The sequence below is a fragment of the Saccopteryx bilineata genome, chromosome X (assembly GCF_036850765.1).
Source record: "Saccopteryx bilineata isolate mSacBil1 chromosome X, mSacBil1_pri_phased_curated, whole genome shotgun sequence".
Lineage (NCBI taxonomy): Eukaryota > Metazoa > Chordata > Mammalia > Chiroptera > Emballonuridae > Saccopteryx > Saccopteryx bilineata.
The window spans coordinates 113,935,718-114,057,613 of record NC_089502.1 but is presented as its reverse complement, the minus strand read 5'-3'; the positions used below and the strand labels follow the sequence as shown (position 1 = coordinate 114,057,613).

General features: G+C 40.1%; 1 protein-coding gene and 4 pseudogenes across 1 annotated transcript; 3 read left to right on the top strand and 2 right to left on the bottom strand.

Moving 5' to 3' along the window:
• Window positions 1-1,140: 1,140 nt before the first annotated feature.
• Window positions 1,141-59,851, bottom strand: LOC136317798 (dnaJ homolog subfamily B member 6-like; annotated as a pseudogene).
• A 162-nt stretch (window positions 59,852-60,013) lies between these two features.
• LOC136317797 (ferritin heavy chain pseudogene) lies at window positions 60,014-60,553 on the top strand (annotated as a pseudogene).
• Window positions 60,554-76,004: 15,451 nt separating this feature from the next.
• Window positions 76,005-84,519, bottom strand: LOC136317796 (dnaJ homolog subfamily B member 6-like; annotated as a pseudogene).
• A 156-nt stretch (window positions 84,520-84,675) lies between these two features.
• Window positions 84,676-85,215, top strand: LOC136317795 (ferritin heavy chain-like). Its single transcript, XM_066250526.1, has 2 exons — window positions 84,676-84,888; window positions 85,000-85,215. Exons 1-2 carry the CDS (start codon window positions 84,676-84,678, stop codon window positions 85,213-85,215), a joined length of 429 nt encoding a protein of 142 aa, XP_066106623.1.
• A 7,153-nt stretch (window positions 85,216-92,368) lies between these two features.
• LOC136317794 (ferritin heavy chain pseudogene) lies at window positions 92,369-92,908 on the top strand (annotated as a pseudogene).
• The last annotated feature ends 28,988 nt before the right edge of the window (window positions 92,909-121,896 follow it).

Below are 121,896 nucleotides of genomic sequence, written 5' to 3'. Positions count from 1 at the left end.
AACAGCACCTCGCAGGGGCGGCAATGTGGTCTGGGAGAATGACCCCTGATTGTAGCACCCATAGCTTTTCAGAGACACACACGTGGCTTTTTGTCACATGCTCACACGCTAATTGCCTAAAGTGCTTGCAGCCAGTAAACCAGCAAGCAAGCAAGCCTCACAGCTTCTTTCCCCACAGCTGGCTTCATGCACATCTAGCGAACATCCTCAATTTTCAGGCAACCCCAAATTACGGCCTGTGGACTGCATGCAGCCCCCTGAAGCCATTTATCAGGCCTCCCCGCTGCACTTACGGAAGAGGCAACTCTTTAATTGGTGGTCAGTGAGAGAAGCACTTTATGTGGCAGCCCTCCAAAGGTCTGAGGGACAGTGAACTGGCCCCCTGTGTAAAAAGTTTGTGGACCCCTGATTTAGATTAAAGCAGACATGTACTAGTGTTGATGCATTAATATGTTTCATGGATAAATATTGATATAAAATTGAAGTGACTTTTGTAGAGGATTTGTCCCCACAACATGAACTTTACAGAAGGCTGACACAACATGGCTGACATTTCAGACACCATAGAAAGAAGGTCCGTGCTGGTGTTAGTGTATGGATGTAATGCCCACCTTGGAATACAGTTAATAAAAAGGCAAAGGGAATATAGAGATTACAATTTTTTTAACAGAGACAGAGAGAGAGTCAGAGAGAGGTATAGATAGGAGCAGTCAGACAGGACGGGAGAGATGAAAAGCATCAATCATCAGTTTTTCATTGCAACCCCTTAGTTGTTCATTGATTGCTTTCTCATATGTGCCTTGACCATGGGCTTTCAGCAGACTGAGTAACCCCTTGCTCAAGCCAGTGACCTTCGGTCCAAGCTGGTGAGCTATTGCCCAAACCATTGAGCACACACTCAAACTGGTGACCTCGGGGTCTTGTACCTGGGTCCTCCGCATCCCAGTCCGATTCTCCATCCACTGTGCCAACGCCCAGTCATGCAAGAGATTTAGTACTTTAAAGACAAGAAGAAAAAAAAATTCTATACTCTAGTCCCAACGATCAACTTAAATGTTTATGACAGTTGGCTTCAATGAGCTGTGTTTAAGCACTCTAGATTGGGTATGGCTATCTGGAAATCCAAGTCCCTTTGAAATCTTAAAAAAAAATGTTCGTATGAATCTTCAAATGAGACTTCTTCCGGTTAACATTTCTGATAGATTCCTCCCTCAAATTATTGATATGTAAGCACCGCAGCTGCTCCTTACCATTTGTCATTGATTTTAACGGGCCGTCTTCAATGTCTCCTACTTCTTGACCAGTCTCGCTAATTCTCTTTGTAGTAATTTTCTTGCCATTAACTATTGTGATAGCACAAAACAGATTTGAATTTTCCCAACCCAATACCACCATTTGCAATGGAAGAAAATGAAGTGAGGCTTCTATGATCTAACGACCAAAGAGCATTAAATCCTGACTCAAAAACAAAACAAAACAAAACAAAAAAACCTCACCTTCCTGCAAAAGATGTAAAAGACAGAAGGCAGAGAAGAATAGCCTGTTCCACGGCCCCTGCTTGCTTGGGGGACTCTCAGATTCCCAAGGAAGTTGTCAAATGTGTTTTTGAAGAAGTATAATGAAGATGGGTCCCTTCCACCAAAACATTCCCTTGAACACATCATCTGGCTTCCGGACTGTGAAGGTGAATTCTATTGGGTTGTCCAAATGACTTGCACCTCCTCCACTTAATCATTCTTTGCCATTTTTTATAGATGTCCAGTTTATTAGCATCTGATAGCGCCTCGTATGCCTTGAAGGCTTTGAATTTTCTCTCTGCTTCTACCTTATACTCTGGATATTCACATGGACGACACTTCAGTGCCAGTTTGTGGTACCTCTTAAATACGCTTGGCTGAGACAGATCTTTTAGTGCTTACAACTTCATAGCAATGAACCAAGAATTAATGAGCTGTTGCAAGGGGTTGAGGTAAGGGAAACAGTGGCAGACGAGGAGGCTGCCCGGTGTCCCAGTCTCCTGGTTCCTGCACTGCGGGGGCTCCTAGCGCTGTCCTTTCTCCTTTCTCCAGCACCCTGTTACTGACATCTGTTTTGAGCACTGCTGGTCTAGCAGTAATAGGCCCTGACATTTCATTTGCATAATCATTTCTCTGAACCTTTCCTTGTGGAGATGCTTAGCAGCAACTAATAAAAAAGTAATTGGAGAATAGATACAAATTTGATAACTGTATTTTTAAAAATATTGAAACTTATGAAACAAGCATAGCTGCAGGTCAATATAACATATACTGTAACATAACTGCTGATTTTAAACTTAAACCCATGTGACGCCAGCAGGGTTAAGAAACAACACAGCCAGTTCCCTTGAATCCTGCACTTGGCATGTTCCTTCCTAATTACGCTCCCACCTCTGCCTTCCAGGAGTAACCACGAGCCTGGTTTCAGGTAACTATCACTTTCCTTTCAAATTTTACCACCTGTGGGTTCATAGCTAAGTCACAGAGCTTAATTTTGTCTTTTAAATGTTTCTATAAATTGCTCATAGATGAGGCATTATTTTTTCATCTTGCTTCTTATGTTCAAAACAATGTTACTGAGATTAATCTGTATATGTTGTTGCATGTAACTGTAGTTTATTCACTTTCTTTGCTGTATATACTGTAATTCCCCATGTATAAGATGTTCCAACCTATAACATGCACCTTAATTTTGGGGCCCAAATTTCAGAAAACAAAAGTATTACATAAAGTTATTGAACACTAGTTTTATTGATCAAAAAATTCATAAAACTCCTCATCACTGTCAAAACTCGCATGCCATTCCATTAGCTTGTTCTCATCTGTGTCTGATGATAATTCACTATCTCCAAAAATGAGCTCAAAAACAACTGTGAAAAAGCAGGAAATGGAAGTAAAAAAAGCTACAACCACTGAATAAAGTGCACCCAGTTTTTGACTGCAGTATTTTCTAAAAAGGGTGCATCTTATACATGGGGAAATATAATATATAGTATGCCCATCCTATAACTATGCTGCACCTTACTCTTCTCTTCTGCTGTTGATGGCTGTTTGAGTTGTGGTCAGTGTTTGACTACTACAGATGCCCTGTGGGAAAAAGTACAATTTTTCTTGTCAAAATCAGACTTGGATTAGCAGTAGTTTACAAACATTTTGACCACAGCCACAATTAGACTACATCTTATATTGTGACATAGCACACCCATAAATGAATAAAACTGAAAATAAAAGCCAAGGAATAATGATATCATATGTATACGGAACTCTGGTATTTTCCTTTGTATTCAATATCAAGTCTACTTCATTTTTAAAAGAAAATTGTGCTTGTGTCCCATTCAATGAATTTTGGGACCCATGAACAGTTTGCAACCCACAGGTGATAGAATACACAAAGTGGGTTATGAAAGACATGGATCGCAGCACCAGATTAGTGGGGCCCCTCAGGACAAGCCTCCCACGGTTTCCATGACTACCCATTTTCAGATCAATAAATTCACCACATGGAGAACCAAAACTATCAGGGCAATCAGTTCTTTTCTCTCTTCTTCATTGGACAGGGATGTACATGCAGCACAAAAACCAAAACAGCTGAAATGCCAGATCTGTCCCCAGTTCTCTCAGAGAGAACCTGGACCTGTCTCTGCAGGAAGCCTCACATCCCAGAAATGGTTTGTCCATGTAGCTCACCCAGCCTACAGAAGAGCTGACCCCTATCTGTACCTCCACAGCTGCTCAAAGGAGAAGTTCTTTATTTCTGAGTTTTTGAGCTGGCCCTTCCCCGTGGTGTGGGGGAATTGCTGATGACTGGGGGAAACCAAACCTCAGCTCTGAATCAGAGGACACGCTCCCTCCTAAGCCATGCTGTGTATTATCCCCCAATACCCACGTTCATCTGGCTCCTCAGCACTGCAGACAGCCCGAGTCACCTACCTCACTGTATGCTCAACTGCCCATGGCCATTGGGTTGACTTCCTATCTGGGTATTATTGTGGCTCTTTCCCTGTTTGTTGGAGATGGGACCCCAGAGGAAAGGACCACAGCCTTGACAGGCTGGCAAGTCAAGTCTCAAACTCTGATTTTCCAGCAGAGTTGGGACGAGGAGGTATTGGGAGGAAGTGATACATGGGAACTGTGGGTGTGGGTGGCCAAGAGGGTGATGGCATTGTTCTATTTCTAGCTGCTGAGGCAAGGGCATGTGATGTTTTGGAGGGACGCAGGGGAGTGAGAGGTTAAGAGTAAAGGTGTTAAAATCAGAGGGCCATTTCTGAACCCCAGGCTCTTCAGCTTCCTGGCTGCATGACTTTGATTGTTTAACATCAGCCATGGTTTCCATATGTGTAACTGCTACTTCTCAGCCCTGTTTTGAAGATGAAATGAGAGGATGCACGTGAATCACAAAATGCCTAGCGCTGGGAATGGGCTCCCTGAGGATAGCTGCTGTTTGTTATTCATACTTGGCGGAGTTATCATATAAGGAAGAGGAAATGGTGGAGAGTCCTGGGCAGTGCCTCTAGGAAGCAGCTAAACGCAGAAGGGAAAGCCTGGGGAGCGCCCATAGCCAGTAGTCCCTCCCTGTCCTCGGTGGTTTGTTCTGAGACCCCCAGTGGGTGCCTGAAACCATGGATAGTACCAAGCCCTATGTATGCTATGTTTTCCCTTTATAAACATAACTATGATGAAGTTTAATTTATAAGTTAGGCACAGTCAGAGATGAACAATAATTAATAGTTAAATATAACAATTATAATGATATACAGTGATTAAAATTATGTGAATATAGTCTCTCTTTCTCTTTGCTTCAAAATATTTTTTGAATTCTTTGTTCCTGAAAATTTCTGTTTAATTTGTTCAGACTCTTGTTGACCAGGAGTAAGTGAAATAAATCATGAAAAGCAAAACCGTGGGAATGGAGGACAGTTAAGCCACACTCGAACCCAGAATCTTGCTGTGCCTGGGATGGCAAGCACAGGTTTGTCTTGGTGGCTTGTTATCTACCAGGTGGTTCATTTAATTACGTGCTGAGAATGATTCAGAAACTTCAACCACATTTCTGCAAGGGGCATATTTGAGGAAGTGGTTAGCTGTATAACGGAGTTGGGTCAAGATTGGAAGGAGAAAGAAGTGGGAAGAAACATGCTGTCACAGAATAAGGAAAGTAGAGTAGAAGGAGAAAATTAGAACAAGTGCTAGTTCAGAAAATAGCATCCTTAACTCAGGCTGGGCCCCAGGGCAAAGCAACTGGCAACACAATGTACTTGGCTGAGCAAACACTGCCTCCTGGTGTCCAAGGAGAGTGTGACTATCGAAGGGTCAGTTGGGAAGTCATATCTCTGAACAATGTGAGGAAATGAGTGAATGGATAAAAAACTGAATATATTTGAGGCCTGATCTGTGGTGGCGCAGGGGAAAAAGCATTGAGCTGTAATGCTGAGGTCCTTGGTTCAAAACCCCAGATTTCCTCATCAAGGCACATGTGGATGTTGATGCTTCCTGCTCTTCCCTCCCTCCTTTCTCTCTCTCTCTCTCCTCTGTAAAATGAATAAATAAATCTTAAAAAAGAAAAGACGTAAAATATGTGTTTTCCATGTTTGTGTATACGTGATTTAGGTATAAAAACCAGGCGGTATTAGAAGAGATTAAAAGGTAAAGAGGAACACGTATCCTTTCTTTGTAGCTGACATTTACTGAGTGTTTACAACCTGCCAGGCATTAGTCTAACTGTGAATGTGATTTATCTCATCGAGTCCTCACACCCCCCTTATGAAATAGTACAATTATATTCCCGTAGTGTGTTTGTGGGGACCAAGGCATAAAGGCATGAATGTGCCTATGGCAAAGTCAGTGAGCAAGGAACTCCCAGTGCTGCTCTAAGTTCAACCCTGGCAGTGTAGCTAGAGCCCAGTGCACATATTTGAAATATAAAGGAAGCAGCGATTGAGTGTAAATTTTGAGGATTTGTGCAACAAGTAATTAGGGAAAGGAGCTGAATTAATAATGAAGACGTGGAGATGGTAATGTATCTTTCCCCTAGTGAATCACTCCAAAAGTGTTTACTGAACCACAACCTCACACTCCCTGCTGTGCTCGGACCTGTGGGCACTGAGAGTCTAATGTGGGGCACAGCCCCCCCCCCCAAAGAGAGTTCATACTGAGGTTGAGGAAATAAAGCACACATGTAGGACACAGTCAGAAAGCAACATATAACTGCATCCAAAGATGGTGTGAATTGTGCAGGATTGAGTAATATTGCTAAACAGAAGAAGATAGGAGACAGCAATCAGCAAGGCTAAGGCGTGGGGGTGGGCGCACTGTATAACAAGTCACACTGAGTTAATAGAAGTGCCCGGAATACAAGTGAGCCTGAAACAAAGAATCTGAACCGACAGTGAGAAATTACTCAATGTGGCAGGGAAGCTCTAATGACTGGCACTAAACTCAACTGAAGTTTTCTTCCTGCAGTTACTTATTTTTTAAATATTGTACGGCAACCCCTTCCAAAGAGCACTTCAATAGTGACAGGTCCTTGGACTCACAAGTCAAAAGAATGTCTCTGTGCAGCAGTTCATCCCTGTGACCCCCAGGAAGAGCAGTGGGGAGCATGCAGGGGAAAGCACCTTGTGGGAGGAGAGAAGAGCTCAGACCACAGACTCTGGAGCTGGTCTAGATCAAATCCCTTGTTGACTTGTCAGCTGTGTGAGTTTGGACAAGTTACTTAATTACACACGTTGCCTGCTTCTTCATTAGTTGTTGATCAGGATTAACATGATTTAATTCATGTAAAGCACACAGAACTGCTACTGGCACTCAGTACTGTTCCTGTACACTAGTAATAAGAGTAATAAGCATACCTTTAAATGCATATTTATGAGCTTTTCTCTTTTGCATTTCCATGTGGCTGACCCTGTCCCTACTCACCCTGAGGAGCATCTGCCCGGATGGGGAAATGGAGGGCTGTGATTTGAGCTCCATCCAAGAGAAAAAGTTAGTGTTTCCATTTGAGGTTAGATAAAAGAAGATTTACTGATTTGAGGTGATGATGTTGAATGCCAGGCTTTGCTGTGAGAGAAACATACCCAAAGTGCCTTTGAATCACACTAAAATCAAATCTCAAGGTTTAATCAAATCTCAAGGTTTGAGGGCACATTGCTTTCGCAAAGCAGAGAGGGCACCTTTTCGCATGGGGCATCTGGAACAGGAAACTTGCTGCCCCTGCGTCCTGACCTAACCTGGGAAGGGTCATGTTGTATCAGCTGAGAGAATACCAAAGGTACAGGGGCTTTTCGCATCCTCCAATTGGTGACTTTGAGGAACGCTTGTCTAGGGCCCCACCAACTCACGCATTACCAAGGAGTAGGTGAGGGCTGACAGAGAGAGATGCAGGGTAATTTCCAGAAGCCAAGAGTTACCTAGGGGAGGTTCCATGTGTGGCTGGGATGACAACCTTCACTGTGCCCTCTCCCAAGAGACAATGCTGTGAGCTCCGGCATCTGCAGCTGGCAGTGAGCAGAGCAAGGCCAAGGAGACAAGCAGAGGACAGGACCCACCAGCTGCAGACCTTGGCTGCAGACTCCAGCAGGATGTGTAGAGCTCAGATGTGAGGAAACACTGGCCTGACCTGGCCCCAAGACCAGCCTCATGAAGGAGGTCCACCTGCTCCTTTGCCATGAGGTCGTACACAGTCCCTGTGCCACACTCAGGTGAAGGAATATGGTGGGAAAGCATTCTGAAAGAGAGTATTTTAAGTCTAAGATGTGCACTTTTTCCAAATACACTATTTTATTTAACCGAGATGGAAACATCACACTTAACAAATTTGGTTTTTTTCTTTTTGTTTGCTTGGTTGGTTGGTTTTGGTGGTGGTGTTGTTATTTTTCCAAACAGTGATAGAAAATCATGAGGAAATTTAAGTCAATTCTAGAATATAAAGAAACTACATTTTATTCAGACATCTGGGCACAATGGAGGAAATCCGTGGCCCTGCTTCCTTTAGAGAAATGTATCTGATAAAAGATTCACCTATTTTTAGTTCCCTAACATCTGCCTTTGCTTATAAAGTGAGATTTCAAAATCCTTCTGAGCCCAGGTACATTGTAATCACCCGAGGAACTTGAAAAAAAACCCAGACACCCTGGTCACACATCCACACATTACTGTTTACTTTGTCTGGGGTGTAGCCTGACTTTAAAAGGTTTTACAGCCCCTCAGGTGATTCTAACGGGAAGAAAAATATCAGAACCATTATCTAGAAAAATGATTTCTCCATTGCTCAGGATATTCTCTCTGAATACAAAAATGATGGAGTGAGGAGTACAGTTTCTTACTATGAATACAATTTACCTGACATGAGGGAGAGAAATACCATCTAAAAAGCAAGGCATTTTTTGAGGCGCTTGGTATTCTCAGTGGAAAAGTATGTGTTCATGGTCTATCCATCCAAGTGTCTAGCCTAGCACTCTCAGCACAAAACAAACCACAAATGACACTTTAAGTTTTCTAATAGACACATTTTAAAAAGTAATTAGAGAGAGGTGACACTAGTGTTTAAATTAAATGGAGTCATATTGTTTAATAAAATTATATAGGTTTGAAGGACACAATTCTAAGGTTCATTATCTGAATACTGCATTGTGTGCCCACAACCCATAATCAAATCTTCTCCCATCACCATATATTTGACCCTTTTAATCTTCATAGCCCCATCCCTGTATTTAGCCAAATATATCTGTTGGGGAGATAAGATATATTTTCTTCACTTTGTTAAAGATGGCTGCTGCCCACATGGGGCAGCTTATTGCTTTCTTGCTTGATAAGGGGCTTGGCTATGCTATGTTTGTTGAGAGAGGGCTTCTGAACCAAAAGGTTTTAAAAGGAGAAGCTAGGAGTCCATTTTGGAGAGAGTGATCACATTGTTCCAGGGGAGGGAGAGAGGCCACGTGGGGGAGAGAGGCAGCCAAAATGGATGCAGAAATGTGGGAGCCTTTGATTCTATGGAAACTCATTGGAGTAAGGAGCTCTGTGAGTGCTGAATTAGTGGGTTTTGGAGCCCAGTGTGTTTGTTTTTATGCACTTGCTGAGTGCAAGTCTAGAATAAAGGAAAATGGACCACTAATTTTTGGCTCCATTTTTTCTCTACGATCTGTCCATATTAAATGCATACCTACAAAAGTGAGGCAGCTTTGATGGTGGCTGCAACTACTGTCCATTCAATATCCAACATATTATTAGTTCAATATATCAATGTAAAAATTTGATATTTTGTATGTTTTGATACCAGTTTCTCAAAATCATGTGATTTATGGCTGTATAATGTCGGTGGCCAAGGCTAAGCATATTCACATTGGATTCAGGCAGACAGTAGAGGAACTGCAGAGACAAAAATTTGAGCCATTCCACTTATTATAGTTTCACAACAACAAAAATGCACACAGGCAGGGGAAACCACCTCTCAGGCAAATAAACAGCAAAGTGGCCCTTCACAGTGGTCAGCAAGCAATCTGCAAATCTGATATCCCTCTGATCGCAAGCACCCATTACCTTATAAAGGCCATACTGACGTGTCCCTACCACATACTCACACAATAATCAGGCAATGTGCTTATACCTGGCAACCCAGGTAGCAAGTCTAACACATCTGCCTCATATTCCACCCCTTTAGGGTTGCGAGCCTCACAATCAGAAAACAGAGACTACAGCAACAGCAAAATTTATGCAACAATTAAAGTAATTACAAAGGTAACTTTCACAATGTCTCCCTGAGCACTTTGCCCAGGGTGTCACCTGAAGGCCCACCTCTAACACCTTACCCATGGTAGGTAGGAGGGCCTGTATAGTCCAAGTCTGTGTCCATGGAAACCATAAAGTATCCTTGGTGCACCTCTGCAACTGGATGACAACCAGTGCAGGAGGACATCCTTAGGAGCCTCAGGCCCCTCCATCGGTGTCTCTCATAGTATTGTCCATGAGCAATGTGTCCATCCATCAGGGGAGCCTGTGCCCTCTTATGGTCACAGTCCAAGAGTCAATCCACGATAGCAGCCCAGATGTCTGTATCAATCACCATAGTAAAGGTCGATTACAGTCAAATAGCCATAAGCTCTTTATTATAGACACTCAGCACCTTAACATAGTGTGATATCTGTTACCAGAAGACGCACCCAAACCCCTCATCAAGTTCACTGGGCCTGGCGAGGTAAAACACATTCAAAGCCTCTGTTTCCTTAATTTTTCTCTTAGCTGCTGCTGCTGCTGTAAAACAAGCACCTATTACCTTCTAATGCCAACATCTACTGCACATTAAAAGGGAATCAGTGGATTGCCAATTTCACATGGGGCCTCTGGGCCCTGCCCCTTCTCTCACATGGGTCCTTCCCCCTTCCCCCTTTTCAAACTGGGAAAATGTATCTTGGGGAACCTGTAACCTGACCACCAGCCATTTTCCTGGCAGATGCCAGGGCCACCCGCTTCCCCTGCTTTTTCAGCAGCTGCAACCTCTGTTCAGACTCACATGGCCGACAAAGCTCCAAAAAGACTTTATTAGGCATTAGGCTTGCCATCTAATTTCTCTCTATCTTCCCCTGACGCAATCAAACCTACCCACATCTGTGTTAGGGTATCTTTCACAGGCCCGTTTCCCTTGTTAGTTGGGGGGAGGCAACATGGGCAGCAGCCCTCACAGCCTTATGGTCCATCTCTATTCCAGAGATCATGATCCTATCCACCCCTATGTCCTGCAGCTGCACCAAGTAGGCTACCAGGGTCTTTAGTGAGTTTCTCCCTGAATTATACCTTCAAGTCTATAAGCCCTGCCTGAGTGTAGAGCTGGACCACAGAGTGCCCCTCTACCTGGAGAGGAGGCTGTGGCTGCCCCTGAGGGGCTCTTGGTGCTGGGTCTTTACCTTCTTGACATGCATCTATTGGGCTTCGAGTCCACAGATGGCAGTTGCAGCCCTACCCTCCCCCTCAGGAGAGGAGGAACATGAAATGCCTGCTTCTGCCTACTCAGTGCTTCTCTGCCAACAGGAATGAAGCTCGGTCTTCTGTGCCCACTTCAGCTCCTGTGCCTGCTGGCTTTCAGGCTGAAGCTGACTCTCTAGCTCCAGAACCCACAGTTTTTTCTCTAATACCTGTAGGTGCCAACATTCAGCTTCCAGGGCAAACTGCATGTCACAAACCTCTAACTATTTGTCCAGAGACCGCTCCAGTTCCAGGTGGTACTCAGCCTGCACCTCACACTGATACTCTCAGACACAGTCAGTCTCCCTCTCCAGCAATCGCTCCAGTTCACACCTTCATTGTTGCACACTATGTAGCTCATCTTGGAGCATTTTACTTCACTCTCAGCTTTTCGCAGAAAGCTGTTCATTTCTTCTTACAGGATTTTAGAAAACATTCAACACACAGTCCCCACCAGTGGAGCCACAGGGAATAACCACTCCTCTATTCCACCCCTAAAGAGTGTCATTAGCTCCATACCAATCTGCTATGAATTCTACTCACTACACAAGATGTAATGCCAGTGCCTGAGGCCAGGTAGGTCCACACTAGATTTCGGAAGATGATAAAAAACTGCAGAGCCAGAAAGGGTTAGGTCATTCCATTTAATAAAGTCTCAAAATGGCAGACAAGCACACAGGGAGAGAAAACTGCCTCTCAGGCAAAGAAACAGCAAAGTGGTCCCTCACCATGGTGGGAAGGCAACTCATGCATCCACAATCCTCCTGAGCACAAACACCTGGCCAGTGTGGCCAAGGCCAAGCAGATTCACATTGGATTTGGGCGAATGGTAGAGGAACTGTGGAGCCAGAAAGCATAGGAATATTCCCATTTATTAGAGTTTCACAAGAGTAGGCTAGCAAACCAGCAGGGGACAACCACATTTCGCAGCAGTGGGTAAGCAAAGAGCAAAATCACTCCTCATAACAGTAGCTGAATGAACAGGAAAACTGCCCTCTTGGTGACAGGTAAGAGAATAGCTAAATGGTCCTTAGTAGTGGCGGGCAAGCAATCTCCACAAAAGGAAAACATCGGTAGCCTTACAGAAGCTATATACATGTGGCTGTGCCATGTGTTCATGCACTAATCATGCAAAGTGCAAGCAAGCAAGCCTAAGAGCTGTTTTCCTAATGGGAGCACATCTCAATATAAACTATGACCATTTCAACTATTTAGTATTCACACATGCTTTGTTGCTGCCACTGAATAGACAGTGCTCTTTTGTACATGATAGCATTTACTAGTATTAGATACCAAATCATACTCTTATCTAAGGAGGTGATATTTTAAAAGAAAATTAATTTTTAGGGGAAATATTTAGATGATACCAAGGCTCAGAGAATGCAATATTTTATTTTCCTATTTTAATGCCAGCTAGTCCAGTCAGGTCAAAAATATTCCTATCTTAGCAGATGAAAAACATGATATTGAATTTCTGCTGCATTATATTTTTATTTATGCAGAGTCACTTACCTCTGCGGATATTCATCTGGGGTTATGTGTGCTACGGAGTTATAAACAGTGCTTTGAAGTACTCACTATCTAGTTTGGGAAAATATACATTTAAGATTTAATCTATTAAAATAGGAATTACAAGAGACAACACCAACCCTAGTTTCAACCAGCTCTACAAAAAACACACCCAAACACACAGACATAATGGGAAGACAGAGAAGTGCAATACAAATGAATCAACAAGAGAAACCTCCATAAAATGAAATAAGTATTATGGAAATAACCAAACTACCAGATGCAGAGTTTAAAATAAAGTTTATTAGAATGCTGAGAGATCTTAGAACAACAATGGATGGACACAAAGTGCACATAAATAAAGAGATTACAGGCATTAAAAAGGAAATTAATGTAATTTTAAAAAAACAGTCAGAAATGACAAATACAATATCGGAAATGAAGACTACACTAGAAGCATTGAATAGCAGGATGGATAAAGCAAATGATCAAATCAGCGATTTAGAAGACAAGATAAACAAATACACAGAAGCACAGCAGCAAAAAACAAGACACTGAAAAAATCTGAGGAACTCTGAGAGCTCTGTGACAACCTCAAGAGAAACAACATCTGCATCATAGGGTTTCCTGAAGAAGAAGAGAAAGAGCAGGGGATAGAGACCTTGTTCAATGAAATCGTAGCTGAAAACTTCCCTAAATTGATGCAGAAAACAGTCACACAAGTTCAAGAAGCACAGAGAACTCCATTAAAGAGAAACCCAAATGAATCTACACCAAGACACATCAGAATTAAAATACCAAAGCTAAGAGATAAAGAGAAAATATTAAAAGCTGCTAGAGAAAAAAAGGATATTACCTATAAAGGAGCCCCCATAAGGGTAACATTTGACTTCTCAACAGAAACACTTGAGACCAAAAGGGAATAGCAAGAAATATTCAAAGTAATGCAGAATAAGATCCTACAACCAAGACTTCTTTATCCAACAAGGCTATCATTTAAAATTGAAGGAATAATAAAAAGCTTCCAAAACAACAATAAAAAAAAAACCTCAAGGAATTTACTACTACCAAACCAATGCTGCAAGTAATGTTAAGGGGCCTGTTTTAAAAAGGATAAAAAGAGAAAAGAATATAGTAAAAGAGTAATAAAGCTTTAAAGAATAAAATAACAATAAACAACTACAAATCAAGAATAAACTTAAATGAAAATAAATTAAATGATCCAATCAAATGACATTGGTAGGTGTGTGGATAAGAAAACAGGACCCATACTCATGGTGTCTACAAGAGAAACACCTCAAAACAAAAGGCACACATAGATTGAAGATAAAACAATGGAAAAAATATTTCACGCAAATAGAAATGAAAAAAAAAAATCTGGGATAGCAATACATATATCAGACAAAATGGACTTCAAAACAGAGGCTATAGTAAGAGGTAAAGAAGGTGACAACATAATGATAAAGGGAGCAATCCAACAGGAAGATATAACCATTATAAATATCTACACACCTAATATAGGAGCACCTAAATATATAAAGCAGACTTTGATGGATATGAAGGGCAAGATCAACAGCAATACTATAATAGTAGGGGATTTCAATACCCCATAACATCACTAGATAGATCCTCAAGAAAGAAAATTAACAAAGAAACAGCAGACTTAAAGGACACACTAGATCAACTGGATTAAATAGATATCTTCAGAACCTTTCACCGTAAAGCAGCAGAATATACATTCTTTTCAAGTGCTCATGATACATTCTCTAGGATAGACCATATATTAGGGCACAAAAGTGGTCTCAACAAATTTAAGAAGATTGAAATCATATCAAGCACTTTCTCTGATCACAATGGCATGAAACTAGAAATCAACCACAACAGAAAAGCTGAAAAATTCTCAAACACGTAGTAACTAAAGAGCATCTTAATAAATAATGAATGGATTAACAATGAGATCAAAGAAGAAATAAAAAAATTCCTAGACACAAATGATAATGAACATACAACAACTCAAAATTTATGGGACACAGAAAAGCAGTACTTAGAGGGAAGTTCATTACATTACCAGAATACTTTAAGAAGCTAGAAAAAACTGAAATAAAGAATTTAACACTTCATTTAAAAGAACTAGAAAAGGAACATCAAATAAAGGCCAGAGTTAGTAGAAGGAAGGAAATAATAAAGATCAGAGTGGAAATAAATGACATAGAGGGTAAAGAAACAATACAGAGGATCAATGAAATCAAGAGCTGGTTCTTCGAAAGGGTAAACAAGATCAATGAACCCTAAACTAGACTCGCTAAGAAAAAAAGAGAGAGGACTCAAATAAATAAAATTAGAGACGAGAGTGGAGAAATAACAACCGACCAAACAGAATTACAAAATATTGTAATAAAATACTATGAAGAACTGTATGCCAAAAAGTTAGACAACCTAGGTGAAATGGGAAAATTCCTTGAAACATATAATTTTTAAAGAAATCAATGTGGAAGAATCTGAAAACCTAAACAGACTGATTACAACAAAGGAGATAGAAACAGTTATCAAAAAACTTCCAACAAACAAAAGCCCTGGGCCAGATGTCTTCAACTGGGAATTCTACCAAATATTCAAAGAACTAACCCCTGTCCTTCTCAAGCTATTTCTTTTTTTTTTTTTTTGTATTTTTCTGAAGTTGGAAACCGGGAGGCAGTCAGACAGACTCCCGCATGTGCCCAACCGGGATCCACCTGGCATGCCCACCAGGGGGCAATGCTCTGCCCTTCTGGGGCATCGCTCTGCTGCAATCAGAGCCATTCTAGCGCCTGAGGCAGAGGCCACAGAGCCATCCTCAGTGCCTGGGCAAACGTTGCTCCAATGGAGCCTTGGCTTCAGGAGTGGAAGAGAGAAACAGAGAGGAAGGAGAGGGGCAGGGGTGGAGAAGCAGATGGATGCTTCTCCTCTGTGCCCTGGCCGGGAATCGAACCCAGGACTCCGGCATGCCAGGCCGACACTCTACCACTGAGCTAACTGGCCAGGGCTCTCCAGCTATTTCAAAAAATTTAAGAGAAAGAAAGACTGCCAAGCTCCTTTTATGAGGCGAGCATAATTCTGATTACAAAACCAGGCAAAGACAACACAAAGAAAGAAAACTATATGCCAATATCCCAGATGAACTTAGATGCTAAAATCCTCAACAAAAATATTAGCAATCCAGATCCAGCAATACATGAAAAAAATCATACATCATGATCAAGTGGGATTCATTCTAGGGACAAAGATGGTACAATGTTTGGAAATAAATCAATGTGATTCATCACATAAACAAAAGGAAGGACAAAAACCACATGATAATTTCAATAGCATTTGATAAAATCCAGCACCCATTCATGATCAAAACTCTCAGCAAAGTGTGAATACAGGGAACATACCTCAACATGATAAAGACCATCTATGACAAACATACAGCCAACATCATACTCAATGGGCAAAAATTAAAAGCAATCCCCTTAAGTTCGGGAACAAGGCAGGGGTGCACCCTTTCATCACTCTTATTCAACATAGTCCTGGAAGTCCTAGCCACAGCAATCAGACAAGAAGAAGAAATAAAAGGCATCCAAATTGGAAAAGAAGAAGTAAAACTATCATTTGCAGATGATACTGTATATAGAAAACCCTAAAGTCTCAGCCAAAAACTACTAGACCTGATAAATGAATTCAGCAAAGTGGCAGGGTATAATATTAGTATACAGAAATCAGAGGTATTTTTATACACCAACAATGAGCTGTCTGAAAGAGAAATTAAGGAGACAATCTCCTTTACTATTGCACCAAAAAAAAAAAAAAAAAAGTACCTAGGAGTAAATTTAACCAAGGAGGTTAAATACTTGTACTCAAAACTATAAAACACTGATAAAAGAAATCAAGGAAGATATAAACAAGTGAAAGCATATCCATGTGTATGGTTAGGAAGAATAAACTTCACTACAATGTCTATTTTTCCCAAAGCAATTTATAAATTCAATTCAAGACTAATTAAAACATCAATGATATACTTCAAAGATATAGAACACATATTCCAAAAATTTATGTGGAACAAAAAATGAACATGAATAGTCTCAGCAATTTTGAAAAAGAAGAATAAAGTGGGAGGTATCACATTTCCTGATATCAAGTTATACTACAAGGCCATTGTACTCAAAACAGCATGGTACTGGCATAAGAACAGGCATATATGGCAATGGAACAGAACTGAGAACCCAGAAATAAACCCACACCTTTGACAATTCATATTTGACAAAAGAGACAAGAGCATACAATAGAGTAAAGACAATCTCTTTAACAAATGGTGTTGGAAAAATTGGACAGCTATATGCAAAGAAATGAAACTAGACCACCAAATTACACCATACACAAAAATAAAATTAAAATGGATAAAAGACTTAAATGTAAGTCGTGAGATCATAAGAATCTTAGAAGAAAACATAGGCAATAAACTCACCGACATCTCTCACAGCAATATATTTGCTGATTTATCTCCACAGGCAAGCAAAATAAAAGACAGGATAAACAAATGGAACTATATCAAACTAAAAAGATTTTGCACAGCTAAAGACAGTATGAACAGAACAAAAAGACAAACCACACAATGGGAGAAAATATTCGACAATACGTCTGATATGGGGTTAATAACCAAAATTTATAAAGAAGTTGTAAAACTGAACACCAGGAAGAAAAACAATCCAATCAAAAAATAGGCAAAAATAAAAATAAAAAAAGAATAGACACTTCTCCAAAGAGGACATACAAATGGCTCATAGACAGATGAAAAAATGTTTAACATCACTAATCATCAGAGAAATGCAAATTAAAGTTACAATGAGATATCACCTCACAGCAGTCCGAATGGTACTCATTGACAAAACAAACAGGATAGATGCTGGCGAGGATGTGGAGAAAGGGGAACACTCCTGCACTGCTGGTGAGAATGGAGACTGGTGCAGCCACTGTGGAAAATAGTATGGAGATTCCTCAACAAATTAAAAATGAATCTGCCTATTAATCCAGCCATCCCAATTTTAGGAATATATCTCAAGAACACCATATCACTGACAAAAAAAGAAATGCACCCCCATGTTTATGGCAGCATTGTTCATAATAGCGAAGATCTGGAAACAACCCAAGTGTCTGTCAGTGGACGAGTGGATTAAAAATAGTAGTACATATATATAAAGGAATACTATGAGGCTATGAAAAAGAAGGAAATCTTACTTTTAGCAACAACATGGATGGACCTGGAAACTATTATGTTGAGTGAAATAAGCCAGGTAGAGACAGAAAAATATCATATGACCTCACTCATTTGAGAAATCTAAGGAACAATGAGGTTTTAGGAACAAAATTGAGACAGAGGAGGGATCAAAGAAAACAGAGGAAAAGAGGACAGAGGAAAGGGGATGATAGGATGGGATAAACCTGAAGGGAATGGGGCAGGGTGTTGTAGGGAGGGAGGCAAAAAAGATTTTGAAGGGAATAAGGGGGAGGAAGGTGCATTCGGGGCGACACTGGAATCTATGTCAACACAATTAATTAAATAAAAAAATAAAGATAATGACTCATGAACAAAAATTTTAAAAACTGCTCTGGAGAGCTACAGAAGCTGAAGCCTTCCTCAATATTATAGAAACCAGAGTTATATTTCATTGATTCATTGTGAATTGAGCTGAGCTAATGCCAGGGATCCAAAGATGAAGAAGTCTCTTCCTCAAAAGCTGGAAATTTAATGAGATTGTCACACTTTGTAGACCCTCAAGCTTTACACAAACAGCCCTCTTCTCTCCAGTAGAAGACTGCTTTTCAGAGATACTGTCATTTTGACGTATCATTAGATAATACCTTCTTTCCTCCTCACTCTCATGTTTATTTTTTCTCATCTTAACAAAGAAAAAAAAAGATGAATTACAAAATAATGAAATTGAAAGCAAAATAGAAGATGTCACATCTGGAAACCAATTTCATCATCATTGCTTGTATGGTAGATCTAGTTTAAAAAGGGTTAGTGTGACAACCAAAACTTAACCAATATAAGTTCAAGCAGGCACAGAAAATCAAACTTGACTACAGTTTGTCCCTACTCACAAAAATTAATTCAAAATGGACCAAAGACTTAATTAAATACTAGACCTGAAACAATACATCTCATAGAAAAAAAAAACATAGGCAGTAAACTTATGGACCTTGGCCATTGAGAACATTTTATGAATTTGACCCCAAAGGCAAGATAAGTAAAGGCAAAAATAAATGAATGGGATTATATCAAACTAAAAAGCTTCTGCACAGTAACAGAAACCGACAAGAAAACAAAAAGGCAGCCAACCAAATGGGAGATGGCATCCACAAACAACGGCTTTGATAAGGGGTTAATATCCAAAATATATAAAGAACTCACAAAGCTCAACAACAAATAAGCAAACAATCCAGTTAAAAAACGGGGAGAGGACCTGAACAGACATGTCTCCCAAAAAGACATAGAAATGGCCAACAGATATATGAAAAGTTGTTCATCTTCTCTAGCTATTAGCGAAATGCAAATCAAAACTACAGTGAGATACCATCTCACAGCTGTTAGATTGGTTATTGTCAACATGACAGGCAATAACAAGCATTGAAGAGGCTGTGGAGAAAAAGGAACCCTCATTCACTCTCGTAGATTGTAAGTTAACTAGTATAACCATGATGGAAGCAAGTATGGTGGTTTCTCAAAAATTAAGAATATAACTACCATATGACCCAGCAATTCCTCTACTGAGTCCTTACCAAAAAAACCTCAGAAACACTGTTATGCAAAGACACATGCACCCCCATGTTCATTGCAGCATTATTCACAGTGGCCAAAACATGTAAACAACCAAACTGTCCCTCAATAAAGTATTGGACAAAGAAGATGTGGTACAGCCTGACCAGGCGGTGGCTCAGAGGATAGAGCTTCAGACTGTCATTGAAAGGACCCAGATTCGAAACCCTGAGATCATCGGCTTGAGGAGGGGCTTACATGACTTGAGCATGGGCTCATCCAACTTGAGCATGGGATTGCTGGCTTGAGCATAAGATCATAGACATGACTCCATGGTTGTTGGCTTGTGCGCAAATTCTCTGCCTTGAAGCCTAAGGTTGCTGGCTTGAGTCCAAGGTAGCTGGCTTGAGCAAGGGGTCACTTGTTCTGCTGTAGCGTCCCAGTCAAGGTACATACGAGAAAACAATCAATGAACAATTATGATGCTGCAACGAAGAATTGATGCTTCTCATATCTGTCCTTTCCTGTCTGTCTGTCCCTATCTCTGACTCTCTCTGTCTCTGTAAAAAATAAATAAATAAATAAATAAATAAATAAATAAATATATATGTGTGTGTGGTATATATATAACGGAATACTACTCAACCATAAGAAATGACGAAATTTTGCCTTTTACAACAACATAGATGAACCTTGAGAACATTATGCTAAGTGAAATAAACAAAACAGAAAAAGCTAAGAGCAGTATGATTTCACACATAAGTAGTATATAAAACTGAGACTCATAGGCACAGATAAAAGTGTAGTGGTTACCATAGAGAGGGGAGTAAAGAGCGGCAAATATATTTGCCACATAGGTGGGATATAAAACGTCTAGATCCATGGACATTAATAAAAGTGACGTGGTTACTGGCCCTGGCCAGTTGGCTTAGTGGTAGAGCGTCGGCCTGGCATGCAGGAGTCCCGGTTTCAATTCCTGGCCAGGGCACACAGGAGAAGCGCCCATCTGCTTCTCCACCCCTCCCCCTCTCCTTCCTCTCTGTCTCTCTCTTCCCCTCCCGCAGCCAAGGCTCCATTGGAGCAAAGTTGGCCTGGGCGCTGAGGATCGCTTTGTGGCCTCTGCCTCAGGCTCTAGAATGGCTCTGATTGCACCAGAGCGATGCCCCAAGATGGGCAGAGCATCGCCCCCTGGTGGGCATGCCGGGTGGATCCCGGTCGGGCACATGCGGGAGACTGTCTGACTGCCTCCCTGTTCCCAACTTCAGAAAAAGAAAAAGAAAGTGATGTGGTTACCTGGGTGAGGTAGTGGTTGGTGAGGGGAGTAAAGTGGGTCAAATATACCGTGAAAGAAAATGATTTGACTTTGGGTTATGGATTCACAACATAATCAGCAGGTCAAATGCTGTGATGTTAACCTGAAACCTGTATACTCCTATTGATCAATGTCACCCCATTAAATTTATTTTCAAAATAAAAGAAAGGATTAGTGTGTATTCAAAAATCATTTTCTCCACCATGAAACTGTCTTCCAATGTTTGACCCTTACAATCTCCTAGGACAATTGCTGTAGTGAACTGTGAACCAAAGAGACTGGGAACACAAGAGGTATATAAAGAAGAAGTATCTGTTTTACTGTCTGAGGAGGCCTCTTTATTCAGCGCTCACACCATGTGCCAGGCACTACCACCAGCCAGGAGTCTAAATTTTAACAAAGCAAATATTTTTATTCAACAAAGACATGTAGAGCTCCTGCTATGTATACACTTCTAGGAATTAAATGGTGAATATGACAGACACGGTCCTTTCCCCTCATTAAGCTTATAGCCTAACCTGTGAGAAATAATGAAGTAAACAACATAATGAAATGAATAATATACTCTGATAAGAAATAACACAGTGTAGCGTGTGGAGGACCTGGGTTCGATTCCCGGCCAGGGCACACAGGAGAAGCGCCCATTTGCTTCTCCACCCCTCCGCCGCAGCTTTCCTCTCTGTCTCTCTCTTCCCCTCCCGCAGCCAAGGCTCCATTGGAGCAAGGATGGCCCGGGCGCTGGGGATGGCTCTGTGGCCTCTGCCTCAGGCGCTGGAGTGGCTCTGGTCGCAACATGGTGACGCCCAGGATGGGCAGAGCATCACCCCCTGGTGGGCAGAGTGTCGCCCCATGGTGGGCGTGCCGGGTGGATCCCGGTCGGGCGCATGCGGGAGTCTGTCTGACTGTCTCTCCCTGTTTCCAGCTTCAGAAAAAAAAAAAAAAAGAAAAAAAAAAAAGAAATAACAGGGTGTGCCTACTTAACCTCTAGTTGTTGTAGACAACCTCTGTAAGGAGGTGATATTTAAATTGAAGAATAGAAAGGTGGGTATATTAATTTTTTCTATCTAATAAATTACCCCAAATTTTAGCTGATTCTTGTTGAGTCATGATTCTGTAATGCACAAATACCATTTGAGTATGTTGCCATTTTTTTAAATGAAAGTCTAGGGTTAGAAAAGTTAGAAGGGTAAAATAGGACTAAAGATTGTATTTGAATGTTTGAGTCAGATCAGCTTTGGTTAAAAGGAGGGAGGAAGACAATTTTCTTTTTTTTTAATTTTTTTTTTTCTTTTTCATTTTTCTGAAGCTGGAAACAGGGAGAGACAGTCAGACAGACTCCCGCATGCGCCCGACCGGGATCCACCCGGCACGCCCACCATGGGGCCACGCTCTGCCCACCAGGGGGTGATGCTCTGCCCATCCTGGGCGTCGCCATGTTGCGACCAGAGCCACTCTAGCGCCTGGGGCAGAGGCCACAGAGCCATCCCCAGCGCCCGGGCCATCTTTGCTCCAATGGAGCCTTGGCTGCGGGAGGGGAAGAGAGAGACAGAGAGGAAAGCGCGGCGGAGGGGTGGAGAAGCAAATGGGCGCTTCTCCTGTGTGCCCTGGCCGGGAATCGAACCCGGGTCCTCCGCACGCTAGGCCGACGCTCTACCGCTGAGCCAACCGGCCAGGGCTACAATTTTCTTGATCAAGTAGTGAATATGAAACTTATTACTTGCAAGCATGCATAAAGGAGATTCTGGGCCCCTTAAAGTTTTGTATCTGTTTCAATTATCTATTCATTGCTGCATAACAAATCTTAAAACCTAATGGATGTAAACAATTTATTATAGTCCCTCGTGGTTCTATGTGTTGACTCTGTTTTGCCTGGTGTTTTCCACTTGGAGCCTATCAGGTGGTTGGAGTGAGATGCTGGCTAAGACTAGTGTTTTTAGAAGTCTCTATTGCGAAGGATACCCGAGGTGGTGCATTCACAAGGCAGCCAGTTAATGTCTGGCCTTTGACAGGGAATGTAACTAGGTGTGTTGAATAGAGCATCTAGAAGTCTTCCACGTGGCTTTAGCTTCTTCTCATGGCATGGTCACAGAGTCCTGAGAGAAGGGTTTCCCAGAAATGAGCAGTCCAAGAGGCCCAGGTGGAAGCTGCAAGGCTTTTTTTCGATATAGCTACAGACCTTAAGTCCCAGAACGCCACTTCCACCACATTTCATTGGTCACACAGAACCAGCTCAGATTCAGTGTGAAATGTGAAAATCACTGAGTGCCACCTGGTAGACTGGCTACCATTACCAGTAATTCACATGCTGGAGTAATTCACAGGCTGCGACTCAGATACTATCAGCTAGGGAATCACTCTGGGACAGGAGCTTCTTATTTGTAGATTGAGGGGACTAGACTATGTGACTACTAATATCCCCTGTGACCCTATGATTCTCCATTTGTTTCTCAGTCACTGAGTATCTTTTTATCTTAGTGCTATTTTGTTTTTATTCCATTTAACAATACTCAACATCTAATAAGAATATATTTTTTTATTTTCAGCACCTACTGTTTTTAAAAGTCTATGAAATTTTGTAAAAGCAATTAACACCTGAAATAAAAAATGTTCTTTAAGGAAAACTTCAAGCCATCTAATTTTGGTATGCAGCCTTGTTATTTTGTTACTAAAATAAAAGTTGTATCAGATAAGAGGTAGATAAATTGGCAGGTTATCTTTAAATTTATATAATCAGAATTAGTCTTAAACTCTCATTTGCATACCTATATCATCAATTATCAGAATTTTGAGTGAGTTCCAACTTTAGAGATTTACTGTTTATATTTAAACTAACAAAATCAATACTCAGGAACATAAGCAGAACTAAGAATTTTTTGAAGTTCCATAAGCAGAACTAAGAATTTTTTGAAGTTCCGAACCTAGTATAGAACATAGCATTAAGCAACTGTCTGCCAAAAAGTACCATTTTCACAATTTCACACTGAATTCATTATGAGAAATGGGATGGTCCTGGAACTTTTATTTGTTTATCTTTATTCTACCAGCTCAGATTCTCACCTTTACACCCTGAACTGTGATTTAATTGTTTCAATGCATGAGGCAGCCTGTGAATCTTCTGTAACCAAAGAGATCATATTATGCTCAGTTTCTTGCAATTTAACTAACAGAATACTACAGGTGTTCCTTTGAAGTCTCTTTGTAACATTTCTCAGAATCTTTTTGCCCAGCTTGATCTCAGAGTCCCAGACCTGGGAACAATGAAAAACTGGGTTATTCTCCAGATGCTTTTGTTAGACCAGAGAGACACCATCATCATCACCTTTTTGTTTCGGGTGCACCACACTCCAAATTCTGTACACAAAGCCTTTCTTTTTTTTTACTTCTAAGAATTTCAATGTCCCACATTTTATGTATTAGGATTGTTCTAGATTCTGCCATGAAACTTTTCTATAGTTATCCCTATTTTTTTAGAATCTTACTTTGTAAGGAAATTACTTGTAAATTTTGCTGTTACTACTTTCAAAGAAAATCTAGGTAGAGATTTTTTTCTGTTCAAACCAAATATACTTAAGTTAAATTTTATAAATGGGTGAGATTTTTGTAGGATTGCCCATCGGTAAACCAATTACAGTAAAATCTGTATAATATCTGCAGCATTTCAATCGACTTTTCTATTCCAAAGGTGGGATGTAAAACCAAGAGCTAACGTGTAAATATTCCTAGATTTTAAATATTTTATTAAGAGATAAAGGACACAAAACTGTCCTTCTTTGCCTCTGAAACATTTACATAAATACAATTTATATAAAGAGTAACACGTCCTATGAGCCTCTTACCAGTGTGTACACACACACACACACACACACACACACACACAGCCACCAAAGTATAATTTTAGGTCCCTGCCATCTCTTTCAAATGCATATTACTACTATTATTTTTAAGTGAGAGGAGCGGAGATATATTCCTGCATGTACCCTGCCATCCATCTGGCAACCTCCACCAGGTGCAGGTACTCAAATCAAGGGTTGTATCCTAATCGCCTGAGCCCAAACTCAGAACAACGGAGCCATCCTCAGCACCTGGGGCAATGCTTGAACCAATTGAGCCACTGGCTGCAGGAGGGGAAGAGAGAGAGAAGGAGGGGAGTGAGATGAAATGAAGCAGATGGTCGCTTCTCATGTGTGCCATGACTGGGGTTTGAACCCAAGACATCCACATACAGTAGATAGCAGGCTGACACTCTATCCACTGAGCCAACAGGTCAGGGCCCTTTCAAATGCATTTTAAATAGTAAACTCTATTTTACACACTCATCAGTTCTTGATTATGATTAAGAAATACATTTGCATCACACATATTCCCAATCTATGTAGTGAAATTGACTTATTTCAATTGAGCATAGAATTATATTTCTGAGATACTATGTGATCATCAATTTTTCATAAATTTACCTATGTGCCAATATCTCAATGCTTTCCCCTAAGAGAGAGAGCTAGAAAGGGCCTGACCAACATCAGTCGTCGTGTTGTACAGTCCCCTTTTAACCAAGAGCTATTATGGATTGACAGACTCCTCCAAACCCTTCTATCTTGCTCAGACTTGCAAGAACTTTTTATTTTTTATTTTCTTATTTATTTATTTTTTTTGCGAGAACTTTTGCAATCTCTTTTCCTAGAGACAATCACCAAAAAAAGAGGGCTAAAAGACTGGAGTGCTAAGCTAGATATACCCAGGAGCACAAGCTCTGATAAAGATTTGCAAAAATAAGGAATAGCCAATTAAAAGTTAAATTTGAGATTTGTCTTCTTTTATCACCATAAATAAGTGTGTCAGCTTTTTTATTTTTTATTTTTATTTTTATCTTTCTTGAAGCTGGAAACGGGGAGAGACAGTCAGACAGACTCCCGCATGCGCCCAGCACGCCCACCAGGGGCAATGCTCTGCCCACCAGGGGGCGATGCTCTGCCCCTCCGGGGCATCGCTCTGCCGGGACCAGAGCCACTCTAGCGCCTGGGGCAGAGGCCAAGGAGCCATCCCCAGGGCCCAGGCCATCCTTGCTCCAATGGAGCCTTGGCTGCAGGAGGTGAAGAGAAAGACAGAGAGGAAGGGGGGCAGGGTTGGAGAAGCAAATGGGTGCTTCGCCTATGTGCCCTGGCCGGGAATCAAACCCGGGTCCCCCGCACGCCAGGCCGACGTTCTACCACTGAGCCAACTGGCCAGGGCCTAAGTGTGTCAGCTTTTAAAGACATTTTATTTAGAAAATTAACAGGGTAACATTGATTGATAACAGTACATAGGTTTCAGGAAAACATCTCTATTGCATTTGAATTGATGATTATGTGGTGTACCCATCATGCAAAGTCAAATCACTCTCCGTCACAATATACCTGTACCTCTTGACTACCATTCCCCACCCCTTGTGAACCCCTCCTCCACAACCTGTTCCCCCTGGCAACCACCTTATATTTATCTGTGTCCATGAGTCTGTTTCATAACCCACCTAGGTGTGAAATGATATACTTCTTAACTTTTTCTGATTTACTTATATTTTTAAATTTTATTTATTCATTTTAGAGAGGAGAGGAGAGAGAGAGAAGGGGGAGGGGCAGGAAGCACTGACTCCAATATGTGCCTTGACTAGGCAAGCCCAGGGTTTTGAACCAATGACCTCAGCATTCCAGGTCGATGCTTTATCCACTGCGCCACCACAGGTCAGGCAAAATTTTTATATTTTTATAATAATGTTAAGATAAGCCCTAGACTTATGTGTGGGCTAATGGGAAGTGGAAATGATGCTCTCGAACAAGAGAAAAATCTAGTAACTTTTCTAAAGCATTTACTTCCAAATTTCAGCAGCAGATATCAAGTTATTTACAATTTAGAAACTTATACATACATGTCCATTTACCTTAAAAAAAAAACAGATAGAGCACTTGACTACCAAACTTCACTCTAGAGACAATGTCATCTACTAGGCAGAAGTTTAGATGACTTACCCAACCCACATCCAAAATTGACAGAAATAATTTTATCCTGATTATTGTCCTTAGGTTACAGTAAGCTGAGGTATATTCTGTCATTCGTTAATTCTATTTTTATGATGAAATTAATTTAAATTTAAATGCAATGCTCTAGCCCTGGCCGGTTGGCTCAGTGGTAGAGCGACGGCCTGGCGTGCAGGAGTCCCGGATTTGATTCCCGGCCAAGGCACACAGGAAATGCGCCATCTGCTTCTCCACCCCTCCCTCTCTCCTTCCTCTCTGTCTCTCTCTTCCCCTCCCACAGCCAAGGCTCCATTGGAGCAAAGTTGGCCCGGGCGCTGAAAATAGCTCTGTGACCTCTGCCTCAGGCACTAGATTGGCTCTGGTTGCAACAGAGCGATGCCCCAGATTGGCAGAGCATCGCCCCCTGGTGGGCGTGCCGGGTGGATCTGATCGAGCGCATGTGGAAGTCTGTCTGACTGCCTCCCAGTTTCAAGCTTCAGAAAAATACAAAAAAAAAAATTAAATGCAATGCTCTAAACCTAATAAGGGTAACTATAAAATAAAATTTACATGTGGCAATGAATCTCAAGTATCAAATGTCTAATATTTTATTGTGTTTTAGGAAGATCATATTCTAATTTGTTTTAAAGTTCCCTTTTTTGATGAAAGGACATTATTAACAATAAAAAAAGTAAATAGCCTGCCCTGGAAGTGGCCCAGTAGACAGAGCATTGGCCTGAGACACAGAGGACCCAGGTTTGAAACCCCAAAGTCACCAGCTTTAGTGTGGGCTTATCTGGTTTGATCATGGGCTCACCAGCTTGAGCGCAGGGTTGCTGGCTTGAGCATGGAATCATAGACATAACCCCATGGTTGCTGGTTTGAGCCCAAAGTTTGCTAGCTTGAAGCCCAAGGTCACTGGCTTGAGCAAGAGGTCACTGGCTCAGCTGGAGACCCCCAGTCAAGGCACATATAAGAAAGCAATCAATGAACAATTGAGAAGACTAAGGAGCCTAAGCAGCCACTAAGGAGATTAAGCAGTGAAGAGCTGATGGTTTTCATCTCTCTCCCTTCCTGTCTATCTGTCCCTATCTGTCCCTCTCCCTGTCTCTCTCTGTGTCTCTGTAGATTTCGCTAAAAAAAAAGTAGTTTAAATTTCAAACTGACTTTTTTTTTACATATATTTCTTGTGTTTAAGTGGTGTCATTTTCACGGAGACAATGAAGGATGAGAAACAAGTACAGCATTTAACTCAAAGGCCTCAGTTAGACTCTAAGCACTGCCACACTCTAAGTGATTCTAGGCAAGGTTATCTCTCTGAGTCTTTGTTTTGTCACTGTAAACTGAGAGTATTGGGCTAGGATAATAGTTAGAACATACGTTACCTTTCTCTCGTGTAGAGGCCTGATTATAAGCATCTCAGGGTAGTGTGGTAACCTCGGGGTAACAGCGTCCCAGACTCTTCCCATATTGCTATTTATTTTATAGGGTATTTTTCTCATCTACATGGTCCGAGATGGCCCACCACCACACTCACCTTTGCATTCAACCCATCCAATAAAGGGAACAGAAAGGGGAGGAAACCAATTACTTCTGCTCAGGTCCCATCTGTCAGGACTTAGTTACCTGGCCCAACTAGCTGCAAGGAATGAACGAAATACAAGACTGTACTGGTGGCCATGTGTCTTGCTAAATATTAGAATTTTTATTAAATAGAGAGAGGAGATACAAAAATTTTAGGGGATAATTAACAATATTTACTGCAATGAAATAGCCTCTGAGGTCTCACCTATGGTTATACTTCTTAGGTTCTAAGTTGTAATTTTTGCTTTCAATTATATATAGCCTTTGTGTTTGCAAATTCTGCTTTTAGGAAACAGTTTATGAATGAATTTGGAATTGAAGATAGCCTACTAACATATTAAAAGTGGTAACTTATATGAATATAAGCCAACTTCTCTTTGAGAAGACATGACATGTTTTCCCTAAAATAGTCACTGTTGTATACATTGAGCTATATGGATTTCCCAATATTCAAGTATTTTGGTGGACAAAATATCAATTCCATATGATTCAAACTTAATATATTCATGTACTTCATAGAAAGAGCATGCCAAATACCTAAAGATAATTATGAAATAGCATTGCCAGTCATTGTAATAAATAAGGTATGGCCATTGAAAGAAAAATAAAGAACTGAGTTGTTTTCTGTAATTTTTTGACATGCCCATAATTGTTAAAAATCACTCTTATATAACTCTTGTGTACTTGGGCTGGAAACATGAAATTCTTAAGAACCAGTATTCCTAGGACATATTTATCACTGAACTAGTATTCCAAGATGCCTTCTTTTTTCACTTTAAAAATTATTTATTGAGGTAACATTGTTTAATATAATTATATAAATTTCAGGTGTATAATCTTATAATTCAATCTCTGCATAACCTATTGCATGTTCAATACCTGAAGTCTCGTTTTCTTCTGTAACCATCTATTTGACCCCTTTTACCTAATTAACTTTCCTCACCTGACTTTCCTTCTAGTAACCACCCTTCTGTTGTTTTATCTATGAGTGTGCTGACATGAGTGGATCTTGAGAGAATTGAGCTAAGTGAAATAAGAGAGATGGGAAAGAACAAAAACCCTATGATTTCATATATGAAATGGAAAAGAACAAAACAAACAAAAATTGCAACATTCCTTCTTAATATTTACAAAGAGGACCCTGCAAGTTGCAAATAGAAAATATACTTGACAAGGCCATTCAATACCTTTACATTTACTGAAATGTACCTCTGGAGTTTTAATCAGAAAAGGAAAGCATAGCTTGTAACCTTTTGTTAACTAGGTGCATTGTTCGTTACAGCTGTATCTCAAAGAATTGCCAATGTACATGAAAGGGTCTCAGCAGCAATCAGTCATTCAAAGGAAGATACCCTTTCTGATGCACTCTTTCTGACAACAAATTTTCCATCTTTGAGAGTCACTGTTTTGCTTTTTCAGTTATTTAAATACAAAACTTGAAAAAAGTACACGTAAGGGAAGGCAGGATCAACACTGTGGATTTGGGAGGTCCTGAACTCACCTCTTCCCGTGGACACACCAAAACTACAACTACATGTAGAGCGACTATTTATGATAATGACATGAAGATTAATATTATAGAATGGATTCTTTATAAGAGAGGATAGGCCCTGGCCGGTTGGCTCAGCGGTAGAGCGTCGGCCTGGCGTGCGGGGGACCCGGGTTCGATTCCCGACCAGGGCACATAGGAGAAGCGCCCATTTGCTTCTCCACCCCCCCCTCCTTCCTCTCTGTCTCTCACTTCCTCTCCCACAGCCAAGGCTCCATTGGAGCAAAGATGGCCCAAGCGCTGGGGATGGCTCCTTGGCCTCTGCCCCAGGCGCTAGAGTGGCTCTGGTTGCGGCAGAGCGATGCCCCGGAGGGGCAGAGCATCGCCCCCTGGTGGGCAGAGCATCGCCCCTGGTGGGCGTGCCGGGTGGATCCGGGTCGGGCGCATGTGGGAGTCTGTCTGACTGTCTCTCCCCGTTTCCAGCTTCAGAAAAATAAAAAAAAAGAGAGGATATTTTTTAAAAAGCCACAGAGAGATGGGTTAGAGGGGTAGAGAAGTGGCCTACTCAAGACCTACACCCCCTTTGCAGCACTCAACAACCATGGAGGAATATCCCAACCATAAAGGGCCCTTATGAAGAGCAAGGGTCTGAGACCCACATTAGGCTCCCCATCCTGGTGAGCCTTCATAAGGAAGAAGAACCCATAAAAATTGTGGTTTTGAAAAGCAACGATAGGCCTGACCTGTGGTGGCGCAGTGGATAAAGCGTCGACCTGGAATGCTGAGGTCGCCGGTTCAAAACCCTGGGCTTGCCTGGTCAAGGCACATATGGAAGTTGATGCTTCCTGCTCCTCCCCCTGTTCTCTCTCTCTCTCTCTCTCTCCCCCCCCCCCCGGACATGAAATGAAGATAAGCAGTGTACCAGATTGTGTGAGATAAAGAGTTCAAAAGTATGGTCATAGGATTACTAACCAAACTCAGGATTAGTATGGATTGAGAATGTTAACAGAGACATAGAAAATATAAAAAAGAACCAAACAGAACTAAAGAGTATAATGACAAAATGAAAAATACAATACAAGGAATCAACAGATTAGATGATACAGAAGAATAGATCAGTGACATGAAAGTAGACAGGGTAGTGGAAATCATCTGAATGGAACAACAAAAAGAAAAAAAATATTAAAAAAATAAGGAAAAAAAAGAGAGTTTAAGGGACCTCTGGGATATCAAGCATACTAATATTCACAGTATAAGGGTCCCAGAAGGAGAATTCATATGGGGGGGCAGAAAACCAATTCTAAGAAATAATGTTTGAAAATTTCCCTACCTGGTAAAGAAAACATACAACTAAATCTAGGTAGAACAGAGAATCCCAAGCAAGATGAACCCAAAGAGGCCCTCACCAAGATATAGCATAATTAAAATGTTCAATATTGCAGACAGAGAATCTTAAAAGCATCAAGAGCAAAACAACGAGTTATGTACATGGAAACCCACATAAGACTATCAGTTGATTTGTCAACAGAAACTTTGCAGGCATGAAAGAAGTGGCATGATGTATTCAAAATGATAAAAGGGAACACTGACAACCAAAAGTACTCCACCTGGCAAGGTTGTCATTCAGAATTAAAGGTGAAATAGATTCCAGGACAAGAACAAGCTAAGAGTTTATCACCACTAAAGCAGCAGCAATTCCATTTTGGGGTATCTACTCAAAGAACATGAAAACACTAATTTAAAAAGATAGATGCACAGCTGTGTTCATTGCAGCATTATTTAAAATAGCCAAGAGATGGAAGCAAGCTAGGTATCCATCAACAGATGAATGAATAAAGATGTGGTATATATGTAAAAAGGAATGAAATCTAACCATTTGCAGCAACATGGATGGACCTGGAGGGTATTATGCTAAGTCAAGTAAGTCAGAGAAGGACAAACACCATGTGATTTTACTTATATGTGGATTAAAACACACACACACACACACACAAAACAAATGAACAAACGAAACAGAAACAGTTCATAGAGAATCAACTGATTACCAGAGGGGACAGGGGTACTGAGATGGGAGGAAAAGGTGAAGGGGAATGTGAGGTACAAATTTCCAGTTATAAAATAAATAGAAATATCACAATAAGTTGGTACAGTGACAGATGATTACTAGACTTATTGTGTTGATCACTTCATTTGGAATACAAATTTGAATAAGTATGTTGTACTTCTGAAACTAAAATAATATTGTATGTTAACTATAATTTAAAAAATAAAAGCCTATTTAAGGGTACTGTGGTATTTTATTGAAGAAAGAGCTCAATTTTAAAGATATAAACTAAAATATTTATGGATAAAATGATGTCTTACAGTTTGTTTAAAATCATAAGGGGCAAATGAAGAAATACTGTCATGAATTAATAATGGTTGAAGGTAAGAGATGGGAACATGAGATTTATTATAATAGTCTGTATCCTTTTTAAACATTTAAAATTGATCATAATCAAGAGGTAATGCAAACCCCACAAAGCACATTAGGTAGAACAAAACATTATTTCACACAAGTATAGTTTTGTTATAAAGTATTGCAAAAACAATAACTTTAAATGTTTATACTTATTGTTAAGTTTATTATTTAGTGCTATTTTAAAGTCATAAAGTATTGTTGATAATAACAAAAATAACTTGAGAATAAAATCTACCCAGTTCTCCCTCATATTCATATATCAAGTAAGAAATGAATTTCTAGTATTTATACTATTTTTATAGTATATTCTAGAACTCTTTTTGGTAAACTTTTAAAATATTTATGTATCAAGACTGGTAGATACTTAACTTTGAGGAATATTTTTTCTACTCCTGACAAAATTACAATGCATAAACTTTCATTGCACACAATACAACTACCATAGGGATTTAAAGAAAATAAGAGAATATGTAGTTCTGTTTATGTTTAAGAAACATACAATATGTACAGTTTTGTTTTTATGCACAAGACACATATGATTATCTTTCTTTTGAATTATTGATTGAAAATATGAAAAATGATTTAAATTTGACTTCCAAAATTAACTTTATTCAAAACAATTCCCTTTGGTAATAAAGACTTCAAAAGCATATGAGAGACAATGATTTGACTTTCCACTTACAAATTATATAGATTTGCAAGTTATTACCTCAAACAACAAATCTAATATGTAAGTCATGGTCATTTAAACCATTGCCCAGTTTCATTAGGCAACAGTTTTATTTGGCACCATTGGCTAAAAAGGGTTAACACTGAATTTGGAAACAATGAAATATGATTTGAAGCTTGTTTTCTAACACAGATAAGTTTAGAAAATGTATTTTGTTACTAAACTATGAACATAGTTCAGGGATTTGACTGACAAAATGTGAAGCACAACTTCAAACTAGACAGTTTTTCTCCCATGGAAAGATCTCTTCTTTCCCCAGAGGCAATATCACCCAGGACTCTCAATCACCACCACCATCACTACCTCTTCCCTCCCTTATCAGTGAATGCAGCCATGTGAATTTTTCCTATGTAGCCCTAGACCAGAACTTTTAATTCTATAGCAGTTTGATGCTGATGATTAGAAGAAAGTGGAGGCAGTTAATACCGAGTTTGGTAGATGACCCAGTGCAGACGTATAGTTACTTTCACGCGTGCCTTTATCTCATTCTTTAGAAATTGTTCATAGCTTTTTATCATGTTTGCAAAAGGTATTTATTGATAATCACTTTTACTGAGCACAGCAACATAACATATAAAATACCACAGACTATCTAACTGGTATTCCATATGACACTAATGATCCCAAAATGTTGCTTTATCCTACTTGGTATTTTTCCCTATTAACTCTAAAAGCTGAGTTCATGCCTGAAATTTCCCTTACTTGTCTTAGTAGTCCTCCATCTTCCATGAGTTCATCCAATACTTTATTAAACTCATGAAAATTTTGAAGCTGTACACCCTCCTGAGGAAAATTCCTTAACATTTACTGTCTACTGTATAAATTATGCATTTCTGCCTTTAATTTGAACAAAACTATCTTTATCAAGCTCTAAAGCATGACTCTTCATACTGGAACTTAAAAAAAACAAATAAATCTAAGTTAATTTTCTCTATATGCATTCAGTTTTTAGAAGCTTTAATCCTACCCTCTTGCTAATATCTGCCTTTGAATACTTATGAGTTCTTAGTTAGAAAACCTAACTCAGTAAAGTTCTCCAGCCCCTTAATTATTCAAATTGCTGTTATTGGAGATATTTCTAGCACTGTTAATGTCCTATCTGAAGTCGAAGACCAGAACTGAACAAGAAAATCTATACGGAAAAATTTTTTTTGTGAATTTCTCCTGGATGCCATGACATTTGACACCAATTTCACATCACACATTTTCATTCATTAGTCGATTTCTATAATTCATTCATTTAAAAAAATTGTTAATATTTATTGAGCTTTTATTAGGTTCCATTACCTATTTTGGATGTTGTTGATATTATAATGACCTTGCCTTAATGACATTTATGGTATAGGTAGTTATATCTCTGTTTATAAAAGAAAATTTAGTAATTGGCTAACACTAAAACAGGGGTCCTCAAACTTTTTACACAGGGGGCCAGTTTACTGTCCCTCAGACCGCTGGAGGGCTGGACTATAAAAAAATCTATGAACAAATCCTTATGCACACTGCAAATATCTTATTTTAAAGTAAAAAACAAAACGGGAACAAATATAATATTTAAAATAAAGAACAAGTAAATTTAAATCAACAAACTGGCCAGTATTTCAATGGGATCTATGGGCCTGCTTTTGGCTATAGAGATGGTCAATGTCCGGTTCCATATTTACCACTGCTTGTCGTAACAAGTGATATGACCTGCTTCCGGAGCCATGATGCGTGTGTCCCGTGTCACTGGTAGTAGTACTGTACATGAGCTACGCCACGCCTTGCCGCGCCACCACATACAGTACTCCAGGATCACAGGATTCGGATGCATCCTGTGCTCCTTTCACTGACCACCAATGAAAGAGGTGCCCCTTCCGGAAGTGTGGTGGGGGCCGAATAAATGGCCTCAGGTGGCTGTATGCGGCCTTTGAGGACCCATGATCTAAAACATGTATACAAAAAATGCATAGCCAAACCATGAGGAAATGGAAAGGAGAGAGCAAGATTGACCTAGCCTTAGTAACAGAGATATCCAGTTATTATTACTGAAGTACATGTCCAAAAAGTTTCTGGTACAAGGACAATCAAGAGGATCAAGTAACCACTTCTTTTTGAGTCCATGTTCCCCATTTTACTGTGTGGAAAGACTCCTTTTTAAACTAAAACATTCAATTCCTTCCAAAATACAGCAAAATAAGTAGTAATATGTTAATATCTATATATTAAGACCCCTAAATTGAAAACTTAATAGTAATGAATAAGGTTTTGTCTTAGGGTTCCACCACACAGGCCCTTGAAACAAGAATTTCATTGCAAGTAGATTTTTTACAAACTGACAATAAGAAAAACAATAGGAGGATAAGGAAGTGAGGTTGGGAAGGGAAATGCTGTAATAAAGAATTAATTCATGAGAAGGTTGCTGTTATAGTCAACTGAGGCTCAATTGCATGGGGGAGTCTCAGAGAGACTAATAAGTACACATCTCAGAATTGTCTTTTCCATGATAAAGAACCTGGAATATTTATGTACCAACTACTGTTCCTTCTTTGAGGGTTGTTCCTATGAACATTAAATGCCCAGCACTTCTGATCTTCCATCTATGAACCGAGCTCACTCCTGGAGACAGAGAAAACCCACAGGCAGAGGGCAAAGGAACCATCTTCAGACGACCCCAAGGTAGATCTATGGTATATGTGCAGCTGCCTGCAATAACTTTTTAAATACATTTATATTTTCTTAATCAAATGAGTATCTATATACTTGTGAAAATTGTGAGCCATTATTCATCACTCTGAGAAAGTTCAGTGAACATTTGGATTTGCAGGCCACTTGCAATAACTCTGAAACTGCCCTCTGCCCTGCCGTTTACTCTCCTTACTAGGGTCTACATACCAATTATTAGCAAAATTGCTGCATATAACTTGAGAAACAATAGTTACAAGAAAGTGGAAATATTTTTATTTAAAAATTATACTTCCTACCTATTTATTTAGAGAATGACCCATTCCCTCAATCATGTTTGCCATCAATCCCTGCCTTAGAGGATGCAAAATAAGATGTGGCTCCTTTATGTAGAGCAGCCTCCACCACCAAGATTTCTGCTGTTCACGTCTTGCTGTAGTGTTTCTTCCATATTCCTCCTTGGATAAAATCGGTCTTTTCATAAACAGTAAGTAGTCACTGGGGCTATTGCTAGCCTAGAACTGTCCACGAGAGAGTCACAGTTTCTGGCCACATATGACAGAGGTATCATCTGAACTCCTTCTAGAACACAAAGTGCAACTGAAGCTTTAGATTTTGAACCACACATGCTCGATCATAAAATAACTGAAGGAATGATGGCCCCCATTGATCTTTAGCTGATTTCTGCAAGAATTGAGCTTGAGTATATTGGTGGCTAGTAAATGCTGAAGGTAAACCAGAAAATAGTTTGTCAAAGCACCTCCTAGACTCAGAAATAGCAGTGGGCAATTGTGGGCCATATTTTATGTATTGTAAGCAATTATTTGACACTTATTATGTGCACTTAATAGTTGACACAGGGATGAGTAAAGAAAATATCATTGAGAGCTCACTAGAGTATACTTTATTGGAACTAAGCATACAGAAATAGGAATAGTTATTAGTTGAATTGAATACAAAACAGTAAGTTGGGAGGACTAAATAACATTCTAGATATTAGATTTAGTACTACAAGGTAAGGCAATACAAATGTCTTCTCTACCCTGACAATGAGCTATTGATATTTCCCATTGAAGAAGGATGGAAGATCACCTCCATATATGAAAATGTTACTTATAAATCAGACCAGTAGTATGTAAATCAAAAACAAGCCAATTGAGGGGGGGCATTATCCAGACCATCAAATGAGTGACACAGAACCTACACTCCCTCATCCCTCTGAGCCATGCTCAAAGGCTTGGCAATCCACTGAGGAAAATTTTGTTCAGTCTCAAGCTGTAGCCCTTGGTGATTTAAAAAAATTTACTTTAACTCACTCCCTAGTAGAAACTGAGCAAGGATAGACTGTTCTGTGTAGTTTGGCAGGAGAAACTTGGCCTTGCCAAGGTTTAAGACTGTGCCAAGGAAGCTAGGGGTTGGGAATAGTTACTGTGCTGCTCCAGAATGATAACATCTTCTGCTGTTGTACCTGCACCTCTTGTTCTCACTTTACTTAAATCTGGGAGAGACCTCAAGAAATTACATGACCCAGTGCCCTGTTTGTACCCCATTTTATGAAAGAGGTGACTGAGTTCACTAGGGGTATAGTTAAGAGTCAGGACCTGACTTTAATCCAGTTTCAATGTTATCTTGGACAATTTATAGCCTGTACTTCAGTAACCTCATATAAGAGGTGATAAAAACAGTACCTATCTCACAGAATTGAGAGGATTAGCAGCAATACAGGAAATCCCCTAGTCTGCTAAGGACTCATTAAATCTTTCATTTATTATCTGGTGAGGGAACTGGGACTGGCACCCTGGTCACCTTTATTAACCATTGCTCACTGTGGCCAGGCCTCAGAACCCTGAGCTTCATGGACAGCATTGCCAGACAATTGTGCCTGAAGGCATTCGGCGTCTGTATTTAGAAACTGAAGCCATTTTCTCTTCTTCACAGATGCCTCAAACAGGCTGTACCTCTGCTGTCTATGCCCCCTTTGGTTACTCCTTTCTGTCTATACTCTTTTCCAAAGATTAAGAACCACTCAGGGAATTACATGTTAAGTGCCTGGCGGGCTGTATGATGTGGGAGACACAAAATGATATGATATGGGACTCACTCTAATTTTATGGTACTGTCCCTTGTACCATCTTATCAAGGTCCAGTACAGGTTTTGGTGGTGGTGATAGATAGTATGCATGTCATTCAAAGACCTAGGTTCCTTCCATACGGATATGTCATGATCTTGGATCTTTTCCCTTTCTCCATACAGCACAAGGGATTTTTTATAAACTAGGTATGATTGTGACATACATCACTTCTTCCTATATTCCATTGGACAGATCTCAGAACATGGCTTGACTTAATCATAATGGAAGCTAGGCAATAAAGTCCCGTTATTTGACAAAGATAAAAAGAAATGGGTTTTGGAGAATATATGTATAGTCTCTGCTACTGTAAGTGTGTCTAATTTACGTTTATGCAAAACATTAGAAATCCACTTGGCTGCAAATATAAAACTTATTTTTAAGTCATCTGAGACCTCTCTGTATTGATTGGTTTCCTATTAAGACAGGAAGACATGGGTTATTTTTTGATTATCCTAAAACATTAATAAATGAGACTGTTCAAAATATAGTGTTGAATAGAGTCTTTTCTCTGGGGTTGAAGCTTTGAGTTTACAAGATAGTGGAAACCATGTTCTCCACCATGAGGAAGACCCTAGTATACCCAGAGACTTCATTTCCAGGCATGGAGAAGTAGAAATAAAAGTTGCAATAGAAAAAGAAGATTCCAGTGTTATTTTTACTGGATCCTCAAGGCTTACATGAAATGTCTTAGTTTCTATCCATCAATATTTCCTTTGGGCTTGAACTAGATTTCTTCAGGTCACTTTCAACCACAGAACTCTGGACTGAGAATAAATGCTAACATGTTAAAAATAATTGAGATAGACAATACTAAATATTGGGAAAGATTTAGAGCAAATGGAATAATTATACATTGTTTCTGGGGTATAAATTGATACAACCACTTGAAGAACTGGTAACATCTCCTGAGGTTGTACTCTATGACTCAGCAGTTCTACCCCTAAGTGTATACCCAACAGAAATGTATAAATATATTCATCAAAAGATATATACAGCAACGTTATTTTTAATATTTCCCAATTGGAAACAAAAAAAATCAATAATAGTGCAGTATATTAATAAGTATCTGCTGTTAGATGAGTATGTATATACAAATTTATATATATAAATTATATTTATATATAATAATATAATATATATAATAACACATATATCATATATATTATATGTGTGTTATTCCATTCTCTATATATTCCATATAAATAGCTTTAAAAATGAAATCCTGGCATTTGTGACAACATGGATGAAGTTGGAGAACATTTTACTAAGTTAAATATACCAGACAGAGGAAGAAAAACAATTCATAATCTCACTTATATATGGAAGCTAAAAATGTCGAAAAAGAAAACAGTGTAGAACCACGGTTGAGAGGTAGAGGATATGAGGAGATGTCAGTCAAAGGGTATAATGTTGCAGTTATATAAGATAAGGAAGTTTTAGAGATCTAATGTACATAGCACAATGACTATAGTTAAAAATATTGTACAGTGGAAATGGGTTAAGAGAGTAGATATCGGGTCCTCTAACCACACACACAGATAAATACACACTCACAAGATAAATACCTGAGGAGAAAGATATGTTAATTAGCTTGATTTCAGTAATCATTTCACTATTTATACTTAATTATTATTTATATTTATTATGTTTTATACCTTAAGTAGATACAACTTTATTTTATAACTTTAAAAAAGTTTTTAAAGTTTTTTAAAGAAAATAAATACTTTTTGAAGAAAAAAGATGTGAAATATACCTACCCACCACCCAAATAATTTATGGCATATTCACAAAACAATCAATGAGAATGAATAAACTATTTCCTCATACTACAACATAGATAAATTCCACAAACATAATGTTCAGGAAAAGAAGTCAGATACAATAAAGCCATTTACTTTTCACTTTTGGACTAAACTTGTTTTTCAGAGCTGGCAGGCTGACTGTCTGTCTGCCTTCAGTTGTTATCCCTCTCTAGGAGTTAATCACCCTTAGGTTAGTGAGAGCCCTTTCTTAAGTTCATACTTTCTTCCTTTTTTTAATCCACATCCTATGATGTTTTCTGTGAGAGTTTTAAGGCCTTGCCTCAATTCAGGACAACTCTAAAGGGCCATCTCAACTTCAAGTAATTCGTGGAGTCTGTAGCCTCTGTTGTGACTGCATTGCAGCCCACTCATCCCTCTGTCTGATGTTTCCTCTTTCATTCCTCCATTGGCATTGATATAAAAATCATTTCGAATAAACTTTTGGTGAGAATTCACCATATCAGAGTCTGTTTCCCAAGAAACTGATCTGCAACATGACTTTTCTTTGGGATCATGATGAGTGGGGAGTGAAACGTTTAAAAAAGGAGCTTCTAAGCTGTTAGAATCTCACCTGTTGGAAATGTTACACTTTGTGATCTGCTAACTAGTTACATGAGTACATCATTCATTGGACTTTTCTTGTATGATTGATTGCCTTTCTGTATGCATGTTTAATAATAAAAAGCAAGGAAAAATTATATCCAAGAGAAAGAAAAAAGCCTAAAACTGGAATATAATTCCAAATTTACTATGTAGAAATAAAGACACTAACAGGATTAAGGTCAGGCAGCTAAGTACAGTCCATTCTTGTCATTAGCAGTAGTTTCGTTCTAAAGAGTCACTGAAAACACTGAATGAGTGAATATTCAACCACTGCTCAGAAGGAAAATACAGGATTAGATTCCTCTGTACCTATCCTTACAATATTTTCATCAGCTGATCCATATAAAACCTTGTTTTCCACATGTTTCTGTCTAAAGACACCTTATTTAGTATATACCATTGATTTATTAACATTGAACTCATAGCAAACAATAGTAAAACTCATATCTAAAGGAAATGTATTTGTCCTATGTATTTTTTATGTAAGGCACATCACAGCCTCTTTGCACTTAGGAAAAATAAACAGCCCTTCCACACTACACTACACTTAGGAGCCACTTCTAAACAGTGGAATTCACCAACAAAAGGCACAAAATTGCACACAAAAAAATATGGTTAAGGTGCAGGCAGGGATTCATTCTTTCTGAAGATTCCAGGGTAGAGTCTGTTTGTCTGTCCAGTTTCTGTAGGCTTCCCACATTCCTTGGTTTATAGCCTTCTTCCTCAATATTCAAAGTCAGCAAAGTCACATCTCTATGGCTATTCCTGCATAGCCACATCATTCTCTAACCATAAGTGTGAAAATTTATCTCCAGATAAGGACACATGGGATTAGATTTGGCCCACCTATATAATCCACGATAATCTCCCCATTACAAAGTTCTCAATCAGATGTGAAAAAAATCCCTTTTCTCACGTAAGGTAACATATTCACAAATTCTAGGGATTAGGGCAGTGGTTCTCAAAGTGTGCGCCAGGGTGCACTGGTGCACACTAGAAGATATCCATTTGTGTCCTATGGCATTCCAGAGAAATATGTGCCTGTTGGGACCAAAAAAACCAACAGGGTTTTTGGAGTTCAGATTTTTGGGGGACAGATGTATGGGGAATTGGCTTTAAACTGACAGTCTGCTCAACCCTCCACCTCACTTGCCTGATTAGTTTGCAAAAGGCTGTCAAACTGTGGTGCTGATTGTTTACACTACCCCTCATGTTCCCTGGAAAGACTGGAGGCAAATTTCTTTTATCCTTTGTTTGGTGTAAAGTTAAAATGATATGTATGGTGGGGATTTTGGGTTGATGATTAAACATAAAGAACTGTCTCTTGAAGCCTTTTGGATTTCTATAAAAGAATAATATGTGGCAATATCTTAAAAAATTTTGAACATTTTACTACAATTTTTGACATCCTATTTATGTGAATTAAGATTCTCTACTCTCGGGCCCTGGCCGGTTGGCTCAGTGGTAGAGCGTCGGCCTGGCGTGCAGAGGTCCCAGGTTCGATTCCCGGCCAGGGCACACAGGAGAAGCGCCCATTTGCTTCTCCACCCCTCCCGCTCTCCTTCCTCTCTGTCTCTCTCTTCCCCTCCCGCAGCCAAGGCTCCATTGGAGCAAAGATGGCCCGGGTGCTTGCGATGGCTCCTTGGCCACTGCCCCAGGCACTAGAGTGGCTCTGGTCACAACAGAGCGATGCCCCGGAGGGGCAGAGCATTGCCCCCTGGTGGGCAGAACGTCGCCCCCTGGTGGGTGTGCCAGGTGCATCCCGGTCGGGCGCATGCGGGAGTCTGTCTGACTGTCTCTCCCCGTTTCCAGCTTCATAAAAATACAAAAAAAAATTCTCTACTCTCAACACAGTTAAGAGTAAAAAGAGAGGAATTCTTCAATGTACTGATGAGGACATGAGAGTTTGCTTTTCAAATATTAGCCATACATTGAAGAAATTGCTAGGACACATCAGGTTCATGTTTCTCATAAACACAAGAATGAAAAAACTTAACACATTCGTGCTGGGACCTGCCGAGTTTACTAAATCTTACTAAGAATGTATCTGTATATATATAAAGATAACTTTTTGTCCTTTTTATATTTTTAACCCCTCTTTTTTAAAAATTCTAAAAAGCATAATTCAAAAAATGTAACAAATTTTTTTAATGTCAGAATAAATTTAATTTTGCTGTATTTATTTATTTTTTAATGTCAGAATAAATTTAATTTTGTTGTATTTATTTATTTTAATTACCATAAAAGCCCACTTGGATTTTATAAATTTTTCTTTAACATTTGACTTAATTATTACAACATATTTCTCAGAAATTTGTATAATGCGTGCCTACAATTATTTGTAGGATTTTAAGTATGCCCTTACTTCAAAAAGTTTAAGAACCACTGGATTAGGGTATAGATATTTTTGGAGGGTCATTATTCTGCCTATTACATGCTACTTTATACTAGACACTAACTTAAAGAACTAAATAACTTGCACCTAGGAGGTATGTTTTTCTTTGCATGTATAATACAGGATTATGTTCCTCCTTGAAGCTTACTAGATTTCATGGTAACTGAGTCTTGGGAACTACATAAAGGTTGACTTTTCCTCTATGACAAAGTTTTGGTAAAGCATTTACTGAAGTGAATTAGAACATGAAAGCTGGATTTGCCAGGCACCAATCTGTAATGACTAACTGTCATTATCTATTTATAACTAAAATTAACCAAATTCTAGCTGTTGTCATTCCATGTTATTACATGCATGTGAACAACATTAGCAAAGTAAATAGGTAAGACTCCCTTGATTTTAGGGAATTGTCTTAAGCAATTTTGCTGCATTAAGGCTAACAAGCAACCTGAAAATCTCATTCACAGCTCTACAGTACCAGTACCTATGAGGATTGAATGTGAGTTGAGTTTGGTTGGGTTGGGTTCATGACTACTCTACATGCCTCCTCATTCTGAAACAAACCCAGGATATATTCTTCAAATGCTGGATGCAAGAAACACTGGACTCCAGCCTAACTACGCAAGCATATTTACATCTTCTGTTCAACTTTGGCAAACCTTATGACTTCTCATATTCCATTGATCAAAACAAGTGATGACACTCAAAATCAGAGCTCAGGAAAGTATTTACCATTGACCAAAACAAGTAACATTGACACCCAAAATCAAAGGTCAGGGAAGTATTTACCATTGACCAAAACAAGTAACATTGACACCCAAAATCAAAGGTCAGGGAAGTATTTACCATTGACCAAAACAAGTAACATTGACACCCAAAATCAAAGGTCAGGGAAGTATATTACTACCACTAGTGGAGTCATGATTAGGACAGGGAAGGATGAAAGAATTGTGAGTAAATAACACAACCTACCACAGGGAAACAGAAAATACAACAGAACTCTGGGGTCACCAGGGAGAAGATGCGTGGTCAGGTCCCAATCTAACTATATCTTAGACCTTCAAACAAGTGGTAGGTTTGGACTGACTTATATTTGGATGACTGCAATGACTGACAGAAATATAAAAAAATATGTAAATACAGATGATAATTCAGATTTTAAAAGCCAGTAATAGTTTTGGCCCTGGCCAGTTGGCTTAGTGATAGAGCATCTGCCTGGCATGTGGAAGTCCCGGGTTTGATTCCCAGCCAGGGCACACAGGAGAAGTGCCCATTTGCTTCTCCACTCTTTCCTCTCCTTTCTCTCTATCTCTCTCTTCCCTTCCCACAACCAAGGTTTCATTGGAGCAAAGGTGACCCAGGTACTGAGGATGGCTCCATGGCCTCTGCCTCAGGTGCTAGAATGGCTCCAGCTGCAATGGAGCAACACCCCAGATGGGCAGAGCATCATCCCTTAGTGGGCATGCCGGTGGATCCTGGTCGGATATATGTGGGAGTCTGTCTCTGCCTCCCTACTTCTCAATTCAAAAAAATACAAACAACTAAAAAAGCCAGTAACAGCTTTTGTTCATGCCACAAATCCAGTTTGAACAAATCAGATGATTTTCAAAAAAGCACTGGAAAATGTGTCGTTAGGCTTCTATCTAGTGGCCACCAAGAGACACTGTTCAAGATGGATGATAATTACAGCAGTCAGAAAAGGAGAGGAGGTTGCCTGAACAGAGATGGCGCAGTGGATAGAGCATAGGACTGGGATGCATAGGACCCAGGTTCGAAAGCCCACAGTCGCAAGCTTGAGCGAGGGCTCATCTGGTTTGAGCAAGGCTCACCAGCTTGTATCCAAGGGTGCTGGCTTGAGCAAGGGGTCTCTCGGTCTGCTGTAGTCAGTGTAGTCCCCCAGTCAAGGCACATGTGAGAAAGCAATCAATGAACAACTAAGGAGCTGCAACAAGAAATTGATGTTTCTCATCTCTCTCCCTTTCTGTCTGTCCCTCTCTCTGTCTCTGTCACAGAAAAAGAAAAAGAAAAGAAAAACTGGGTTGGGGGACTAAATGAAAGAAATTTAAGGGCTTTCAACAAGTGTGAGTTTGAAGCAATATTTCACCATTCTGGACAATTTGCTATAAGCAGAAACATTAAATATAGTCTTCTGTAACGAGCTTCTTTACAAGCTTCTTTCATTTCAGCATAATGTTTTCAAGGTTCATCCTTGTTGTAGCATATATTGGTATTTTATTCTATTTTATTGCTGAATAATATTCTGTTGTACAACTATACAACATTTTGTTTATGCACTCATTAGTTCATAAACATCCATCTTATTTTCAATTTTTGGTTATGAATAAGCTGGTATAAACATTTATATAGAATATTTAGAAGAGACATGTGTTTTCAATTCTCTCAGGATATAATTCTAGGAGGGAAGTTGCTGCATCATATGACAACTGTATGTTTCATATTTTGAGACTGTCAGATTACTTTTCAATTTTATACCATTTTATAATCCTACTGGCCAGGTATGAGAGTTTCCATTTCTCTGCATTCCCATCAGCACTTGCCATTTTTTTTAAGAGAGAGGAAGGAAGGGAGAAAAAGAGAGAGAGAGAAACATTAGCTTGTTATTCCACTTTGTTGTGCACCCATTGATTGCTTCTCATACGTGCCCTGACTGGAGCTCAAACTGGCAACCTCAGGGTCAAACTGGTGACACTGGGATCAGTGTCGGTATTTTTATTTTTGTCAAACTAGTGAGTAAAGTGGTTATTCATTATGGTTTTCTTTCCTTTTTTGTGACAGAGACAGAGAGAGAGAGACAGAGAGAGGCACAGACAGGAACAGACAGGAAAGGAGAGAGATAAGAAGCATCAATTCTTCAATGAGGCACCTGAGTTGTTCATTGATCGCTTTCTCATATGCATATGTGCCTTGATGGGGGTTGGGGGGAGGCTGCAGCAGACTGAGTGACTTCTTGCTGAAGTCAGTGACCTTGGGCTCAAGCTCGTGAGCCTTGCTCAAACCAGATGAGCCCACACTCAAGCTGGTAACCTCAAAGTTTTGATCCTGGGCCCTCTCTGTCCCAGTCCGATGCTCTATCCACTGTGCCACTGCCCGATCAAGCTCATTATGGTATTGATTAAATTTTCCTAGTGACTAATAATATTGAGTACATTTTAATGTTCTTATTGGCTATTTCATGTCTTCTTTGGAGATATGTCTATCCAAATCAACTGCCTTTTTATAACAAAAACAGTCAACCACCAATAATAGAAAGGAACTTACTAATCCCAATAAAAGTCATACACAAAACCCCACAACTAACATCACACTTAAAAGTAAAAAAATTATATCTTTCCCCTAATATCAGGAAGAAGATTAGGATTTCTGATCTTACCAAATGTATTCACCATTGAATTGGAGGTTCTAGTCTGGTAAATTAAGTAAGAAATGGAATAAAATATATTATTTGGGGTATTTTATTTTTATTATTATTTGTACGAGTTCCTGATATTCTCTGGATACAAGTCCCTTATGAGTTAAATAATTTGAAAATCTCTTCTCCCATTCTGTGAATTGTCTTTTCTTGTTTGAAGTATAAATTTTAAATTTTGTTGTAGTACAATTTATCATTTTCTTCAGTTGCTTAAGATTTTGGTATCATATGTAAGTAATCAGTGACTAGTTCGAGGTAATAAAGATTTATTCCTATTTTTTTCTAACAGTTATTTTTTAGTTTTATCTCTTAATTTAATGATGTGATCTCTTTATGATTTGTTTGTTTTTGTTTATGGTGAGAGGTGGGAGTCTAAATCTATTTTTTTAATTTGGCTATCTAGATGTCCCAGCCTCATTTGTTGAAAACACTGTCCCTGACCCATTGAATGATCTTGTCAACCTTGTGAAAAATCAATTGATCATAATGTGTAGGTTTATATCTGGATCTTCAGTTCTATTCCACTGATCTCCATTTCAATCCTTAAACCAGTACCACACAATCTTTATTAATGTACTTTAGTAGTAAGTTTTGAAATCAGAATATAGGAATTCTCCAAATATATCCTTTTTAATCTCCATATGAATTTTAGGTTCAGTTTATCAATTTCTGGGGGAAAAAACAAAAAACGTGGGATTTTTAAGCAAAGGGTTAAATCTGTATAGTATTGTTTGGAAAGTATTGTCATCTTAACAGTATTAATTTTCTGATCCCTGAACATGAAATGTATTTACATTTATTTAGGTCTTCTTTACTTTCTTTCAACTTTTACTTTGTTTTGTAGTTTTCTGTGGTCAATCTTGCAATTTTGTCAATTTTATTCCTAGGTATTTTATTATTTATGATGCTTTTGTGAATGGCATTGTTTTCTTCATTTCATTTGAAATTGAAGTGGAAATAAAGAGATTCCCAGACAACAAAAAGCTAAAGGGGTTTCTTAGCACCAAATCCATATTATAAGAAATATTAAAGGGTAAAGGAGATCAAGAAGGAAGAGGAGGAGGAAGAGGAGTAGGAGGAGTAGGAGGAGGAGAAGGAAAGAGGAAAAGGAAGAGGAAGAGGAAGAAGAAGAAGAAGAAGAAGAAGAAGAAGAAGAAGAAAGACAAATGGAAGAACATAGTTAAAAGAATAAAATGGCAATAAATACATACCAATCAATAATTACTTTATTATTTTTATAGCAAGAGAGACAGGCATAGACAAGGACAGACAGACAGCAAAGGAGAGAGATGAAATGCATCAACTCATAGTTGTGGCAATTTAGTTGCTCATTCATTACTTTCTCATATGTTCTTTGACTGAGGGGCTTCAGCTGAGCCAGTGACCCTGAGCTTCAATTCAACAACCTTTGAGATCAAGCCAGCAACCATGGAGTCGAATCTATGATCCCATGGTCAAGCCAGCAACCTCAGGACTTTGAACCTGGGACCTCAGTGTCACAGGGCAACACTCTATCCATTGAGCCACTTCCTGGTCAGGCTTAATAACCACGTTAAATGTAAATGGCATATATATTTAAAAAAAAACATAGGATAGCTGAATGGGTAAGAAAGCAAGACCTGCATATATGCTGTCTACAAGAGATCCATTTCGGAACAGAAGATACACACAGACGAAAACTAAAGGGATGGAATAAAATATTTCATGCAAATAAAATTTTTTTAAAGACTGGGGCAGTAATACTTAAATATGATAAAATAGACTTTAAAGAAAAGCTATACTAAGGGACAAATAAGGACAATACATAATGATAAAGGAAGCAATCCAACAACAGAACAAAATCCTTGTAAACTTTAACCATCCAAAGTAGGAGCACTTAAATACATAAGGCAAACCTTAATGGGCATAAAGGGAATGATCCACAGCAACACAGTCATAGTAGGGGATTTTAACACCCCATTAACATCAGTGGAAAAATCTTCCAGACAGAAAATCAACAAAGAAATAGCTGGCTTAAGAGACATACCAGAGAAGCTGGATTTAATTGATATCTTCAGAGCAATTCAACCCAAATCAGCAGAATATATATTCTTTTCAAGTATACTTGGTATATTTTCTAGAATAGACCACATATTAAGACACAAAAAATGTCCTCATAAATTTAAGAAGATTGAAATCATGCCAATCATTTTATCTGACCATAATGTTATGAAATGAGAAATCACACACACAGACACAATGAAAAACAACAGGACATTGAGGCTACATAACACATTACTAAGCAATGATTGGGTTAACAATGAGGTCAAGGAAGAAATCAAAAGATACCTTGAAATAAGTGAAAGAGAAACACAACCCAAATCTATGAGACACAGTGAAAGCAGTCCTAAGAATGAAATTCATAGTATTGCAGGCCTATCTCAAGAAAAATAATTATCAAATGAACAATTTAACTTTATACTTTAACAAAATTTTAAAAAGAAAAACAACAAAAAGCCCAAAGTGAATAGAAAGAAGGAAATAATATAGAAAAAAACAGAAATAAAACAGTTTAAAAAATAAACAATACAAACATCAATAAAACTGAGAGTTGGTATTTTGAAAAGATAAATAAGATTGACAAGCCTGACCAGGTGGTGGCGCAGTGGATAGAGCATCGGACTGGGATGCAGAGGACCCAGGTTCGAGACCCCGAGGTCGCCAGCTTGAGCGCAGGCTCATCTGGTTTGAGCAAAAAGCCCAACAGCTTGAACCCAAGGTCGCTGGCTCCAGCAAGGGGTTACTCGGTCTGCTGCAGGCCCACGGTCAAGGCACATATGAGAAAGCAATCAATGAACAACTAAGGTGTTGCAATGCGCAATGAAAAACTAATGATTGATGCTTCTCATCTCTCTCCATTCCTGTCTGTCTGTCCCTGTCTATCCCTCTCTCTGACTCACTCTCTGTCTCTGTAAAAAAAAATAATAAGATTGACAAACTTTTAACCAAATTCATCAACCAAACAAAAGAGAGAAACTAAATAAATAAAATGAGAGATGAAAGGGAAGAAGTAACAACTAAGAACAAAGAAATACAAAGTATTGTAAGAAAATATTACAAACAATTATGTACCAATACATTGGACAATCTGGGTGAAATGGACAAATCCCTAGAAACATACAATCTTCCAAAACTGAATCAGGAACAATCAGAGAATCTTAATCGAGATATTACAGCTAATGAAATTGAAGCAGTAAAAACAAACAAACAACTTCCAACAAAAGTCCCAGACCATATGGTTTCACTGTGAATTTTAATATTCTAAGAATTAATACCTATTTACAAACTATACTAAAAAATCCAAGAGAAAAGAATACTCCTAAGTTGATTTTATTAGGGTAGCATTATTCTAATTTCAAAACCAGATAAGTCACTACAAAGAAAGAAAATTATAGGTCAATATCCTTGGCAAACATAAATGTTAAAATCCTCAACAAAATATTAGCAAACCAAATCCAGCAATACATTAAAAAGATCATACACCATGATCAGGTGGGATTTATTCCTGATATGCCATGTTACTACCACTTCTGCAAATCAATAAATGTGTTACACCACATAACTAAAATGAAGGATGAAATCACATGATCATATCAATAGATGCAGAATTAACATTTGATAAAATCCAGCACCCAGTCATATTAACTCTCAGCAAAATGGAAATCAAGGGAACATACTTCAACATAATAAAGGCCATATATGACAAACCGAAAGCCAACATCATACTCATTGGGAAAAAACTACAAATGTTTCACTAGAATTAGGAACAAGTCGAGGATGTCTGTTTTTACTACTCTTATTCAACATTGTACTCGAACTTATAACCACAGCAATTGGACAATAAGAAAAAATAAAAGGCATCCAAATTGGAAAGAACAAAGTAAAACTATCATTATTAGCAGATGACATGATACTGTAGAGAATACTAAAGATTCTTCTAAGAAATAATGATCTATCAGAAAGAAAATCTAAGAAAACAATGCCATTCACAATTATTTCAAAAAGAATAAAATTCTAACCAAGAATGTAAAAGGCCTGTACTCAAGATATTATAAGACATGGAAGAGAGAAATTAAAAGAAGACACAATTAGGTGGAAGCATATATGTCCTCAGGTTATGACAGTCTTGACATATGGCATTTTGATTTTATGATGCTCACTCCAATAAAAACTTTTAAAAATTGATACATGAGTGTTTTGGCTTATGCTATTAGTGTCATATTCATGGACTCTATGGGCAAATTAGTTTGGTTGCACACAGCAGAAGAATGCACAGTATAGTGTATAGTACAGTCTATTTATGTCCTTTTCCTTTTTCTGTTGTGTTTTTATGTTCTAGTTGATGCTTTATGTTCCAGATTATGATTTTACAACTGTGTTAGGATAGGTAAGTGACTTTGGCAAAGGTGTGTTTCGACTTGCACCAAAATTTGGGTTAAGTCACTGTGTTAGAAACAGAACTGTGTCATAAGTCGAGGGCCCCCATACCATGTTCCTGTATAGCAAGAATTCATATCATTAAAATATCCATATTATCCAAAATAATATATAGATTCAATGTAATTCCTACCAATACATCAGTGGTGTATTTCACATAACTAGAACAAACATTTCAAAAATTTATATGAAACCACAAAAAGCCCTGATGAGCCATAGCAATCTTGAGAAAAAAAAGAACAAAGTTGGATGAATCATGCTACCAGATATCAAACTATTCTACAAGACAATAGTAATAAGAACAGCATAGTACTGTCATAAAAACAGACGTAGAACTCAGTGGAACAAAATAGAGAGCCCAGAAATCAACACACAGCTATATGGTCAATAAATATTTGACAAAAGAGGCAGGAACATACATTAGGTTGAAGACAGTCTATTTAGCAAATGCTGTTCGAAAAATTGTACAGATACGTGTAAAAATATTAAACTAGATGACCTTCTTACACCATACTCAAGAATAAATTGAAAATTGATTAAAGAGTTAGATATTACATTCAAAACCATAAAAATCCTAGGAAAAACATAGGCAGTAAGATCTTGGACATTTCTCACAACATTTTTTCAGATATATCTCCTCAGGTAAGGAAAACAAATAAAAAAAATAAACAAATGGGACTATATCAAAGTAAAAAGTTGTTGCACAGCAAAGGAAATCATAACAAAACAAAAGACAACCTACAGAATGGGGGAATATATTCACCAATGCATCTGATAAGGAATTAATATAAAAATGTATAAAGAACTTATAAAACTGAAAACAAAAAAAAATATATTGTTCCAATTTAAAAAAAAATGGGTAAAGGACCTGAATAAACACTTTTCTAAAGAGGAAATACAGGTAGCCAATACACATATGAAAAAAAATGTTCACTCACTGCACTAGCCGGCTGCCTCAGTGGTAGAGCATTGGCCTGGTGTGTGGAAATCCTGGGTTTAATTCCTGGCCAGGGCACACAGAAGAAGTGCCCATCTGCTTCTCCACCCTTCCCCTTCTCCTTTCTATGTATCTCTCTCTTCCCCTCACGCAACCAGGGCTCTACTGGAGCAAAGTTGGTGAGGGCTCTAAAGATGGCTCCATGGCTTCTGCCTCAAGCACTAGAATGGCTTTGGTTACAACAAAGCAATTACCCAGATGGACAGAGCATCGCCCCCTAGTGGGCATGCTGGATGGATCTTGGTCAGGAGCATGCGGGAGTCTGTCTCTCTGCCTCCTGACTTCTAATTTCGGAAAAACAGAAAAAAAACAATGATCACTCAATAATTATCAGGGAAGTGCAAATTAAAAATGCAATGAAATATCATCTTATACCTGTCAGAGTGTCTACCATCAATAAATCAACAAATAAAAAATGTTGGTGGGTGTGTGGAGAAGAAGGAATCCTAGTACACTCTTGGTGGGAATGTAGATTGGTACATCCACTGTGGGAAGTACTATGGAGTTACCTCAAAAAAATTCAAAGTAGAACTGCCTTTTGACACAGCATTCTCACCTCTTAAAACATATCATGACCCTGGCCGGTTGGCTCAGCGGTAGAGCGTCGGCCTGGCGTGCAGGGGACCGGGGTTCGATTCCCGGCCAGGGCACATAGGAGAAGCGCCCATTTGCTTCTCCACCCCCCACTCCCCCTTCCTTCCTCTCTGTCTCTCTCTTCCCCTCCCGCAGCCAAGGCTCCATTGGAGCAAAGATGGCCCGGGCGCTGGGGATGGCTCCTTGGCCTCTGCCCCAGGCGCTAGAGTGGCTCTGGTCACGGCAGAGCGATGCCCCGGAGGGGCAGAGCATCGCCCCCTGGTGGGCAGAGCGTTGCCCCTGGTGGGCGTGCCGGGTGGATCCCGGTCGGGCGCATGCGGGAGTCTGTCTGACTGTCTCTCCCCGTTTCCAGCTTCAGAAAAATACAAAAAAAAAACCATATCATAAGAATCCCAAAACACTAATTTGAAAGTATGTTTGCACTCCTATGTTCATTGCAATGTTACTTACAATAGCCAAGATCTGGGAACAACCCAAGTGTTCATCAATAGACCAATTGATAAAAAAAAAAAGTGGTGGTACACGTACACAATGGAATACTACACAGCCATAAAAAGAAAGAAATATTATCTTTTGGCACAGCATGGATGGACTTGAAGAGAATTATGCTAAGTGCAATAAGTCAGTCAGAAAAAGGCAAGTACCATGTGATTTCACTCATACATGGAATCTAATAAATAAAATGGACTAACAAACAAAACAGAGACAGACTCATACATAGAGATCAGGCTTACAGCTGTCGGGGTGCACATGGGCTAGGTGAGGGTTATAAAGGGATTGATGACGAATAGACAAAAGAAAAACTCATGGATGCTGACAACAATGTGGTGATTGACGGGGGGCATGAAGGAGGGTATAAAGGGGATAAACAGGGATAAACGAAGACTTGACTTGGGGGACTGAACACAAAATATGGTATGCTCTGTGTTGTAGAACTGGGCACCTGAAACCTTTATAATTATGTTAACCAGTGTCACTCCAAAAAATTCAATTTAAAATCAAATTAAAAAAAACATCAAGGAGATCTAGAGAGAAGTATTATCATTCAAGGGCAATCTAAGCCTGAAGGTTGGACTTTAATCACTTTTCCTAGGCATACTTAGGAAAGTAATTTACAAGAAGAATATACAACTGAGCTGGCTTTTATTGTCTGATCACTTCATTCTAGATATACCAGTACATGTCATTCAAACGACCCAGCCTTGGGTGGTTGCCTCAATTCACCTTGGCCCAGAGACTACCAGAAACTCGTACTCTTCCACATGTCTTTGATCCAATATCCTTTGAAATTATACAGTGGAGGGTTCTCACCTAGACCTCTTTTGCAAATGACCACCCCAAACATAGACCTTAAAGCAGACCCAAGGTACAGTTACATAATGGAATACTATTTGGCAGTAAAAGAAAAGGAAATCTTACCTTTTGCAACAACATGAATGGACCTGGACAGTATTATGCTAAGTGAAATAAGCCAGTCGCATCAACGCAAGTACTATGTGACTTCACTTATATGTGGAATCTAATGAAGAAGATAAACTAAAACTAAAATGGAAACAGACTCAGATACAGAGAACCGACTGACAGCTCTCAGTAGGGAAGGGGCTTGGAGGACTGGGTGAAAAAGGTAAAAGGATTAAGAAAAACAAAACAAAAAAACCTTCATAAACACAGTTAACTGTATAATTAAAACGAGGGTGGGCAGAGTTAGAAGAGGGTAAATGGGGATAAATGATGATGGAAGGAGACTTTCCATGGAGTGATAAACACAATATAAAGATGATGTATTATAGAATTGTACACCTGAAACTTATAAAATTTTATTAATCAATGTCACCCCAATAAATTCTATAGAAATAAAACACTTAAAAAAAAGCTGATCCACTGGCCTCTCTGTGAGGCCAATCCCCAAACATAGTGGACATGCTTCAAACCTGCTGTATTCAGGTTGCTCAATATATTATCTCTGTCCCAGATTACAAACACTTCCTGATCTGGGACCAAGTCTTTCTTCCTTCTGTTTTATTTGGATTTATTTTGTTCTTCATTCTTTTAGTTTCTTTTTTTTTTTCTTAAGTGAGAGGAGGGGTGATAGTCTCCTGCATGCACGCTGACTGGGATGAACACAGCAACCCCATCTAGGGACAATATTCAAGTCAACTAAGCTAGTATATTTTTAGTGCCTGAGGCTGACATACTGGAACCAACCAAGGTATCCTCAGTGCCCAGGGCCTACACCCGAATAAATCAAGCCAATGATTTGAGAAGGAAAGAGAGAAGGGGAAGAGGGAAGGTAAGAAAAGCAAATGATTGTCTCATATGTGTGCCCTGACCAGGAATCAAACCTGAGATGTCTGCATGCCAGGCCCATGTTCTATCCACTAAACAAGCCAGCCAGGGCATTCTTTTAGCTTCTTAAGGTGGAAAGTTAGATAACACTGAGAATCTTTTTTAATTTTCTGTTGCATGAGCTTTTAGAACTGTTTCTATACACATCTGCATCGCTGATTCTAAATCTGAAGACCAGTTTTTGGTGCATGCTCTAGTTTTTATGCAATTTTAACTTTCTTTCCTTACAGTTAATGGCATGCATTGTTTTGGGGTTTTTGTTTGTTTGTTTTCCACAGAAACAGAGAGAGAGAGTCAGAGAGAGGGATAGACAGGGACAGAAAGACAGGAACAAAGAGATGAGAAGCATCAATCATTAGTGTTTCGTTGCGCATTGTGACACCTTAGTTGTTCATTGATTTCTTTATGATATGTGCCTTGACCGTGGGCCTTCAGCAGACCGAGTAACACCTTGCTCGAACCAGTGACCTTGGGTCCAAGCTGGTGAGCTTTGCTCAAACCAGATGAGCCCACGCTCAAGCTAGCAACCTCAGGTTCTTGAACCTGGTCCTCTGCATCCCAGTCCGACCCTCTATCCACTGTGCCACCACCTGGTCAGGCAGCATGCATTGGTTTTTAAATTGGAATTAAAGGGCAACGACTCTTGGATTGAACATAACCACAAGGCAATTAATAATTTAAAAATATCACTTTTACATAATTGTAGATGTTTTTAAATGTAAAAAAATTATTATCTTATAAAAACATCCTCTTATTTTGTTTTATGATTGAATCATGTCTTCTTCGAGTAGGTGTAAATGTAAGAATAGTCCTGACACCTTCTGTTATATATGTGGCTGTTACACACTTCAACATCAACTGGGTAATATTTCATCATTTGTGACACGTGCATACATTGTCTATTTTCAAGTTCCCATTGGCGATCAAGACAAGAATTGGGCTCCTCATATTGTGTGCCATAATTGTGAGGAAATGCTTCATGACTGGACAAAAGGAAACCACAAAGGAATGCCTTTTGGTGTTCCCATGGTTTGGTATGAACCTAAGGACCACAGCAGTGACTGTTATTTCTGTCTGATCATACAAAAAGCATTGGCAAGAAAAAAGGGCATATGATAGCATATCCTAATGTTCCTTCAGCAATATTGCCTTTCCCACACTCTGAGACACTCCTGGTTCCAGTTTTCAATGGTTTTATTTCTTCTAAGGACAAAGAAAGTGAACATGGTGATCAAGTATATTTTGATAAGATGCAAGAGGAAATGGTTGTAGAATCTGAAGGGTCTTCTGATGCCAAGCAGTCATTACCCCCTCAGCAGTTTAGCCAACCCGAACTGAATGACATAGTAAGACATTTGGGCCTATCAAAGAAAGCAGCTGAGTTAGTAGCCTCCAGTCTTCTAGAAAAGAATGTACTTCACCGGTCAGCTAAAACATCCCATTTCAGAAAGGGTGAACAAATTCTTGAGGACTTTTTTTCCAAAGACAAAGTCTTTGTTTACTGTCATGTTATCAGTAGTCTTCTCAGCCAGCTAGGTGTTACCACTTACAGTCCAACAGGATGGCGGCTATTTCTTGACAGCTCTAAACAACGTCTGAAATGTATTCTCCTACACAACGGTAATGTATATGCAGCAGTTCCAATTGGTTATTCAACTCATCTGCGAGAAGATTATAATGACATAAAAATTGTCCTCGCCTGACCTGTGGTGGCGCAGTAGATAAAGCGTCGACCCGGAAATGCTGAGGTCTCCAGTTCGAAACCCTGGGCTTGCCTGGTCAAGGCACATATGGGAGTTGATGCTTCCAGCTCCTCCCCCCTTCTCTCTCTCTGTCTCTCCTCTCTCTCTCTCTCTCCTCTCTAAAATGAATAAATAAAAAATTAAAAAAAAAAGAATTTAAAAATTGTCCTCAACTTTTTGAAGTATGAGGTGCATAACTGGATCATTTGTGTGGTTTTTAAAATGGTAAATTTCCTGCTAGGAAAACAGAGAGTTTTCACGAAGTATCCTTGCTTTCTGTGTTTGTGGGACAGCCAAGTTCAGGAGAAACACTGGACACAGAAGGAGTGGCTGAAACGTGAAGCTGTGGAAGTAGGGACGCAAAATATTGTAAATGAACCTGTAGATAATCGAGACAGGATCATTTTTCCTCCATTTGACGTCAAACTTGGCTTAATGAAGCTGTTTTTTCAGACTATGAATACAGAAAGTGAATGCTTTCAACTTATTATTTCTGCTTTTTCTGCCTTGACTTTTTAGAAGATAAAAGCAGGTGTATTCGATGGATCTCAAATTTGTACCCTCATATGTGACGAAGAATTTGCCAGGAAGATGAATAAGGAGGAGAAAGCAGCATGGCAGTCTTTTGTGACAGTCACAAAGAACATCTTTTGCAACAAAAAAGCAGAAAACTAAGAACTTCCGGTTCAAAGGATGCTGTTGGCTTTCCACGACATTGGATGTAAGATGAGCATTAAGATTTACTTCCTGAACAGTCACCCTGGCAAGTTTCCCAAAAATCTTGGAGCTGTTAGTGATGAGCAGATTACTGCTCAAGCATCAAACGAGATTGTCCTGAACAAGTACACAAACTCAAGAGCTACAAACTCAAATTTTTGTCTGAATAGAATTTAAAGAAGTTTTACGCAAATTTTATGATTAAAATAAGTGTTTTAATATGTTCTATTTTGAAATTATATACAAATTCTGATGCAATCATATCTTTTAGTGTATTAGTGTATTTAGTGCATGATATAAATTATTATATTTTTACAAACATGAAGCAGAACAAGACATTCTACTTCATTATGTTAAACTAAATGTTGAAAATTTTATAAAGATAAAAACCTAAAATCTTGAATTGCAAAAAAACCTGTAGCTTACAGAGAAAAACTAATGTCAGATTAGAGATCAGAACACTGGAGTTAGGTAAGAACAAGTGTATTTGTAGATGCAACAATAATTTTTTTCCCCAGTGTAATTTTTTTGACTTTTCTTCTTTCCTAATATAGAGATTTATGTTCTATAACTTTGCATTTAAGTACGGTCTACCTTCATCTCACTAATGTGAATATATTTTGTTTAGCTGATATTAAGTTCCAATAAATACCTCTTTTACCTCTTCTTTGACCCATAGATTGTTAAGAAGTGTACTATATTATTTGTTTCCAAATATTTGGAGATTTTTCACATATCTTTCTCTTAATGAGTTCTATTTTTTTTTTCCTTTGTATTTTTCTGAAGCTGGAAACAGGGAGAGACAGTCAGACAGACTCACATCCCCACATGTGCCCAACCGGGATCCACCTGGTACGCCCACCAGGGGCGACGCTCTGCCCACCAGGGGGCAATGCTTTGCCTCGCCACGACCAGAGCCACTCCAGCGCCTGGGGCAGAGGCCAAGGAGCCAACCCCAGCACCTGAGCCATCCCCGCTCCAATGGAGCCTCGCTGCGGGAGGGGAAGAGAGAGACAGAGAGGAAGGAGGGGGTGGGGTGGAGAAGCAAACGGGCGCCTCTCCTATGTGCCCTGGCCAGGAATCTAACCCGGGTCCCCCACACCCCAGGCCGACACTCTACCACTGAGCCAACTGGCCAGGGCCAATGAGTTCTATTTTTTTTCTCCATTTTTCTGAAGCTGGAAACAGGGAGAGACAGTCAGACAGACTCTCGCATGCGTCCGACTGGGATCCACCTGGCATGCCCACCAGGGGCAACGCTCTGCCCACCAGGGGGCGATGCTCTGCCCATCCTGGGCGTCACCATGTTGCCACCAGAGCCACTCTAGCACCTGAGGCAGAGGCCACAGAGCCATCCCCAGCGCTCGGGCCATCTTTGCTCCAATGGAGCCCTGGCGAGGGAGGGGAAGAGAGAGACAGAGAGGAAGGCGCAGCGGAGGGGTGGAGAAGCAAATGGGCGCTTCTCCTGTGTGCCCTGGCCGGGAATTGATCCTGGGTCCTCCGCACGCTAGGCCGACACTCTACCGCTGAGCCAACCAGCAAGGGCCAATGAATTCTATTTTAATTCCATTGTTCTCATAGAACATAGCTCATGATTTGAATTTGTTTAAACTTATTAAGGCTTATTGTATGGTCCAGTATATGGTTTTTCTTGGTCAATGTTCCATGTGCACTCAAAAATATTATGTTTCTAAACAATATGTTTTTAAACATTCCTTTCTTATGGCTTTGTACTTTTTCTTAACATGAATTATTATTTCTTTTCCTGATTATAACAAGTACAATTTCATTGGTTGCCTATAGACAGAACTATGAGCTTTTTGAGTCATGTGAATGTATTAACTATTTAAAAAATAATTACTTCCATTTTTTAAAAAGCAAACAATGGCCTGACCTGTGGTGGCACAGTGGATAACGCGTCGACCTGGAAATGCTGAGATCGCCGGTTCGAAACCCTGGGTTTGCCTGGTCAAGGCACATATGGGAGTTGATGCTTCCAGCTCCTCCCCCCTTCTCTCTCACTGTCTCTCTCTCTCCCTCTCTCTCTCCTCTCTAAAAATGAATAAAGAAAAAAAGAAGAAAAAAAGCAAACAATAATAGTGAAATCAAGGTGGTGTACTAGAAACAAAAACAATTACCTATACATACACACACTGGAAAGAATATAGTTAGCAAATCAGAGATTGTGAGGAAATCTTAGAAGATAGAAACAGGAGATTCTTTCAAACAGAAATAGTTGATTTAAGATATCTGCTGTAGAAGGGCAAGTGCGTTCAAAACAATTTAAGAACAAAGTCAATGAAATCAAAGGACTATAGAGGGTCTTTGTTGGACTGTGAAATTAAAGACCTACTTTCTGAACAACAGATCTGTTTGCTGCTGCCCTGCTCTGATCCTGCCCCAATCTTATATTAGACAAACTCCATGACACATACACCTAAAGGAGATCACTGGTTAATTGACACATTCCATCCTCCCATTCAAAGGACAAGCCTATTAGTGAAATGGACATCACAACTGTAGATCAGATCCACGTTAATTACATAAGCTAATTACTCTCACATATGTGCCTTTTACTCCCAAATATGAATACACAAATATTTGCCAGTATTTAGGAAAGTGAAACAGATAGTGAGGGACAAACATAACTGTTTATATACATGTAGAAAAAAAACCCACATTACACACAAAGACACTGTAAACATAAGAGAACTTTACCAAAGAATCCAAATTCATAATTACAGAATATTAAGGAAGACAATGGGATCACAGTGCTATTAAAGGGACTAACCAGAAAACAATAGAAAGTACTTGAAAATAGAAATACTACTAAATTTAAAAACTCAGTAGACGTCAGGTGCTCAGAATAAAGTTTCTGGGCCTCAACAGGCTTTGATTGAACCTAGAACAGAATACCCCCACTCCTACCCCAGCTACCTTAAGAAAATGACTCCACCTGTTCCCTCTCTAAAGTAACAGACCTCATTTTCGGTACCATTCCAGAGCTTCCCCCTGGCGCCAGAGACCACCTGCAGGGTTCCTCCTTTTGATTGCAGAGGTTCCGTTGAACCCCGGAACCGGAACTCAGCAGCGTTGTCTTCCTCTTCGATTCTGGGGGCACAAGGAGGTCCACCGCCATTGCTGCTGACTCAGCCTCTGGGAGCCCTGGCCACGTATCACGTATTCCGGGGATCCTCCCACGCCCAGTAACCTACGCATTCGTCCTGCAACTGCCTGTCCTGCAGCCCCCACCGCGCCACCTTATCCTCAGTGCTGCCCACCCACGTCGGCACCTCCAAACATGGCGTCCTCACTGCCCTCACTAGTGAGCGAGACCAACCACCCCGACTATGAGGCCGCCATCAGTGACCAGATCCAGCTGGAGCTCTACGCATCGTACGTGTACAGGTCCATGGCTTATTATTTTGATAAGATGGTCTCAAAGTACTTCGCCCAGTTCTTCCGAGAGCAGTCAGGCAAGGAGAGGGCAACTGCTGACAGGCTCATCCAGCTGGTGAATAAGTGCGGTAGCAACACCCCCTCGTGCAACTTCAGTAGATATTACAGCGGCTCCTGGGAGAACAGCCTGAAGGTCCTGGAGAGCGCCTTGCGTCTGTCGCTGAAGGTGAAGCAGAGCCTGCTCAGTCTGCACCAGCTGGCCACCCAGAAGAAGGACACCCTACTGTGCGACCTCCTGGAGAGGCACTGCCTGCAGGAAAATCAGAAGTTCAACAAAGAGTTGGAGGAACACATCACGATCCTGCGCAAGATGGGAGCCCCAGAACCCGGCCTGGAGGAACACCTTTTTGGCAAGCTCACCCTGGATGACAGCAAGGACTGAGTCTGGACTGCCTTCCCGAGAGTCATGGAGTGACAGCCCCTCCTCAGCTTGCGAGCATGCATGTTGCACTATTACCCTTGCAAAACGTTCACTTAAGTTTTTATGTTCAAGTTTAAACATTTCTTCTAATAAACTTGTTGTTTTGTAAATAAATAAACGTCTTTCATTGATTTGTGTGTGGAAAACCTTCACCTTCTGTTTTTAAACAGGTTTCCAGGAATCTTTCAACCCATCCATACCCCAACCACGTGCAGCTCGGGAACTGCATGGTTGGAGGGACTGGGTTTTGTGTGGGACTGGTGGGAGGGAGGGACGGGGTATTGTGTGGGACTGGTGGGAGGGAAGGATGGGGTATTGTGTGGGACTGGTGGGAGGGAGGAGGCATTGCACAGGAGTCTGGATGGAGGAGGAGGTATTGTGGAGGACCCTGGATGGAGGGAGAGGTTTTACACAGACCCTGAACGGAGTAGGAGGTATTGTGGGGGATCCAGGATGGAGGAGGTGGTATTCCAGGGTTGCTGGATGGAGTGGGAGGTTTTGTGGGGGAGCCTGGATGGAAGAGGAAGTACTATGGAGGACCTTCGATGGAGGAGGAGGTATTGTGGGGATGCTGGATGGAGAAGGATGTTTTTTTTGGGGGGGGGGAGCCTGGATGGAGGAGGAAGTATTATGGGGGACCCTAGAATGTGGAAGAAGTATTGCCGGGACTCTGGATGGAGAAGGAGGTTTTTATTTTTTTACAAGGATAGAGAGAGAGTCAAAGAGAAGGACAGACAGGGACAAACAGGAACAGGGAGGTGAGAAGCATCAGTCATTACTTTTTCATTGTGCATTGCGGCACCTTAGTTTTTCATTGATTGCTTTCTGATATGTGCCTTGACTGCGGGCCTTCAGCAAACCGCGGAACCCCTTGCTTGAGCCAGAGACCTTGGGTCCAAGCTGGGGAGCTTTGCTCAAACTAGATGAGCCCGCGCTCAAATTGGTGACTTCAGGGTCTGGAACTAAGGTCGACATCCCAGTCCAAAGTCTATGCACTGCGCCACCGCCTGGTCAGGTTTTGTTTTTTTTTGTGGGCAACCCTGGAAAAAGGAAATAGTTACTGTGTGGAACCCTGACTGGAGAAAGGAGATATTCTGTGGGACCCTGGATGGATGGAGCAGGAACTCCCTGCAGCCCCAGAAAACACAAAACCAATCTCCCCTTATAAACAATGGTATACGGGGGTGGGGTGAGGTGGATGATGTGTGGCCCTGGTGAATGTGGGTGCACATTCATGCTAAAATGATAAAACGTGGCCTTAAAATCAGAAGTGGGTTTGCTTCTGGTGAAAGAGTAAAGAGAATGGGATGAGGCAATGATTAAAATAAAGGGTTCTTACATTTTACCTGAAATTTCCTTGTTTACTAAAAGATGCAAATGTTTATGTTTCTTAACAGTTTCTGGGTAGCAAGATGGAGACCCCTGAAAACATCTTGGCATAGTACCTCTTTGATAACCTCATCCTCAGCAACACTGATCACCATAGCTGAGACTTAGGCTAGCTCTCCTTCCCACAAACTTGGGAATGACTTCCCATGGTCACCATGCTGGACATGCACGTAGCCCTTAGAAAACATCTAACTATAGTTTTTTGTTTCAATTGTACTCTTTCTTTGTGGTACCATGGTACCCTAATCTCCAAATTATCTCACTAAAAACATTGAATAATATGAGGTCAAGGCTGAAGGTCAAATTCTGATATTGACTATTAAGTAAAATAAATTCCCCTGAATATTGCCAGTGACACACTACTTTGAAGAATGTAAGGTTGGGGGACAACTGAAGCAGGGAGACCAGTTAATAGATCTTGTAGCTAGTCTTCATAAAAGACGGTGCTGGCTTGGACTCTGGTGCTGACTGAGAAAATAAAGATTCAGACAAATTCTAGATGCACTGGATGAGCCAAAAAGACTTGCTTACACACCAGAGGTGAAGAATGAGAAATGAGAAAAATACTTTAGGTTCTAATGTTTAGAATTGCATACTAGAATTTATGGCAGTAATATTTATTAATTTGGGGACTTTGGGCCAGAGGTGCAGATGAGTGCAAATCGCATAGTATGTAAAATCTGAGATGCCTATGAGACATGCCAGTGGAAATGGCATGCAAATAACCAGAAAAGGGAATCTGGAGCTCAGGTTGGATGTCAGGTTTGGTAATGCCCACATGGGAGTCATCAACTATATTAATAGATGGTGTTGAGGTTATGGAATTGGATAATTTCACTAGAAAGAGTGTGTAGAGAGAGCACAGTGCAACCAGACCCAGGCCTAGAGGACGGGTTGAGGTTTTGGAACAGCCAGGCTGCTCTTGGCCCCACCTGGACCATGACATCACTCCAGATTGTGTCTCCACAGAGTCTTTCCCAAAACCAACCAGTTCCTAACCTCAATATGGCCTTTGATTTCTCCATGCAGGATGAGTGGGCATGAGTTAGCCTATTACCTTGTCTTCATGGTCATGGGTAGAAAGAAATGATTTCCCAGGTTTTTGTTTTTTAATTTTCTTAAGGATATTATCGATCTGGTTTTTTTTTTAATTTCTTCTTTAAAAACTTAGCATTTCTCTCAGCCAACTGTTTTTGATCATATTAAATGTCTACCAGTAAACCATAAGGCTGTCTTGGCCTGGGAAAAATAATCAAAACATGTTTGTTCTGTACCTGAGGTGGATACAAAGATAAAGTAAAAAATTGCAGATTTACATACCTTATCAATGGTAGTTGGCTAGCTTGAGTCTCTTTATAATTTTCAGATTGCTTTGAACATTTACGAATATGTTGACAAGCTTAGCTACACAGTGATGATCTTTCTTAACCCTCATTGCCTGTGTTCAAACCCCAGTTTAATCCCTTCCTAAACTGGGTGACTTTGGGCATGTTCTTCTGCCCCTGTCTGCCTCAGTTGCCTCACATAGAAAATAGAGATAATAAAACCGGTAACACCAATTGTTGCTGAGAAGATTAAAAAGTTTAATTTTTTTTTCAAACTGGCGACCTCAGCATTCCAGGTCAATGCTCGATCCATTGTGCCACCACAGGGCCAAAAGAGTTTAGTATTTTTTAATTTTAATTAATCCTAGTGCCTGGCAGATATAGTAGATGTATCATTTGTAAGCCATCATGTATCTTCATTACCATCATCATCATCATTATTCACTTCTAAGTTCCTCTGTGGTGTTTATTTTTCGGGGAGACTTCATGTCTACATTTTGCCACTGGAGGTCTCCCTTGCATTTCACCTAACTCTGTCACCAAGCATCTTAAGAAGGAAAAATCCTTGCAAGCTGCTTGGGTGTCAGGTGCTGCCAGGACTCAGGAAGGTACATTGCTGTTTCTGCTGCCCCAACTTCAGTCTAGAGGTGAGTTTTCCTGTGACATCTGTCCATGCAATCCCTCATTTGTCTCAACCAGCCTTCCCTATGAATTGACCCTAGAACGCTTTTTGCTTATTCTTCCCAAACCTAGTTCCTGAGCTCCTCTTTCCATCCGGAACTATACTCCACTCCTCAGAGGTGGGAAAGGTAGAAAAGTTAAAATGCTAATCTGGTCAAATAGAGTGACATCAGAGAAATGATGCCGTAAGGAGTGATACCGATAAATCTCGCTTAAAATTCAACAAGATCTTCAACCAGAGACAGAAAAATCTATCCTTGGAGCCTCCAGAAGTTCCACACTAAACGTGAAGGTATGATATTGTGAAAAATTGACTAAATATATAATTAACCCCAAAGGAAATACGGAGAAAGAAACGCTCCGCCTTCCTTACTAATCTAAATAAGGGCTGCTTTCACTGGTAACTGAGAGTATAGGAACTAAGGCAGGCATAGCCTGTGAATAGAACCAGACTGCAGCACAAATGTCCGAACCAGGCTGTGGCATGGACATCCAAGCCAAGGAAAAACTGTGCTTGTGGCAACCCAGTCAACACAAGCTATTGCTCATGCCAAATTCAGACAAAGAAAAGCACTTTGGACAGCCATCCACCCCAATCTCCTGGTCAGCACACGCAGATAGTGGGAGAGAGATTCCTCCTAGAGCTCCAGGAGTGGGCATCCGTGTTACCGGACAGAGGGGCAGAGTCAGAGGCCTTTGTGTGGCCCGTAACCAGAATCTTGGGGTCTCCCTGCACCCCCAAAAGCAGCACACGGGAAGGGAGCGGGAGCGAAATTTCCTACGCTCGAACTTTTCCATGTGGGCGGGGCGCCTCACTCGCAGTGAGAAGCAGTCGGCCTGATATCCTGGTCAGTGGGCGCAGAGAGTGGGCGAGAGATTCCCCCGGGAGTCGGCACCCGTGTCCCCAGACAGAGGTGCAGAGTCAGAGGCCTTTTTGTAGGCCAAAACCGGAGTCTTGAGATCGCCCCTGTGCCCCGAAAAGCAGCGCGCTGGGAGTGAGTAGGAGCGAAATTCCCTACACTTGTACTTTTCTGTGCAGGCGGAGCGTCCCACTCAGAGTGAGAGGCTGCCGGCCTGATCCCCTGGTCAGCTAATGCAGATAGTGGGCAAGAGATTCCCCCGGGAGTGGGCGCCCATGTTCCTGGACAGAGGGGCATAGTCAGAGGCCTTTCAGTGGGCTGAAACCAGAGTCTTGAGGTCGCCCCTGTGCCCTGAAAAGCAATGCACAGGGAATGAGTGGGAGCGAAATATCCTATGCTGGAACTTTTCCGTGCGGGCGGGGCATCTCACTGAGAGTGAGAGGCGGCTGGTTAAATATCCTGGTCAGCGAGCGCAGATAGTGGGTGAGAGATTCTCCTGGGAGTGGGCACCTGTGTTCCCGGACAGAGGGACAAAGTCAGAGGTCTTTGTGTAGGCCAAAGCCCCTCCTAATTATGCTAGGGGCCCTGACTGATTGAGCCTTACCCAGAACCCTGTGCTGAGTGGGAATAGAGTGGGGATTTTCCAGGTCTTTGAGCCTCTTACTCTCCAGGCAGAGACAGCAGCAACCCCATATCTGGATCATCAGGCTACTAATTCAAGAAGGAAAGACTAGGAGAGTGGCTCCAGGAACACAGGCTCTCTCACTGGTGCAGCCTGCAAATGCTAATGAGACTCGACTGCCAACGAGACTGAAGCCCAATATATGACATTGCCATAAAGACTTATCAATGGCAAACCTCTACCTAAGCATGCCACATGTACAGAACCCGAGGTACAGAGTCACCAACCAGGAAGAGGGAGAGAAAAGAAAAAGCAAGAAGATAACCTCTCAAAATCAAGAATAATCCACAGATTTTATAACCTATCCCATTTTATTATATTTGTTTGTTTCTCTTATCTTCTTGTCTTGATTATTTTCTTCCTCTTTCAATTTAGTCATTTAATTCTCTGCCAGTCTTACTCTCTCCTCTCCTTGAACTACACTACCCATAAGTGTTACATCTCCCATTATTTTTTCTTTCTTCTTCCTTTCTCTCTATGAGGGTTACACTCCAAAACCCTTAACTCTCTCTCTCTCCCCCCCCCTCTCCTTTTATTCTTTCTTCTTTTTGTGTTTTCCTCTTTCTCTTCTTTTCTTTTCTTTTTTCTCTCCCTCTATATTAGTTTCTCTTTTTCTCCTTTACTTTTCCTCTCATTCAATCCTCAATCACGAACAAATTATTTTATCTGGGACTTAAATTTTTCTTTGTGATAATTTGGGGTTTTTTTACTTTGCTTTCTTAACTCATTAGCAGTGCTCCTAACCCTGGCTCTCCATTTTATCTAGTTCTTGCTCCACTAAATACAATAGTAATTTTTAAAATTTTTCCCCTTTTTCCTGTTTCCCTCTTATTCCTCTCGTAATATCTCTTAGTTAACCATCACCTAAAAGCAAATCATTTAATTCTTGACCAAAATTTTTTCCTTTTTTGTATTTTGTGGGTCCATACCTCCTCTTTTGCCCCTTTATCACTTCTCCCTAACTCAGGCCCTCCATTATAGATAGTTTTTCTTCTATTTAGCACAACATAATTCACAATTCACCATAAGATTTCTCAAGAAGGAGGGGAGAGGAGAAGAGAGGGGAAAAAAGGGGGGGATAATATTTTTTTTTATTTTTTCTTTTTCTTTTTTTAACTTTTTAGTCTCTATGCATTCTCATTAGTACTATTAATAAAACTACCTTCAGATGCCATTAAGGAAAAGAAAATGGAATATCATGGATACAAAAGACAGAGAGGTAGCACAGATAGATTAGAAAAAATCTATGGAGAAAAAATTTAATATATAGGAAACCTTGGAGCTAAATGACAGAGAATTTAAAATAGAAATCCTAATAATACTCAGAGATATACAAGAAAACACAGAAAGGCAATTTAGGGAGCTCAGAAAACAACTCAACGAACACAAAGAATATATTACCAAGGAAATTGAAACTATAAAAATAAATCAAGCAGAGATGAAAAACTCAATTCACGAGCTGAAAAACGAGGTAACAAGCTCAGCTAATAGAACAGGCCAGATAGAAGGTAGGATTAGTGAAATAGAAGACAAGCAACTTGAGGCACAACAGAAAGAAGAAGAAAGAAACTCAAAAATTAAAAAAAATGAGAAAGCCCTACAGGAATTGTCTGACTCCATCAAAAAAGAATAACATAAGAATAATAGGTATATCAGAGGGAGAAGAGAGAGAGAATGGACTGGAGAACATATTCAAACAAATAATAGATGAGAACTTCCCAAGCCTGTGGAAAGAACTAAAGCCTCAAATTCAAGAAGCAAATGGAACTATGAGTTTTCTTAACCCCAACAAACCTACTCCAAGGCACATCATAATGAAATTGGCACAAACCAACGACAAAGAAAAAATTCTCAAGGCAGCCAGGGAAAAGAATACAACATATATAGGAAGGCCCATTATATTATCATCAGATTTCTCAACAAAAACTCTACAAGCTAGAAGGGATTGGGTCCCAATATTTAAAGCCCTGAAAGAGAGGAACTTTCAGCCACAAATACTATACCCATCAAAGCTATCCTTCAAATACGAAGGAGAAATAAGAACATTCACAGATACAAAAAAGATGAGGGAATTTATCATCAGAAAACCCCCACAACAGGAATTACTAAAGGGAGTTTTCCAACCAGATACAAAGAACAAAACAAAACAAAACCACAAGTAAAAGCTCAAGCAAGAACACAATAAAACCAAATTTAAACTCTGACAACAAAAAAAAAAAGGGAGGGGAGTGGACGGAGATTAACAATAGTAAAGGACGATGGAGTACAAAAGTACTCACAAAATAGTGCACTACAATGAACAGGGAAGGAACCCTTTTCATTACTTAATGGTAACCACCCTTGAAAAAAACACCACAGAAGCACATGATTTAAAAATGATAGCAACAGAGGAAAGATGTATGGAATAAAACCAAACAAAAACAAAAGATAGAAAAACGAAAGAGAAGAATCAAACAAGACACAAAACTAACAGAAAGCAATGTATAAAATGCCAATAGGGAACTCACAAGTGTAAATAATTACACTAAATGTAAATGGATTAAACTCACCAATAAAAAGACACAGAGTAGCAGAATGGATTAAAAAAGAAAACCAACTGTAGCTGCCTAAAAGAAACTCATCTAAGCAACAAGGATAAAAACAAATTCAAAGTGAAAGGCTGGAAAACAATACTCCAAGCAAATAACATCCAAAAAAAAGCAGGTGTAGCAATACTCATATCTGATAATGCTGACTACAAGACAGCAAAAGTACTCAAAGACAAAAATGTTCATTTCATAATGATTAAGGGGATGCTGAATCAAGAAGACATAACAATTCTTAATATATATGCACCAAACCAAGGAGCACCAAAATATATAAGATAGCTACTGATTGACCTTAAAAAAAAAAAACTGACAAAAATACAATCATACTTGGAGACCTCAATACACCGCTGACGGCTCTATCTCGGTCATCTAAAGAGAAAATCAGTAAAGATATATTGGCCTTAAACAAAACACTAGAGCACCTGGATATGATAGACTTCTACAGGACATTTCATGCCAAAGTGACAGAGTATACATTTTTCTCCAGTGTACATGGATCATTCTCAAGAATTGACCATATGTTGGGCCACAAAAAGAACATCAGCAAATTCAGAAAAATCGAAGTTGTACCAAGCATATTTTCTGATCACAAAGCCTTGAAACTAAAATAGAACTGCAAAAAAGAGGAAGAAAAGACCACAAAAATGTGGAAACTAAACAACATACTTTTAAAAAATGAATGGGTCAAAGAAGAAATAAGTGCAGAGATCAAAAGATATATACAGACAAATGACAATGACAATATGACATATCAGAATCTATGGGATGCAGCAAAAGCAGCTATAAGACGGAAGTTCATATCACTTAAGGCCTATATGAACAAACAATAGAGAGCCCAAGTGAACCACTTAACTCCACACCTTAATGAACTGGAAAAAGAAGAACAAAGACAACCCAAAACCAGCCAAAGAAAGGAGATAATAAAAATCAGAGCAGAAATAAATGAAATAGAGAACAGAAAAACTATAGAAAATATTAATAAAAGAAGGAGCTGGTTCTTTGAAAAGATCAACAAAATTGACAAACCCTTGGCAAGACTCACCAAGGAAAGAAAAGAAAGGACTCACATAATCAAAATCCAAAATGAAAGAGGAGAAATCACCACGGACATCACAGATAGACAAAGAATTATTGTAGAATAGTATGAAAAACTTTATGCCACTAAATTCAAGAATCTAGAAGAAATGGATAAATTCCTAGAACAATACAACCTTCCTAAACTGAGTCAAGAAAAAGCAGAAAGCCTTAACAGACCAATTAGTAGGGAAGAAATAGAAAAAACTATTAAAAACCTCCTCAAAAATAAAAGTCCAGGCCCAGACGGTTACACTAGCGAATTCTATCAAACATTCAAAGAAGATTTGGTTCCTATTCTACTCAAAGTCTTCCAAATAATTGAAGAAGAAGCAATACTCCCAAACACATTTTATGAGGCCAACATAACCCTCATACCAAAACCTGGCAAGGACGGAACAAAAAAAGAAAACTACAGACCAATATCTCTAATGAATGCAGTTGTTAAAATACTAAACAAAATACTGGCAAATCGAATACAACAACATATTTAGAGAATAATACATCATGATCAAGTGGGATTCATCCCAGAATCTCAAGGATGGTTCAACATACGTAAAACAGTTAACGTAATACACCATATCAAAAAAACAAAGAACAAAAACCACATGATCTTATCAATAGATGCAGAAAAAACATTTGATAAAATACAACACAATTTTATGTTTAAGACTCTCAAAAAAATGGGCATAGAAGGAAAATATGTCAATATGATAAAGGCCATATATGATAAACCATCAGCTAACATCATATTAAATGGCACAAAGCTGAAGACTTTCCCCTTAAAACAGGAACAAGACAGTGTTGTCCACTCTCTCCACTCTTATTTAATGTGGTGCTAGAGGTTCTAGCCAGAGCAATCAGACAAGACAAAGAAAAAAAAGGCATCCATATCAGAAAAGAAGAAGTAAAGGTATCACTTTTTGCAGATGATATGATCCTATACATTGAAAACCCCAAAGAATCCACAAAAAGACTACTAGAAACAATAAGCCAATACAGTAAGGTCGCAGGATACAAAATTAACATAAAAAAGTCCCATAGCCTTTCTATATGCCAACAATGAAACATTTGAGAACGAACTCAAAAAAAATAATCCCCTTCATGATTGCAACAAAAAAAAATAAAATACCTAGGAATAAACATAACAAAGAATGTAAAGGACTTATATAATGATAACTACAAACCACTGTTAAGGGAAATCGAAAAAGATACAATGAGATGGAAGAATATTCCTTTCTCTTGGCTAGGAATAATAAATATAATCAAGATGGCCATATTACCCAAAGCAATATACAAATTTAATGCAATTCCCATCAAAATTCCAATGACATTTTTTAAAGAAATAAAACAAAAAATCATCAGATTTATATGGAATATAAAAACCCTGAATAGCCAAAGCAATCCTAAGGAAAAAGAATGAAGCCGGGGCATTACAATACCTTACTTCAAACTATATTATACAGCCACGACAATCAAAACAGCATGGTGCTGGTAGAAAAACAGACACTCAGACCAATGAAACAAAATAAAAAGTCCAGAAATAAAACCACATATATATGGTCAAATAATTTTTGATAAAGAGGCCAACAACACAAATGGAGAAAAGGAAGCCTCTTCAACAAATGATGCTTGGAAAACTGGAAAGCCACATGCAAAAGAATGAGACTCGACTACAGTTTGTCCCCTTTTACTAAAATGAATTAAAAATGGACCAAAGACCTAAATACAAGACCTGAAACAATAAAGTACATAGAGAAGACATAGGTACTAAACTCATGGACCTGAGTTTTAAAGAGCATTTTATGATTTTGACTCCAAAGGCAAGAGTAGTGAAGGCAAATATAAATGAATGGGACTACATCAGACTAAAAAGTTTTTGCTCAGCAAGAGAAACTGACAACAAAATAAACAGACAGCCAACTAAATGGGACATGATATTTTCAAAAAACAGCTCAGAGAAGGGCCTAATATCTAAAATATACAAAGAACTCATAAAACTCAACAACAAACAAACAAACAATCCAATAAAAAAATGGGAAGAGGACATGAACAGACACTTCTCCCAGGAAGAAATACAAATGTCCAACAGATATATGAAAAGATGCTCATCTTCATTAGTTATTAGAGAAGTGCAAATCAAAACTACAATGCAATACCACCTCACACCTGTTAGATTAGCTATTATTAACAAGACAGGTGGCCCTGGCCGGTTGACTCAGTGGTAGAGCATCGGCCTGGCGTGCAGGGGACCCGGGTTCGATTCCCGGCCAGGGCACATAGGAGAAGCGACCATTTGCTTCTCCATCCCCCACCCCCTCCTTCCTCTCTGTCTCTCTCTTCCCCTCCTGCAGCCAAGGCTCCATTGGACCAAAGATGGCCCGGGCACTGGGGATGGCTCCTTGGCCTCTGCCCCAGGCGCTAGAGTGGCTCTGGTTGTGGCAGAGCGACACCCCGGAGGGGCAGAACATCGCCCACTGGTGGGCAGAGCGTCGCCCCTCTTGGGCGTTCTGGGTGGATCCCGGTCTGGCGCATGCAGAAGTCTGTCTGACTTTCTCTCCCTGTTTCCAGCTTCAGAAAAATACCAAAAACAACAAAAACAACAACAAAAAAAAAACAAGAAAAAAAACAACAAGACAGGTAATAGCAAATGTTGGAGAGGCTGTGGAGAAAAAGGAATCCTCATTCACTGTGGGTGGGAATGTAAAGTAGTACAACCATTATGGAAGAAAGTATGGCGGATCCTGAAAAAAACTGAAAATAGAACTACTACCTTATGACCCAGCAATGCCTCTACTGGTATATACCCCTAAAACTCAGAAACATTGATACTTATAGACACATGTAGCCCCATGTTCATTGCAGCATTGTTCACAGTGGCCAAGATATGGAAACAACGAAAAAGCCCTTCAATAGAAGACTGGACAAAGAAGATGTGGCACAAATACACTATGGAATGCTACTCAGCCATTAGAAATGATGGCATCAGATGATTTACAACAAAATGGTGGGATCTTGATATCATCATAAGGAGCAAAATAAGTAAATCAGAATAAACCAAGAATTACATTATTCCATACATTGGTGGGACATAAAAATGAGACTAAGAGACATTGATAAGAGTGTAGTGGTTACCGGGGGTGGGGGGGGAGGGGGTGCAAGAGGGAAGGAGGGAGAGGAGAAGGGGGAGGGGTGGAGCACAATAAAAACTAGATAGAGGGTGACAGAGGACAATCTGACTTTGGGTGATGGGTATGTAACATAAATGAATGACAAGATAATGTGGCCATGTTTTCTTTGAATATATGCACCCTGATTTATTGATGTCACCCCATTAACATTAATAAAAAATTATCTATAAAAAAAAGAAATGCAGGGCAAAGTTTACTAAATCATTTGAATTCTCTAATCCCACCCTTGTTTGGAAGTCACACAGTTTCAAGACAGTAACATGGGTCTAGGAGGAAACCAATATTTCTTGAATATCAACTACTGTCAGAATCTGTGATAGGTGGTTTGCATTCATTAATTAAATACGATACTCAAATCAAGATTAAGTAGTGTCGAACATGAATACCCTCAGCAATCTTGAAAAGGAAGAATAAAGTAGGAGGTATCACACTTCCGGATATCAAGTTATACTATAAGGCCAATGTACTCAAAACAGCCCGGTACTGGCATAAGAACAGGCACATAGATCAATGGAACAGAACTGAGAACCCAGAAATAAACCCACACTTTTATGGACAACTGATATTTGACAAGGAGATAATAGCATACATTGGAGCAAAGACAGCCTCTTCAACAAATGGTGTTGGGAAAATTGGACAGCTACCTGCAAAAAAATGAAACTAGACTACCAACTTACACCATTCACAAAAATAAACTCAAAATGGATAAAAGACTTAAATGTAAGCCGTAAAACCATAAGCATCTTAGAAGAAAACATAGGCAGTAAGCTCACTGACATCTCTCGCAGCAATATATTTGCCGATTTATCTCCATGGGCAAGTGAAATAAAAAACAGGAAAAACAAATGGTACTATATCAAACTAAAAATATTTTGCACAGCTAAAGACAATAAGAACAGAATAAAAAGACAAACTACATAATGGGAGAATATATTTGACAATACGTCCGATAAGGGGTTAATTATCAAAATTTATAAAGAACTTGTAAAACTCAATACCAGGAAGACAAACAATCCAATCAAACAATGGGTGAAAGAAATGAATAGACACTTCTCCAAAGAGGACATACAGATGGCCAATGGGCATATGAATAAATGCTCAACATCACTAATCATTAGAGAAATGCAAATTAAAACCACAATGAGATATCACCTCACACCAGTCCGAATGGCGCACATCAACAAAACAACACAGATTATGTGCTGGCAACGATGTGGAGAAAAGGAACTCTCCTGCACTGCTGTTGGGAATGCAGACTGCTGCAGCCACTGTGGAAAACAGTATGGAGATTCCTCAAAAAATTAAAAGTCGAAGTGGCTTTTGACCCTGGTGTACCACTTTTAGGAATATACCCCAATAGCACCATAGCACTGTTTGAAAAGAAGAAATGCACTCTCATGTTTATGGCAGCATTGCTCACAATAGCAAAGATCTGGAAACAGCCCAGGTGTCCGTCAGTGGATGAGTGGATTAAAAATCTTTGGTATATATATATACTATGGAATACTACTCAGCCATAAGAAATGATGACATCGGATCGTTTACAACAACATGGATGGTCATTGATAACATAATACTGAGCGAAATAAGTAAATCAGAAAAAACTAAGAACTGTATGATTCCATACATAGGTGGGATATAAAAATGAGACTCAGAGATATGGACAAGCATATAGGGGTAGGGTGGGAGGGAGGAGAGGGAGAAGGCTAGGAGAGGGGAGGGGAACAAGAAAACCAGTTAGAAGGTGATGGAAGACAATTGGACTTTGAGTGATGGGAATGCAGCTTAATCAAATGTCACAATAACCTAGAGACGTTTTCTCTGAACATATGTACCCTGCTTTTTCAATGTCACCCCATTAAACTTAATTAAAAAAAACAAACAAAAAAATTAAGAAGTATCTATTCTCACTACTCGTTCTAAAGATGAGTATACTGAGGATATGGAAAATCAAATACCCCATCTAAAGTCTTGGGGGGCAGTAACAGAGGTAGTACTGCAATTAAGGTGTGTCCATACCCAAAGCATTAGTATGTTTGACTATTCAAAGCAAATGGATCTGGACCAGTATGTTCAATGGTTTTCCACTAGTCACACATGGTTTTGTGGATTTAAATCAGAAAATTGTAAATGAAGTTTAAAATGTAATTTTTCGGCCCTGGCCGGTTCGCTCAGCGGTAGAGCGTCGGCCTGGCGTGCGGAAGTCCCGGGTTCGATTCCTGGCCAGGGCACACAGGAGAAGTGCCCATTTGCTTCTCCAACCCCCCCTTCCTCTCTGTCTCTCTCTTCCCCTCCCGCAGCCGAGGCTCCATTGGAGCAAAGATGGCCCAGGCGCTGGGGATGGCTCCTTGGCCTCTGCCCCAGGCGCTAGAGTGGCTCTGGTCTCTGCAGAGGGACCCCCCGGAGGGGCAGAGCATCGCCCCCTGGTGGGAAGAGCTTCGCCCCTGGTGGGCGTGCCGGGTGGATCTCGGTCGGGCGAATGCGGGAATCTGTCTGACTGTCTCTCCCCGTTTCCAGCTTCAGAAAAAAAAAAAAAAAGATGTAATTTTTCCATTGCACTCACCATATTTCTAGTGTTCAATAGCAACACATAGCTATTGGCTTCTGTACTGGATTGCACCAATGTAGAACACTTCCTTTGCCACTGAAAGTTTCTTTTTTTTCTTTCCTTTGTTTCAGCAAATGACCAAGACCCAGTTTACCAGCTATATCTCTTAACCCTAAGATTAACATTCTATATGCAAAATATTATCAAAAGTTACTAAGCAGCCAGATGTAGTGCAGTTGGTTAAGGCCAGGCAGGTTCGCTTTTAATTTCAGTAGACGGTAAAGGAGCTGTGGAGTTGGAGAGTGTAGGGCTATACCCACTTATTGGCGGCTTGCAAAGACAGGTGAGCAAATACACAAAGGAAACCCTGCTTTTGCAGTGGAAGGCAAGGGATTAGGAATTCAACACCTCGCAGTGGGGATAGAGCGGTCTGGGAGAGTCATCCTGATTGAAAGCACTCACAGCTTTTGAGAGACACACACGTGGCTTTTTGGCACCTGCGCAAGCACTAATTGCACAAAGTGCTTGCAGCCAGTAAACCAGCAAGCAAGCAAGCCTCACACCTTCTTTCCCCAACCCGCCTTCATGCACATCTAAACAACACCCTCAATTTATATTAAAGCAGAAATGTATTAGCATTGATGCATTAATATGTTTCATGAGTAAATATTGAAAAAAAAATTGAAGTGACTTTTGTGGAATATTTGTCCCAGCAACGCAAACTTTACAGCATGCTGGCACTACATGGCTCATATTTCAAACACAATGGAAAGCCCGTCCATGCTGGTGTTAGTGAATGGAAATAATGGCCTCCTTGGAATACAATTAATAGAAGGCAAAAAGAATATAGAGATTTACAACTTTGAAGACAAGAAAAGTCTTATAATGTCCTGAAAATCATTTCAAATGTTTATGACAAAGGCCTCAGATGAGCTCTGTATAAACACTTTAGCCGGGGTATAGCTACCCTGAAAACTGACTTCGTTAGAAATCTTCAAAAAAAAAAAAATGTTCCTGTGAATCTGTAAATGAGACTTGTTAAGTTTAACATTTCCAATAGAGGCCTGGGATGAATTACTTCATATCCAAGTACAGCAGCTGTTCCTTACCATTTGTAGTTGACTTTAACTGGCCATCTTAAACATCCACTCCTTCTTGACCAGTCTCCCTGCTTCTCTTTGCAGTGATTTTTCTGAAATTAACTATTGTGATAGACCTAAACACAGATTTGAATTTTCCCACCCAACAGCACCATTTGCAATGGAAGAAAATGAAGCGATGCTTCTATGATCTACTGACCTAGAGAATTAAATCCTGATTTAAAAAAGAAAACCCTCCTGCAAAAGATATAAAAGTCAGAAGGCAGAGAAGAATAGCCTGTGCCACAGCGCCTGCTCGCTTGGGGGACTCTCAGATTCCCAAGGAAGTTGTCAAACGTGTCTTTGAAGAAGTCTAATGAAGACAGGTCCCTTCCACCAAAACATTCCCTTGAACACATCATCTGGCTTCTAGACTGTGAAGCCGAATTCAAACGCGCTGTCCAAATGACTTGCACCTCCTCCGTTGTATAATTCTTTTCCATTTTTTTGATAGATGTCCTGTTATTTTTTAGCATCTGATAGCACCTCTTATGCCTCAAAGACTCTGAATTTTCTCCCTACTTCTACCTTATACTCTGGATATTCACATGGACGACACTTCAGTGCCAGTTTGTGGTAGGCTCTTCAATATGCTCAGCTGAGGCAGGTCTCTGCCCGCCTACAACCTCACAGCAATGAACCAAGAATAACCTGGCTGTTGCAAGGAGTTGAGGACAGGAAACCAGTGGCGGAAGAGGAGGCTGCCAGGTGTCCAGTCTCCTGCCTCCTGCGCTGCGAGGCTCTTTGCGCTGTCGTTTCTCCTTTCTGCAGCATCCTGTTACTGACATCTGTGTTGAGCATTGCTGGTCTAGCAGTAATTGGCCCTGACAGTTCATTTGCATAGTCGTTTCTCTGAACCTTTCCTTGAGGAAATGATTAGCAGCAACTAATAAAAATGTAGAGGGCGAATAGATACAAATTTGATAACTGTGTTTTAAAATCTTGAAGCTTATGAAACATGCATAGCTGGAAGTCAATGTAACATAGACTGTAACTTAACTACTGATTTTAAACTGAAACCCATGTGACCCCAGCAGGGTTAAGAAACAACACAGCCAGTTCCCTTGAATCCTGCACTTGGCATGTTCCTTCCTGACTCCGCTCCCACCTCTGCCTTCCAGGAGTAACCATGAGCCTGGTTTCAGGTAACTATCACTTTCCTTTCAAATTTTATCACCTGTGGGTTCATAGAGTTTAATTTTGCCTTTTAAATGTTTATATAAATTGCTCATAGATGAGGCATTATTTTTTCATCTTGCTTCTTCTGTTCAAAACAATGTTACTAAGAGTAATCTATGTTGCTGCATATAACTGTAGTTCATTCACTTTCTTTGCTGTATTCTGTATACTGTACTGCCCTATGTATAAGACGCTACAACATATAAGACGCAGCTTAATTTTGGGGCCCGAATTTTGGAATACAAAAGTATTACATAAAGTTATTAAACTCGAGTTTCATTCATCATAAAATTCACACAACTCCTCACCACTGTCAAAATTCTCATCCCATTAGCTTGTTCTCCTCTGTGTCTGATGAAGATTCACTGTCTTTAAGAATCAGCTCAAAAACAAGTCTGAGAAAGCAGAAAACACAAGTAAAAAAAATCTACAACTGCTGTATACGATCCACAGTATTTTTAGACCCCAAAATTTTGAAAAAGGGTGTTTCTTATACATGGGGAAATACAATATATAGTGTGCCATTCATATAATTAAGCTTCACTTTACTTTTCCCTTCTGCTTTTGATGGCTATGTGAGATTTGGTCAGTGTTTGACTACTTCCAATTCCCTGTGAGAAAAAGATGATTTTCCCTTCCTTCAAAATGAGACTCGGATTAGCAGTGGTTTACAAACATTTTGATCTCAGCCACAAGTAGACAACATCTTATATTGTGACCCAATACAGCTATAAGTGTATAAAATTGGGAAAAAAAATCCTAAGGAATAATGACTTGATATGTATAAGGAACTCTGGTATTTTCCATTGTATTCAACTTCAATCTACTTCCTTTTTTTTTTTTTTTTAACTTTTTTTTTTTTTTTTTTTTTTTTTGCATTTTTCTGAAGCTGGAAACAGGGAGAGACAGTCAGACAGATTCCCGCATGCACCCGACCGGGATCCACCCGGCACCCCCACCAGGGGGTGACACTCTGCCCACCAGGGGGCGATGTTCTGCCCATCCTGGGCATCGCCATGTTACGACCAGAGCCACTCTAGCACCTGGGGCAGAGGCCACAGAGCCATCCCCAGCGCCCGAGCCATCCCCAGCGCCCGGGCCATCTTTTGCTCCAATGGAGCCTTGGCTGCGGGACGGGAAGAGAGAGACAGAGAGGAAGGCGCGGCGGAGGCGTGGAGAAGCAAATGGGCGCTTCTCCCATGTGCCCTGGCCGGGAATCTAACCTGGGTCCTCCGCACGCTAGCCTGACGCTCTACTGCTGAGCCAACCGGCCAGGGCTCTACTTCCTTTTTTAAAAGAAAATTGTGCTTGTGACTCATTCAATTAATTTTGGAACCCATGAACAGTTTGTAACCCACAGGTGAAGGAATACACATGTGGGTTTTGAAAATCATGTATCCCAGAACCAGATTAGTGGTGCTCTTCCAGGAGAAACCTCCCATGGTTTCCAAGACTACCCATTTTCAGTCCAAAAAACCTGACCATGCAGAGAACCAAAACTCTCAGGGCAATCAGCTCCTTCTTCCCTTCCTCATTGGACAAGGATGTAAATGCAACAAAATCAAAACAACTGAAATGTGGAATCTGTCCCCAGTGCTCAGAGAGAACCTGGACCTGTCTCTGCATTTATGTCCCAGAAATGGTTTGTCCATATAGCTCACTCAGGCTGCAGAAGAGCTGGCCCCTATACTTACTTCCACAGCTGTTCAAAGGAGAAATTCTTTATTTCTGAGTTGTTGAGCTGGCCCTTCCCCGTAGTGTGGGGGAATTGCTGATGACTGGGAGAAACCAAACCTCAGCTCTGAATCAGAGGACACACACTCTGCTAAACCATGCTGCGTATTTTCCCCCAATGTCCATGTTCATCTGGCTGCTCAGCACTGCAGATAGCCCGAGTCACCTACCTCACCGTATGCTCAACTGCCCATGGCCATTAGGTTGACTTGCCTATATGGGTATTATTGGCGTCTTTCCTTGCTTGTTGGAGATGGGACCCCAGAGGAAAGGACCACAGCTTTGACAGGTTGGTAGGTCAAGTCTCCAACTCTAATTGTCCATCAGAGTTGGAACTGGCCGGTGTTGAGAAGGAGTAACACCTGGGCTCTGTGGGTGTGGGTGGCCAAGGGGGTGATGGCATTGTTCTATTTCTAGCTGCTGAGGCAAGGACATGTGATATTTTGGAGGACCTCAAGGGATTGGGAGGTTAAGGGCAAGGGTGTTAAAATCAGAGGGCCAGTTGTGAACCCCAGCTCTTCGGTTTCCTGGCTGCCTGACTTTGATTATTTAACATCAGCCATGGTTTCCACATGTGTAACAGCTACTTCTCAGCCCTATTTGAAGATGAAATGAGAGGATGCATGTGAATCACAAAATGCCTAGCACTGGGAATGGGCTCCCTGAGGATAGCTGCTGTTTTTACTCACACTTGGCAGAGTTCTCATATCCAGAAAAAGAAAATGGTGGGGAGTCCTGGGCAGTGCCTCTAGGAAGCAGCTAAACGCAGGAGGGAAAGCCTGGGGAGCGCCCATAGCCAGTAGTCCCTCCCTGTCCTCAGTGGGTATGTTCTGAGATCCCCAGTGGGTGCCTGAAACCATGGATAGTACCGAGCCCTATGTATACAATGTTTTCCCTTTATAAACATAACTATGAGGAAGCTTAATTTATAAGTTAGGAACATTCAGAGATGAACAATAATTAATAATTAAATAGAACATTTATTACAATTACTTGAATATAGTCTCTCTCTTATCCTCAAAATATATTTTGAATTGTTTGTTTCTGAAATTTTCTGTTTAATTTTTTTAGACTGTAGTTGACCAGGAGTAAGTGAAATAAATCATGGAAAGCAAAACCGTGGGAATGCAGGACAGTTAAGCCACTCTCGAACCCAGAATCTTGCTGTGCCTGGGATGGCAAACACAGCTTTGTCTTGCTGGCTTGTTAGCTATCAGGAATTTCATGGAACATTTTGTTGAGAATGATGCAGAAACCTCAACCACATTTCTGCAAGGGGCATATCTGAGGAAGTGCTTAGCTGTATAATGGCGTTGGGTCAAGATTGGAAGGAGAAAGAAGTGGGAAGAAAAACAGGCAATCACAGAATAAGGAAAGTACAGGTGAAGGAGAAAATAAGAACAAGTGCGAGTTCTCAAAACAGCATCCTTAACTCAGGCTGGACCCCAGGGCAAAGCAAACTGGCAATACTATTTACTTGACTGAGCAAACACTGCCTCCTGGTGTCCTAGGATAGTGTGACTGTTGAAGGGTCAGATGGGAAGTTATATATCTGAACAATGTGAGGAAATGAGTGAATGGATAAACAGTTGACTATATTTGAGGCCTGACCTGTAGTGGCGCAGGGGATAAAGCACTGAGCTCTAATGCTGAGTTACCTGGTTCAAAGCCCCAGATTTCCTCTTCAAGGTACATATGGGAATTGATGCTTCCAGTTGCCCCTTCCCTCCCTCCCTTCTTTCTCTCTGTCCTCTGTAAAACGAATAAATAAAATCATAAAAAAGAAAACACCTGAAATGTGTGTTTTCCATGTTTGTGTAAATGTGATTTAGGTATAAAAACCAGGCGTTATTAGAAGAGATTAAAAGCTAAAGAAGAACATGCATCCTTTCTTTGTAGCTGACATTTACTGAGTGTTTACAACCTGCCAGGCATTTGTCTAACCACGAATGCAATATATCTCTAGTCGCATACCCTCCTTACGAAATAGTACAATTATATTCCCCTAGTGCGTTTGTGGGGACCAAGGAATAAAGGCGTGAATGCACATATCCCAAAGTCAGTGAGCAAGGAACACACAGTGCTGCTCTAAGTGCAACCCTGGCACTTTAACTAGAACCCAGTGCATGTATTTGAAATATAAAGGAAGCAGCGATTCAATGTAAGTTTTGAGGATTTGTGCAACAAGTAAGTAGGGAAAGGAGCTGAATTAATAATGAAGACATGGAGACGGTAATGTATTATCTTTCCCCAAGTGAATCACTCCACAAGTATTTCCTAGGCGACAACTTCGCACTCCCTGCTTTGCTAGGACCTGTGGGCACTGAGAGTCTAATATGGGGCATAGCCCCCCCAAAGAGAGTTCATACTGAGGTTGAGGAATAAAGTACACATGTAGGACACAGTCAGAAAGCAACATATAACTGCATCCAAAGATGGTGTGAATTGTGCAGGATTGAATAATATTGCTAAGGAGAAGATGATAGGAGGCAGCAATCAGCAAGGCTAAGGTGTGGGGGTGGGCGCACTGTATAACAAGCCACACTGACTTAATAGAAGTGCCCGGAATACAAGTGAACCTGAAACAAAGAACCTGAACCCCACAGTGAGAAATTACTCGGTGTGGCAGGAAAGCTCTAATGACTGGCACTAAGCTCAACTGAAGTTTCCTTCCTGCACAGTTACTTACTTTTTAATATTGTATAGCAACCCCTTCCAAAGAGCACTTCAGTAGTGAGACTCCTGGGACTCACATGTCATAAGAATTCTTCCTGCAGCAGTTCATCCCTGTGACCCCCAGGAAGAGCAGTGGGGAGCATGCAGGGGAAAGGACCTTATGGGTGAAGAGAAGAGCTCAGACCACAGACTCTGGAGCTGATCTAGATCAAATCTCCTGTAGACTTGCCAGTTGTGTGACTTTTGGCAACTTACTTAACCTCTCTGTGCCTGCTTCTTCATTAGTGCGTGATCAAGATTAAGATGACTTAATTCGTGTAAAGCACACAGAACTGCAACTGGCACTCAACACTTTTCCTGTACACTAATAATAAGACCAATAAGCATACCTGTGTGCCCATAACCCAAAATCAAATCTTCTTCCCTCACCATATATTTGACCCCTTTACCATTCACTGTCCCTCCCCTCTATTTAGCCCAATATATCCAACATATTATTAGTTCAATAGATCAATATAAAAATATTTTCTATGTTTTGGCACTAGTTTCTCAAAATCATGTGTTTTGTTGCTGTGTAATGCCAGGGCCGAGACCTGGCACGTCCACACTAGATATTGGCAGATGGTAGAAACACTGCACAGCTGGAAAGCGTTGGGCCATTTCATTTAATAAAGTCTCAAAATGACAGACAAGCACCCATGCAGAGAAAACTGACTCTCAGGCAAAGAAACAACCAACTGGCCCCTCAAAGTGGTGGGCAGGCGATCCAGGCATCCACAATCGCCCTGAGCAGAGGTGGTAGCCGAGGCCAGGCAGGTTCACTCTGGATTTGGGCAGATGCTAGAGGAACTGTGGAGCAGGAAAGCATAAGGATATTCTAATTCATTAGAGATTTGCAACAGCGGGCTAGCAAACCAACAGGGGACAACCACTCACAGCAGTGAGTGAGCAAGGAGCAAAATCACTCATCACAGCAGAAGCTAAATTAACAGGAAAATGGCTCCTTCTGGTGGCAGGAAAGCAGGCAAGCTATCTCCACCAAAGGGAAATACCTGTAGCCTTACAGAAGCTATACACACGTGGCTGTGCCATGTATTCATGCACTAATCATGCAAAGTGCAAGCGAGCAAGGCTAAGACAGCTATTTTCCTAATGGTAGCACATCTCAATTTAAACTATGATCATTTCAAGTATTCAGTACTCACATGTCCTTTGTTGCTGCCAACTAATAGACAGTGCTAGTTTCGTACATGATGGCATTTACTAGTATTAGATATCAAACCATACTCCTATTGAAGGAGATAATTATTTCACATGAAATTAATTTTCTTTTGGAAATATTGAGATGATATCAAGTCTCCCAGTTCAGCCAGTTATGGTCCCTTTCCCTTGTGTGACTTCTGTTGTTGGCTATAGTCAGGCACCTAAGAACCGGCCTGATTTTGTTCTCCAGAATTGAGAGAAATGGAAAAATTTGTTCCTTTGTCCTTATATGTGCTTGAGGGATTTTTCATTTCATTCTCCATGAGGAAAAAAGGGAGCAATACTGATATATATTACTGATAAATTTAGCAAAAGAAATAGACCATAATGATTTAGCTATCTATATTTTTTTTCTGGATATGCATTTCTACCAAGAGGATATAATACAAGAGCATAGGGGTTTAGGGGAGGTTAACCTGTAGTGGTCCAGAACTTCCTTTTCCTCGGTAATTAGTCAGGGTAGACTAACTGCTGTGACAAGCATTTGAGATTTACTGGCTTAACATAGGATATTACTATTTGTTGTACTTACACAGCTCCTGTGCACATTGCTGGTACAGGTGATAAGGACATGGTCCTCATTCATTCAAAGATTCAAGGAGGGAACCCATATTAGAGCAGATTCGAGAAAACTGCACACCTGCACAAGAGAAGGGAAATAAAGCAAATGGATACATCCTCCTAGAAGAGGAATACAGAGAAGTCTTTTAAATTCAGAAAAATGCCAAGCTTTTGGCATTTGGGATGGTCTCTACCTTATCTACAAACCCCATACTCTGTATTTCAAAGAGAAAAGTGCTCCCTAATTGACATACTCTGCTCTTCCAGAAGTCTATTAGTGACCTGCCATCAGAAATACAAATAAGATGTACAGTATACTTATTACCAAAGCTAAACAAATGTGCTCCTTATTCTTAAATATGAATAAACAAAGTTTTAAGTATTATAGGAAAGTGAAAGTGGAGATCCTGATGATGAAAAAACACTTCTCTAAATAAAATGATACATGTATCAAAAATAAGAATTAATATTCTAAAAATATTCAGGAAGAAAATGGGTTTATAAAACGAGAACTTGATGATATTAAAGGGAACTAGAAAACAGTAGAAACTACTTGAAAATAGAAACATTGCCAAATTAAAGACTCAGAACATTTCAGGTGCTCAGTGCAAATTTGTTGGCCTCACCAGGCTCTGATGGCACCTAAAACACAGTGCTCCCGCTTCTCCACCTCCTCCTCTCCCTTTCCCCCTCCTCCCCACGCCTTACCCCTTTTCCCCCCTCCGCCTCCTCCTTCTCCCACCTCCTCCCCACTCTTAACCGTTTCTCCCCCCTCCACTCCCCCTCCTCCCTCCCTTCTCCCCTTCCCTGCACCCTTCATACCCCCAGTCCACCTGCAGGTTAACTGACTCCAACCCTTCCCTTGACCTAGTAACAGAGTTCATTTCTGGTGCCATCGCCCAGCTTCGTCAGCCTCAGAACCTACCAGCAGGGGTCCTCCTCTCTGATTGCAGAGCTTCCGTTTCACTTCGGAACCGGAACTCAACAGCGTTGTCTTCCTCTTCGATTCTGGGGGCACAAGGAGGTCCCACCGCCATTGCTGCTGACTCAGCCTCTGACAGCCCTGGCCACCTACTCTGGGGGACCTTCCCAAGCTCTGTAACCTACGCATTCGTCCTGCCGCTGCCTGTCCTGCAGCCCCCACCGCGCCACGTTATCCTCAGTGCTGCCCACCCACGCCGGCACCTCCAAACATGGCGTCCTCACTGCCCTCACTAGTGAGCGAGACCTACCACCCCGACTGTGAGGCCGCCATCACTGACCAGATCCAGCTGGAGCTCTACGCAGCGCACATCTACGGGTCCATGGCTTTTTATTTGGATAAGATGGTCTCAAAGCCCTTCGCCCTGTTCTTCCAAGAGCAGTCAGGCAAGGAGAGGGCAACTGCTGACAGGCTCATCCAGCTGGTGAACCAGCGCGGTAGCAACACCCCCTTGCGCGACTTCCGTAGCAATCACAGCGTCTTCTGAGGGAACAGCCTGAAGGTCCTGGAGAGCGCCTTGCGTCTGTCCATGAAGGTGAAGCAGAGCCTGCTCAGTCTGCACCAGCTGGCCACAGAGAAGAAGGACACCCTTCTGTGTGACTTCCTGGAGAGCCACTGCCTGCAGGAACAGCTGAAGTTCAACAAAGAGTTGGAGGACCACATCACCATCCTGTGCCAGATGGGAGCCCCAGAACCAGGCCCAGCAGAACACCACTGTGGCAAGCTCCCCCTGGATGACAGCAAGGACTGAGTCTGGACTGCCTTCCGGCTAGTCATAGAGAGAAAGCCCCTCCTCACCATGCGAGCATGCATGTTGCTCTATTACCCTTGCTAAAAGTTCACTTAAGTTTTTATGTTCAAGTTTTACCATTTCTTCTAATAAACTTGTTGGTTTGTAAATATAAAGGTCTTTCATTGATTTATGTCTGCAAAACCTTCACCTTTTAAGTTTTTAAACAAGTTTCCAGTAATCTTTCAACCATCCATACCCCAACCACGTGCAGCTCGGGAATTGCATGGGTGGAAGGACGGGGTATTGTGTGCGACTTGTGGGAGGGAAGGACTGAGTATTGTGTGGGACTGGTGGGAGGGAGGAGGCATTGCGCAGTAGTATAAATGGAGGAAGAATTTTAGTACAGACCTGGACTGCAGAGGAGGTATTGTGGGGGATCCAGGATGGAAGAGGAAGTATTACGGGAGTCCTTGGATGGAGGAGAAGGTTTTGTAGGGGAGCCTGGATGGAGGAGGAGGTCTTGCAGGGGTTGCTGGATGTAGGAGGAGGTTTTGTGGGGGAGCCTGGATGGAAGAGGAAGTATTATGGGGGCCCTGGAATGTGGAGGAAGTACTGCTGGGGACGCTGGAAGGAGGAGGTTTTTGTTTGTTTGTTTGTTTGTTTTTACAGAGACAGAGTCAGAGAGAGGGATACACAGGACAGAAAGACAGGTACAGAGAGATGAGAAGCATCAATTATTAGTCTGTCAGCCCTGGCAGTTTGGCTCACTGGTAGAGCGTCGGCCTCGCGTGCAGGAGTCCTGGGTTCGGTTCTCGCAAAGGGCACACAGGAGAAGCGCCCATCTGTTTCTCCACCCCTCTCGCTCTCCTTCCTCTCTGTCTCTCTCTTCCCCTCCCACAGCTGAGGTTCCATTGGAAGAGAGTTGGTACAGGCACTGAGGATGGCTCTGTGGCCTTAGCCTCAGGCACTAGAGTGGCTCTGGTTGCAACAGAGCAATGCCCGAGATGGGCGGAGCATCACCCCCTGGTGGTCATGCTGGGTGGATCCGGGTCCCCCGCATGAAGGAGTCTGTCTGACTGCCTCCCCGTTTCCAACTTCTGAAAAGTACAAAAAAAATTAGTTTTTCATTGCGCATTGCCACACCTTTGTTGTTTATTGATTGCTTTCTCATATGTGCATTGACCACGAGCCTTCAGCAGACCAAGTAACTCCTTGCTCAAGCCAGGGACCTTGGGTCCAAAATGGTGAGATTTTGCTCAAAGCAGGTGAGCCCGCACTCAAGCTGGTAGCATCAAAGTTTCGAACCTAGGTCCACATCCCAGTCAATGCTGTGCGCCATCACCTGGTCAAGCGTTTTTGTTTTTTTTGTTTTTTTGTTGTTTTTTTTTTGTGGGCAACCATGGAAGGAGGAGGAGTTATCGTGGGGACCTTGGAAGTAGGAAAGAGTTACTGTGTGGAACCCTGATTGGAGAATGGAGATATTCTGTGGAACACTGGGTGAATGGAGCAGGTACTCCCTGCGAGCTCAGAAAACACAAATTTAAAACAAGGGTGGGCAGAGTTAGAAGAGGGTAAATGGGGATATATGGTGATGGAAGGAGACTTGCCATGGAGTGATAAACACACAATACAATATACAGATGATGTATTATAGAATTGTACACCTGAAACTTATAAAATTTTACTAATCAATGTCACCCCAAGAAATTCTATACAAATAAAACACTTAAAAAAATCTCATCCACTGGCTTCTCTGTGAGGCCAATCCCCAAATATAGTGCACATGTTTCAATCCTGCTTTATTCAGGTTGCTCAATATATTAGCTCAGTCCCAGATTACAAACAGTTCCTGATTTGGGACAAAGACTTACTTCCTTCTGTTTTATTTGGATTTATTTTGTTCTCCATTCTTTTAGTTTCTTTTTTTTTCTCTTAAGTGAGAGGAGGGGAGATAGTCTCCTTCATGCACTCCGACTGGGATCAACACAGCAATCCCCATCTGAGTCCAATGTTAAAGTCAACTAAGCTATTTTTAGTGACTGAGGCTGACATGCTGGGATCAATCAAGCTCTCCTCAGTGCCCAGGGCCTATGCTCGAATGAATCAAGCCACTGATTTGAGAAGGAAAGAGCGAAGGTAAGAAAAGCAAATGGTCGTCTCATATGTGTGCCCTGACTGGGGATCAAACCTGAGATGTCTGCACGCCAGGCCAAAGTTCTATCCATTGAACAAGCCAGCCAGGGCATTCTTTCAGTTTCTTAAGGTGGGAATTTAGATAACACTGGAAATATTTTTTAATTTTCTGGTGCATGAGCTTTTAGAACTGTTTCTACACACTTCTACATCGCTGATTCTAAATCTGAAGACTTTTTTTGGTGCATGCTCCAGGTTTTATGCAATTTTAATATCCTTTTTTTACAGTTAATGGCATGCATTGTTTTGGGGTTTTTTGTTTGTTTGTTTGTTTTTTACAGAGACAGAGAGTCAGAGAGAGGGATAGACAGGGACAGAAAGACAGGAATGGAGAGATGAGAAGCATCAATTATTAGTTTTTCATTGCGCATTGAAACACCTGAGATTTTTTTTTTGTATTTTTCTGAAGCTGGATACGGGGAGAGACAATCAGACAGACTCCCACATGCACCGGACCGGGATGAACCCGGCACACCCACCAGGGGGCGACGCTCTGCCCCTCTGGGGCATCGCTCTGTTTCGACCAGAGCCACTCTACTGCCTGGGGCAGAGGCCAAGGAGCCATCCCCAGCGCCCGGGCCATCTGTGCTCCATTGGAGCCTCGGCTGCTGGAGGGCCAGAGAGAGAAAGAGAGGAAGGAGAGGGGGAGGGGTGGAGAAGCAGATGGGTGCTTCTCCTGTGTGCCCTGGCTGGGAATCGTACCCGGGACTCCCGCACGCCAGGCCGACGCTCTACCACTGAGCCAACTGGCCAGGGCCAACACCTGAGTTTTTTAATGATTGCTTTCTCATATGTGCATTGACCGTGGGCTTCAGCAGACCGAGTAACCCCTTGCTCGAACTAGCAACCTTGGGTCCAAGCTGGTGAGCTTTGCTCAAACGAGATGAGTCCGCCCTCAAGGTGGGGACCTCAGGGTTTTGAACCTGGTTTCTGCACATCCCAGTCCGATGCTCTATCCATAGCACAACAGCCTGGTCCAGCGGCGTGCATTGATTTTTAAATTGGAGTTAAAGGGCTATGACTCTTGGATTGAACATAACCACAATGCAATTAATGTTTTCCAAACATCACTTTTAAATAATTGTTGTTGTTTTTAAATATAAAAAATTATCTGATAAAAACACTCTTTTATATTGTTTTAAGATTGAATCATGGCTTGTTCGAGTAGGTATAAAGGTAAGAATAGTCCTGACAACTTCTGTTATATATGTGGCTGTTACACACTTCAACATCAAAGGCATAATATTTCATCATTTGTGACACGAGCATACATTGCCTATTTTCAAGTTCCCATTGGTGATCAAGACAAGAATTGGTCTCCTCATATTGTGTGTCATAATTGTGAAAAAGTGCTTTGTGACTGGAGAAAAGAAAAACACAAAGGAATGCCTTTTGGTGTTCCCAAGGTTTGGTGTGAACCTAAGGGCCACAGCAGTGACTGTTATTTCTGTCTGACCATACAAAAAGCATCAGCAAGAGAAAAGGGCATATGATAGCATATCCTAATGTTCCCTCAGCAATACGACCTATCCCACCCTCTGAGACACGCCCGGTTGCAGTTTTCAATGGTTTTATTTCTTCTAAGGACAAAGAAAGTGAACATGGTGATCAAGTGTATTTTGATAAGATGCATGAGGAAATGGTTGTAGAATCTTAAGGGTCTTCTGATGCCAAGCAGTCATTAAACACTCAGCAGTTTACCAAACCTGAACTGAATGACTTAGTAAGACATTTGTGCCTACCAAAGAAATCAGCTGAGTTATTATCCTCCAGGCTTCTGGAGGATAATAACTCAGCTTCACCGGTTATTAAAATATCCCATTCACTTCACCGGTCAGCTAAAATATCCCATTTCAGAAAGCGTGAACAGATTTTTGTGGACTTTTTCTCTGAAGACAAATTCTTTGTTTACTGTCATGATATCAGTAGTCTTCTCAGCCAGCTAGGTGTTACCACTTACAGTCCAACAGAATGGCGGCTATTTCTTGACAGCTCCAAACGGAGTCTGAAATGTGTTCTCGTACACAAAGGTAATGTTTATGCAGCAGTTCCAATTGGTTATTCAACTCATCTGCGAGAAGATGATAATGACATAAAAATTGTCCTCAACTTTTTGAAGTAGGAGGAGCATAACTGGATCATTTGTGTGGCTTTTAAAATGGTAAATTTCCTGCTACGACAACAGATTGCTTTCATGAAGTATCCTCGCTTTCTGAGTTTAGGACAGCCAAGTTCAGGACAAACACTGGACACAGAAGGAGTGGCTGAATGTGAAGCTCTGGAAGTACGGTTGCAAAATACTGTGAGTGAACCTGTAGATAATCAAGACAGGATCATTTTTCCCCCATTTCACATCAAACTTGGCTTAATGAAGCAGTTTTTTCAGGCTATGAATAGAGAAAGTGAATGATTTCAACATATTTTCTGCTTTGACTTTTGAGAAGATAAAAGCAGGTGTATTTGACGGACGTCAAATTTGTACCCTCATATGTGATGAAGAATTTGCCAGGAAGATGAATAAGGAGGAGAAAGCAGCATGGCAGTCTTTTGTGACAGTCACAAAAGAACGTCTTTGGCAATAAAAGAGCAGAAAACTAGGAACTTCTGGTTCAGATGATGCTGTTGGCTTTCCACGACATTGGATGTAACATGAGCGTTAAGATTCACTTCCTGAACAGTCACCTTGATAAGTTTCCCCAAAATCTTAGTGCTTTTAGTGATGAGAAGACTACTGCTGGAGTATCAAATGAGATTGTCCTCAACAAGTACGCAAACACAAGAGCTACAAACGCAAATTTTTGCCTGAATAAGATATAAAGAAGTTTTGTGCAAATTTTATGATTAAAATAAATGTTTTAATATGTTCTATTTCAAAATTGTAGACAAATTCTGATGCAATCATGTCTTTTGTTGTATTAGTGTATTTACTGCAAGATAAAAATTATTATACTTTTACAAAGATGATGCTCAAGAAGACATTCTACTTCCTTATGTTAAACGAAATGTTGAAAATTTTACAATAAGATAAAAACCTAAAATCTTGAATTGCAAAAAAAAAAAAAAAAAAACCTGTAGCTTCCAGAGAAAAACTAATGTCAGATTTGAGATCAGCAGACTGGAGTTAGGTAAGAACAAGTGTTTTTGTAGATGCAACAATAATTTTGTTCCCCAGTGTAATTTTTTTGACTTTTCTTCTTTCCTAATATAGGGATTTCTGTTCTATAACTTTGCATTTAAGTACGGTTTACCTTCATCTCACCAATGTGAATATATTGTGTTTTGCTGACATTCAGTTCCAATAAATACCCCTATAATTTCTTCTTTGACCCATACATTGTTTAGAAGTGTATTATATTATTTGTTTCCAAATATTTGGAGATTTTTCACATATCTTTCTCTTAATGAGTTCTATTTTAATTCCATTGTTCTCATAGAACATAGCTCATGATTTGAATTTGTTTAAACTTATTAAGGCTTATTGTATGGTCCAGTATATGGTTTTTCTTGGTAAAAGTTCCATGTGCACTCAAAAATAATATGCTTCTAAACAATATGTTTTTAAACATTCCTTTCTTATGGCTGTATAATTATTCCTAACATGAATTATTATTTCTTTTTCTTCCTCTTTCTTTTCCTGATTATAACAAGTACAATTTCATTGGTTGCCTACAGAGTGTAGAACTATGAGTTTTTTGAGTCATGTGAATGTATTAACTATTTAAAAAATAATTACTTGCATTTTTTTAAAAGTAAACAATGATAATGGAATCATGGTAGCAGACGAGAAACAAAAACAATTACCTATACATACACACACTGGAAAGGATATAGTTAGCAAATCAGAGATTGTGAGGAAATCTTAGAAGACAGAAACAGGAGATACTTTCAAACTGATAAATGGGTGATTTAAGATATCTGCTATAAAAAAAATAACATATCTGCTGTAGAAGGGCAAGTGCATTCAAAACAATTTAAGAACAAAGTCAATGAAATCAAAGGACTATAGAGGGTCTTTGGTGGACTGTGAAATTAAAGACATACTTTCTGAACAACAGATCTGTCTGCTGCTGCCCTGCTCTGATCCTGCCCCAATCTTACATTAGACAAACTCCATGACACATACACCTAAAGATCACTGAATAATTGACACACTCCACCCTCCCATTCAGAGGACAAGCCTATTAGTGAAATGGACATCACAACTGTAGATCAGATCCACGTTAATTACATAAGCTAATTACTCTCACATATGTGCCTTTTACTCCCAAATATGAATACACAAATGTTTGCCAGTATTTTAGGAAAGTGAAACAGATAGTGAGGGACAAACATAATTATTTATATATGTACAAAAAAACCCCACATTACACACAAAGACACAGTAAACATAAGGAACTTTACCAAAAAATCCAAATTCATAATTACAGAATATTAAGGAAGACAATGGGATCACAGTGCTATTAAAGGGAGTAACCAGAAAACAATAGAAAGTACTTGAAAATAGAAATACTACTAAATTTAAAAACTCAGTAGACGTCAGGTGCTCAGAATAAAGTTTCTGGGCCTCACCAGGCTTTGATAGAACCTAGAACAGAATACCCCCACTCCTACCCCACCTCCCCTAAGAAAATGACTCCACCCTTTCCCTCTCCAAAGTAACAGACCTCATTTCCAGTGCCATTCCAGAGCTTCCCCCTGGCGCCTGAGACCACCTGTAGGGTTCCTCCTTTTGATTGCAGAGGTTCCGTTGAATCCCGGAACCGGAACTCAGCAGCGTTGACTTCCTCTTCGATAATGGGGGCACAAGGAGGTCCCACCGCCATTGCTGCTGACTCAGCCTCTGGGAGCCCTGGCCACCTATTCCGGGGATCTTCCCACGCCCGGTAACCTACACATTCGTCCTGCCGCTGCCTGTCCTGCAGCCCCCACTGCGCCACCTTATCCTCAGTGCTGCCCACCCACGCCGGCACCTCCAAACATGGCGTCCTCACTGCCCTCACTAGTGAGCGAGACCTACCACCCCGACTATGAGGCCGCCATCACTGACCAGATCCAGCTGGAGCTCTACGCAGCGTTCGTCTACAGGTCCATGGCTCATTATTTTGATAAGATGGTCTCAAAGTACTTCGCCCAGTTCTTCCGAGAGCAGTCAGACAAGGAGAGGGCAACTGCTGACAGGCTCATCCAGCTGGTGAACCAGCGCAGTAGCAACACCCCCTCGTGCGACTTCAGTAGAAATTATGGCGGCTCCTGGGAGAACAGCCTGAAGGTCCTGGAGAGCGCCTTGCGTCTGTCGCTGAAGGTGAAGCAGAGCCTGCTCAGTCTGCACCAGCTGGCCACCCAGAAGAAGGACACCCTTCTGTGCGACCTCCTGGAGAGGCACTGCCTGCAGGAAAATCAGAAGTTCAACAAAGAGTTGGAGGAACACATCACGATCCTGCGCAAGATGGGAGCCCCAGAACCCGGCCTGGAGGAACACCTTTTTGGCAAGCTCACCCTGGATGACAGCAAGGACTGAGTCTGGACTGCCTTCCCGATAGTCATGGAGTGACAGCCCCTCCTCAGCTTGTGAGCATGCACGTTGCACTATTACCCTTGCAAAACGTTCACTTAAGTTTTTATGTTCAAGTTTTACCATTTCTTCTAATAAACTTGTTGTTTTGTAAATAAATAAACGTCTTTCATTGATTTGTGTGTGGAAAACGTTCACCTTTTGTTTTTAAACAGGTTTCGAGGTATCTTTCAACCCATCCTTACACCAACCACATGCAGCTCGGGAAATGCATGGGTGGAGGGACTGGGTATTGTGTGGGACTGGTGGGAGGGAAGGACGGGGTATTGTGTGGGACTGGTGGGAGGGAGGAGGCATTGCACAGGAATCTGGATGGAGGAGGTATTGCGGAGGACCCTGGATGGAGGGAGAGGTTTTACACAGACCCTGAACGGAGGAGGAGGTATTGTAGGGGATCCAGGATGGAGGAGGTAGTATTCGTGGGTCGCTGGATGGAGTGGGAGGTTTTGTGGGGGAGCCTGGGTGGAAGAGGAAGTATTATGGGGGACCTTCGATCGCGGAGGAGGTATTGCGGGGGATGCTGGATGGAGAAGGAGGTTTTGTGGAGGAGCCGGGATGGAGGAGGAAATATTTTGGGGGACACTAGAATGCAGAAGAAGTATTGCCAGGGATGCTGGATGGAGGAGGAGGTTTTTATTTTTTTACAAGGATAGAGTGTCAGAGAGAAAGACAGACAGGGACAAACAGGAACAGGGAGATGAGAAGCATCAATCATTAGTTTTTCATTGTGCATTGCGACACCTTAGTTGTTCATTGATTGCTTTCCCATATGTGCCTTGACTGCGGGCCTTCAGCAGACCAAGTAGCCCCTTGTTCAAGCCAGAGACCTTGGGTCCAAGCTGGGGAGCTTTGCTTAAACTAGATGAGCCCGCGCTGATCTTGGAGACTTCAGGGTTTTGAACTAAGGTCGGCATCCCAGTCCAAAGCTCTATGCACTGTGCCACCACCTGGTCAGGTTTTTTGCTTTTGTTTTTGTTTGGGGGGGGCAACCCTGGAAAAAGGAAAGAATTACTGTGTGGAACCCTGACTGGAGAAAGGAGATATTCTGTGGGACCCTGGATGGATGGAGCAGGTACTCCCTGCAGCCTCAGAAAACACAAAACCAATCAACGCTTATAAACAATGGTATATGGGGATGGGGTGAGGTGGATGATGTGTGGCTCTGGTGAATGTGGGCGCACATTCATGCTAAAATTTTAAAACGTGGCCTTAAAATCAGAACTGGGTTTGCTTCTGGAGAAAGAGTAAAGAGAATGGGATGAGGCAATGATTAAAATAAAGGGTTCTTACATTTTACCTGAAATTTCCTTGTTTACTAAAAGATGCAAATAGTAATGTTTCTTAACATTTTCTGAGTTACAACAAGAAGACCCCAGAAAACATCTTGGCATAGTACCTCTTTGACAACCTCACCCTCAGCAAGAGTGATCACCATAGCTGAGACTTAGGATAGGTCCCATTCCCACAAACTTGGGAATGACTTCCCATGGTCACCATGCTGGACATGCGCGTAGCCCTTAGAAAACATCGAAGTATAGTTTTTTGCTTCAATTGTACTCTTCCTTTGTGGTACCACGGTACCCTAATCGCCAAATTATCTCACTAAAAACATTGAATAATATGAGGTCAAGGCTGAAGGTCAAATTCTGATATTGACTATTAAGTAAAATAAATTCCCCTGAATATTGCCAGTGACACACTACTTTGCAGAATGTAAGGTTGGAGGACAACTGAAGCAGGGAGACCAGTTAATAGATCTTGTAGCTAGTCCTCATAAAAGACGGTGCTGGCTTTACTGTGGTGATGACTGAGAAAATGAAGAGATACAGACAAATTCTAGATGCATTGGATGAGCCAAAAGGACTTGCTTACAGACCAGAGGTGAAGAATGGGAAATGAGTAAAATAATTTAGGTTCTAATGTTTAGAATTGCATACTAGAATTTATGGTAGTGATATTTATTAATTTGGGGACTTTGGGCCAGAGGTGCAGACGAGTGTGAATAGCATAGTATGTAAAATCTGCTTTAGAAAAGACAAAAGGGCAAGGGAAGTAGCTCACTTTTGTGATATTACACCATTTATTGATTAATGAGATTTGCTAATTCCATTCTTATTGTGCTGTGTTCAGTATGGTACTGTGCTCAGTACTTTCTATTAGTGACTCAACTGTGGTTTTGCCTCAAAGCACTGAACTGTGCCTGTTCTATGTTCCTATTCAGGGCCTCTACAACTGGTCACTAGGGGTACATTGGTATTTGAGATTTTTCTTATTGCCTCTTATGACAAGAAAGCTACCAATTCATGCCTACTTGGTTGGCTTCATTTAAGTGTTTATAATAAAAACCTTAACACTTTTACAATAAATTTCACCTAAAGAAGTTTTACTTTATATAAACTGTGTGCCACCTTGCAAAAAAATAGTATCTGAGATAACAATGTGCAACCAGACTTTGACCTGTTCTTCTTCCCCTCACTATATCATCTTCCACTGGTAGTAAAATAAATTAAATTAGCACTGGCAATGCACAGCATAAATATTGTTCCTCAGCAAACTATCTATCCCCTAGTGACAATTTTCAATATAATACTTGACTTCTAGTATGGCACTTTATAATTTGCATATGTTCTCTTTATTTTCTCCAGAAGTTTGAGCTTCCTATTCTTACTTTATCATTGAAGATTTTTAAAAATTTTTTATTGAATTTATTGGGGTGACACTGGATAATAAAATTATACAGATGAAGAAATTAAAGATATTAAGTGTGTTGTTTGTTAACACAGCCATTATTTCCAGGAATATCCAAATGGATGATAAAGAATTTTATTGATATTGAACAACTTCCTCTTGAAGATGTACATGTACCATTACCTCTCAGTTGAGTGCTTCAACATGCAGGTATTTCTACCTTTGTCCCTGAACAATGCAGACAGCTTTTGGAGTTAAGATGGTGGTTCTTAATCTTTGCCTGGTAGATTTTCTGCTCCTTTCCTGTCATAGTTTTTGGAGGAAAGAAAGAAGCCACATGATTGCTGAACATAAATGCTGCTGGGCCCTTCTCAGCAACACAACTAGGAATATTACCCACTTCCAAACTTTGCAGGGTTCTCCAATAACTAATCAAAGATTATAAAACACTCTCGGCCTTACTCTGAATTATGCATATTGTCCTTCAGGCCCTGAGTCACTCAAATTCTATTGATAAATTTTGTTGAGAAAACATGAAACAGAACATCCAAAATTTGATACGAGGGCAATGCATAATTTTATAAATTCCGGTACACACTGTTATTTTTTCTAAAACCCACCTACTGTGTGAAACTAGTACCTCTCAAGACTGACCTCTGAATCAACTCTCAGACCTCTCTGGCAGTTCAGTTTATGTTTATCATTTGTATAATTTTACTCTGATAGAAAATGAGTGAGACCTGTTAATGATTCTTTCTTCATTAAACAAACCTTTTATGTTTTGCTTCACTTGTTGTAAAAATGTGATTTAATGCTTATAGAAGTAACTGATTAGGCACATAGATATTTTTTTCTTTCTTTTTTTTTTTTTGTAGTTTTCTGAAGCTGGAAACGGGGAGAGACAGTCAGACAGACTCACGCATGCGCCCAACCGGGTTCCACCCGGCACGCCCACCAGGGCCTACGCTCTGCCCCTCCGGGGCGTCACCCTGCGGAGAACAGAGCCACTCCAGCGCCTGGGGCAGAGGCCAAGGAGTCATCCCCAGCACCCGGGCCATCCTTGCTCCAATGGAGCCTCGGCTGCGGGAGGGGAAGTGAGAGACAGAGAGGATGGGCAGGAGGGGGAGTGGAGAAGTAAATGGGCACCTCTCCTATGTGCCCTGGCCGGGAACCAAACCCGGGTCCCCTGCATGCCAGGCCGAAGCTCTACCACTGAGCCAACCGGCCAGGGCCTAGGCACACAGAAATTTGCACCAGTGTGAGCATACTAGTCAACCGCTAATTTTTATTCCCTCTAAAGCACTGCTCTACCAAGTCTTGAAATCATCATTCTTTTGGCTGCTTTTTCAGTGAGATAGAGAACACTTTCGATGGCATACAGTGACATAAACTGGATTTATTTGTTTGAATGCTAATTATAACATTCAAGTGAATTTTCAGCTGACATACTGATTTTCAGGGGAAAAGTAGTCTATTTCCCAAAGAAGTAAATCTGTCATTATCTTACTCAGATCATTGTTAATTTAATCTGTAAAATCAACCAGCTTACTTTGACTACACATTTAACATGATGGGAAGAGAGAATTTTCTAGGAAAGGAGCCAATCAGGTTCAAGATGTCTTATACGTCAAGGCTGATTGCTTTTTGGTTTTCTCTGATGCCAGGACTCTCAGGTTAAATCCCAGCTCCCACAATTACAAGTTAAGTGGCCTCGAGTTTATTATAAGATAACCTCTCTGTACCTTCTTTCATCACTTGCAAGTGGAGATGGTAATTAATACCTTCACTAATGGGTGTCAAATAACTGTGTTAATTGTGGACTAATTGAATTACTACCGATAGAATAACAAATTAGTTTTGTCATTACATTTTGGCCTAAGTTTAAATGTTTGCTTTCCTTAAATTATTTTTACAAAGAAAATAACGTGTTAGTCAGTAGACTTTTGATTTTCCAGCATGCCAAGACCCCCACTTATAACCAAAGATAAGGCATTATTAGAGTAATAATACAACTTTGGAATAAGCATATTTAACATCCCCTGAGAGTAAAAATAATATATTGCATCCACAAAATCATAAGTGATCACAGAAATTAAAAAATGAATTGTTGGAAATAAAATGTTCAATCAATGGACTGAATAACTGAATGAGATTGCTGAAGAGCAATTTAATCAGCTTCAAAATTAAATAAAGTAATCATCTCAAAACATAATAAACTAGGACTAAGAGATTACAGAAATTGCAACATGTTAATAGGTTTTCAGAAAAATGGAGGAGATATATCAGTGGGGCATTTTATAAAGTGTGAGTGTCTAACCACTATATAGTACACGTTAAATTAATACAGAGTAATATCACATATAAACTGTAATTGAAAAGAATAAAATATAGAGGAGAGGAAATTCTCAAAAAAGTAACAAATAGAAAATATGTGCAAAAATATAAGTAATATATAGCAAAGATTTTAATAGATGGGAAAATTCTGAGAACTAATACATAAATTTTAGCCTTCATCCTTAGAAGACAGAGCTTGAAACTCAGTTTCATTGTTGTTAAAATGTTGATTTAGTTAGAAGGTGTGAACCCAAAGTAATAAGGGAGAGAAATTAAAAATGCAATAGGCAAGGAAAGGTGTGAAAAAATGTGATTTTACGTGCTATTGTGCCGGCCACTACTTCACAATGAACCACAAAGACTGAACAGGCACAATGGACTTGTCCACTGGAAGGCAAAAGTTTGCCTCAGATCAGCTGGCAGTGTCGAAGAGGGTGGCAGTGGTATTTGTCTTCAAGGCTGCCCCTGCCTGGAAAATCAAGGAGAACATGGGGTGTCAGAGAGCCAAAGTGATGCCAAAGGAACGCATCTGGGTACGTGGTGTTTCCTACCAACACTGGCAGTAAAATAAATTCTAAATTCTTCTAATTCTTCTTATCACTACCTCCAGATATGAAGTCCTGAGACCATTTCATTGTTTTGAAGTTGTTTTTGTTGTTGTTGCTGTTGTTATTCTTTTTTTTTTCTCCAGCTTCCAGGGATAAAAGAAAATAATTATTTCAGTTTTTCATCTTCTGGTATACTGCTAGTCAGATTCTTTGACTAAAAAGGTCTTTGAAGGCTGCACAGCTACAGATTCACTGATTTTCATTATAGCATCAAGAAAGAAAAGGTTTTGCTAGACTTTTAGTCACATCCAACTAAGTATGCCTTCTCCAGTAAAGAGAAGATAGTGTACAGAAAGAGTGTTATAGAAATCCCTGCATTTATAGGACACAGATGAATAGGAAAACAAAGGCTAGACACTTGAGCACCTTTACCAGCCTCCGGTTAGAACGCCACACCCATAGGCAAGGTATCTACCCCCTGACAAAGATCAGAAGCAGTGAGTTCCAGCAATAAAATATGGTGTGCTAATGAATATTTAACAACCAAATCTCTGTAGGTGGGAAAAGATGTCTGATTTGTAGTTTGATTATTTCTGTGGTGTAAATAATTCTACCAAGGCTGATTTCAAAGACATTTTTTAAAATAATTGCATCACAACTTTCCTGAAAATGAAACCATTAGCTTTTGCAAGTCAGTACAACTTGGCTCTAGCATGCCACTCAGTAAATAAGGGTGACATATAAAAAAAAGAAGAAGAAGAAGAAAAAAAAAAGGATGTAAGATGCAAATTAAAATGGCCAAATGATATTTGCCAAAATGATTTGAAAAGAGGTAAGAAATTTAAAAGTAGGAATGAATGAAGGTAGAGTCAGAGTTTCAAGGCCCATCAGTTCAAAAGTTCTGGGAGAAGATCAAGAGAAAAGTGGACTAAAATAAATGAAGTAAAGAATGTCCTGAAAATAGAAAAACAGGCAGAAGTTATCCCTTTCAATTTTGGCTGATAGATCTCATTTTAAAGATGTTTTTAAAAAAATAGCAGCATGAAGGAAGTACGGAGATACATTATTTATTGTCTCTTGCTAGAAAAATGTTTCATAACAAAGTACTTCAAAAATCAATGACTTAAAATAACAACCATTTATTACTGCTCTTAAGTACATTAATTGACTGATTCATCTGGTCTTGACCAGGATCACTCATGTATCTGTAGTCATTCTGAGTTGGGAAGTCATTATGTTGGCCTTCTTTGGACTCTTTCACATGTCCAAATGTCATCTAGCTTTTGGCTGATGTAGGATGCCTTTACCTCTTCTCTTTGAGCTTCTCTTAACTTTCCAGCAAGCTAACTTGCACAGTCTCTCATGATGAGGAAAAGGTGAATCAGTGAGCAAAACCAATCATGGAATAGGGCAAGTGGAAACATGCTCAGACTTTCCAAGACTCTGCTTGTACTTTTTAATGTTATGTTTGTTTTTTTGTTTACAGGGACAGAGAGAGAAAGTCAGAGATAAGGATAGATAGGGACAGACAGACAGGAACGGAGAGAGATGAGAAGCATCAATCATCAGTTTTTCATTGTGACACCTTAGTTGGTCATTGATTGCTTTCTCATATGTGCCTTGACTGTGGGACTTCAGCAAACCGAGTAACACCTTGCTCAAGCAATTGACCTTGGGTCCAAGCTGGTGAGCTTTGCTCAAACCAGTTGAGCCCATGCTCAAACTGGGACCTCGGGGTTTTGAACCTGGGTGCTCCGCACCGCAGTCCAAAGTTCTATCCACTGTGCCACCACCTGTTCAGGCTCTGCTTGTATTATACGAACATTCTCTTGGGTAAAGAAAGTCACCTGGCCGGGTCCAAAGCTAGAGTAAGAGGAGACTTCAGAGTTATATGCAGAAGGTAAGGCTATATGGAAAGCATTTTCTATGGACTGCATGTTTGCATCCCTCCAAAATTCATATGTTGAAACCTGATTCATAATATGATGGCACTTGGAGGTGAGGTATTTGGGAGATGGTTATCATGGTCAAGAGGGCAGAATAGGACTAGAATTTCCAGAAAGCTCCATTTTCCCTTCCACTATGTGAGGACACAGCAAAAAGAGCTCCATTTATGAACCAGGAAACAGGACATCATCTATAACTGTATCTGCTGATACCTTGATCTTAGGCTTTCCAACCTCTCGAACTGTGAGAATAAATTTGTTGTTTCAAAGCCACCCAGTCTATTTTATTTTCTTATTGCAGACTGAACAACTGAGACACTACTACTTGGTACCATTAATGCAATCAATATACTAAATAAAGTATTATGGAATCAATAGTGACATCATTTTACCATTTTTCATAGAACTTATAGTCAGATGGTGCAGATATGTTTACAGGCAATTAACATGTAATTAATTGGTATAATAGGGGAAGCACAGGGCAATGTGGTACTACCTGTATGTGGCTAAACTAAGTTTGGAAAACAAGAGATTTTTTTAGAATAATTGATTTCAAGGTTATAATCTGATGAATGAGGAGAGTTTATGTCTAGAAAAGGCCAGCTGTAAGACTGTGTCCTGTAGAGAAAACAGCATATTCAAAGGAAAGGAGGTGAGAGAGAAAATGAATCAGTGAGTGAGCTGTAAACATTTCAGTGTAATTAGATTAATAATCATGGGGCCAACTATGTGTAGATTAGAAGACTTCTATGACCTCAGTATGAAAAGTATTGGAAAAAAGTACAACAGCCAGGAATACAAGTTAGAAGGCTACTAAATGTGTGTGTGTTTGTGTGTGTGTGTGTATTTTGACTGTTACTGTGGAACAAATTCCCCAAAACTTAGTGCCTTAAAACAAATCTAATTATTATTTTTCATGAGTATTCAGGTCGGTTGGATGTTGGATAATCTAAGCTGAGTTGAGGTAAACGGATCCTCTGGCCTTAGCTGGGTTCACTCATCTCCAGCCACCGGGACTCAAGCGACCTAGACTGGATTTGACTTGCCATGGTGCCATTCTGTCTCTTTTACCCTCCTCCAGACAAGCTAGAAAGCAAACTCAGACACATCTTAAACAGATAAGTGCTCTTTCAAGCTTCTGCTAGCATCATGTCTGCTAACATCCCATTGGGCAAAACACACCATCTTGCTGAGCTCCATTTCAAAGAGCAAGACAAAACATTTTGTCCCTTGATTGGTGCAGCTGTAAAGCCACATAACAAGGGTTATGCATATAGAGAAGGATGAAGAATTAAGGACACTAGTGCTTCTTATATGTCTTTCAGGATTCTATCCCTCATGAAACAATGGTGGTATCCAAGCACACTACCAGGCATACTATATAGGAAGTCTGAAGGAAAAGACCCACAAAGAATAGGAAAAACTTGTATCCCAGAGTTTATCAAATACATTTTAAAACACACAGCACACAGTAAAGGAAAGACCTGAGGTAGGTTTATACACTAAGGACAGTGTGCGAGTAAGTAGAAGGACCACGTTACCTGAATCCTTGAATAGACAGTAGGCTGGCCTCCCTTTATCAGCCTTCCTTGCTGATGGTGTGATTATAAGCACAAGAGTTGAGATGTGAGCCAGGGATCTAACAACAGAAGGTGCCTGGGAAAATGGCACACACTTCTTCTGACAGATGCAGAGACAAATATACCTAGCCACAGCTGTTGTTTGTTAATAATTTAGTTGAAAAGCTGAGGGTTTTAGGGTATTTCTTAGGAGGAGGACCCATGGGGCCAGGATGGGTATCACCAGTGGTGGCTGAAGTAAGACATCTTAAACTAGAGTGCCTCACAATCCTCACGTGCCTCATATAATATATATATATATATATATATATAATATTTATTTCCGTTTTCTTGGTCCTTCCATTCTTTTTCATGTTTACACATATTTTGATCTACATATTCTCTTAGCTTACATGTTTTCTATGTTAATAAATTATTTCTCTACGCCTATCACACATTAATTCCATGCTTCCTGTTTTCCTTGTCTTTTACTGCAGAATAGAATATTCTCAAACAATAAATCAAATATACGTTATACCACCACTCTGAGAGAGCACAGTAATGTGAATTAGACTAGACTACAATCAACTAGAGAGAATGGAAAAAAAGAGGTATATAAAATTAATAAGTAATACTGCCAGAATTTGGTGACTGAGGAGTAAGGTAGGATGAGATGAGGGACAGGAAGGGGTCAAGGCTGACCTGTGGTTTCTGGCTTGGGCAGGTGGGTTAATGGTAATGAAACCTCCAGAGAAAATGCACAGGAAGAACAACCATTATGTGGTGGAAGGTGGTAAAGTAGGTTTTCCACAAGACTGACTCTGGGTTTGTTATGAAGGTGAAATCTCTGAGAAGACGTGTTGTCCAGTTAGTTGGGTGTACACATGTGGAGCTCAACAATGAAGCCTGGCCGGAGACACAGGTGTAGGTGTCATCAGTGGGTAGAAGGCAAACAGTGTCATGGGAGGGTGAAGCGGCAAGGAGGCAGTTTGGGGCAGACACTTCTGTAGACCGTGGTTTGAGGGACAGTGGAAGAAGGAGAGCCTGATATGGAAAGGAACAAAACCATTCCAAGAAAAGATGGTGACCAGCAATGACGGGGCTTGGCGGCCACTGCCGTCTCAGGTACCACTCACTTGATGCTGAAAGTTAAGTATGAGACAGACTCATAAATGACGTCTGGGTTTAGCAAAAAGAAGGTAGTAACTTCAAGAAGATATTCCAATAGAAGGGAAGAAAGCCAGATGTTAATGGGGTATGGTGAGGAATGCAGTTATCAAAATATGACTGGCTTTGATAGGGAAGAGAGAACTTGGCTGGAATAAAAAAAAATACAGGCACCAGAAGGATTTGGTTTCATTTTTTAAAAAATAATTGTCTGTAAATGTTATTGAGATGAAGCTAAGTCAAAGGGAGAGGCTAAGCATGCAGGACCTTTGATAGAGCATGCTTCCTGAGCACATGGAAGGAAGAAATTGAAAGGAGCCCTAGACAGGAGGAGTGCCCACTTCTCCTGTAAAACAAGGCACAGAGAGGGCAGATACAGGAAAGTTTGTAAGTCTGGTGGTAAAAGGTTGAGGAACTTCTATTTTCTTTATGAAAGAGCAGAAAAGGTCATTGTTAAAATGAATTGGTAGTTGAACATTTCAGGAAAATGAAGGAAGTTTTCAGTTTTGTTTCTGCTTTTGGGAAGTGGGTCTTGGCTGCAGAAGCCTAAAGATTTCCAAACAGACCTAAGGAATCATTTGAGACTGAGATCATAACTCAGTGGTGCTATAAATCTATGGATATTTTTCATAGCTACCCTTTGCAACCCATGTGCTAGTGCAGAGGAAGGAGGCAGTTGAAGTGATCACAGCCAGGATGCACCTGGCAGAGGGTACAGAAGGACAGTGTGGGAGGGCATTTGGGACATGTGGAAGAGAATGGCAGCAGTAATGAATGGTAGTCTAACGTGGATACAAGACCAAGAAGTGAACACAAGAATGAAGCAAACTCAAAGGGTCAAAAAGAAACTAAAGTTCTTGATGAGGCTGGATAGTCATCTTGCACACAAGTGAATTAAGAAGAGTGGGACAGGAGGTGGTGGTCTGAACAGGCACGTTGGAGGTGAAGATTTTAAATACGATGCACTTCTGACTGATGACTGAGTCCACAACGTGGCAGTGGGAGAGGGTGGCAGAACTGAAGATTCCTGAAAGAAAAACCAAAGAAAGGTAGGAAAGATCCTGGATCCATTTACGCTACGCTTAACAAAGACCCTCCTATATTTGGAAAGAGGTTTAATGAAATTATATAGAATTTCTTTGAATCCAGACTTCCTACTTGTCAGCTGTCTAATTATATGCAACCTATTTAACCTCTCTTAGTCTCAGTTTCTTCATCTGTAAAATGGAAAAGGTGTATTAATACCTATCTAATTGGGTAGTGGAATGATGAATGGTACACAATTCACATAACACAGTGTTCGATTTGGTAGCTGCATGATGCATGAGTTTACCTCCCTTTTTAAATGTGGTCCATGAACCTGAGAACCATGTTCTGGTGTGGTCTGACTAGATAAGAAAGGAGAGGTGTCTTGGCTTTTTACATTCTGGGGATAACATGTTTATGGCACAATCACAGACAGGTTATGCTATCTTTTTAAAGTTTTGCCTCATATTATTGGCTCACACAGAATTGTGCAATCAACTTCCACCACTAGAACATTTTAAATTAAACTTCAGCAATTGAGTTAGGGTAATTGATAAAAAATATCTGGACATTATACATATGATATACATATAAATTGAGAATCCTCATGGCAAGAAAGGGTGCTATATTAATCTGCTAGTGCTCTCATAACAAAGAACCACACACTGGGTGGCTTAGAAAACAGTAATTCATTTTCTCACACTTCTGGATGCTAGAAGTCCAAGATCAAGGTTTCGCAGATTTGGTTTCCTTCTGAAGCTTGTGTCCTTTGTTGGTACATGGCCATCTTTTCATTTGTCTTCACAAGGTCTTTCTCCTGTGTGTGTCTGTGTTCTAATCTCTTCTCCTTATAAGGACACCAGTCATATTAAATTATTACCAACAATCATCACCTCATTTTAAATTAATTCTGCAGAACTGAGACACAGAACTTCAAGGCTGCAACACAGAAATTTTGAGAGGGTCCCAATCAGCCCATATCTGTTGTAACTAAGAAATTCCAGTTGTAAAACACTGTAGTTTTCTCAAAGCTTCTGGTCAATCTTAACACACAATAGGAACATACAAAATAATATATGTTGAGAGACATTATAAGTCTCAGTAACATATAATATAATATTCACACTAATAGGGGAAAACTGTTGATTTATTCACCGGGGAAAGATATAAATAAAGCAAGTTTTTTTCCTAAAGATAAAATGTATAAACTTAAGTCTCAAAAACAAGACAAAAACATTGGCTGTGGGTAGGTGGTCTTATCTATATATCATATATAAGGGCTGAACTCATGGTTGGATACACATTTCTTCTTGGAAACATGGTCATGAATATTTCTTTGGAATTTGACTGAAAAGCTCTGCTAAAATGTAGCAATGATGGGCCTGCTGCCTTCATATAGGTCCCTGGAACTGCAGTTAGAAATACAGGGCAGTGACATCAGAGAAATTGCGCCGTGAGAAGCGCGACTGAAAAATATCCCCAAAATTTCAACAAGTTCATCAACCAGAGACAGAAAAATCTATCCTTGAAGCGTCCCGGACTTCCACACACTAAAGGCGAAGGTAGGTTTGAGCAAAAAATTGACTAAATATATAATCAACCCTGAAGGAAATAAGTTGGACAAAGGAACACTCTGCTTTCCTCACTAACCTGAGCAAAGGCTGCTTTCACTTGGAACTGAGTGTCAGGGGGGAACTAAGGGTGTGGAGGAAGCTAGACTGCAGCAAGGACATTTGTTCAAGATGAGGGAAGAGTGTGCCTGTGGTGAATCAGTGCAATCCTGTGCCGCAAGAGAACACCCGTGCCACAAGCAGCAGCTGCCAGCGATACGCGCGGGGAGTGCGCCAAAGTGAACTTCTGTATGCCTGAGCTTCTCTGGGCAGGCGAGGCACTTCACCCAGCCATTCAAGCTAACAATCATGTGTCGGGGGGGGGGGTGCACGGGCAGCTTGCAATCCTTTCTGGAGCAGATCAGCAGATCCAATCGCTGAAATTAGCTTAACCCACAGTCTGCTCACCTCCCAACTGACCTACGTGGCTCTAATTGACAAGATCTCTCTCAGTTCTGCGATCTAAGACAAGAGGCACGGTATTTTTTAGTGCCTCTTGCTAAAGGGGTAGGGGCAACTTCTGATCGGCAGAGCTTTCATACTCAGGGATATATGCTAAAAAGAGGGAATTTGCAGATGTTAAGACCTGCAGGCAGCGACTAGGGCATCTTCTTCCCAGCCAAAACAGGATACAAAGTGCAAAAAGCCTGGGGAGAGTGGTCCCACAGAGTGCTAGGTGTCCTGAACAGGCCTGGAGTCTCATAGAATACCACCTTGAGAGCAATTGGCTCCCAGCCCTGCCTGATTACGCTGGCAGATCTGACTGCCAGAGCCTTACCCAGAGCTCTGCGTTGAGTGGGGATAGAGTGGGGATTTGCCAGCTCTTTGAGCCTCTTACTCCCCAGGCAGAGGCAGCGGCAGCGGCAGCCTCATAGCTGGATCATCAGGCTGCTAATTCAGGAAGGAGAGACTAGGAGAGAGGCTCTGGGAAAACGGACTCTCTTCATTGTCGGAGCCTAGAAATGCTAACAAGCCTTGACTATCAACGAGACTGAAGCCTAATATATGACATTGCCATAGAGTCTCATCAACTGCAAATCTCTACCTAAGCATACCACAGAGGCAGAGCCTGGGGTACAGAGTCACCAACCAGGAAGAGGGAGAGGAAAGAAAAAGGAAGAAGTTAACCTCTCAAAATCAAGAAAAATCCACAGACTTTATAACTTGTTCCACTACTTTTTTGTTTCTTTCATCTTCTTGCCTTTATTATTATTATTTCTATTTTCTCTACCTTGGTCCTTTTATTCTCTGCCCGTCTTATTCTGTCCTCTTCTTGAATTACACTACCCATAAGTGTTACACTTTATTTATTTTCTTCTTCCTTACTCTCCATGAGAGTTACACTCCAAAACCCTTAACTCTCTCTCTTTTTGTTTTTTGCTTTTTTCTTCTTTTCCTTTTCCCCTTTTTCTTATTTATCTCTCTATATTTGTTTCTTCTTTTCTACTTTTACTTTTCCTCTCATTCAATCCTCAATCACAAACAAATTATTTAATTTGGGACTCAAAATTTTTTTGAGTGGCATTTTGGGTGCTTTTTCCTTTGCTTTTTAACTCATTAGCATTCCTCCCAACCCAGGATCTCCATTCTATTTAGTTTTTGCTCTGCTTAATACAATAGTTTTTCTTTTCTTTTTCCTGTTTCCCTCTTATCCCTCTCATTATATCTCTTAGTCAACCATCACATACAAGCAAACCATTTTCTACTTGACCCAAATTTTTTCCTTTTTTGCATTTTATGGATCTTTAATTCCTTTTTTGACCTTGAACACTTCCCCCCCAACTCAGGCCCAGGTTTACAGGCAGTTTTTGTTCCATTTAGCATCATATAATTTACAGTTCATCACGATATTTCCCTAAGGAGGAGGGTACAGGAGGGGAAGAGAAGAAAGAAAAGGGGGGGAAATAATAAATGATTATTGGGGTTTTTTCCAAATTTTTTCCCATTTTTTAATTTTTTTTACTTTTTTATTCTTTATTAATTCATATCAGTGCTATCAACAGGACCACCCTCAGATGCCATTAAGAAAAAGGGAAATTGAATATCATGGATACAAAGGATAGAGAAGTAGCACAGATAGATGTGAAAAAATCTATGGAGAAAAAATTTAATATATTGGAAACCTTGGAGCTAAATGACAGAGAATTTAAAATAGAAATCCTAAAAGTACTCAGAGATATACAAGAAAACTCAGAAAGGCAATTTAGGGAGCTCAGAAAACAACACAAGGGAACACAAAGAATATATTACCAAGGAAATTGAAACTATAAAAACAAATAAAACAGAGATGAAAAACTCAATTCATGAACTGAAAAACCAAGTAACAAGCTTAGCTAATAGAACAGGCCCGATAGAAGGTAGGATTAGTGACATAGAAGACAAGCAACTTCAGGCACAACAAAGGGAAGAAGACAGAGACTCAAAAATTTAAAATAAATAAGAAAGCCCTACAGGAATTGTATGACTCCATCAAAAAGAATAACATAAGAATAATAGTTATGTCAGAGGGAGAAGAGAGAGAAAATGGAATGGAGAATATATTCAAACAAATAATAGATGAGAACTTTCCAAACCTGTGGAAAGAACAAAAGCCTCAAATTCAAGAAGTGAACAGAACACTGAGTTTTCTTAACCACAACAAACCTATTCCAAGGCACATGACAATGAAAATGGCACAAACCAACGACAAAGAAAAAATTGTCAAGGCAGCCAGGAAAAAGAAGAATACAACATATAAAGGAAAGCCAATTAGATTATCATCATATTTCTCAGCAGAAACTCTACAAGCAAGAAGAGAGTGGACCCCGATATTTAAAGACCTGAAAGAGAGGAACTTTCAGCCAAGAATACTATACCCATGAAAGCTATCCTTCAAATACGAAGGAGAAATAAAAACATTCACAAATACAGAAAAGATGAGGAAATTTATCATCAGAAAACCCCCACTCCAAGAAATACTAAAGGAGGTTTTCAAACCAGATTCAAAGGACAAAACAAAACAAAACCACAAGTAAAAGCTTCACCAAGAACACAATAAAACCAAATTTAAACTGTGACAAAAAAGCAAGAAAAGGGGAGAGGACAGAAATTAACAGTAGCAAAGGACGATGACGTGCAGAAACATTCATAAGATAGGGTACTACAATGAATATGATAGTTAACCTTTTCATTAATTAATGGTAACCACCATTGCAAAAACCACCACAGAAGCACATGACTCAAAAAAAGGTAGCAACATTGGAAAGAAGTATGGAATACAAACAAAAAAAAATGAGAGAAAAACAAAAGAGAAGAATCAAACAAGATACAAAACTAAGGAAAGCAATTAATAAAATGCCGATAGGGAACCCACAAGTGTCAATAATTACACTAAATGTAAATGGATTAAACTCACCAATAAAAAGACACAGAGTAGCAGAATGGATTAAAAAATCCAACTGTATGCTGCCTACAAGAAACACATCTAGCCTGACCTGTGGTGGCACAGTGGATAAAGCATCGACCTGGAAATTCTGAGGTTGCCAGTTCGAAACCCTGGGCTTGCCTGGTCAAGGCACATATGGGAGTTGATGCTTCCAGATCCTCCCCTCCTTCTCTCTCTCTCTCTCTTTCTCTCCTCTCTAAAATGGATAAATAAAAATAAATTAAAGAAAAAAAATATGTTTAAAGAAACACATCTATGCAACAAGGATAAAAACAAATTCAAATTGAAAGACTGAAAAACAATACTCCAAGCAAATAACATCCAAAAAAAAAAAAAAAAGCAGGTGTAGCAATATTAATATCTAATAATGCTGACTACAAGACATAAAAAGTACTGAGACAAAAATGGTCATTTCATAATGATTAAGGGGACACTAAATCAGGAAGACATAACAATCCTTAATATATATGCACCAAACCAAGGAGCACCAAAATATATAAGACAGCTACTTATTGACCTTAAAACAAAAACTGACAAAAATACAACCATACTTGGAAACCTCAATACACTGCTGATGGCAGTAGATTGTTCATCCAAACAGAAAATCAATAAAGATATATTGGCCTTAAACAAAACACTAGAGCACCTGGATATGATAGACATCTACAGGATAATTCATCCCAAAGCAACAGAGTATACATTTTTCTCTAGTGTACATGGAACATTCTCAAGAATTGACCATATGTTGGGCCACAAAAATAACATCAGCAATTTCAAAAAAATTGAAATTGTACCAAGCATATTTTTGGTTCATAAACCTTGAAACTAGAATTTAAATGCTAAAAAGAGGGAAAAAAAACCCACAAAAAAGTGAAAACTAAACAACATACTTTAAAAAAAATGAACGAGTCAAAGAAAAATAAGCGCAGAGATCAAAAGATATATACAGACAAATGAAAATGACAATACAACAGATCAGAATCTCTGGAATGCAGCAAAGGTAGTGATAAGAGGGGATTTCATACCACTTCAGGCCTATATGAACAAACAAGAAAGAGCCCTAGTGAACCACTTAACTTCACACCTTAAGGAACTGGAAAAAGAAGAACAAAGACAACCCAAAACCAGCCAAAGAAAGAAAATAATAAAAGTCAGAGCAAAAATAAGTGAAATACAGAACAGAAAAAGTATAGAAAAAATTAATAAGACAAGGAGCTGGTTCTTTGAAAAAAATCAACAAAATTGAAAAACCCTTGGCAAAACCCACCAAGAAAAAAAGAGAAAGGACTCATATAAACAAAATCCAAAATGAAAGAGGAGAAATCACCACAAACATCATAGATATACAAAGAATTATTGTAGAATACTACAAAAACCTATGTGCCAGCAAATTCAACAATCTAGAAGAAATGGTAAATTCCTAGAACAAAACAACCTTCCTAGACTGAGTCATGAAGAAGCAGAAAGCCTAAGTAGACCAATTAGCAGGAAGGAAATAGAAAAAAACTATTAAAAACCTCCCCCAAAATAAAAGTCCAGTCCCAGACAGTTATACTAGTGAATTCTATCCAACATTCAAAGAAGACTTGGTTCCTATTCTACTCAAATTCTTCCAAAAAATTGAAGAAGAAGCAATACTTCCAAACACATTTTTTGAGGCCAACATAACCCTCAAACCAAAACCTGGCAAGGACGCAACAAAAATAGAAAACTACAGACCAATATCTCTAATGAATACAGATGCTAAAATACTAAACAAAATACTGGCAAATCGAATACAACATATTAAGAAAACAATACATCGTGATCAAGTGGGATTCATCTGAGAATCTCAAGGATGGTTCAACATACGTAAAACGATTAACGTAATACACCATATCAACAAAACAAAGAATAAAAACCACATGATCTTATCAATAGATGCAGAAAAGGCATTTGATAAAATACAACACAACTTTACGTTTAAGACACTCAACAAAATGGGTATAGAAATAAAATATCTCAACATGATAAAAGCCATATATGATAAATCATCAGACAACATCATATTAAATGGCATAAAACTGAGGACTTTTCACCCTAAATCAGAAACAAGAGAGGGTTGTCCTCTCTCTCCACTCTTATTTAACGTGCTGCTAGAAGTTCTGGCCAGAGCAATCAGACAAAAGAAAGAAATAGAAGGCATCCATATCGGAAAAGAAGAAGTAAAGGTATTACTTTTTGTAGATGATATGATCCTAAAAATCGAAAACCCCAAAGACTCCACAAAAAGATTACTAGAAACAATAAACTAATACAGTAAGGTCGCAGGATACAAAATAAACATACAAAAGTCCATAACCTTTCTATATGCCAACAATGAAACATTTGAGAACAAACTCAAAAAAATAATCCCCTTCACGATTGCAACAAAAAAAAAATAACAGACCTAGGAATAAACATAACAAAGTATGTAAAGGAACTATATAATAAAAACTACAAAGCATTGTTAAAGGAAATCAAAAAAGATACAATGAAATGGAAAAATATTTCTTGTTCTTAGATAGGAAATATAAATATAATCAAAATGGCCATATTACCCAAAGCAATTTATAAATTTAATGCAATTCCCATCAAAATTCCTATGACATTATTTAAAGAAATGGAACAAGAAATCATCAGATTTACATGGAAGTATAAAAACCCCGAATAGCCAAAGCAATCCTAAGGAAAAAGAATGAAACTGGGGCATTACAATACCTGACTTCAAACTATATTATAGGGCCACCACAATCAAAACAGCATGGTACTGGTAGAAAAATAGACACTCAGACCAATGGAACAAAATAGAAAGTCCAGAAATAAAACCACATATATATAGTCAAATAATTTTTGATAAAGAGGCCAACAACACACAATGGAGAAAAGAAAGCCTCTTCAACAAATGCTACTGGGAAAACTGGAAAGCCACATGCAAAAGAATGAAACTCGACTACAATTTGTCCCCTTGTACTAAAATGAATTAAAAATGGACCAAAGACCTAAATATAAGACCTGAAACAATCAAGTACATAGAAGAAGACATAGGTACTAAACTCATGGACCTGGGTTTTAAAGAGCATTTTATGAATTTGACTCCAAAGGCAAGAGAATTGAAGGTAAATATAAATGAATGGGACTACATCAGACTAAAAGGTTTTTGCTCAGCAAGAGAAACTGATAACAAAATAAATGAACAGTCAACTAAACAGGAAATGATACTTTCAACCAGCAGCTCAGATTAGCTCCTAATATCCAAAATATACAAAGAACTCATAAAACTCTACAACAAATAAACAAACAATCCAATAAAAAAATGGGAAGAGGACATGAACAGACACTTCTCCCAGGAAGAAATACAAATGGCCAACAGATATATGAAAAGATGCTCATCTTCATTAGTTATTACAGAAATGCAAATCAAAACTACAATGAGATACCACCTCACACCTGTTAGATTAGCTATTATTAACAAAACAGGTAATAGCAAATGTTGGAGAGGCTGTGAAGAAAAAGGAACCCTTATTCACTGTTGGTGGGAATGTAAAGTAGTACAACCATTATGGTAGAAAGTATGGTGGTTCCTCAAAAAACTGAAAATAGAACTACCTTATGACCCAGCAATCCCTCTACTGGGTATATACCCCCAAAACTCAGAAACATTGATACTTAAAGACACATGTAGCCCCATGTTCATTGAAGCATTGTTCACAGTGGCCAAGACATATAGAAAAAACCAAAAAGCCCTTTAATAGAAGACTGGATAAAGAAGATGTGGCACAAATACACTATGGAATACTACTCAGCCATAAGAAATGATGATATCAGATCATTTACAAAAAAATGGTGGGATCTTGATAACATTATACAGAGTGAAATAAGTAAATCAGAATAAACCAAGAACTACATGATCCCATACATTGGTGGGACATAAAAACGAGACTAAGAGACATTGATAAGAGTGTGGTGGATACCGGGAGTGGGGGGGAGGGGGGCACAAGAGGGAAGGAGGGATAGGGGAAGGGGGAGGGGGAGGAGCACAATAAAAACTAGATGGAGGGTGACGGAGAAAAATCGGACTTTGGGTGATGGGTATGCAACATAATTGAATGACAAGATAATGTGGCCATGTTTTCTTTGAATATATGCACCTTGATTTATTGATGTCACCCCATTAACATTAATAAAAAATTATCTATAAATAAAAAGAAATGCAAGGCAAAGTTTACTAAATCATCTGAATTCTCTAATCCCACCCTTGTTTGGAAGTCACACAGTTTCAAGACAGTAACATAGGTCTAGGAGGAAATCAATATTTCTTGAATATCAACTACTGTCAGAATCTGTGATCGGTGGTTTGCATTCATTAATTAAATACGATACTCAAATCAAGATTACGTAGTGTCGAACACGAATGGCCTCAGCAATCTTGAAAAGGAAGAATAAAGTGAGAGGTATCACACTTCCGGATATCAAGTTATACTACAAGGCCATTGTACTCAGAACAGCCTGATACTGGCATAAGAATGGGCATATAGATCAATGGAACGGAACTGAGAAGCCAGAAATAAACCCACACTTTTATGGACAACTGATATTTGACAAAGGAGATAGGAGCATACATTGGAGTAAAGACAGCCTCTTCAACAAATGGTGTTGCAAAAACTGGACAGCTACCTGCCAAAAATGAAACTAGACCACCAACTTACACCATTCACAAAAATAAACTCAAAATGGATAAAAGACTTAAATGTAAGTCGTAAAACCATAAGCATCTTAGAAGAAAACATAGGCAGTAAGCTTTCTGACATCTCTCACAGCAATATATTTGCCGATTTACCTCCATGGGCAAGTGAAATAAAAGACAGGATAAACAAATATATCAAACTAAAAACATTTTGCACAGCTAAAGACAATAAGAACAGAATAAAAAGACAAACTACAGAAGGGGAGAATATATTTGACAATACGTCTGATAAGGAGTTAATAACCAAAATTTATCAAGAACTTGTAAAACTCAATACCAGGAAGACAAACAATCCAATCAAACAATGGGTGAAAGAAATGAATAGACACTTCTCCAAAGAGGACATACAGATGGCCAATGGGCATATGAATAAATGCTCAACCTCACTCATCATTAGAGAAATGCAAATTAAAACCACAATGAGATATCACCTCACACCACTCAGAATGGCGCTCATCAACAAAACAACACAGAATAAGTGCTGGCGAGGATGTGGAGAAAAGGAACCCTCCTGCACTGCTGGTGGGAATACAGACTGGTGCAACCACTGTGGAAAACAGTATGGAGATTCCTGAAAAAATTAAAAATCGAACTGGCTTTTGACCCAGGTATACCACTTTTAGGAATATACCCCAAGAGCACCATAGCACAGTTTGAAAAGAAGAAATGCACCCTCATGTTTATGGCAGCATTGTTCACAATAGCGAAGACCTTGAAACAGCCCAGGTGTCCATCAGTGGATGAGTGGATTAAAAATCTTTGGTACATATATACTATGGAATACTACTCAGCCATAAGAAATGATGACATCGGATCCTTTACAACAACGTGAATGGTCGATGATAACATTATACTGAGTGAAATAAGTAAATCATAAAAAAGTAAGGACCATATGATTCCATACATAGGTGAGACATAAAAATGAGACTCAGAGATATGGACAAGCTTGTGGGGGTTACAGGGTGGTGGGGAGGAGAGGGAGAAGGCTGGAGGAGGAGAGGGGAACAAGAAAACCAGTTAGAAGGAGATGGAAGACAATTGGACTTTGAGTGATGGGAATGCAGCTTAATCAAATGTCACAATAACCTAGAGAGGTTTTCTCTGAACACATGTACCTTGATTTTTCAATGTCACCCCAGTAAACTTAATTAAAAAAAAACAAAAAAATAAAAACAAACAAAAAAGTTAAGAAGTGTTTATTCTCACTACTCGTTCTAAAGACGAGTATACTGAGGATTAGGAAAATCAAATACCCCATCTAAAGTCTTGGGGGCAGTAACAGAGGTAGTACTGCAATTGAGGTGGGTCCATAACCAAAGCATTAGTATGTTTGACTATTCAAAGCAAATGGATCTAGACCAGTATGTTCAATACTTTGCCACTAGTCACATGTGGTTTTGTGGATTTAAAACAGAAAAATGTAAATGAAGTTTAAGATGTAATTTTTCCATTGCACTCGCCATATTTCTAGTGTTCAATAGCAACACATATCTATTGCCTTCTGTACTAAATTGCACCAATGTAGAACACTTCCTTTGCCACTGAAAGTTCCTTTTTTTTCTTTCCTTTGTTTCAGCAAATGACCAAGACCCAGTTTACCAGCTATATACCTCTTAACCCTAAGATTAACATTCTATATTCAAAATATTATCAAAACTTACTATGTCGCCAGATGTAGGGCAGGTGGCTAAGGCCAGGCAGGTTCGCTTTTAATTCCAGTAGATGGTAGAGGAGCTGTGGAGCTGGAAAGTGTAGGGCTATACCCACTTATTGGCGGCTTGCAAAGATGGGTGAGCAAATACACAAAGGAAACCCTGCTTTTCAGTGGAAGGCAAGGGATTAGGAAATCAACACCTTGCAGTGGGGATAGAGTGGTCTGGGAGAGTCGCCCCTGATTGAAAGCACTCACAGCTTTTGAGAGAAACACACGTGGCTTTTTGGCACATGCTCACTTACTAATTGCACAAAGTGCTTGCAGCCGGTAAACCAGCAAGCAAGCAAGCCTCACAGCTTCTTTCCCAACCCCACCTCGTGCACATCTAAACAACACCCCAAATTCATATTAAAGCAGAAATGTATTAGCGTTGATGCATTAATATGATTCATAGCTAAATATTGTAAAAAAATATTATAGTGACTTTTGTGGAATATTTGTCCCAGCAACGCAAACTTTACAGCATGTTGACACGACATGGCTCACATTTCAGACACCATAGAAAGCCCGTCCGTGCTGGTGTTAGTGTATGGAAATAATGACCTCCTTGGAATACAATTAATAAAAGGCAAAGGGAATATAGAGATTTACAACTTTAAAGACAAAAAAAGTCCTATAATGTGGAACTGAAAATCAACTCAAACGTTTATGACAAAGGCCTCTGATGAGCTCAGTATAAACACTTTAGACTGGGTATGGCTATCCTGAAAGCTGAGTTCGTTAGAAATCTTAAAAAAAAATGTTCCTGTGGATCTGCAAATGAGACTTATTAAGGTTAACATTTCTCATAGACTCCTGGGATGAATTACTTGATATCCATGCACAGCAGCTGTTCTGTACCATTTGTAGTTGACTTTAACTGGCCATCTTAAACATCCACTCCTTCTTGACCAGTCTCCCTAATTCTCTTTACAGTGACTTTTCTGAAATTAACTATTGTGATAGACCTAAACACAAATTTAAATTTTCCAAACCCAATACCACTATTTGCAATGGAAGAAAATGAAGCGATGCTTCTATGATCTAATGACCTAGAGAATTAAATCCTGACTCAAAAAATAAAACCCTCCTGCAAAAGATGTAAAAGACAGAAGGCAGAGAAGAATAGCCTGTGCCACAGTGCCTGCTCGCTTGGGGGACTCTCAGATTCTGAAGGAAGTTGTCAAACGTGTCTTTGAAGAAGTCCTACAAAGACAGGTCTCTTCCACCAAAACATTCCCTTGAACACATTATCTGGCTTTTGGACTGTGAAGCCGAATTCAAACGCGTTGTCCAAATGACTTGCACCTCCTCCATTGTATACTTCTTTGCCATTTTTTTGATAGATGTCCCGTTATTTTTTAGCATCTCATTGCGCCTCATATGCCTGAAAGACTCTAAATTTTCTCCCAACTTCTACCTTATACTCTGGATTTTCACATGGAGGACACTTCAGTGCCAGTTTGTGGTAGGCTCTTCAATATGCTCAGCTGAGGCAGGTCTCTGCCCGCCTACAACCTCACAGCAATGAACCAAGAATAACCTGGCTGTTGCAAGGAGTTGAGGACAGGAAACCAGTGGCGGAAGAGGAGGCTGCCAGGTGTCCAGTCTCCTGCCTCCTGCGCTGCGAGGCTCTTTGCGCTGTCGTTTCTCCTTTCTGCAGCATCCTGTTACTGACATCTGTGTTGAGCATTGCTGGTCTAGCAGTAATTGGCCCTGACAGTTCATTTGCATAGTCGTTTCTCTGAACCTTTCCTTGAGGAAATGATTAGCAGCAACTAATAAAAATGTAGAGGGCGAATAGATACAAATTTGATAACTGTGTTTTAAAATCTTGAAGCTTATGAAACATGCATAGCTGGAAGTCAATGTAACATAGACTGTAACTTAACTACTGATTTTAAACTGAAACCCATGTGACCCCAGCAGGGTTAAGAAACAACACAGCCAGTTCCCTTGAATCCTGCACTTGGCATGTTCCTTCCTGACTCCGCTCCCACCTCTGCCTTCCAGGAGTAACCATGAGCCTGGTTTCAGGTAACTATCACTTTCCTTTCAAATTTTATCACCTGTGGGTTCATAGAGTTTAATTTTGCCTTTTAAATGTTTATATAAATTGCTCATAGATGAGGCATTATTTTTTCATCTTGCTTCTTCTGTTCAAAACAATGTTACTAAGAGTAATCTATGTTGCTGCATATAACTGTAGTTCATTCACTTTCTTTGCTGTATTCTGTATACCGTCCTGCCCTATGTATAAGATGCTACAACATATAAGACGCACCTTAATTTTGGGGTCTGAATTTTGGAAAACAAAAGTATTACATAAATTTATTGAACTCGAGTTTCATTCATCATAAAATTCATACAAGTCCTCACCACTGTCAAAATTCTCATCCCATTAGCTTGTCCTCCTCTGTATCTGATGAAAATTCACTGTCTTCAAAAATCATCTCAAAAACAAGTCTGAGAAAGCAGGAAATGCAAGTAAAAAAAATCTACAACTGCTGTATACGATCCACCGTATTTTTGGACCCCAAAATTTTGAAAAAGCGTGTTTCTTATACATGGGGAAATACAGTATATAGTATGCCATTCTTATAATTATGCTTCACTTTACTTTTCTCTTCTGCTTTTGATGGCTATTTGAGTTGTGGTCAGTGTTCCACTACTTCCAAAGCCCTGTGAGAAAAAGATGATTTTCCCTTCCTTCAAAATGAGACTCGGATTAGCACTGGTTTACAAACATTTTTATCTCAGCCAGAAGTAGACAACATCTTATATTGTGACCCAATACAGCCATAAATGTATAAAACTGGAAAAAAAATCCTAAGGAATAATGACTTGATATGTATAAGGAACTCTGGTATTTTCCATTGTATTCAACTTCAAACTACTTCCTTTTTTAAAAGAAAACTGTGCTTGTGACTCGTTCAATTACTTTTGGAATCCATGAACAGTTTGTAACCCACAAGTGATGGAATACGCATGTGGTTTATGAAAATCATGTATCCCAGAACCAGATTAGTGGTGCTCTTCCAGGACAAGCCTCCCATGGTTTCCAAGACTACCCATTTTCAGTCCAAAAAACCTGACCATACAGAGAACCAAAACTATCAGGGCAATCAGCTCCATCCTCTCTTCTTCATTGGACAGGGATGTAAATGCAACAAAAATCAAAACAACTGAAATGTCGGATCTGCCCCAGTGCTCAGAGAGAACCTGGACCTGTCTCTGCAGGAAGCCTTATGTCCCAGAAATGGTTTGTCCATATAGCTCACCCAGGCTGCAGAAGAGCTGGACTCTACACTTACTTCCACAGCTGCTCAAAGGAGAAATTCTTTATTTCTGAGTTATTGAGCTGGCCCTTCTCCGTAGTGTGGGGGAATTGCTGATGACTGGGAGAAACGAAACCTCAGCTCTGAATCAGAGGACATGCTCCCTCCTAAGCCATGCTGTGTATTTTCCCCTAATGCCCACATTCATCTGGCTGCTCAGCACTGCAGACAGCCCGAGTCACCTACCTCAACATATGCTCAACTGCCCATGGCCATTGGGTTGACTTACCTATCTGGGTATTATTGGGGTCTTTCCCTGCTTGTTGGAGATGCAACCCCAGAGGAAAGGACCACAGCCTTGACAGGCTGGCAGGCCAAGTCTCCAACTCTGATTGTCCAGCAGAGTTGGGACTGGCGGGTATTGAGAAGGAGTGACACCTGGGCTCTGTGGGTGTGGGTGGCAAAGGGGGTGATGGCATTGTTCTATTTCTAGCTGCTGAGGCAAAGACATGTGATGTTTTGGAGGGCCGCAAGGGAGTGAGAGGTTAAGAGCAAGGGTGTTAAAATCAGAGGGCCAGTTCTGAACCCCAGCTCTTCGGTTTCCTGGCTGCCTGACTTTGACTGATTATTTAACATCAACCATGGTTTCCACATGTGTAACTGCTACTTCTCAGCCCTGTTTTGAAGATGAAATGAGAGGATGCACGTGAATCACAAAATGCCTAGCACTCGCAATGGGCTCCCTGAGGATAGCTGCTGTTTGTTATTCATACTTGGCGGAGATCTCATATCCAGGAAGAGGAAATGGTGGGGAGTCCTGGGCAGTGCCTCTAGGAAGCAGCTAAACGCAGGAGGGAAAGCCTGGGGAGCGCCCATAGCCAGTAGTCCCTCCCTGTCCTCGGTGGATATGTTCTGAGATCCCCAGTGGGTGCCTGAAACCATGGATAGTACCGAGCCCTATGTATGCTATGTTTTCCCTTTATAAACATAACTATGAGGAACCTTAATTGATAAGTTAGGCACATTCATAGATGAACAATAATTAATAATTAAATAGAACATTTATTACAATTATTTGAATATAGTCTCTCTCTTATCCTCAAATTATATTTTGAATTGTTTGTTTCTAAATTTTTCTGTTTAATTTTTTTAGACTGTTTTTGACCAGGAGTAAGTGAAATAAATCATGGAAAGCAAAACCGTGGGAATGCAGCACAGTCAAGCCACTCTCAAACCCAGAATCTTGCTGTGCCTGGGATGGCAAACACAGATTTGTCTTGCTGGCTTGTTAGCTATCAGGAACTTCATGGAACATATTGTTGAGAATGATTCAGAAACCTCAACCACATTTCTGCAAGGGGCATATTTGAGGAAGTGCTTAGATGTATAACGGCGTTGGGTCAAGATTGGAAGGAGGAAGAAGTGGGAAGAAAGAAACAGGCAGTCACAGAATAAGGAAAGTACAGGAGAAGGAGAAAAGTAGAACAAATGCGAGTTCTCAAAACAGCATCCTTAACTCAGGCTGGACCCCAGGGCAAAGCAAACTGGCAATACTATGTACTTGACTGAGCAAACACTGCCTCCTGGTGTCCTAGAATATGTGACTGTCGAAGGGTCAGATGGGAAGTCATATCTCTGAACAATGTGAGGAAATGAGTGAATGGATAAACAGTTGACTATATTTGAGGCCTGACCTGTAATGGCGCAGGGGATAAAGCACTGAGCTCTAATGCTGAGTTACCCGGTTCAAAGCCCCAGATTTCCTCTTCAAGGTACATATGGGAATTGATGCTTCCAGCTCCTCCTTCCCTCCCTCTTTTCTTTCTCTCTGTCCTCTGTAAAACGAATAAATACAATTGTATAAAAGAAAAGACCTGAAATATGTGTTTTCCATGTTTGTGTAAACGTGATTTAGGTATAAAAACCAGGTGGTATTATAAGATATTAAAAGGTAAAGAAGAACATGCATCCTTTCTTTGTAGCTGACATTTACTAAGTGTTTACAACCTGCCAAGCACTTGTCTAAGCACGAATGTGATTTATCTCATCTGCTCCTCACACCCTCCTTACGAAATAGTACAATTATATTCCCCTAGTGCGTTTGTGGGGACCAAGGCATAAAGGCGTGAATGCACATATCCCAAAGTCAGTGAGCAAGGAACACACAGTGCTGCTCTAAGTGCAACCCTGGCACTTTAACTAGAACCCAGTGCATGTATTTGAAATATAAAGGAAGCAGCGATTCAATGTAAGTTTGAGGATTTGTGCAACAAGTAAATAGGGAAAGGAGCTGAATTAATAATGAGGACGTGGAGACGGTAATGTATTATATCTTTCCCCAAGTGAATCACTCCACACGTATTACCTAGAAGACAACTTCACACTCCCTGCTGAGCTAGGACCTGTGGGCAATGAGAGTCTAATATGGGGCACAGTCCCCCAAAGAGAGTTCATACTCAGGTTGAGGAAATAAAGCACACATGTAGGACACAGTCAGAAAGCAACATATAACTGCATCCAAAGATAGTGTGAATTGTGCAGGATAGAGTAATATTGCTAAGGAGAAGATGATAGGAGGCAGCAATCAGCAAGGCTGAGGTGTGGGGTGGGCACACTGTATAACAAGCCACACTGAGTTAATAGAAGTGCCCAGAATACAAGTGAGCCTGAAACAAAGAACCTGAACCCCACATTGAGAAATTACTCAGTGTGGCAGGGAAGCTCTAATGATTGGCACTAAGCTCAAATAAAGTTTCCTTCCTGCACAGTTACTTACTTTTTAATATTGTATAGCAACCCCTTCCAAAGAGCACTTCAGTAGTGAGACTTCTGGGGCTCATATGTCAAAAGAATTTTTCATGTAGCAGTTCATCATTGTGACCCCCAGGAAGAGCAG

What these genes read in the sequence shown, in the direction of transcription:
- LOC136317795 (XM_066250526.1), top strand. Translation starts at nt 84,676, where the DNA reads ATGGCGTCCTCACTGCCCTCACTAGTGAGCGAGACCTACCACCCCGAC. An exon ending in CTGACAGGCTCATCCAGCTG is followed by an intron (nt 84,889 to 84,999) that starts GTGAACCAGCGC and finishes CTGTCCATGAAG; the next exon opens with GTGAAGCAGAGCCTGCTCAG.